Source organism: Pan troglodytes, chromosome 16 (genome assembly GCF_028858775.2).
Source record: "Pan troglodytes isolate AG18354 chromosome 16, NHGRI_mPanTro3-v2.0_pri, whole genome shotgun sequence".
Taxonomy (NCBI): domain Eukaryota; kingdom Metazoa; phylum Chordata; class Mammalia; order Primates; family Hominidae; genus Pan; species Pan troglodytes.
In genome coordinates, this window is record NC_072414.2 from 66,935,346 (window position 1) to 67,077,233 (window position 141,888).

General features: G+C 48.1%; 2 protein-coding genes, 1 long non-coding RNA gene and 2 pseudogenes across 10 annotated transcripts; 4 read left to right on the forward strand and 1 right to left on the reverse strand.

Moving 5' to 3' along the window:
• Positions 1-21,193: 21,193 nt before the first annotated feature.
• SCAMP5 (secretory carrier membrane protein 5) lies at positions 21,194-47,028 on the forward strand. Of its 2 annotated transcripts, none has more exons than XM_003314787.6 (7): positions 21,194-21,288; positions 37,297-37,351; positions 38,182-38,310; positions 42,098-42,254; positions 43,375-43,476; positions 43,923-44,040; positions 44,294-47,028. In XM_003314787.6, exons 2-7 carry the CDS (start codon positions 37,345-37,347, stop codon positions 44,486-44,488), a joined length of 708 nt encoding a protein of 235 aa, XP_003314835.4. In that variant the 5' UTR covers positions 21,194-21,288; positions 37,297-37,344; the 3' UTR covers positions 44,489-47,028. The 2 variants fall into 2 exon arrangements, with proteins under 2 accessions (XP_003314835.4, XP_063650275.1); XM_063794205.1 differs by lacking the exon at positions 21,194-21,288 and adding an exon at positions 33,188-33,254.
• A 1,023-nt stretch (positions 47,029-48,051) lies between these two features.
• Positions 48,052-48,808, forward strand: LOC129137102 (small ribosomal subunit protein eS17-like; annotated as a pseudogene).
• Positions 48,809-49,030: 222 nt separating this feature from the next.
• Positions 49,031-85,703, forward strand: PPCDC (phosphopantothenoylcysteine decarboxylase). Of its 7 annotated transcripts, none has more exons than XM_054667050.2 (6): positions 49,031-49,146; positions 53,782-53,988; positions 68,990-69,085; positions 69,935-70,063; positions 74,120-74,288; positions 81,639-81,924. In XM_054667050.2, exons 2-6 carry the CDS (start codon positions 53,803-53,805, stop codon positions 81,812-81,814), a joined length of 756 nt encoding a protein of 251 aa, XP_054523025.1. In that variant the 5' UTR covers positions 49,031-49,146; positions 53,782-53,802; the 3' UTR covers positions 81,815-81,924. The 7 variants fall into 7 exon arrangements, with proteins under 7 accessions (XP_054523025.1, XP_016782691.1, XP_003952753.2 ...); XM_016927202.4 differs by lacking the exon at positions 81,639-81,924 and adding an exon at positions 85,515-85,703 and having other exon boundaries at positions 49,032-49,146; XM_003952704.5 differs by lacking the exon at positions 81,639-81,924 and adding an exon at positions 74,717-75,307 and having other exon boundaries at positions 49,032-49,146.
• A 49,679-nt stretch (positions 85,704-135,382) lies between these two features.
• On the reverse strand, positions 135,383-137,105 carry LOC107968379 (uncharacterized). Its single transcript, XR_001709483.4, has 4 exons — positions 136,897-137,105; positions 136,525-136,674; positions 136,201-136,292; positions 135,383-135,810 (listed from the first exon to the last, which is right to left on the reverse strand). It is a non-coding gene; the product is annotated as an uncharacterized LOC107968379 (long non-coding RNA).
• Positions 137,106-140,666: 3,561 nt separating this feature from the next.
• LOC467827 (stromal cell-derived factor 2-like) lies at positions 140,667-141,397 on the forward strand (annotated as a pseudogene).
• Positions 141,398-141,888: the final 491 nt, after the last annotated feature.

The window sequence follows — 141,888 nt, forward strand, 5'->3', positions numbered from 1 at the left end:
ATCTTGGCTCACCACAACCTCCACCTCCTGGGTTCAAGCAATTCTCTTGTCTCAGCCTCCCGAGTAGCTGGGACTACAGGCATGTACCACCATGCCTGGCTAATTTTGTATTTTTAGTAGAGACGGGGTTTCTCCATGTTGGTCAGGCTGGTCTTGAACTCCCGACCTCAGGTGATCCACCTGCCTCAGCCCCCCAAAGTGGGTCAAGACTATTTTTATAAATATACGGAAATATCATTTGCCTTTTTCATTCTTATTTTTTCATGAGTGTACTGTGGAGTTTTTCAAAGGCTGTAGAGCATGTGATGTTTCAACAGATCGAATGCAGAAGCAGATATGGTCCAGGCACAGTGGTTCATGCCTATAATCCCAGCACTTTGGGAGGCTGAGATGGGAGGATTGCTTGAGTCCAGGAGTTCAATTCAGTCGGGCAACATAGCAGAACTTCATCTCTTTTATTTTTATTTTTATTTTTTGAGATGAAGTCTCACTCCATCACCCAGGCTGGAGTGCAGTGTCGTGATCTCGGCTCACTGCAAACTCCGCCTCCCGGGTTTAAGCAATTCTTCAGTTTCAGCCTCCTGAGTAGCTGGGACTACAGGTGCCTGCCACCACCCCCAGCTAATTTTTATACTTTTAGTAGAGACAGGGTTTCACCTTGTTGGTCAGGCTGGTCTTGAAGTCCTGACCTCAGGTGATCCACCCAGCTTGGCCTCCCAAAGTGCTGGGATTACAGGCATGAGCCACTGTGCCCCAGCTCATCTCTTTTATTAAACAAAGAAAGGAAAAGAAAAGGAAGGGAGGGAAGGGGGGGAGAAGAAGGGAGGGAGAAGAGGAGAGAGGCAGAAAGGAAAGGAGGGAAAGGAAAGGAGCAGATATGGGAATCCAGCTGTCTTCTATTAAGCCAGATATTAAAGAGATCTGCAAAGTTATAAAATGATGCCACTCTTCTCACTGTTTTTTTTTAATGTAACTAATTTAAATAAAATGTTTTTTATGTTAACGTGTAATGAGTTTATTAATTTTTTTGTTTGTTTGTTTGGTTTTTTTTGGAGACAGAGTCTTACTCTGTTGCCTAGGCTAGATTGCAGTGGCATGATCTCAGCTCACTGCAACCTCCACCTCCTTGGTTCAAGCGATTCTCCTGCCTTAGCCTCCCGAGTAACTGGGCTTAGAGGGGTGCACCACCACACCCAGCTGATTTTTGTATTTTTAGTAGAGATAGCGTTTCACCATGTTGCCCAGGCTGGTCTCAAGCTCCTGACCTCAAGTGATCCGCCTGCCTCGGCTTCCCAAAATGCTGAGATTATGGGCCACCTCACCTGGCTGAGTTTATTAATTTTAAAAAATGAATTAATAATAAATGTTTTCCCTGGGTGTGGTGGCTCATGCTTGTAATCCTAGCACTTTGGGAGGCTGAGGCAGGCAGATGCTTGAGGCCAGGAGTTAAAGAGCAGCCTGGGCGACAAAGTAAGACCTCGTCTCTACAAAAAAATACAAAAATTAACCGAGTGTGATGGTGCACGCCTGTGGTCCAAGCTATAGGAAGGCTGAAGTGGGAGGATTGCTTGAACCCAGAAGATCAAGGCTGCAGTGAGCCGTGATCATGTCACTGTACTCCAGCCAGCCTGGGCAACAGAGCAAGACCCTGTCTCAAAAAAAAAAAAAAAAAAAAAAAGGAAGAAAGAAAAGAAAAAGAAAAAAAAAACCTCCAAAAAAAAAAAAACAAAAATGTATGAATTAATAATAAATATTTCTGCGGGGTGGTGGCTCACACCTGTAGTCCTAGCACTTTGGGAGGCTGAGGCAGGAGGTCTGATTGAAGCCAGGAGTTCAAGATCAGCCAGGCAGCATAGTGAGACCCCCTCTCTATAAAAAATAAAAAAATTGGCCAGGCACAGTGGTTCATGCCTGTAATCCCAGAACTTTGGGAGACTGAGGTAGGTGGATTGCTTGAGCCCAGGGGTTCAAGACCAGCCTGGGCAACATGGTGAAACCCTGTCTCTATAAAAAATGCAAAAATTAGCTGGGTGTGGTGGCACATGCCTATAGTTCCCAGCTGCTTGGAAGGCTGAAGCCTGAGAATCACTTTAACTCTGGAGGCAGAGGTTGCAGTGAGCCGAGATCACGCCACTGCACTCCAACCTGGGTGACAGAGCAAGACCCTGTCTCAAAAAAAAAAAAAAAAAAAATTTGCCAGGCACGGTGATATGGGTCTGTAGTCCTATGTACTCGGGAGGCTGAGGTGGGAGGATCATTTGAGCCCAGGAGTTCAAGACCAGCCTGGGCAACATGATAAGATCCCATCTCTGCAAAAAATCAGAAATTAGCTGGATATGGTGGCATGCGCCTGTGGTCCCAGCTACTTGGAAGGCTGAAGTGGGAGAATCGCTTGAACCTGGGAGGCAGAGGTTGCAGTGAGCTCAGATCATGCTATTCCAGCCTGGGCAATAGAGTGAGACTCTGTCTAAAAATATATATATAAAAGAGGTGAGGATTGAAAGGAGGCTGAGAGACTCAGACCCAGGGAAGAGTTGATGTATGCAAAGGAGTCCAACAACATGATGCCTGTGCACTCATTGAGGAATAATATCAGTGCAGCAATCTCTGGGTTCAGAGATGATCAAAAATGCTCCAGGAACAGTCATGTTTAATATTGACTGTTTGTTGTTTTATTTTTATTTTTATTTTTTGACTGTCCTAGATTGTTTATTAGGTATGAATTTTATAAACTTTAGTTATACCAGTGGTAACGGTGGAGCTGGAGAGTATTGTGCCTTCTCCAAGCTTCAGGGGAAGAACCACCAATAGTGTGGTGGAACTTATGGCCCTTTCCAAGGCTATGGCTCTTTCAGCCTGCAGGTGTCAGCCCACGCATTTCCCTGGGCTTGTGGACTGGTTTGGTGATCCACTGGGTGTCAAGATTTCTTCTGATAGCTTTATGGAATGGATCAATGAGGATAACATCAAAAAATGTTTATGTGGAATCTTCATCAACCCAGTAAGAATTCAGGACTCTTAGAGCCCCACAGTGGCATCCAGCTTGCTGCTCTGCAAAGGACTGAAGGCTTTGAGCAAACTTTATAAATATATATATATAATATATAATATTATATATAACATATATAATATTATATATAACATAACACATTATATATGTTATATAATATATAACATATATAATATGTATATTTTATATATATCTTTCTCCCCCACAAGAACACATATTCAAAGAGTAAGTTGCATGTAATAATAATAGAATACAGCATCCAGATCCTTGAAATAAAAAAATGAAAAACATAACACTGGTGAATATTAGCTTCAGTTTCTAAAATTGAAAGCCAAGCAGGGAAAGTAATTTTTTTTTCTTATTAAAGTATGAAGGTCACAAAATTAACAACTCACAAAACAGAGGCTGATGTATAGCCAATTAGCGCACAAGAGACAGATGGATAAACCAGACACAAACTGTTAAAGGGCCTGGCAATCACATCCTCTGAGTGATTACAGACCTAGGCAAGGGCCATGGGAGGCCACGTAACGACCAGAGTTATGACTAATGGATCTTGAGTCAGAATGGGAGAGCTAGTTTTATATTTTCTAAATACCATTTCTGCTCACGTTAGCTAGAGGTGGCTTCTTCACATTTAATAACCAAGAACTCTGATTTATCAAACAATCTTTAGCACATGGTGGGTACTTACTGCCTTGGGAATGGCTGAAATATTCCAGACGTAGGAGTTAAAGAATGACTTGGGTGAATAGAGGGATAACAGTTCTTTGTGTTTCTATTGGGAGATGCTTGAAGGATGAATAAAAGAAACAAGGAGAAGTTGATAGCACCTTGGAAAAAGGGTAATTGATAGATCAAAACCCCTGAGGAGATAAGAAGTGATGAGAATCAGAGCACAGTTGTGGGGCTGGCCTGAGCCTGTGAGGAGGGAGGGGAGACATCTCTTCCTCTGAGACAGGTAGGAAGGAGGAAGGGATACAGGAGTACATTAGTAAATGCATCTCCCTGAAGAGGTTGAGGGTGCCTGCAGAGACTGAACAGAATGGGCAATACTGGGGAAGAATTATCCCTAGCGGGCTTTTTGCAGGTTCCACATTGAAGGACAATAGGTGATAGGAGTTTATTAAGAGGATGCATAGGGTACAATGTGGAATACAATAATGAATCATTATTCATTTATTTTGTTTGTTTTAAAGCCCTGAGCTTAATTTTCTATATTAATTCATTCAAAATATTAATTGTCTGTATCACATGACAGGCATTGTTGTGGGTGGTGGGGATATGGCAGTGAACAGCACAAAAGTTGTTTCTGCTTGTGGAGGTCACATTTCAGTGAGACGAAAACAACAAAGTGTGTGTGTGCATCCCTGCCCCCCCTCCCCCACCGTGACACTGAGTCACCGGGGGAGCTGAACTCTCCGTTGCCTCTACAGCCAGCACATGAAATGCAGCTCAAAGCCACTTGAAAGCACTCACTTGGTAACAGGTAACTAGGGAGCGCCCTAGTGTGGCAGACACCACTGGTGCCCTACTCAGCATCCATTCTCCTTTTCTTCCTTACTAATACAACCCTGATTTTATTGGCAGAGGCAATGTGCCCAGCTAAAAGGTATTTTCCAGCCTTCCATGCCAAATAGGAGTGACTGTATGACAGTTTAGGCCAATGGGAGATAAACAGAAATGGTTGGATAGGGCTTTTTGGAGCTAATTAAATGGGGATGCAGACTCGGCTGGCATGCCCATTGTCCCTTTGCCTTTCCTTCTTCCAGCTTCTTGCAATGCAGCCATGATGGCTGGAGTTGAGAAGCCCTCTCAAAACTCTTGAGGGCAGCTGGGCACAGTGGCTCACACCTGTAATCCCAGTGCTTTGGGAGGCCGTGGCAAGCTGATTGCTTGAGCTCAGGAGTCTGAGACCATCCTGGGCAAAATGGTGAAACCCGGTCTCTACAAAAAATACAAAAATTAGCCGAGCTTGGTGGCATGAGCATGTAGTCCCAGCTACTTGGGGTGTTGAGGTGGAAGAATCGCTTGATGCCTGGGAGGTGGAGGTTGCAGTGAGCCGAGATCACGCCACTGCACTCCAGCCTGGATGACAGAGTGACACTCTGTCTCCCTGCGCCCCCGCTGCCCCCCCAAAAAACACTTCTCAGGAAAAGGCCAAGAGAATTTCAGAGACCTCTACCCTGTATCTTAAAGTCACTGAGCCAAGTCACCTATTTGGATTTCTCATTGTGTGAGAATAAGCAGAGGTATCTTGTTTAAGGCATTGCTATTTAATATTTGCATTTTCTGTTATATGCAGCCAAGCTTAAGCCATACTTGATATGCAAAGAATCAGCCATGTTTGTTACCTGTGGCAGCCATGAGAATGGCTTCTCAAATCTCTGACTGCAGGAAGTATAATTAACCAAGGACTCCAGCTGCTGCCTCTGAAATGCATCACTGCATTTATGCCAAGGCCAGATTTTCCATGGACTGCTCCCGGCTAATGACTGAGCATGGATGGGATACTAAGGCAGTCTCATTCTTGGGAGAAGGGTGAAAGATGGGTGACTTTAAGTGAAGGATGCCGCAGTGGACTTGCTGAAAACTTTCCTTAGAGCTGCACTACAGTTTAAGAGGTGTCCATTAACTTCTTTCCTTCCCTCTCTTCTGCACTCAAGAGTCAGACTTCTGTCATGCTCTGATGTCTCTCCCAACCTTTCTTAGCTCCCTCCTCATTCTCTCTCTCTTTTTAAAATAGAGATGGGCACTTTGGGAAGCCGAGTTGGGTGGATCACTTGAAGCCCGGAGTTCAAGACCAGCCTGGCCAACATGGCAAAACCCCATCTCTACTAAAAATACAAAAATTAGCTGGGCATGGTGGGGCTCGCCTGTAATCCCAGCAACTCGGGAGGCTGGGGAACGAGAATCGCTTGAACCCAAAAGGCGGAGGTTGCAGTGAGCTGAGATCACGCCAGTGCACTCTAGCCTGGATGAGAGAGTGAGACTTTGTCTCAAAATAAATAAAATAAAATAAATTACAATAAAATAAAATAAATAAAATAGAGATTGGATCTTGCTATGGCTAAATAGAGATTGGATCTTGCCCAGGCTAATATGGAACTCCTGCCTCAAGCAATCCTGCCTCAGCCTGTCAGTGTTGGGAATACAAGTATGAGCCACCATGCCCAGCCCCTCCTCATTTTCTCTAACAGTTGGTTTCCTAATAAATATCTTGCATATTTAATTTTATCCTGGGATCCCACCTTCTCTGAGGACCTGGACTAACACATCCCCAAATCTGTTTATGCCTGTTGCAGGTGCTACTGTAATTACATAATTTAACTAAGCCATAACTAAACCATAGAAATATGGACACAGAAGGAAAGTGAGTTGTTATTTCTATGAAAACCAAGTAGACTGCTTTAGAAAGTTTTGAAAAGGGTATTTGCTTAAAAGAAAAAAAAAAGCTGTTCACAAAAAGACAAACGAGGTCTTTTTAGAAAAAGACAAATAAGGGTGTGGTGGCTCATGCCTGTAATCCTAAGACTTTGGGAGGCTGAGGCGGGCAGATCATTTAAGCTAAGGAGTTCAAGACCAGCCTGGGCAACATGGCGAAACCCCATCTCCACAAAAATACAAAAATTTGCTGGGTGTGGTGGAGCGAGAATGTAGTCCCAGCTACTCAGGAGGCTGGGGTGTGAGGATCGCTTGAGCCCAGGAGATTTCAGCTGCAGTGAGCCGTGATTGTGCTACTGCACTCCAGCCTGGGCCACAGTGCAAGGGACTGGAGGGAGGGAGAAATGGGAGTTGTTTAATGGATATGGAGTTTCAGTTTTGCAGGATGAAAAAGTTGTGGAGATCTGTTGTAAAACAATGTGAATATACTTAATACTGCTGAACCATACACTTAAAAATGGTTAAGATGGTACGTTTGGCACACCTGTAATCTCAGCACTTTGGAAGGATAAGGCAGGAGCTCAGGAGTTTGAGACCAGCCTGGGCAACCTGCAGTGAGCCATGATAATGCCTCTACACTCCAGCCTGGGCAACAAGAGCAAGACCCTGTCTTTAAAATAAAATAAAATAAAAATAGGCTGGGCGCGGTGGCTCATGCCTGTAATCCCAGCACTCCGGGAGGCCGAGGCAGGCAGATCACCTGAGGTCAGGAGTTTGAGACCAGCCTGCCCAACATGGTGAAACCCCATCTCTACTGAAAATACAAAAATTTGCCAGGTGTGGTGGTGGGTGCCTGTAATCCCAGCTACTTGGGAGGCTGAGGCTGGAGAATCGCTTGAACCCGGGAGGTGGAGGTTGCAGTGAGCCAAGATGGCGCCACTGCACTCCAGCCTGGGCGACAGACCAAGACTGCATCTCAAAAAACAAAAACAGGCCGGGTGCGGTGGCTCACGCCTGTAATCCCGGCACTTTGGGAGGCCTAGGCAGGCAGATCACGAGGTCAGGAAATCGAGACCATCTTGGCTAACATGGTGAAACCCCATCTCCACTAAAAATACAAAAATTTAGCCAGGCGTGGTGGTGTGCGCCTGCAGTCCCAACTACTGGGGAGGCTGTGGCAGGAGAATGGCGTGAACCCGGGAGGCGGAGCTTGCAGTTAGCCGAGATTGCGCCACTGTACTCCAGCCTGGGAGACAGAGTGAGACTCCATCTCAAACAAACAAACAAAAAACAAAAATTAGCTGGGTGTGGTGGCACGTGACTGTAATCCCATCTACTCAAGAGGCCGAGGTAGGAGCATCGCTTGAACTCAGGAGGTAGAGGTTGCACTGAGCCGAGATTACACCACTGCACTCCAGCAGCCTGGGCGACAGAGCGAGACTCCATCTCAAAAAAAAAAAAAAAAGTAAAACATAAAAACTTACAAAGTAGCTGTTTGATTTGGAAAGACTACCGGAAAAGGTTGGGGAAACGCTATAGAAACCCGAGTCTGCACTCACACTGGATCTCGAGCGTAGATCCAGTAGAAGGAAAAGGAAGGCAAGGTAGAGGGATGTTCCAGGGATCAGGAGGAAGCTGATAAAGAGACCATTTGAGGATTGAGAAATGGTGTTCTTCAAGGCCATTCTCAATCTTGCTTTGCAAGCATCCTAAAGCACTTAGGCACTTTATAGGATGTGGAAGTCTAGACAATTTGTCATGGGTATTGTTATGCAAGAAAAGAAATACGCCAGGAGGCCGAGGCAGGGGGATTACTTGAACCTAGGAGTTTGAGACTGCAGTGAGCTATGATTGCACCACTGCCCTCCAGCCTGGATGACAGAACAAGACCCCATCTCAAGAAAAATAAATAAATAAATAAAAGGGCCAGATGTGGTGGCTCATGCTTGTAATCCCAGCACTTTGGGAGGCCGAGGCGGGTGGATCACCTGAGGTCGGGAGTTTGAGAACAGCCTGACCAACATGGAGAAACCCTGTCTCTACTAAAAACACAAAATTAGCCGGGCATAGTGCCGCATGCCTGTAATCCCAGCCACGCAGGAGGCTGAGGCAGGAGAATCGCTTGAACCTGGGAGGCGGAGACTCCAGCCTGGGCGACAAGAGCGAAACTCCGTCTCAAAAAAAAAAAAAAAAAAAAAAAAGACAAGTGCAGTGGCTCATGTCTGTAATTTCAGCACTTTGGGAGGCCAAGGCCGTAGAATTGCTTGAGCCCAGTAGTTCAAGACACTGGGGTGAGACCCCCTCTCTACAAAAAATAAAAACTTGGTCAGGCATGGTGGCGGCACCCCTAGGCTCAGCTACTCAGGATGCTGAGGTGGGAGGATTGCTTGAGCCTGGGAGTTCGAGGCTCCAGTGAGCCATGGTCCTGCCACTCCAGCCTGGGCAACAGAGGGAGACCCTCTCAAAAAAAAAAAAAGAAAGAAAGAAAGAAAGAAATATGGAATTCCAATCAGCAAACCCGTACTCAAAGAAAAAGCCTTGGCGTTACATCAAAAGATTGGCGAGTTAGTATATATTTATATGTTTTACCTTAAAGCAAAATGTACAAATACGTATCACTTTTTTTTTAGGCCAGTCAAGTGAGGCAGTGGGAGTGGAGAAGGAAACAAAGAAATCTGTAACTAGTTATAATCAAATACTTGTAAACACCACTGCACTCGGAGCAGCCCACATATCTTTTTTGTTGTTGTTGAAACAGTGTCTCGCTCTGTCGCCCAGGCTGGAGTTCAGTGGCTTGTTCTCTGCTCACTGCAAGCTCCGCCTCCCGGGTTCTCCTGCCTCAGCCTCCCGAGTAGCTGGGACTACAGGCGCCTGCCACCACGCCCGGCTAATTTTTTGTATTTTTAGTAAGAGACGGGGGTTTCACTGTGTTAGCCAGGATGGTCTCAATCTCCTGACCTCGTGATCCGCCTGCCTCGGACTCACATATCATTTTTAATGATCCTTTTAAACTTACTGTTTTTTTTTTGTTTGTTTAATTGACCAACTTCTGGTCTCAATTGCATCAAATAAGAAAGCTTCTACTGAAATAATAGTAAGTGTGAATTGCTTTATTGTGTAATTACTATACACATGGCTGAAAGTCTCGAGTGTCAAGTGTCAATCCAGTAGAAGAAAGGCAGGGAGGAGGGACGTTCCAGGTATCAGGAGGAAGTCAATAATAAACAGAGACTAAGTGAGGGGTTGGAGACCGGTGTTCTTCAAGGTGGAAGGACATGCACGGGGGTATTGAGAGGGCTGGAACAAGAGGAGGCTGTAGTCAAGAAGCAAGAGAGGAAACTGTGATTCAGTGGGTGAAACAGTTTTTGGTGATGACAAAACCTCTGGTGAGGCCAGGGGAGCAGGTGGGTGACTGAAGGAGAGACAAAGGTCACTGGAGTTGAGGAGGAATCACAAACCCCAGGTATTGGGTGAGTCATCCTATGAACTCAGAAGTCTACTAGACTGGCAGCAAGATTGGGCTTGGAGAGGAAATTGGGGGCAGGTGTCCAAGCAGTAGTGTGCTAGAAGCAGCTCGTATAGGCTCAGGAAAACCAACTGTTAAATTTTCAATTTTGTGGGCTGGTTGTTACACATTGCCATTATTAAAATATAATTATAAAGGCCAGGTGCAATGGTTCATGCCTGTAATCCTGGCACTTTGAGAGGCCAAGGCAAGCAGATCGCTTGAGCCCACGAGTTTGAGACCAGCCTGGGCAACATAGTGAAACCCAACCTCTACAACAACAACAGCAACCACCAAAACAAAACAAAAAAACCCAAAATTAGCCGAATGCGGTGGTGGGCACTGTAATCCCAGCTTCTCAGGAGGTTGAGGTGGGAGGATCGCTTTAGCCTGGGAGGCGGAGGTTGCAGTGAACTGAGATCACATCACTGCCCTCCAACTTGGGTAACAAAGTGAGACCCTGTCTCAAAAAAAAAAAAAGTAATTATATAAACTTACAATTAAGTAAAGTATATTAAAACAAAGGTAATGAAAATTCAAAACTCATTACTTTCTAATAACTTTCCTACATCTTACTACTATTCATGCTCTTGGAGTTAATTTCTGCTTCTTGCATCTGTATGGTGGAAATACTGCATAATGGTGTGCTATGGTGCATCTCTGCCCAACTCTGCATTCAGTGGCATCGTGTTATTAACTCAAAATCAGCTCCGGTGGAAATATTTACGCCATGGAAATTAGCCAACACTACAGATACAGAGCTTGAGTTACTGAGTTTTTTTTTTTTTTTTTTTTTTGAGACAGAGTCTCGCTCTGTCGTCCAAGTTGGAGTGCAGTGGCGCAATCTCAGCTCACTGAAACCTCCACCTCCTGGGTTCAAGTGATTCTCCTGCTTCAGCTTCCTTAGTAGCTGGGACTATAGGCGTGCACCACCATGCCCGGCTAATTTTTTTGTATTTTTAGTAGAGACGAGGTTTCACCGTGTTAGCCAGGATGGTCTGGATCTCCTGACCTCATGATCCATCTGCCTCGGCTTCCCATAGTGCTGGGATTACAGGCATGAGCCACTGTGCCCAGCCCACTGAGTTATTGTTTTGTGAAATACCTATACTCATTCATCAACTGCAATCATAGATATGAGTTCAGCAAAAAACGACAGCATTCTGTGAGAATCAATTTGTTATATGGAATTTACAATAAAGGGAGTTGTATATTATGTGTAAGTTCTGTGTTAAGCATCCTTTCTATCAGTAAAATTTATAGTAAATATATTTGCACATTATATATATACACATATATATGTAAATACACACACACACACACACACACACACACACACACATTTTTCCCTAAAGAGCTGGTTGTTAAACATTTACGAACACATCGCTCAGCCAAGGACTCCTTTCCCGGAGACTGGCATTGGGGTGATGGTAAGCAATACCATCATGGTGGGGCTGACTCTCCCTCCTGCCCCTGAGCTCACAGTCTCATGGGGAGTCAGGAACCGAGGTAACAATACAGCACTGGGTGGCAGGGAGGGAAGGAACTGAGACCAAGTAGAGGTAGGGAGGTGTTCAAAGCAAGTGAGATTTATGTAGGCACTCAAAGGATGAGTAGGAATCAGCCAGCCAAAGGAAAAACATGAGCAAAGGCCCAGCTGTCGTCAGAAACAATGGGAGGCAGGCCGGGTGCGGTGGTTCACGCCTGTAATCGCAGCACTTTGGGAACTGAGGCAGGTGGATCACCAAAGGTCAGGAGTTCAAGACAAGCCTGGTCAACATGGCAAAATGCTGTCTCTACTATTAACACAAAAATTAGCCAGGCATGGTAGTGCACGCCTGTAATTCCATCTACTCGGGAGGCTGAGGCACGAGATTCACTTGAACCCAGGAGGCAGAGGCTGCAGTGAGCCAAGATCACATCACTGCACTCCAGTCTGGGCAACAGAGCGAGCCTCCATCTCAAAAACAAAAACAAAAACAAAAACAAAAACAAACCAAAAACAAAACAAAACAAAAAACCCACAACAGGTTATGATGTGCCTGAGGGCAGTGGCCATGGGGTGCTCCTCCTGGAGCACCTGGAGAGTGGAGAAAGAGCAGCCTGTACTGGAAAGGGTTTTCTGAACCCTCGATCTAAGAAGAGTAAACATTTCTGGACAAAGGGACAAAGATGGGAGTCAGGTGATGGGAAGAGAGGGTATTCTAGGCAGAAGGAACCACATGAGCAAAAGCAAGGAGGTGAAAGAGAATCTGAATACATAGATCTGCAGGCAGTTCTGGGTGGCTGGAGTGCCTGTCGGGGAGAGTGTGCAAAAGACAAGGCTGGAGAAGTGGCCGTGGCTGAGGCCAGGAGGACTGAGAGCCAAGCCCGGGAGAGGGTGTGAGTTCTTAGGAGCTGTGGGGAGCCTTAGGAGGGGCCTGAGTAGGGAGTGACATGATTAAGATCCCCACGGCTGCTTGAAGGAGAATGGCTTCAGTGGGTGTCAGGTAGGGAAAGACTGGAGGATGTGATACTTTTGGGAAGATACTGCAGTCACGTAGGTGAGAGATGATGAAATAAGGTAGTGGATGTGGAGAAGGAAAAAAGGAAAATTGATTCCAAAGATATGGGGGAGCGGAATTGAAAGGACTTAACTTCCAGGAGTCTGGCATGGGTGATTGAGGGCTGATGCAGTCGTTTTCGAAGAGCACTGATCCGTTATTTTGTAGAGTGTCCCTCCACTGGAGTTTGTCTGATGTTTTCTCATGATTGGACTGAGGTTGGCCAGGCATGGTGGCTCACGCCTTTAATCCCAACACTGTGGGAGGCCGAGGAGGGCAGATCACTTGAGGTCAGAAGTTCGAGACCAGCCTGGCCAACGTGGTGAAACCCCATCTCTACTAAAAATACAAAAATTAGCTGGGCATGGTGGTGGGTACCTATAATCCCAGGTACTTGGGAGGCTGAGGCAGGAGAATCACTTGAACCCAGGAGGTGGAGGTTGCAGTGAGCCAAGATTATGCCACTGCACTCCAGTCTGATGACAAAGTGAGACTCTGTCAAAAAAAAAAAAAAAAAGATTGAGGTTACACATTTTATGCACAAATATCACACAGATCAGTGAATCCTACCAGGAGGTACATGATATACCCATGTCTTATTACTGATGATAGAGTCATCTTTGGGGGCAGGGTCACAGAAGGAGGTACACTTATAGGGAAAAGACCTAGTGTTCTGGTTTGGGATGGGGCTGGAGTGCAGAAGAGAATCCAGATCAGAGACATGGCTTTGGGAACACTCAGCACCACAGAGGTAGCTGAGGACTTGGGAGGGGGCAAGGTTGCCAGGGCAGAGGGTGTCAGAAGGAAGAGAAACAGTGGAAGTGGAAGCAAGACTGGCTTTGCATTGTATCCAAGTGGTCAGGTGGGCGGGGATGGGAATGTGTCCTGTGGATTTGGCATCCAGAGGCTTGGCCAGTGCTGGGGTTAGTGCTCACCAGGGCCAGGCCCAGGCTGGGACTTGTGGAGGGCATTTTTTCTTTCTGGGCAGTTACTTGGAGCAGATTTGGATGGGCACTCCTGGCCGCACTGTTCCTTTGTGTGTGTGTGTGTGTTTTGTTTTTGTTTTTGTTGCTGTTGTTTGTTTTTTTAAGACAGGGTCTTACTCTGTTGCCCAGGCTTGAGTGCAGTGCACGATCATGGCTCACTGCACCCTTGACCTCCCTGGCTCAAGTGATCCTCCCCCTTCAGCCTCCCGAGTAGCTGGGACTACAGGTGTGTACCACCACACCCAGCTAATTTTTGTATTTTTAGTAGAGATGGGGTTTGCCATGTTGCCCAGGCTGGTCTCAAACTCCTGGGCTCAAGTGATCCACCAACCTAGGCCTCCCAAAGTCCTGGGATTACAGGTGTGAGCCACTGAGCCCAGCTCACTACTTCTGATTTAACTCAACCAGTGAGAAGTGGGCAGTGTTCTGGATTCTGTGTTAAGAACTCCTGGCTAAGCTGCAAGAGGTGACAATGAAATTGGCTTGTGTGCAGGCCAGCAGGCTGCCTAGGCCCCAGCACTTCCAGCTGTGGACAGAGCCACCTAGCTGGTGGAGAACTAACTCTGTGGGTGTGGGTGCCCCCAGGTGTTCAATTGGAGGCCCTGCTGTTGGAAGGGAAGCAGTGAAGGGTGGCCATTTGTAAATCTTTGGAGAAATTTCTATTCAGATCCTTTGTGCATTTTTAAGTGGATTATTTGTCTTTTTATTATTGAGTTGTAAGAATTCTTTGTATATTCTAAATGCAAGTCTTTTTTTAGATATATTGCAAGAGGTAGAAGGTGGGGTCCTTATTCCCTAGACTCAGGCTGCCCCAGGGATCCTTATATATATATTTTGAGACAGGGTCTCACTCTATCACCCAGGCTGGAGTGCGGTGGTGTCATCACAGCTCACTGAAGCCTTGACTGCTGGGGCTCAAGCGATCCTCCCACCTCAGCTTCCCAGTAGCTGGGAGTACCAGCATGTGGCACCATGCCAGAATGATTTTTTTTTTTTTTTTTTTTTGTAGAGGCAGGGTTCCACCATGTTGCCCAGGCTCATCTTGAATTCTTGGGCTCAAGTGATCTGCTTGCCTCAACCTCCCAAAGTGCTGGGGTTTCAGGCATGAGCCACATCACCTGGCCTCCCCCCAGTTTTTAAAAATGACATTACTTTACTGAGTTCTAGTTCACATACAATAAATTGCACCTATCTTAAGTTTTCAGTTTGATGAGTTCTGTTTTTTTTTTTTTTTGAGCCGAGTCTTGCTCTGTCACCTAGGCTAGAGTGCAGTGGTACGATCTTGGCTCACCACAACCTCTGCCTCCTGGGTTCAAACAATTCTCTTGCCTCAGCCTCCCAAATAGCTGGGATTACAGGTGCCTGCCACCACAGCCAGCTAATTTTTGTATTTGTAGTAGAGATAGGGTTTCACCATGTTGGTCAAGCTTCTCTCGAACTCCTGACCTCAGGTGATCCACCTGCCTCGGCCTCCCAAAGTGCTGGGATTACAGGCATGAGCCACCATGCCCAGCTGAGTTCTGATAATTTCATACACTTGTAACTATCACCCTAAACAAGATCTAGAATTTTTTTTTTTTTGAGACGGAGTCTCGCTCTGTCACCCAGGCTGGAGTGCAGTGGCACGATCTCAGCTCACTGCGACCTCTGCCTCCCAGGTTCAAGTGGTCCCTCTCAGTCTCCCAAGTAGCTGGGAGTACAGGTGCATGTCACCACACCTGGCTAATTTTTGTATTTTCAGTAGAGATGGGGTTTCACCATGTTAGCCAGGCTGGTCTCAAACTCCTAGCCTCAAGCAATCAGTCTGCCTCGGCCTCCCACAATGTTGGGATTACAGGCGTGAGCCACCGCACCCAGCCAAGATCAAGAATATTTCTATCACCCCCCACTCTCCCCACAACTTTTATTTTTGCCCCTTTCCATTCAATCCACACACCTCCCCAACCAGCAACCACTATTCTGACTTCCATCACATTAATTTTCCTGTTCTTGAACTTTATATAAGTGGAATCATATAGTTTGCATTTTTTTGGTCTGGCTTATTTTGCTCAACATAATGTTTTTGAGATTTATCCATGTGCTGTATCAGCAGTTTATTCATTTTAATTGTTAAGTCATATTCCATTGTATGAATATGCAATGATTTGTCTATTCATTCTCTTGTTGATGGTTGTTTCCAGTTTTTAGCTACTAGGAATAAAATCATAATAAATATTCTTGGCCATTTTGTGAATATGTTTTCATTTCTCTTGGGTATATACCTAGGAGTAGAATTGCAGGGTCAAATGATAACTTGTTTAAAAATGTTTAAATTTTGGCCGGGCGTGGTGGCTCACTCCTGTAATCCCAGCCCTTTGGGAGGCTGAGGCGGGCGGATCACGAGGTCAGGAGATCGAGACCATCCTGGCTAACACGGAGAAACCCCGTCTCTACTAAAAATACAAAAAATTAGCCAGGCATGGTGGTGGGCGCCTGTAGTCCCAGCTACTCAGGAGGCTGAGGCAGCAGAATGGCGTGAACCTGGGAGGCGGAGGTTGCAATGAGCCGAGATAGCGCCACTGTACTCCAGCCTGGGCGACAGAGCGAGACTCCATCTCAAAAAAAAAAAAGTTTAAATTTTTTAGCAACTGCCAAAATGTTTTCCCAAGTGGCTGCACTATCTTACTTTCTACCAGCAGTGTATGAAAGTTCTGATTTCCCTACATCCCTGCAAATATTTATTATTATCTATCTTTTAAATTATAGTAATCCTAGTACATATAGAGTGGTATCTCATTGTGGTTTTGATTTGCATTTCCCTGATGACTAATAATGTTGAACATGTTTTCACGTGATTATTGGCCATTTGTAAATCTTCTTTGGAGAAATTTCTTTTCAGATCTTTTGTACATTTTTAAGTGGGTTATTTGTCTTTTTATTATTGAGTTGTAAGAATTCTTCATATATTCTGGGCGCAAGTCTCTTTTCATATATATGATTTGCAAGTATCTTCTTGCAATCTGTGGATTGTCTTGGGGAGCTTCCAGTCTGTTTGGGCGAGAAGGGACAAACACAGGGACAGGGCAGTGTGGAGCAGTGTAAGGAGGAGAAGCACTGTTCAGGGAGGTCTAGGGTGAGCTCTCTGAGCCTCAGGGTTGCTCACTGCTGGATGAGCTGATCTGACATTTCTGTGGCTCTGTAGCAAGTATGTGTGTCCCTGTATGCTCGGTGCTGTGCAATCAAGCATACATGCTAAGTGTCAGGGAGGTGGCATCTCACAAGACCAGGAGCATGGGGGAGACTGGGGGAAGCAGGAAGTTCTTTCTCTTCTTTCTTTCTTTTTTTCTCTTTCTTTCTTTCTTTCTTTCTTTTTTTTTTTTTTTTTTTTTTTTTGAGGCAGGGTCTCACTTTGTTGCCCAGGCTGGAGTGCAGTGGTTGAAGAACATGGTTTACTGTAGCCTCAATATCTCAGGCTTAATGTGGTCCTTCCACCTCAGCCTCCCAAGTAACCAAGACTACAGGAGCATGCTACCATGTCAAGCTAATTTAAAAAACTTTTTTTTTTCTTTGAGATGAAGTCTCACTCTTGTACCCCAGGCTGGAGTGCAATGGCACAATCTCGGCTCACTGCAACCTCTGCTTTCCGGGTTCAAGCGATTTCCCTGCTTCAGCCTCCCAAGTAGCTGGGATTACAGGCGCCCGCCACCACACCCGGCTAATTTTTGTATCTTTAGTAGAGACGGGGTTTTACCATGTTGGCCAGGCTGGTCTCGAACTCCTGACCTCAGGTGATCCACCCACCTTGGCTTCCCAAAATGTTGGGATTACAGGCATGAGCCACCGCGCCAGTCAGGGGAGGCTCTTTGTTAAGAAAGAAGACTCCATATTGTAAACTTCCACAGGACTAACAGCATGGATAATAACGTGATTAACAGGATTATCATGGAGGTGACATAAGATGGCTCAGGAGCCAGGCTGATGGGTTTAGGTCCTGGCTGTGGTAGATGTCACGACACAGTGCCCTTCCCATACCCCCTTAGCCACTCCTGATGTTTTTTTACTATAAGCCCCTGGGATTTTCTGCCTGAGGGTGCTGTCTGCTCAGAAGGCACTCCGGCAGGCTGGAGGTGCCAGGAACAGCTCTCAACTAATGAAGAAACCATCAGTGTCATCACTCCTTCAGTGGGATGAGTACCTTGTCTTCTTCACTCTCCCAGAGATGCCCAATACAAGCAAGCCCCATTTGTCCACAGTGGTAATCTGCTAATTATTGCACCCTATATTGCTTTTCTTCATTTGTTTGTTTCACTCCCCCTCTCTCCTACTAGTGCTCCACGGAATCATCTCTCAAATGGACCATTTATATGAACATCCTTATCTCAGTGTCTGCCTCTGGGGATACCCAGCCTAAAGATAGTGGTTCTTTTATTTCTTAGATCTATCCATCCAATTTCCTTGGGCAGATCACTTTACCTCTCTGAATTTCACTTGGCTCATCTATAGAATATGGATAGTATCACTTATTTCTTTCTTTCTTTCTTTTTTTTTTTTTTTTGAGACCGAGTCTCGCTCTGTCGCCCAGGCTGGAGTGCAGTGGCGGGATCTCGGCTCACTGCAAGCTCCGCCTCCTGGGTTCATGCCATTCTCCTGCCTCAGCCTCCCAGCAGCTGGGACTACAGGCACACGCTGCCATGCTCGGCTAATTTTTTGTATTTTCAGTAGAGACCGGGTTTCACCGTATTAGCCAGGATGGTCTCGATCTCTTGACCTTGTGATCCACCCGCCTTGGCCTCCCAAAGTGCTGGGATTACAGGTGTGAGCCACTGCGCCCGGCCCAATAGCACTTATTTCTTAGGATGGTCATGCAGTTTAGCATTTCACTCAGACATTAAAAGTTCAGTAAATACTTCTATTTTTATTCGTTTACTGGCCTGTAACATAAATATTCTCCCAGAGACTCTTGGATGGACATGCCTCATTCAGGCATAGCTAGGCAGGGAAAGATAAGCAGCCTGGAGCTGGCCCTGTGGGACACTGATTGATTGGGTTCCTGTTCCCAGTTACTTGCTCCCTCTGCAATGGGATTAAATGTCCCCACCATTTGTCATCTGACTTATCTGGCATCCTGTATGGGTAGCATACCTCCCTGACCCCCATGAATTAATTTTGGGCTTACCCATGTGACTTGCTTTGAGTAATGGCATATGAGCAGATGTGACATTCTCCACATCTGCAAAGAAGCTTGAAATGTGTTACTGCATGGTTTGGCACAGGCTCTCTCACCCCTGCCCTCCACTACAACAAAGACATGTCTCCAGTGCCTGCCACGCAGTTTGAGCTAGCACCTTTAAATACTTTATTTATTTATTTTTTTGAGAGGAAGTCTTGGTCTGTTGCCTAGGCTGGAGTGCAGTGGCGTGATCTAGGCTCACTGCAACCTCCATCTCCTGGGTTCAAGGGATTCTTGTGCCTCAGCCTCCTGAGTAGCTGGGATTACAGGTGCACGCCACCATGGCTGGCTATTTCTGTATTTTTAGCAGAGATGAAGTTTCACCATGTTGGCCAGGCTGGTCTCGAACTCCTGACCTCAAGTGATTCGCCTGCCTTGGCCTCCCAAAGTGCTGGGATTATAGGCGTGAGCCACCGTGCCTGGCTTAAATACTTTATTTTTAATTTTTAAAAATTGTTTTATCCATCTATTTACAGATCATTAAATACTTACTGTGTACCAGGCAGTCCCATATGTTACATGTGTCTGCATGTATTAATTCATTTCATCCTTGCAGGAACCCTAAGACACGGGTCCCATTATCACCATCCTTATTTTACATATGTGGAAAACTAAGGTTCAGTGAGGATTAGTACCTTCTCAAATTCACACTGCAGGGAAGGGGCAAGGTCTGCCTTCTAGGTTTATATTCTTAACCACTGCTGTATGCTTCTTCTCATGGTAGGTAACCAGCAAATGCCTATTAAGTAAACGTTTGTTTAAATGATCATTGTTCCCTTCCATTTACCTAAATAGGGAAGGTACAATCTACTGGGACAAAGGTGGGCTTCTGACTTTGGACCTCCTCACTCATCCTACGTTAGTTGTTTATCAAATAGGAGACCCTTCTGATTCTTCTGAGTGGAGAAAAATTGTCCGTGGTCATCAGATGGGAACCCCGATATTTCCCTTGTAGGACCTACATGAACCACAAGATATCTCCTATAAATTCCATGTGGTTTCCAGACATCTTCCTTGTGGATCCCAGTGTGGACCTCAGATATCTCTCCTAAAGGCCTATGTGAACCCCTATATCTTTCCTGAGGCCCACATGGACTCCCAACATTTTCCCTGTAGCAGCCACACTTGATAACTTCGACAGGTTCCCAGTTGTCATCTCATTGGCTCCTCTCCACAGCTCTGTAAATCAGCCTTGGCTTGCATTATAGCAGGGAGAGAGAGCATGTGGGTCAACCAGGGACAGGACTGACACAGAACCCAGTTGTCCTGCCCCGAAGCCCAGGACCTTTCCTTCCTGGTTGGCCTGGTGGCAGGATGATGCTTCCTGCTCAGCCCTTCCCAGGCACCGAGGCTCTCTCCCTCCTTTTCCCCTCTGCCACACTAGTTCTTGTCTGCCTTTTTTCACTGCCACCCCCTTTTCATGCCAGCTGTGGGAGTGAGGCCCCACTCCTGGCAGGATGGAGCCAGACAATGGGCCCTTATTCTAGGCAAAGAACCCCTGTAGTGTCTCCCACCCACTGAGGCCCCCTTCAGGCCTAGGATGGTGTGGGTGGGGGGTGGAGGGTGGGTGTATGGTGTGGGGGAAGGAGCAATTGGCTGGCAGGACAGACAGTGGCCCTGGCCCTGGCTGTAGAGATCCCACGGAGGTTTACTATGTAAACACCAATCACAATAAAATCCTGTCTTCACTCCCAGCCCATCTCTCCAAGTGGGTCTCTCTCAACCCTCCAAAGCTCTGGGTTTTTAAACATTTACCCTTGCCTCTACTCTCTCTTGGTGTTCATCTCTGCATATCACTGTCTCTTTCATTCCTTTTTCTGAGTCTCTTTCTTTTTCTAAGCCTCTCCTCTCTCTGTCTCTCTCTGCTCCTTTGCGTAATTTGTCTCTATTTCTTGCCTCTTTCTTGCTTCATTATGCTCCCTTACCTATCTTATCTTTCCATGTCTTTTTTCTCTCCAGGCCTTGAGCTCTCATCTCAGTCTCTCTCTCCATGTGTCTCTGTCTCTGTTTGCAGCTCTTCTTTCTCGTCCTCCTATGTCTTCTTTCCGTGGATCTGTGTCCTTGCCTCTCTGAATATCATCTCCGATCTTCCGTCCTCTGTTCTCTCTTTCCCCCTGCGCCTGCAGATCTGAAGGACCTTCCGCAGTCACCACACTCTCCTGCTCTCAGCTCTTTCTCATTCCTTTCTGGCACGTCCCAGAGGCTCCTGGCATAGGTATAGGAGGTTATTCTCCCCAGTTTACAGATATGGAAGCTGAGGCTCTGGCTGCTGGTGCCAGGCTCCCATCTCTGGGTCTCTTCCTTCCACCTACACGCCAGGCTCTTGTCCCTGAGGTGCCCGTCAACCACCTGATCCGGCCGGGGCCCGGGAACTAGCACCTCGGACAGCTCCTGGAAGATGCCGGGGCGGCCGGGTCGTCCTTCTCGCGAGCTCAGGAGGAGCAGCCTTAGGAGCAGAGCGGAAATCTCGCGAGAGTGACTGCTGCAGGCAGTGGCGGCGCGGGCGCGCGCAGAGACGGCCTCGGGCGCGCGCGCGCGCTCCCCGCCCCCAGCCCCGGAGCGGCTCGCGGCCGGCTCCGCGCCGCATCGCTCGGGTGCAGCGCAGCTCAGCGCAGCGCTGCGGCCTTTCGGCAGCCGAACGGCCGCGGCAGGTGAGTCTGGGCATGAAGGCTGGGAGGAGAGCGTTGAAGGGAAGCTGGGCGCGGGGCGAGAGGGGTGGGGGTCGCTGGCTGCAGCTTTGTTCCTCCTACACTTCACCTTTGGATGCAGGAAGAAGGCCGAACTGCTGGAGAGGTGGGAGTGGAGGTGACCTTTACTGTTTGGGGCTGGGGGAGAGCGCTCAGGGCGCACCCAGGCCCCCCAAGCCCCCCAAGCCCCCCCCATTCCCATCTGTGGCTCCCGCAGAGGGAACTGGGCCTTTGGGTGACGTCAGACCCTGGATCTGGAGCCTGAGCTTTGGGCCCTCCATCCCCCCACCCAGCCCCACCTGGCGTTCCCTGGAAACCGGCCTTCTGGAGATGGCGCGCGCAGCCGGGGATGGGGGCGACTGGAAGGGGGTGCCCGTGGCTTCCTTTGGGCCTTTCCTTCCAACTAGCGCCTGCAGGTGGACCCGGGTTGACTTCCCTCACCTCCCTCGGGCGGCCGACCTTTGGATGGCGGACCTCAGCCGCCCCAGGGTTGCGAGGCGACGGGCGCGCTGGCCCAGGCCACCAGGCGGGCTCCATCAGGGCTTTGGGTGGTGAGTTGGGGGCGCCGGATTTGGCTCATTTCAACGCTGGCCGGAGGTCACGAGGATGGAGGTGAGGTGTTTGGGAACCGATCCTTGTCCTCCGCCTCGGGGAGCTCCTGGTCTGTGGGTTGGGGGAACCAAGTAGAGACTCGGACTGAGCATTCACTGTCACAGGCGGCTTAAACAGGTAATGTCCCAGCTTCCCGATGGGGAGATCAGTGAGGGCCTGGCAGACTTTCCCAGGGACACAGAGAGAAAGGGAGGCGACAGCTAGCGAATAGGAGACTTCCAGAGGTGATGGGATTTGGGTGGGAGGAGAGGCAAGAGAGGGCATTCCAGGAGAATGTATGGGCAAAGGCACAGGGATGAAAACGAGCACAGCTGTTGGGGGCTGAGCCTGGGAGCTCAGCCATGTGACTGCCCATGGGGTGGTGGAGTCTGGAGAAATTTGCAACCTGTCCCCTACACGTTCTGCCTCACGGAGCAGGGCTCTGAAAGAGGGAGATGGTTCTTGCAGGGGCATGATTGGCAGAGAGATTTTGTTTGGGGCTACACAGGTCTTGCTAACTTAGGTTTGTTCTGGGCTTGGTGAGCCTTAGGGCAAAGTCTCTAGAGCTGAGAGGGGGCTGTCTCTGGTGAATGGGCCCCTGAAAGAGGGTCTTAGGTTTAGCAAACCCCTTGGAGAGTTAGTGTGGTCCCAGGAGGGGAGTTCTAGAGAGAGACCTTGGGCTCTGTGGCTGTTTCTTTAACCGTTTCCTGAGTGGCCACCTCCAAGCAAGTTCCCCAAGTCACCTCCCCTCTCTGGGCGTCTCTTTCTAGCACCTTTCTCTAGGGATGAAATAATAGGACTAAGTAGTGACCTCCCTTGAGGATGCTCCTTGTTCTAGTTTAGAGCATCCCCCCTTTCTTCTCCCTCTTCCTTTTCCTTTCCTCCCCCATCCCTCTGCCTCCCTGTCCCTATCCCCACCCCTTGCCCCCCACAGCATTTCCTTTACAGGCTGCACTTCCTTCCCTGCTGCCAGCCAGGAGTTTCGGAAGGTTTCCCGGAGGAAGTGTGATATAGCAGGTTTGACAGCAGCTTTGGGCTTAATCTGATTGGGGGAGGGCGTTAATTGCCTCCCTCCCACCCATTGGGAGAGTGTCCAAGTCTTAAGCAAGTATATGGGTTGACTGTGCTCTGTGCTGGGTCCCTCCTGGAAACTCCATCCAGGAGGGAGTGAGGAAGAGATTATGGGAGAAGACGTGAACACTTAGTGCCCAATGACTGACTCAAAATGTATGCAGCGGGATGCAGCGCAGCGATTTTTGGAAAGGCTTCCCAGAAGGGGTGGGATGTGAGAAGGGAGCAGGACTTAGAGGAGCTGATAGTGCTGCCAGTTTAGGGGCACTGGAAGCAGAGGGGGCGGCTAGAGATGATCTCCTGCATGAGGCTGGGAGTGTAGGAGGCAGGTCAACCTGTGAGCAGCCAAAGGTGGTGGGAGGGAGGTTTGTAGCTGACTGGCACAAAGCCTTGAATGCCAGGCAAAGATCTGTAGGAGGCTACTGAATAGTCATCAGTAGGACAGGGACAGCATGGCCAGGAGACTGCTGTTTTCTGAGGATTATTCATAGTTCTGGGATTTCAGGGCAGAAGATGGGGCTAGGAGTGGGATGAGGGGATTGGAGGTAGAGCAGGAGGGGGAAACTTCCATCTTAGCAGGTTGGCTCTGGGCAGCAAAAAGGAATCACCATTTCTGTGCCAGGGATGAGGGGCCCATACTGGTGAGCAGGGAGCCCTGGAGTTAGCCCTAGGACTCTGGCCTGATCTGAAGCCAGGCTTGACCCTCGTCTGCTGCCAGAGGCCTCAGTCTCCCCACTGTGGGGGCTTCTGTCCTAGCTTCACAATAAGGAATGGAATACATTATAGTCAGGGTTTCATGAACAAAATTCAGGTAGTATCTGCTATCTTATTGATAATTAAGGTGTTTCCCTAGGCCTACATCTTTGGAGGGATATGTAGCCCTCATCCCCATTATAAAAGATTATCAGTTGAGCAGATTGCTAATTCTTCTGTTTTGTAGTCTAAGAACTTTGGTTTGGCCGGCGCGGTGGCTCATGCCTGTAATCCCAGCACTTGGGGAGGCCGAGGCGGGTGGATCACCTGAGGTCAGGAGTTCGAGACCAGCCTGGCCAACATGGTGAAACCGTGTCTCTAGTAAAAATACAAAAATTAGCCAGGCATGGTGGTGCACGCCTGTAATCCCAGCTACTAGGGAAGCTGAGGCAGGAGAATAGTTTGAACCTGGGTGGAGGAGGTTGTAGTTAGCTGAGATCGTGCCACTGCACTCCAGCCTGGGCAACAGAGTGAAACTCCATCTCAAAAAAAAAAAAAAAGAACTTTGGTTTGCAGAGGCCAGTGATTGCTGTCTTCCCCTCCAACCCCCCACCCCCCATTTCAAAGGCTTCCCAGAAACAAGGGCAGAGAAGCCCGGAGCCTTCCATTTCTGTGACCCTAGTCTTTTACCACCCTCTCAAGCCCCAGATTCTCTCTGCCCTAACCTTTATATACAAACAAGGCAGCTTTGCCCTGTGCTCTGGTTTCTGCTCTGAATTATTCATACTTTGCTGCACTGACTTCTCTGGAACTGTAAGCAGACTTTTGGGAGATTGTCTGGGACCAGGGACAGGGGTTAGGCTGGAGCCCGGTTAGGGAGAAGACTCCTCCTTTGAGGCCCCTATGTTCTAGTTGTTTTCTCCTCTCCCTCTGCTTCCTTGTTTTCCTGGAGGTCTTTAGTGCTGGACCACAGTCTCCCACTCCATGTCCCATTGTCTCAGGGGAGGTAGTGCCTCTTTCAGTCACCATTTTAACCAACTACATCTGAATGTGGTCCTCATTGGCATGTGGCCACCTCTGAAATCTTAAACTCTAGTATTTCTCTCTGACCACAGTCTAACTAATGCTTTATGTGCTCTGACCTCAAGGAGACCTCTAGTTCTCAGACACCTCCATTTTCTCCATCTCATGAATTGCCTCTTCCGTGTTCTTTCTGAACTCCATGCCCTCAACCACTTTGCCACTTTGCCTGTGTGTCACCCGAGCTGCCAGGAAGGGTCTCCAGTCTCAGCCATCCCTTCATCACTTATAGAAACCACTCTCCTCATTCCCATCAGTTCCCCTTTCTATTCCATGGGAGGAGTATTCCAAACTGGACTACTCTCCCCAGGCCCTTTGCTCATGTAGAGGGTGGTTGGGGTGTGTGTGGGGGAGGTGGAACCACCCCCATGTTTTCCCGAGGCGGAGCTTGCAGTGAGCCGAGATTGCACCACTGCCCTCCAGCCTGGGCGACAGAGCGAGACTCCATCTCAAAACAAAAACAAAAACAAAAACAAAACAAACAAAAACAAAAATAAAAAAACACAAAAGTTAGCCAGGCATGGTGGTGTGCACCTGTAGTGCCAGCTACTCGGGAGGCTGAGGCAGGGGAATTGCTTGAACCCAGGAGACGGAGGTTGCAGTGGGCCGAGATCGCGCCACTGCACTCCAGCCTGCTGACAGAGAGAAACGCTGTCTCAAAAATAAATAAATAAAATAAAACACTTCCTGATTGCCATATCAACTTGTCACCTGACTGCTTCATGGCCATGGATATTGTTGACCCAGTCGACCAGTCATTAAAAAGATTGAGATAGATCTGTATTCATTAACATGAAAAACTTTCACGAGATATTGTTGAGTGGAAAAAAACAGGTTATAAAACAGGATGTGTAGAATGATCTCATTTTTTGTCATATATGATTCTATATACGTTAAAAATGAAAGCCAACAAAATCCACCAAACCTAAAGATCAGACTGTTAAAGGGGTGGCATCTGAGAAGGTGGATTTTGGGAAGACTTTTCTACTTTATGCACTTAGATTTTTTTTTAATTGCATATATTTTTACACATAGCTAAAAAGCAACATATTAATTAACTAATTAGTTTAGAGATGAGGTCTCACTATGTTGCCCAGGCTGTAGTGCAGTGACTATTCACAGGTGCAATCATAGCTCATTGTAGCATCCAAATCCTGGGCTCACACAATCCTCCCACCTCAGCCTCCTGAGTAGCTGGCACTACAGGCACATGCCACCGGGCTAGGCATATTTTAAAAACCTTTAAGGCCATTTTTTTTTTTTGAGAGGGAGTCTTGTTCTGTCCCCCAGGCTGGAGTGCAGTGGCACAATCTCGGCTCACTGCAAGCTCTGCCTCCTGGGTTCATGCCATTCTCCTGCCTCAGCCTCCCAAGTAGCTGGGACTACGGGCCCGCCACCATGCCTGGCTAATTTTTTGTATTTTTTAAGTAGAGACAAGGTTTCACCGTGTTAGCCAGGATGGTCTCAATTTCCTGACCTCGTGATCCGCCCGCCTCGGCCTCCCAGAGTGCTAGGATTACAGGCGTGAGCCACCGCACCCAGCCTTTTTTTTTTTTTTTTTTTTTGAAGAGAAGAAGAATAAAATCCTTCAGTGGCTCCCGTGACGCTGAGGACAAAGTCCAAATACTGCCCATGGCCTTCAAGGCCAGGATGACCTAGCCCCATTTACCTCTCAACTCCATTTTGCCTTTCCTTTGCTCCCTTCACTTTGAGATTTATCCTTCCTCTGCCTCTTTCGTTCCTTAAGTATGCCATGCTATAGCTCTTCTGACCTTCACACCTGCTTTCCTGATTCTCTTTCCCTGGCCAACTCCCTATTCCTTGTTAAAAATTCAGCTCCAGGCCGGGCGCGGTGGCTCACGCCTGTAATCCCAGCACTTTGGGAGGCTGAGGCGGGCGGATCACGAGGTCAGGAGATCGATAATAGCCGAGACCATCCTGGCTAACACGGTGAAACCCCGTCTCTACTAAAAATACAAAAACAAAATTAGCCGGGGGTGGTGGCGGGTGTCTGTAGTCCCAGCTACTCGGGAGGCTGAGGCGGGAGAATGGCGTGAACCCGGGAGGCGGAGCTTGCAAGTGAGCCGAGATCGCGTCACTGCACTCCAGCCTGGGCGACACAGCGAGACTCCAAAAAAAAAAAAAAAAAAAAAAAAATTCAGCTCCAATATCTATGAAGCCATCCTTGACTCCTGTAAGACAGACCAGGGAGGTGTTCTGTGTTACCACAGCTTTCTGAGTCTGCTCTCCCAGAGTGCTTAGGCTGTGTCAGAATTGCTCCTTGATTTGGCTGGGTCCTGTATGCTTATCTCCTCCCTCTCACCTTCATCTTGTCTCCTCTATCACAGAGAAAATTGGGCTAGGTGCAGTGGCTCATATCTGTAATCCCAGCACTTTGGGAGGCTGAGGCGGGTGGATCTCTTGAGTCCAGAAGTTCAAGACTAACCTAGGCAGCCAGGCACCTTGGCTCATGGCTGTAATCCCAGCACTTTGGGAGGTTGAGGTGGGTGGATCACGAGGTCAGGAATTGGACACCAGCCTGGCCAATGTGGTGAAACCCCGTCTTTATTAAAGATACAAAAAATTTGCCAGGTGCAATGGCACGTGCCTGTAATTCCAGCTACTCGGGAGGCTGAGGCAGGAGAATCGCTTGAACCCAGGAGGCAGAGGTTGCAGTGAGCTGAGATCATGCCATTGCACTCCAGCCTGGGCAACAGGGCAAGAGTCGGTCTCAAAAAAAAAAAAAAAAAAAAAAAGAGACTAACCTGGGCAACATGGTGAAACCCCATCTCTACCAATAAACAAAACAAAAAAATTAGCTAGGCATGGTGGCACGCACCTGTAGTCCCAGCTACTTGGGTGGCTGAGGTGGAAGGATGGATTGAGTGTAGGAGGTTGAGGCTGCGGTGAGCTGTGATTGCACCACCGCACTCCAGGCTGGGCAATAGAGCGAGACCCTGTCTCAAATAAAAAATAAAACAAAATTGAACGCCTGTGAAAATAAAATAATAAAACAGAAAATTGAAGCAGACATCCAGGATGCTCTCGCTGCCCATCTAAGACCTCAAACCTGCCTGCATCTGCTTGGATCCTGTTCGGCTTCCCACCTGTTAGGATCAAGGCTTGTCCACCTCCTTGCACTGGTGCCCCTGTGTCTCCCTCTTCACGGGCTTTGTCTATCAGGTAACATCTGTCTCTACTGTAATTGCAACCTTTCTATGTATCCTACACATCTCTGGCTTATTTCCATCTAAAATGACCCCCAGCTGCAGCCCTCCCTGGGCCCTCTCCCTACCCCCATATCCTACCCAGGTAGTACCCTATCTCTATTCTCTCTGTATATTGTCAGCCAGGCTTCTCTATCACTGCTGTCACCACCAAAACGATTCTTGCTGGATTCACAGCTAACTCAATGCTGTTAGTGTCATGAACGCGTTAGTCCCGGTAGTGCCATCCTTTCACATGGGAGCCCTCAGTGGCATTATCACATTTGTCCAATCTCTGCCCCTGGCTATGGAGACTCCACGCTCTCTGGGCTTTCCTCCTGCCTCATCAGCTGCTCCTTCTCATTCTTCCCCAACTATCCTATTCTGCTTGCCTTTTTTTTTTCTGCTTAACTTTCTTGACTTTTTATTTTTTTGAATAGGTAATGCATTTATATATGATTTACAGTTCACAAAGATGTTCCAAATTTTGTCAGTTCTAAGATGAACATTTTGATATTTCTGAAAACATTTTCATGTCTGTGTTTTAAAATTTCTGGCATCTTACAGTTACAAATTGCATTTTTATTTTTATTTTTTGGAGATTGAGTCTGGCTCTGTCAGTCAGGCTGGAGTGCAGTGTGGCACGATCTCAGCTCACTGCAACCTCTGCCTCCTGGGCTCAAGCAATTCTCCTGCCTCAGCCTCCTGTGTAGCTGGGATTACAGGCGCACGCGGTCACACCCGGCTAATTTTTATATTTTTAGTAGAGACAGAGTTTCACTGTGTTGGCCAGGCTGGTCTCGAACTCCTGACCTCAAGTGATCCGCCCACCTCGGCCTCTCAAAGTGCTGGGATTACAGGCGTGAGCCATGGTGCCTGGCCTGCAAATTCGCAATGTTTTTTCTTACTTTTGGTCAATAAAATAATGGTCGTCTTAAAACTGATGATGTCATCAATTATATGGAAATGGTATAAAGTTATATAGTAAATATTCTGCTTCCCACCTACTCTATATCCATTCAGTTCCTTTGTTCCCCAGAGAGCCACAATTACCATATTTTTTTCTTGATATCCTTCCAGAGATTCTTTGTGCATATATTATCAAATACAGATATGTATATTTCCCCCCACTTTTTATTTTGAAAAGTTTCAAAGCTACAAAAAAGTTTAAAGAATAGGGCAATGGGCTGGGCACAGTGACCTCATGCCTGTAATCTCAGCACGTTGGGAAGCCAGGGCGGGTAGATCGCTTGAGCCCAGGGATTTGAGAACAGCTTGGGCAATGTAGCGAGACCTCGTCTCTACAAAAAATAAAAAAATTAGCTGGGCATGGTGGTGCACACCTGTATTCCCAACTACTTGGGAAGCTGAGGTGGGAGGATTGCTTGAGCCCAGGAGTTGGAGGCTGCAGTGAGCTATGATTGCACCGCTGCACTCCAGCCTGGGTGACAAAGTGAGACCCTATCTAAAATAAATAAATAAATAAATAAAATAATGCAGTGAACAACTGTATACCCTTCCCCCATCAATTATTAACATTTTGCAACATTTGCTTTATCTTTTATTTTTACTTTTGTTTTTTTTTTGAGATGGAGTTTCGCTCTTGTTGCCCAGGCTGCAGAGCAATGGCGTGATCTCCGCTCACCGCAACCTCCGCTTCCGGGGTTCAAGCGATTCTCCTGCGTCAGCCTCCTGAGTAGCTGGGATTACAGGCATGCACCACCATGCCCAGCTAATTTTGTATTTTTAGTAGAGACAGGGTTTCTCCATGTTGGTCAGGCTGGTCTTGAACTCCCGACCTCAGGTGATCCGCCCGCCTCAGTCTCCCAAAGTGCTGGTATTACAGGCGTAAGCCACCACGTCTGGCCTATTTTTACTTTTTAGAGACAGGATCTTGCGTTATTGTTCACTGAAGGCTCGAACACCCGGGCACAAGTGATCATCTTGCCTTAGCTCCTCATGTAGCTGAGACTACAGGCACACACCACCATGCCTGTTTCTGCTTTATGTATATGTATAAAATTTTTTCGCAGAACCGTTTGAAAGGAAGTTACAGACCAGAGACTGCTTCTAAAGACCAGCGTGTGTCTTCTAAGAACAAAGGTGTTCTACAGGCCAGCGTGGTGGCTCACGCCTGTAATCCCAGCACTTTGGGAGGCCAAGGCGGGTGGATCTCTTAAGCCCAGAACTTCAAGATCAGCCTAGGCAACATGGCGAAACCTTCTCTCTGCAAAAAATACAAAAATTAGCTGGCATGATGGCACACACCTGTAGTCCCAGCTACTCAGGAGACTGAGACTGGAGGATCTCTTGAGCCTGGGAGATTGAGAGTGCAGTGAGCTGTGATTGTTCTGCTGCACTCCTCCAGCCTGGGTGACAGAGTGAGACCCTGTCTCAAAAAAAAGAAAGAAAGAAAGAAACAAACAAACAAAAACATGCACACATACAATACCCAAGAAATTTAATAGTGAATAGTAGTATCTACTATGCAGCCTATATTCAAGTTTCTCTAGTTGTCCTAAAAATGTCCTTTATAGCTGTGATTTTAAAATCCAGGACCTGGCTGGGCGCGGTGGCTCACGCCTGTAATCCCAGTACTTTGGGAGGCCGAGTTGGGCGGATCACGAAGTCAAGAGATGGAGACCATCCTGCCCAACATGGTGAAACCCAGTCTCTACTAAAAATACAAAAATTAGCTGGGTGTGGTGGCGTGCGCCTGTAGTCCCAGCTACTTGGGAGGCTGAGGCAGGAGAATAGCTTAAACCTGGGAGGCAGAGCTTGCAGTGAGCTGAGATCGTGCCACTGCACTCCAGCCTGGGTGACAGAGTGAGACTCTTGTCTCAAAAAAAAAAAAAATCCAAGATCCGGGCTGGTGCGGTGGCTCACGCCTGTAATCCCAGCACTTTGGGAGGCCAATGTGGGCAGATCACCTGAGGTCGGGAGTTCGAGACCAGCCTGACCAACATGGAGAAACACCATCTCCACTAAAACTACAAAATTAGCTGGGCGTGGTGGCGCATGCCTGTAATCCCAGCTACTCCAGAGGCTGAGGCAGGAGAATCGCTTGAACTCGGGAGGCAGAGGTTGCGGTGAGCCACGATTGCACCATTGCACTCCATCCTAGGCAATAAGAGCGAAACTCCGTTTCAAAAAAAAAAAAAAAAAATTCTGACAGGCTTCCCCATTGCATTTGGTTGCATGCCTCTTTTGTCTCCATTAATTTAGATAAATTCCCCCTGCCAATTTCTGTCTTTCATGACATTAACATTTGTCTCGTAGAATTTCCCACAATCTGATTTTGTCGGATTGTTTTTTCATAATTATTTTCAGATTAAACCTTTTTTTTGGCAACAGTATTCATACATGACCTTGAGTCCTTCTGTGCACAGCATAGCAGGAGGCACATGATGTTCTTTCTTTCTTTCTTTTTTTGAGACGGAGTCTCACTCTGTCGCCCAGGCTGGAGTGCAGTGGCGCGATCTCGTCTTACTGCAACCTCCGCCTCCCGGGTTCAAGCAATTCTCCTGCCTCAGCCTTCCGAGTAGTTGGGACTACAAGCACGTGCTACCATGCCTGGTTATTTTTTGTATTTTTTGGTGGAGACAAGGTTTCACCATGTTGGCCAGGCTGGTCTGGAACTCCTGACCTCAAGTGATCCGCCTCGGCCTCCCTTTTTTTTTTTTTTGCTTTGTTTTTTTGAGATGGAGTCTAGCTCTGTCACCCGGGCTGGAGTGGAGTGGCGTGCTCTCGGCTCACTGAAACCTCCGCCTCCCGGGTTCAAGCTATTCTCCTGCCCCAGCCTCCGGAGTAGCTGGGATTACAGGTGCCCGCCACCACACCCAGTTAATTTTTTGTATTTTTAGTATAGACAGGGTTTCACTGTGTTGGCCAGGCTGGTCTCGAACTCCTGACCTTGTGATCCTCCTGCCTCGGCCTCCCAAAGTGCTAGGATTACAGATGTGAGCCACTAAGCCAGGCCCTCCCTCTCTTTTAAAACATAAAATAATAATGTCACTTTGGACTCATGGATTAATAAAAAAAAAAAAAAATCCATGTGGGCCGGGCACTGTGGCTCATGCCTGTAATCCCAGCACTTTGGGAGGCCAAGGCAGGCGGATCACGAGGTCAAGAGATCGAGACTATCCTGGCTAACACGGTGAAACCCCGTTTTTACTAAAAAAATACAAAAAAATTAGCCAGGTGTGGTGGCGGGCACCTGTAGTCCCAGCTACTGGGGAGGCTGAGGCAGGAGAGAGGCAGAGCTTGCAGTGAGCCGAGATCACGCCACTGCACTCTGGCCTGGGTGACAGAGCGAGACTCCATCTCAAAAAAAAAAAAAAAAAAAACAATTAGCTGGGTGTGGTGGCGGGTGCCTGTAATCCCAGCTACTCGGGAGGCTGAAGCAGAAGAATCACTTGAACCCAGGAGGCGGAGGATGCAGTGAGCTGAGATCATGCTGCTGCACTCCAGCCTGGGCAACAGAGCACGACTCTGTCTCAAGAAAAAAAAAGAGAGAAAAAAATCCACGTGGTTATTACTTTTGATAGTCTAATTGTCCCAAATTTGGTTGGTGGTAGCCCTTTCAGACTGGTTCTTGTGTCCTTTTGACTTGCCTCCATTAGTTATTGAGTGCTTTCTTTTTTATGATACCACAAGATGTTCCAGGCTAACCTTGTATTTCCTTTTCCTGGCTTGGGACCAGCCATATATATTTTTAAAATTCTGTGTTCATACTGATACCTCCGCTTTGAATCCAACACCACAAGGCTCTTTCTTACCTTTCCGCGGTCTGAATTGTATCTCCTCCTACAGTGAGAACCCACCTTCCCCAAATAATCAGCACACTGATTCATTTGCCCTCTCCTGTAGTATACGGGCAAAGCTTTAGAGTCGTCACAGCAGTACCAGCAGTAAGAGTAAACCTGCTAAAATTCATGACTTGTTTGCAGTTTCTTTTTCTTTTTTTGAGACAGGGTCTTGCTCTGCCGCCCGGGCTGGAGTGCAGTGGCGCAATCACACTTCACTGCAGCCTCGACTTCCTGAGCTCAAGTGATCCTCCCACCTCAGCCTCATGAGAAGCTGGGACTACAGACGCACATCACCATGTCCCGCTAATGTTTTGTTTTGTTTTGGTTTTGTTTTTTTGAGACGGAGTCTTGCTCTGTCGCCGGGCTGGAGGGCAGTGGCACGGTCTCGGCTCACTGCAACCTCTGCCTCCCAGGTTTAATCAATTCTCCTGCTTCAACCTCCCGAGTAGCTGGAACTACAGGCACATGCCACCACGCCCAGGTAATTTTTGTATTTTTAGTAGAGAACAGGGTTTCACCATATTGGCCAGGATGGTCTTGATCTCTTGACCTCGTGATCTACCCGCCTCGGCTTCCCAAAGTGCTGGGATTACAGGCGTGAGCTACCATGCCTGGCCATGTTTGTATTTTTTGTAGAGACGGGGTCTTGCTGTGTTACCCAGGCTGGTCTCGAACTCCTGGGCCCAAGCGATCCATCTGCCTTGGTGTCTCAAAGTGCTGGAATTCCAGTCATGAACCACTGCACCCGGCCTGTTTGCAGTTATTTTTGCCCTTGAGGTTTATCTTTCTAAGAGAACACAGAATTACTGTGATCAAAAGTTACTTGGGCTCTTTTTTTTTTTCTTGTCTGTGAGATTGTTATCAATTTAAAGTATAGTTAGCTTGATTTGTTTTTGTTTCAGTTTTAGAGTTTGCTTTTCTTTTTGGTTTAAGTTTTTGAAATATGGAAGTCATTTTATGTGTACAAGTATATTAAAAAAACTTATTAATAAGTATATAAAGAATGGAAGTCTCTCTACTCATCCTAGCCCTTCCGTTATGTAGGTGACTATTTCATTACTTTCTGGTTGATTCTTCCTGTGTTTCTTTTGCAAAAATAAGCAAATTCATATGTGCATTCTTACTTCCCCTTTCTTACATAAGGGGTAGCATATGATTTACACTTTTTGTGCTCTCCTTTTTTTTTTTTTATTTTACTTAATATATCCTGGAAAGCATTCCACAGCAGTTTACTGAGCTCATCTTTATTCTTTTTTTTTTTTTTTTTTGAGACATGGTTTCACTCTGTCACCCAGGCTGGAGTGCAGCAGCGAAATCTTGGCTCACTGCAACCTCCGCCTCCTGGGTTCAAGCGATTCTCCCACCTCAGCCTCCTGAGTAGTTGGGATTACAGGCTTATGCCATCATGCCTGGCTAATTTTTGTATTTTTTTGGTAGAGATGGGGTTTCACCATGTTGGCCAGGCTGGTCTCAAACTCCTGACCTCAAGTGATCCTCCTGCCTTCGCCTCTGAAAGTGCTGGGATTACAGGTGTGAGTCACCATGGCTGGCATCTTTTTTACATCTGTATAATACTCTATTGTATGATGCACCTCGTATATTCAAATAGTCACATTTAGGTTGCTTTAAGCATTTTGCTAATGCAAATAGTGTCATGTTGAATAACGTGTGTGTTTGTCATTTCTTATATCTGGGTAAATGACTAACAGGAGCAGGATTATTAGGTTAAAAGGAAAATATATTCTTATTATCTTCTCTTCCTTTTTTTTAATATGAAAGGTATAACATACAGACTGTTGTACATCTTGCTTTTTTTAACTACTCATCTTTTTGGAGACTTTTGCATATCAGTACCCAGAGAACTGCTTCCTCTTTTTAAAATTTTTAACAGCTGCAAAGCATTTTTAAAAATAGCTGCGGAACAGTCCATTGTATGACTACCATTGGTTTAATCAGTCCCCTATTGATGGTTTCTAATCCTTTGTTATTCAAAACAGTGCCGCAATTAATGCACCTGTGTATGGGTATCATTTCCTGATTGTCTCTATCATACCCTTCTCTTCTCTTTTTGTGGTAGATGTTACTGGGTTTTTGTATCTGTATTTGATCCCATATCACAAAAGAGTCCGAAGATTGTAATTGCCCGATCTTTTAATCAGGTCCAGAAGAATTTGATTGGAATGCTAGAAGTTTGTGTGTGTGTGTGTGTGTGTGTGCTTTTTTTCCTTTGAGACAGTCTTGTTCTGTTGCCCAGGCTGGAGTGCAGTGGTGCAATCATGGCTCACTGCAGCCTCTACCTCCTGGACTCAAGCAATCCTCCCACTTCAGCCTCCTGAGGAACTGGGACTACAGGCACGTACCACCGTGCCTGCCTAATTTTTTATTTTTTGTAGAGATGGAGTCTCACTGTGTTGGCCAGACTGGTCTTGAACTACTGGGCTCAAGTGATCCTCCTGCCTCGGACTCCCAAAATGCTGGGATTACAGGTGTGAGCCACTACACCCAGCCTGAAGTTTTTATTTTAAAGCAAACTTCTCATGGAAGTCTAACACACAGGAGATTGCACAAGTTGTAACTATGCTTGGAGAATGTTCACAAAATCCATACCTTTGTGTATCCAGAACCCCGACCAAGAACAGATGCCGGGCCCCCAGTCACTGCCCCATCAAGGGTAATACTATCTTGACTTCTAACGCCATAGATTTAGTTTTTCCTATTCCAAAACTTTAAGCAAATTTCTGCCCAGCTTTTAAATGTTGCATTGCCTTAGCACTTGGTTGTGGACCATTTTCTGCTGTTGACTATATAAATGTCCACCAAAGTCACTGTTCTAACAAGGTGATTGCTGCTTGGTTTCCTTGGCCTTAACTTGCCAGTGATTACTTAGCATGGGTCAGCCAGGCCTCCTGCTGAACTCCCAGGAGCAGAGCATGTTTGTACCCTCCAGATTCCTATAAGACGCCCTGTCCAGGTGTCCCCCAGCGTCTCTACCCTGTATGTCCCTAGCACAGCTGCTCGTCCTCCCCTGGAACCTCCGCCTCGTCTCACACAGGCTTGTCATGATGGGTCTTCACCATCCACTCGGGGTTAAGTGGGCAGGGAGTCTTCCAATTGCTCCCTTTCCCCTACTCCTTAAAACCAAGACCCCTTCAAACTTGTCTCCTAAGGGTCTCAGGAAGCACATCCTGCCCACCTTGCCTTTCCAGCCTCATCTGCTGCCCCCTCATTTGCACTCTGCTTTGGCCATAGTGGCTTTCTTTCCCTTATGATGGGTGGCTCATGCCTATAATCCCAGTGCTTTGGGAGTCCAAAGCGGGAGGATTGCTTGAGGCCAGGAATTTGAGACCAGCTGTGCAACACAGCAAGACCTCCTCTCTACAAAATATTAAAAAATTAGCATGGTAGTCTGTCCCTGTAGTCTAGCTACTCAAGAGGCTGAGGCAGGAGGATGGCTTGAGCCCAGGAGTGCCACTTTACTCCAGCCTGGGTGACAGAGTGAGACCCTGTCTAAGAAAAAAAAAAATGTGAAGCTCCTTCCTAGTAAGGAACTGTCCCTGTACGATGCTTTCCCATCTGCCTAGAAGGCTGTTTTGCCCGGGGAACTCCTCTTCATGCTTCAGGTTTTTACTACCACTTGTATTTAATTTCCCTGAGGCTGGGTGCAGTGGCTCATGCCTGTAATCCTACCACTTTGGGAGGCTGAAGCAGGTGGATTGCTTGAGCCTAGGAATTCAAATTAGCCTGGGCAATATGGCGAAACTTAATCTCTACAAAAAAATATAAAAATTAGCTGGGCATGGTGGTGCATGCCTGTAGTTCCAGCTACTCAGGAGGCTGCGCTTGGAGGATCACCTGAGCCTGGGGAGGCTGAGGCTGCCGTGAGCTGGGATTATACCACTGCACTCCAGCCTGGGCAACAGAGAGAGACCCTGTCTCAAAAAAAGTTTTTTTAATTAAAAAAATTTAATTTCCCTGCCTCTCCAGACCAGATTAGATCACCAGGACATGATGTGTATGTTTTCACGGTGGCTGTGCTTGCCTTTTGTATGATTTACTGCAGAGGTGATTGACTGTTTCATGGGGAGAGCAGGGACCACATCTGTCTCACTCATTCTTCCAGCGTCATATAAGTGTCCTAATAAATGAACAAAAGCAAAAGGAGCAAAGGGAGGCTAGCCTGTGACCAAGGCCGAGGCTCAGTCTGTAATTCAAGGTCAAGGAATAGAATGTCACTTGGCTTTCCCTGTATGGGATCCCCTCCCAGGTTCCTTTCCTACCCTTGGATGGGGTTTTCGGAGAGTAGATTTTGTGCCTTGAAGCAGAGGGCGGGAGCAGCTGGTAAGATGCAGCTGGTGGAAGGGTGGCTCTGGGAGGAGGGGAGCTGCCTCCATTGCATTCACGGCACTGTGGGAGTATGTGCTGGGTCCTGTCCTGGGGAGCTTGCAGCCCAGATGAGGAGTAGAGAGGGACTGGGTTAGGTGTGGCCCTGATCTCATCCTTCTCTGGCTTTTCTTTCCTTCCAGTTCAGGACAAAGAGGTGTGGGCAGGCCACTGGGCCGGCTGGTAACATCATGGCAGGTAAGGAGAGGGGCAGGCTGTGTGGGTAGGACATGACAGTGAGCATAGCGTGGATGGCCCTCTTCCTGGTTCCCTTATCTCCCCTAGTCTTTGGAGGCCAGGTTCTTTCCATCTTACTGTCCCCAAGCTTTCCCCACTCTCTCCACTGAGGCCTGTCTGAGAACTTCAACATGACATTGTCTAGCCCTCTGTCAGATCTTTGGTCCTATGGACCAGGAATTGAGCACCTTGATGTCCTTGTCTTACTGTCCATCTGCCTGATTAGCTGCATGAGTGGCTCAGCCCTCCTCCCCTCTGTCTCTATTGCTTTCTAATACTCTGAGGCCTTTTTTATCTGGTTCAGAAGGCTCAGAGGTGTAGAATGCCAGAGCTGGAGGGAACTTTAGGGACCGTGTAGCCCAGCCCCCACTCCAGCAAATAAACTGAGGTCTAGAGAGGGGCGATGATTTGCCCCAGAGCACAAATGCTGAGTGGAGGCTGGAACCCACGTCTGTAGATTCTCACGCATCCGCTTCTTCTGCCTGGAGCTGCCCCTACTGAGAGGGTGGTACCTTGAGGCCCTGAGACAGTGTCACTCAGAATTAAAAAACAATAAATGCTGTCTGTCAAGGTGACATTGTTTTTTATTCTGAGTGACACTGTCTCAGGGCCTTTGGCTGCTTTGGGATCATCACAGCTGACCCGGGGAGGTAGGGACGGCTGAGTGGGGAAAGCAGAGTGGCCGGTGGCCACAGGGGCCAATGGGGCAGCACAGCCAGGGGAAGGATGGGCGTCTTGGATTGTCGGGTGGAAGACTGGAGGTGATGTTGTGCAATGTGTCTCATCCACAGAGAAAGTGAACAACTTCCCACCATTGCCCAAATTCATCCCGCTGAAGCCATGTTTCTACCAAGACTTCGAGGCAGATATTCCTCCCCAGCATCTCAGCATGACCAAGCGCCTCTACTACCTCTGGATGTGTGAGTGCCATGGGATGGGGGTGGGCCAGGGTGGCTGGAGGAGGCAGGAAGACTGGGCGTGCTGGGCAGCGGGGTGGGGTGCCCACAGGCCTGACTGTCCTTCAGTCCCACTTGTGGCATATGCATGGACCATAAGTCTTCCCCTGCCAGGCTCCCAGAGGCTTCTTCCATGGGCCACCTCCCCGACTGGGCCTCAGTTTCCCTCAACCTCCCCCATCTAGGCCTCTCTTCCCTTCCTTCCCCTCCACCCTCCTTTCACAGAGCATCTGGACGGGGGTCCCTCTCTGCAGTGTAATCCCTGTCTTCTTGCTTCCCCTTTCCCTTCCACTGGAGTAACTTTCCAGGGAACCTCTGGGGACTGTCAGGACCTCAGGATTCTGGATTTGGAGAGGAATCCTTCCCTCAAAGCCTTATTTGTCTTGCTTTCTCTGGAAGATTGCTCAAAGAGAGGAGGATTCAGCTGGGAGTTGGGAGCTGTGGGATCAAGTTTGCCTGGTCACTGTGCTTGCCAAGCAGCAGGTTCCTCATTTGTAGGAAGAGAGTATTGGCTTGGCGATTGCTGTGGTTCCATGCAGCTCTGTGTTGGGTGGTCTATACCTGTAAGAGTCTAATGTCAGGCACAGTGGTTCACACCTGTGATCCCGGCACTTTGGGAGGCTGAGCCAGGAGGATCACTTGAGGTAAGGAGTTTAAGACCAGCCTAGGCAACACAGCAAGATCCCTGTCTCTACAGAAAATAAAAAAATTAGGCCTGTGTAGTGGCTTACACTTATAGTCCCAGCTACTCAGGAGGCCAAGGCAGGAGGATCCAATGAGCCTAGGAGTTTGAGACCAGTATGGGCAACATAGCAAGACCCCATCTCTTTAAAAAAAACTAGCTGGGAATAGTGGCATATGCCTGTAGTCCTAGCTACTCAGGGGACTAAGGTGGGAGGATCACTGGAGCCCAGGAGTTCAAGGCTGCAGTGAGCTATGATCATGCTACTGCACTCCAACCTGGGTGACAGAGTAAGAGCCTGCCTCTAAAAAAATAATTAAATAATCTAGAATTCTTTACTTAGAAAACCTTAGCATCAATGTTCTAAGGTTTTAAGGCTGAGAGTGTAAAGGCCTCATTTCTGGTGATCTGTAGCAGGGGGTGGGAAAGGTGTCTTCTTGAGGGGATGGGACTTGGCTGTGCTGAGGCTAGTTAGAAGGTACCTCTTAGGCATGTGAGGGGAAGGCAAGCTGGCTATCCTGTGCTGGGTGTGAGCCCCAGGAGCCCAAGATACCCGCAATGTGACTGCAGTTGGGTTCTGCTATATGTGACACTGCCCTGAGTGAGGCCTGCACTTAGCTGCCTACCTGGGCAGATGCTTGCATGTGCCGGCAAGGTGGTAAAATATGCTGTCTTTGCAGCAGGTCCCTCATGGCATGGTAGGAAGAGGATGGGGCAGACAAACTCAGTTTCAAGGCCTGGCTTGGCCTTTGAGTGAAGAAGGGATCTCCCACCATGTAACCTGAGAGAAGGGGGGATGGGACAGGTGTGGGTAAGTCTGTAGATGTTGGGAAGCAAATGAGGAAGTTACCTCTGATGGCTTCCATTTTTTCCATCAAATATGATGTAGTGTGGAGAGTGGGCTCACAACGAGGCCATGTTTGTCGACGGAGAGTGAGGACACTCTCCAAAGAAACCCGGCCCCTAAGATTTCTGGGCCACACACAAGGTTCATTTGACGTTGGCTGATGTGAATTTACAGTCTTCCTCATGGGGTCCCCTTTTTTCTTAGCAACATTCAGCTCAGGTACAGATGAGAATTATGTTCATCTAGGGTGAGTGTGGCCAGAAGGCAGGGCAGGGGAGGGAATAAGAAAATGAGTAATGAATTATGGAATCTAAGCTGGATAAGGAGAAGAGTGAAGACAGAAAGAAGCTGATGGCTAGAGAGAGAGAGGGGCTGAGCCCATGGGTATCCATTCCAGAGAGGAAGCAGAATAATTGCAGCAGAGGTGTTTGAGCAAGGGAGCTGGGGCAGGTTGGACTGGGGAGAGATGTGAACCAATATAATAGGTTAGTGTCTTTTCTATATAAAGAGCAAATAAAATCAGTTTTAACACCAAGCCTCCAGGAGATTTTGGGGCAATGAACAGGGATAGAGGAAATACAGCTGAAATGTACAGGAAGAAATGCCCACTCATGAGGGGCCCTGAGATGGGTGACGCGGTGGTCAGGCCAGGCTTGTAGGTCACTGTGTCTGACCTGGGCTCTGGGAACTCAACTTCTGGGAACATCTCATCCAGAAGCTGGATTTAAGGGCTATAAATATCTCCTTAAGTCCTCACTAGGCACCCGCAGGTGCTTTACTCCCAAGGAAATGTATATAACCCTTGAGGTGCTTAAGGGTTCTATTCAGAAGACAGGACCACAGATGCCTGGCTGTTTGAGGCCACGGTTGAGCCCTCCTTCCTTTGTTTATTCAGCAGGTCTTTGTGGACTTAGCTTTGTTTTCAAGGAAGGGAGTGCCCTGATGTTAGATAATGATGTGCTGCACAGACCCGCATGTGTTAGTACCAGCATCACTTTTATCTGTAAATCTTTGAGGTCCCTGCTGGCCGTGACTCAGTGACACTGTGCCTCCTAGTTCAGCTAGATGAGGTGGGGACGGAGGAGGGGGGGCCTGGGTCCTGTTCTTGGGGAACTTTTAGTCTGGTTGATGGGCTGGGATTTATATCTGGGGAACCTTGAGAGCAGCCCAGGTCTGTAGAAGGTCAGAGGGATGGGAGATGATGAGGTTGCAATAGCAAAGGAAGACTTCTTCAAGGAGCTGGCATGAGTGTTATCTAAGAAATAGATTAGATAGCGGGGCACTGTGACTCACACCTATAATCCGGCACTGTGGGAGGCCAAGGCGGGTGGATCACCTGAGGTCAGGAGTTCGAGACCAGCCTGGCCAACTTGGCGAAAAACCATCTCTGCTAAAAATACAAAAATTAGCTGGGCGTGATGGCAGGCACCTGTAATCCCAGCTACTCAGGAGGCTGAAGCAGGAGAATCGCTTGAACCTGAGAAGTGGAGGTTGCAGTGAGCTGAGATCGCGCCACTGCACTCCAGCCTGGGCGACAGAGCGAGATTCCATCTCAAAAAAAAAAAAAAAAAAGAAAAGAAATAGATTAGATAAAGACTGAGATTCCAGCCGCCAATGCCTGCCCCATTTAAGTGCAAGGTAGATGGCACAATGGCTAGAAGAGATGTTTCCACAAGGCCTTTTATTTTTCCCTTTCCATGCCCATATCTCAAAAGAGAAAGTGTAAGGTCGGTTTCCCATGTCTTGGGCTTGGTGATTGCTGTGAGTCTGGGAGGGTCAGGGGCTGAAGCCATTCTTACAAGGACAAGAGCATTTCTACCACCCTGAGGCTTTGGGGCCCTTCATAGGGGCTTGCTGGGCAGAAGCTCTGGGTTCTGGAGGCTGTGCTCTCCAGATTTCTCAGGAGTGGGTGCTGGGGTTGAGGGGTGGGGGTTGGTTCAAGCTCCCAGCTTGCATTCTTACAGTCTTTACTCCTTTGTGTGTGTATGTGTGTCTCATGTGTCTCTGTATGTATTTGTTGGTACGGGTTGCGGGTCTTTTGTGTGGGTGTGAATCTGTGAATGTGTCTGCATCTCTCTGTGCTTGTCTGCGCTGTTGGCCTGGCTTGATTGTGGGTCTCTGTTGCGTTACTGGTGTGTGTGTGCCCATGTCCGGGTGCTCATGTGTCTCTCTATGGGCCTGGGTGTCTGTCTCTATGTGTGCATGTGCTCCTGGGCCTGCAGTGAACAGCGTCACGCTGGCCGTGAACCTGGTGGGCTGTCTCGCGTGGCTGATCGGAGGCGGGGGAGCCACCAACTTTGGCCTCGCCTTTCTCTGGCTCATCCTCTTCACACCCTGCTCCTACGTCTGCTGGTTTCGGCCCATTTACAAGGCCTTCAAGTAAGTGGTTGGTGCTATCCGCAGTGCCTAGCCGTCTCTGCCCATCTCCCCTGTCTCTTCTCCATATCTTTTCTCACTTCTTTTTTTTTTTTTTTACCCTCCCCCAAACTCACTTTCCCTTGCTCACCTTTGGCTCAGATTGCTAGGTAGGGCTTGGGCTTTCTGGGGGTGCCAAGTTGAGGTGAGAGGGCTGAGAGTTAGTTCCTTTCCTCCTCACTCTACCCTTGGGTGGGGGAAATATAGAGAGACCAGGCCTATTTTTTCTTCTGTCATCCCCTTCCTCAGGCAGCTGCATGTTAAATTTTGCCTGTGGGGCTGCCTGTCTTGGTGGAGCTGCCCATCCTAGTACCTGTGGGGCTAGCGGACTTGGTGCCAAGGACACCATCTATCCATGTGCCAATGGGACCAGCCAGCCATGTACCATTGACACTGTTCATGTGCAATGAGGTCATCCAACTGTGTGCCAGAGGGAACACCCATCCACATATCAGTGGGGCTTGCTGTCTTGGTGCCAGTGGGTGTCTACCTAGTGCCAAATGGCATTTTCAATCTTTGTGCCAATGTGACTATTCATCAGTGTACTAAGGCTATCTGTCTTGGTGCCAGTAGAATATCCATCTCAATGCTAATGGGGCCTTAAATCTCTTTGTGCCAATCAGGCCATCCATCTAAGTGCCAATTAGCTACTGTTTTGGTGCCAATAGGGTGTCCATTCTAGTGCCAATGAGACTTTCTATCTCTGAGCCTATGAGACCATCCATCCATGTACCAGTGGAGCTAGCTGTCTTGGTGTCGTTGTCCATCCCCTTGACAATGAGACTGTTTATTCCTGCCTCAATGGAGCCATCTATTTCTATGCCAATGAGGCCGTCCATCCATGTACCAGTGGGTGGTCTGTTCATGGGAAATCCCTCCCTGTGTAATGTTGCAACACACAGGTCTACCACGTGGAAACTTGCAAAGATGTACGGGTAGAACTAACCCATTCTGACCTCTCAATTAAGGCCTTTAAATGTCTTCTGTCCATTATGCACTTAAACTTGGAAGGGCTTGGGGGCCTTGAAGGCAGGGAAGCCCTGGCCCTCTGCCCAGGTGACGGGAGCCACCTCCTCTGCCGCAGGACTGACAGCTCCTTCAGTTTCATGGCATTCTTCTTTACCTTCATGGCTCAGTTGGTCATCAGCATCATCCAGGCCGTGGGCATCCCAGGCTGGGGCGTCTGGTAAGAGGCAGGGGTGTGGCCTGGGGCTGGCAGGGGTGGCGTTGTGGGTGTATCTTTTGCTTACCTTTGTGTGCTAAGCTGCCTAGCCTATGGGGCCTGAGTGATGGGTTGTTGGGAGAGTGAGAGGATTCGGGATAGTGTAGTAGTACAACCATAGCATCAGAGGGAAGGAGAACCTGGCAGTGGTTTCTTGGGGGCTGAGGGGTGTCAGGGATTATAGGAAAACCTGGGGGAAGAAAGTGTTGTATCTGAAGAGCACCTCTGAGCCACAGGGATGGGGTCTTCTTGAGCCACTGGCACAGGTTCTTTGGGTATCAGTAAGATGGTCCCTCTGCATCCAGTGATATGTTTCCTCTCTGTGGCAATGAGACGGTCCCTTCCTCTAGCGGGGGGCTCCTGGGCACCTCTTATCCTGCCCGCAGCCCCACACTGGCCTCTTCCTGCAGCGGCTGGATTGCTACCATCTCCTTCTTCGGAACGAACATTGGCTCGGCGGTGGTGATGCTAATTCCCACTGTCATGTTCACAGTGATGGCCGTCTTTTCCTTCATCGCCCTCAGCATGGTACGTGGTCCCCTCAAGGGTGAGAAGGTGGCTTTGGGAAGGGGCCGTGTTCTGAAACAAGCCCTCCTCCAAGTTACAAGAGGATCCCGAGGTCTTCCAAGGGACTCACTCTGGAATGGCCTGCAGGACTCTCCTACAGAGGCATTCATGGGGAGGGAGCACTGTTTTTTTTTTACAGATGGGTCCCATCTATTTCCTGGATGGGCTGCCTTTTCTCTTTGATTAACCCTTCTTTACGCTCTTTTTCCTACAGGTTCATAAATTTTACCGGGGAAGTGGGGGGAGTTTCAGCAAAGCTCAGGAGGAGTGGACCACAGGGGCCTGGAAGAATCCACACGTGCAGCAGGCAGCCCAGAACGCAGCCATGGGGGCAGCCCAGGGTGCCATGAATCAGCCTCAGACTCAGTATTCCGCCACCCCCAATTACACGTACTCCAATGAGATGTGAACCAGCCACGCCTACCAGGTGGCAGAGCTGGGGCCATTGGGACAGGGGGCTCAAGCCACATCGTCATTTGTGGTTACCAAGCAGGGTTCCCCCTTCCCTTTTCTCCTTCCCTACTTTGTACAAAGGACCAGAGTTATATATATATATATATATATATATATATATATATATATATATATGTATATGTCTGTCCCCCAGCCCCCACCTTTCAGATTCTGCTCTTGGCACTCAGCTGTGGGCTGCACGTGGAGCTGTCCCGTGCGGTAGTAGCTGTGTCTGTGTCCCCTCGTGAAATAGTGTGCAGTGGAGGTCTCTTGTGGTGCTAGATGTGTGTTTAGAGCTAAACCAGCCCCCACCTCCACCCTCCACCTGCCCCTCTTGCCTCTGGCCCCTCTGACCCTGGCCCAGGGACCCCTCACGGGGCCAGGGGATGCATAGCAGAAAGACTGGCCCCTTCCTAGGGTTATGAGCTGGAACTGTTTCTACTTTCAGTCTTCCTGGGAAGTAACAGTACTTAGCACTCTTGGTGGTGGGTGGGAGGGTGGGTACAGGCCAGGGATATTCCCTTGCTCTTTTGATCCCTCCAGGCCTCCCCTCCTTCAGCCTCCTCCTCCCTCATCTGTTCCCTGATGTCACATTCCCTGTGCTATCTTCCCTTGCCCATGGTCTGTCTATCTCTTTCCTATGTGGCTTTTCTTTGTCTTCCCCAAGGCTGAGTGTCCCAGTTTTATCTGCTCCTGAGACTGAGCCCAGATCCCCAAATCTAATCTGATTTACAGTTCAAGGAAGCTGATGGGGAGCTGGGCCTTACCCCTGATGTAGGAGGGGCACACAGCTGGGGGTGCAGAGCCCACCTGGGTACCTGACCCCCAGGGGATGAAAATGCAAGGGTGAGTCTGCTTGGGCCTGAGAGTTTGATCTGCAGGGGCAGGCTCGTCTTTTCTCTCCCCTGCCTTCTCCTCCTTCTCTCCCCAGAGCCCCCTTGAGCCCCTCTGCCTATGTCCCTCTGCCTCCTCCCTATGGCCCCAGCTGCTGTGGCTTGATTCTGCTACCCTGACCCCACCATGTGCCAGGTGGCATCTGCCTTACTGCCTTCCCTGAGGAGCTGGGACATGCTGGGCAGTTGTCAGATGTAAAGGCACAGCTGGAGCAGAGGGCATGTCAGTACTGATTGGTCCCTGGGGAAGGTCTGGCTGGCTCCAGCACAGTGGGGCATTTAGGTATCTCTCGGTGACCGTTGGATTCCTGGAAGCAGTAGCTGTTCTGTTTGGATCTGGTAGGACAGGGCTCAGAGGGCTAGGCACGGAGGGAAGGTCAGAGGAGAAGGCAGGCAGGGCCCAGTGAGAGGGGAGCATGCCTTCCCCCACCCTGGCTTGCTTGGTCACAGGGCGGTTCTGGGCACTTGAACTCAGGGCCCAAGCAGAAGCACAGGCCCAGTCCTGGCTGCAAGCACAATAGCCTGAATGGGATTTCAGGTTAGGCAGAGTGGGAGGGGAGGCTCTCTGGCTTTAGTTTTTGTTTTGTTTTCCAAATCAAGGTAACTTGCTCCCTTCTGCCTACAGGCCTTGGTCTTGGTTTGTCCTCACCCAGTCGGAACTCCCTACCACTTTCAGGAGAGTGGTTTTAGGCCCATGGGGCTGTTCTGTTCCAAGCAATGTGAGAACATGGCTGGTAGAGGCTCTAGCTGTGTGCGGGGCCTGAAGGGGAGTGGGTTCTCGCCCAAAGAGCATCTGCCCATTTCCCACCTTCCCTTCTCCCACCAGAAGCTTGCCTGAGCTGTTTGGACAAAAATCCAAACCCCACTTGGCTACTCTGGCCTGGCTTCAGCTTGGAACCCAATACCTAGGCTTACAGGCCATCCTGAGCCAGGGGCCTCCGGAAATTCTCTTCCTGATGGTCCTTTAGGTTTGGGCACAAAATATAATTGCCTCTCCCCTCTCCCATTTTCTCTCTTGGGAGCAATGGTCACAGTCCCTGGTACCTGAAAAGGTACCTAGGTCTAGGCCCTTCTTCCCTTTGCCTTCCTCTCCCCTACCCCAGAACTTTGGCTCCCTTTCCCTTTTCTCTCTGGTAGCTCCAGGAGGCCTGTGATCCAGCTCCCTGCCTAGCACCCATGACCTGTTGGATGTTACCTCCAATCAGTTTCCTGTCCTACCTGCCTCTTTGGCTTGGATCTATATGACCACGCTCTGGCTCTACCCTTGGGAAAGCCTGATCCCGGTGTGTGGCCCAGCTTGTTCAGGCCCTGGGATGCTGCATCTCCAGGCAACTATGCACTTTCCCGGGGAGAGAACCAGTATGAGAAGTGGGGGCAGGGCACACATTCATCTTTGTAGGAAGGTCTGGCCTGGGGTCGGGTGAAGGAGGGCCCAGGTCAGTTCTGGGGTCCCAGTGACCTGCTTTGCCATTCTCCTGGTGCCGCTGCTGCTCCCTGTTTCTGGAGCTGGATGTTCCCCAGCTGGCAGTTGAGCTGCCTGAGCCAATGTGTCTGTCTTTGGTAACTGAGTGAACCATAATAAAGGGGAACATTTGGCCCTGTGTGTTCTGCTGTGTCATGTTTCTTCCTGTGGACTTGCGTGGAGCCTCACAGCGGGCTGTGGGGCAGGGGCATGAAAGTATGGGGGGTGGGTGGATCTGTGGTCTGTCATTCCCGAGACCTAGAGCTATACGACCCTGTGTGGCTCCTTCTCTGAGGCAGCCTTCAGTAGGTGATGAAATTGCCACCTAGGCCCCCTGCCTTGGGAGGAGGAAGTAGAAGAAGCAGGCTGGATCGGCCGGGCGTGGTGGCTCACACCTGTAATCCTAGCACTTTGGGAGGCTGAGGTGGGTGGATCACGAGGTCAGGAGATCGAGACCATCCTGGCTAACACGATGAAACCCCATCTCTACTAAAAATACAAAAAATTAGGCAGGCGAGGTGGCAGGCACCTGTAGTCCCAGCTACTCAGGAGGCTGAGGCGGGAGAATGGCGTGAACACAGGAGGCGGAGCTTGCAGTGAGCCGAGATCGCACCACTGCACTCCAGCCTGGGCGACACAGCAAGACTCCATCTCAAAAAAAAAAAAAGACACGGCTGGATCCCTGCGTAAGGGATGGTTTGGCCCAGATGGTCCACTGCGGCTAAGGGCAGGGGTAGAGCAGAGGCCCCACCTCAGCTCAGGGCAGGGGACCCGCAGCTGGTTCAGCCACCTCAATGAATACAGAGGTTCCTGGGGCCTGTGAAGGCTAGAAAATGAAGGGGGCAGGGAAGCATGCCAGTGTGTGTTCTCCTGCCGCCTTCCCTTTGCCCATTTGATGCCTTCCACCTGGATCGCTATTGGGATCCTCTATCTAACCTCCTGGCTGTCCTTCAAGATTCATTTCAAGTCACTCCTTCAAGAAGGCTTTCCTGCCTAGAGGTGTTGCTTCCTCATGGAGGATCTTACCCTGTCATTTTCTGTGTCCCTGTTTGTCTCAAGAACAGGGACGCATCTGATTTATCTCTGTATCCTGTGCACCTAAAATAGAAGAGGCTTGGTAAATATTAAGTGCCATGAGCCCTCTTTTACTAAGGACCTGCCAACATGGGCCCCATTCACACTAATACCTTGAAGATAGCCCTTTTCTATACTTTGTCATAAAAAAGTAATACACACACCCGGGCAGCAACTTCCACACAAACAAGCACATGTGCAAGGAGATCACCATTATTTCCAGCAAAATGCTCCCCAGGGCCGAGCGTGGTGGCTCACTCCTGTAATCCCAGCACTTTGGGAGGCCAAGGTGGGCGGATTGTTTGAGCCTAGGAGTTTGAGACCAGCCTGGGCAATAGAGTAAGAACCCGTCTCTACAAAAAATACAAACATTAGTCCGGCATGATGGCGCACTCCTGTAGTCCTGGCTACTCCATAGGCTGAGATAGGAGGATGGCTTGAGCCCAAAAGGTGGAGGTTGCAGTGAGTGGAGATAGCACCACTGCGCACTCCAGTCTGGGTGACAGAGCCAGACCCTGTCTCAAAAACAAAACAAAACAAAAAAACAGCTCCCCAACAAGATAGCAGGCTACAACATGCATGTGATGAAGCTAATTTGAAGCGCTCAGTGAGAGGTATCTGCATCAAATTGCAGGAGGAGAAGAGAGAAAGGAGAGATAATCATGTTCCTGAGGTCTCAGCCCTGGATCAGGAGATCATTGAAGTATTAACAGATCCTGACATTAAGGAAATGCTGATGTTTTTGGACTTTGGCAGTCTGTCCAACCTGCAGGTCACTCAGCCAACAGTGGGGATGAATTTCAAAACGCCACGTGGAAGCTGTTTGAATCTTTTTGAGATACTGTAATATTTTCAATAAACCTGGGACAACAGCAAAAAAAAAAAAAGGCCCCAAGCAACAAGCAGTGTGTGTGGGGCTGATAGGAGTGAGGAAAGGAGGTCGGACAGTTATGCCAGCCCCTACTGAGAGTCCCAGCAATACAAAGAACAGGGCCAGGGTTTGCTCCAGGATTTCCCCAGTGGACTACAACTCCCGGAAGGCAGAGAAGTGGACTACAGCTCCCAGAAGGCTGCGCGACACACAGCCAGCCCGGTGCTCTCGTGAGGCGTGCCAGTCAGATTCCGCGGGAGAGCGGCAGAGATACCGCGATATTTGATAGCGGCCCCGAGACGCGCCTGGCGCGGGTGAGCAGTGGAAGGGGGCTGCGAAGCTGGGTTCTCGCGGCGGCGCGGGAGGGGAGGTTCGGGGAGCTGTGTCCGCGAGCGTGGGTCCACGGCTGTCTGTGTGTGTCCTTACTTTCCCCTGTGTGCCCATGAAGCTCTGTTTGCGACTGTGCGTGGGTAGGCGGCCGTCCATCTGTGCGACCTCACTTTCCCGGCTGTACGGGTGGGGCCGCCTGGAGCAGGAGGGACCCCCGAGCCCTGAGTGGAGGGTTTGCATCTGTACCCGTCCAGCCCGCCTTTGTGCTGCTCTGCGATTATTTGTCCAGTGTCGTTTAATCTAGTTTAAATGATGGCCGTGTCAGCTCCTCACACTGAACGCTTACCCGGGCTGCCCAAAGTACAAAGTGTATTTTAAAAGTTGGTAAAATTAAAAAAGGAAAGCCATGGGATGTTGGAAGTAGCCCTAGGCCTGCCAAAAAGTGCTGAGTGCTATTTAAAAATTAGGCCAAATCTTGTCAGAAAAGAACTTCCTGCTGTCCTTGAAGTATTTGGAAGCAGGTGCTAGATGGTGAGCAGGAGAGGTTGCCAAGTTGGGGAAGTGGTGGTTGTCCTGGAGCAGGGGTTTCCACATCTCTCACAGTGGCTGGGAAGTAGCAATTCGCAGTCACTGCCTTTCTAGTAGCCCACGTGTGTGAGTGTGTGTGTTAGATACATTCATCCCTCAGTATCCGCAGGGGATTGCTGTATACTTTTTTTTTTTTTTGAGACAAGGTCTCATTCTGTGACCCAGGCTGGAGTGCAGTGGCAGGAACATGGCTCACTGCAGCCTCGACCTCCTGGGCTCAAGGGATCCTCCTGCCTCAGCCTCCTGTGTAGCTGGAACCACAGGCATAAACAACCACACCCGGCTAATTTTTATTTTATTTCATTTTTGTAGAGACAGGGTCTCACCATGTTGCCCAGGCTGGTCTCAAACTCCTGGCTCAAGCTATCCTCCTTCCTTGGCCTCTCAAAATGCTGGGATTACTGGTGTGAGCCACCACATCACCCTCCCGTATACTCTTTTTTCTTTTCTTTTCTTTTTTTTTTTTTTTGAGTCAGGGTCTCACTCTTGTCTCCCAGGCTGGAGTGTAGTGGTGCAATCATAGCTCATTGCATCTTCGAACTCCCTGGGCTCAGATAATCCTCCCACCTCAGCCTCCCAGGTAGCTGGGACTGCAGGCACGTGCCACCACGCCCTCCATATAATTTAAATAATCTCTAGATTACTTATAAAACCTGATACAGTGTAAATGCTATGTAAATAGTTGCACACTTTTTTTTTTTGTGGTACTATTATTATATTTTGAAATGGTCTCTCTCTGTCACCCAGGCTGGAGTGCAGTGGCACAAACATGGCTCACTGCAGCCTTCTAGGCTCAAGTGATCCTCCTGCCTCAGCCTCCCAAGTAGTTGAGACCACAGGCATGTGCCACCACACCTCACTAACTTTTAAATTTTTTGTAGAGCTGGAGTCTCGCTATGTTACCCAGGCTGGTCTCGAGTACCTGGGTTTGCTCAATCCTCCCACCTTGCCCTCTTAAATTGCTGGGATTACAGGTGTAAGCTGGAGCAGAAGCCTGGGCGGCCGGTAGTGAGGGGCTTTGATGTTAGGCTAAAGGATTCAGGCTCATAATGGATCTTGGATCCCTGCTTACCCACCACCCACTTCCCTTGTTTGGTTCTGCTTTGTCTTAGGCTCAGTTCTCATCCTTCCTGTATTGAGCTTGAACGTATACCCTGTCTGGCCTTGCTTTCCTTGCTCTCTCTTTAGTCTGGTTCTGTGCCAGCTCCACCTTTGCCCATATAGGGACTGGCAGGTATCCCTGAAACCTAAAACTCTGCCCTGAATTAAACTCATCAGAGGAGACTTAAACATCACAAGCTGAGGCTCTTTGCTCTGTCTGTCCCTGTCTTTCTGGAGGATAGAGAAGCTGCCATTTTTCTGGCTGTGGCTTACCTGCTTGGCTGGTGCCCTGGGATCTTGAGGCTCAGTAATCAAAGCGTGTAGCCCTATAACCTGCCCACTTGCCAACTCTTTTTGCTGCTCAGCAGTTCCTGTGAATTCAGCAGAGCCCAGGGAAGTCAGGTACTACAGCTACCTGTGCAAATAGGTGACTCCAACAGGTTCTGGTTACAGTAATAGACTTACTGGTTTGGAATTTGATCCTCTTTGCAAGCAAACGAAGGAATCCTGCCAGCCATCACCCTTCCTGGAATTCTCAGGTTGAACTGATTGGACCTTGCCTCCAAATGTTGGTTAAATGATCCACTTTCTATTCTTCAAGTATATTAAGCACACACATACACACACACACCCTCTTTTTTAGGAAGGTAGGTAGGTTTGATCCTTAGCACAGCTTTGCTAAGCAGGCTAAGTACTGTATTTCGGACTATAGTGCCTGCTGTGGGGAAGCAGTTGAAGTCACTAATACAGATTCCTGCCCCAAGTTTAACTGACTGCTTTCTGTAACCTATTTCCTAGGAATGAGATCAGCTTGATGTGGAGGAGGTTCAGGGGCCTCAGAGATAAAATTTGGCTTCTGGTTTTGCAGGAATCTACCTATCCTAGCACCAGTTGGCTAGGGTGGGACAGGGTCAGGGTTTGCGATCTGACAGGTAGGTTTCCCTGGAGAATAAAGAATGTGCCTCCATCACCTACCAATGGTGTGTTCTGGGAAGAAGCTGGCTGGTAGCCCTTCTGTACCTTGTCAGATTCTAACAGGGCTCCCCACTCCCTGGGGTAAACTCAGTTCTCCAACTCTGGCCAAGCATTGCCCTGGTTGGGGCCCTGCAGTGGAGCAGACATTGAGATTACTGGCAAATCAAACTTTGGGTGATCTTGCCCTAGGGAACCAGCCTGTGCTTAACCCCTGCTGAGAAGTGGGATAATGCAGCCAAACATGATCCTCAGCCCACGTGGGTTGTGCTCAAGTGCTGAAGGCAAATCCTGGGCAGAGAGGCTAGAGAGCCAAGGGGCCTGTGAGTGAAGACGAGACAGGCCCCTGTGGATGCTCAGCCATGGAGGTAGACATTGGACAACTCACCAGCACTGCTTCCTGGGCAGCTGCCTGGGTTTCCCTTGCCACGCTGATTCTTTTTTGAGTGCATCTTCTAGGACCTTCTGTCTTGGAAGGAGAGCCCCTTACTGCTCTCTTTCATGTATTGACTCAAAGTTTCTGCTGGAAGGAGCTTCAGAGATCATCTGGTCCTACCTCTGCATTTTTCAGATGAAGGGACAGGTCCAGGGAGGGAATGACCCTGGACCAGGGTCACTCCAGGTCAGGAGCACACCAGGGTCAGGGCCCAGGGCTTCTGATTCACAGGCTAGGTATCTGTCTTCTGCCTCACACTGCCTTGGAGGATATAGTTATTCATTCAGCACCTGTTCAGGACTGCCGGCTAGTGGACTGCTGGTTGGCAATTAGACCCGGTCACACATTCAGGGAGCTTGCTGGTGGAGGGAGAGGCAAGGAAACTGATGTGTTAATTGAGTCTGTGATCACCAAAAAGGTGCATCCCAGGGAAGGACTGATCTCAAATAATTTCAGACAGGTGTCATTCCTGTCTTCTCAAACTCAACCTACAGATTCCCCAGAGGCAGCTACTGTGTTTTCCACAATTTTTTTGCATGGTGTTCTTTGTAATCGGTCCTCAGTGATGGTTGCTGATGAAGCACGTTCTGCTGGCCCAACCCGCCACGTGTAGGTTTTGGTGTCCATCAGCCATATTATCATGAGCGCACACTTCTAGCAACGTCTGAGAGCCAGAGGAAGAAGCAAACCAGCTAATCTCCTGGGGTGGCCTGCATCCCCTTTATGCTGGTTTCTTCCTGGGCTTTGATTTGTACGGTGGTGCCCATCTTGATTAACAGGGACAGGGACAGAGAGGCAAATCTCTTGGCTCCCTGGAGCACCCAAACCTCCTTGTTGCCCAGGGTTCCACCTCACGAGCATCTTTGGAACCCATCCCTTCCTGCCGCTTCCTTTCACCAGTCAGCCCAGTCCACCGCAGCAGCTCCTCTCGCCCTCCAGTCTCTCCACTAGCAGGGTCCCTTTGACACTATCACCAGGTGCCAGCACCATCTTTCTAAAACCAAAACTCCTCACCCTGGCCCTCGCTGCCCACGGCATTCTGGCCTCACCCTGACTTTCAGTCTCACTTCCTGCCCCTCTACCACCCCCCATCACAGTCCGGCCTCACTGGTAAGCCACTCCCTGTTCCCCAACCTGCCATCCTCCTCAGGACCTTCACCTTTGCAAGATTGTTCCTTCCTTTGAAGTGATTTCTTCCTGTCTCTGAAAAACTAACTCATCCTTCAGGACTCAACCCCAACGTCATTTTTTCTGGGATGCAATCTCTGACTTCTAGAGATGGTCACCCTGAGCAGCCACGCACCTGGTACAGCCCTTCCCCCACAGCACTGCATCATTCCCTTGTGACTGGCCCATGTGTGGGGAAGGTGTCTCACTTTCTTATCAAACTGTGTGCTCCCTGAAGCCAGGACTGCTGATCCCTTCCGCTGCCTCAGCCTCTGGCCTGGGGCCTAATACGTGGTGCTCCATACATTCTGGTCGTCTGTATGAATGAAGGGGGTGGCCCTTGTTCTCCTTTTAGATCCTAAATCCCGACAGCTTTATGGAGCCCAGGCCTGGCAGGCTCCCAGAACTTGAAGCCACCAGACCCCACATGGAACCAAAGGCCTCCTGTCCAGCTGCTGCACCCTTGATGGAGAGAAAATTCCATGTTCTTGTGGGTGTCACGGGGAGTGTCGCAGCCCTGAAGTTGCCTCTTCTGGTGTCAAAGCTTTTGGACATTCCTGGGGTGAGTATCCTCACCAGATAAGCATGGCAGCCTCCGGCATGGGAGGCCGGTGCTCCCGGGGATGGCCCATTGCTCTGCAGTACATGCAATTTTCTTTTTCTTTATCATGTTAATCATGCTTGTGGAGGTCCTGTGTGTGTGGTGCTCTGTGGAGGATTCAGGAGACAGAGACCAGTGCCCAGTGTAACCAGGGTCTAGATTAGATAGTACAGACAGAGCATGAGGGGAGACTGGGAAAGGACCCAGTGAATGGAGGGTTTGGGCTCCCATACATTAACCCTGAGAATCCGTGAAGTCCTGTGTGGGAGGAGGGCTGGCTGGAGAAGTGCAGCAAGTTCTCAGTACCCCCTCCTGCCTTGGACTCCCCGACCCCTGCTTTCATTCCGCCTTGAACACTGCGGCTGTGTTCTCCCTCCTCGTGAGACCTCATGGTTGTCTTGTCAGTCAAATGCTCTGAAACCCCATTGCCTGAAGCTCTAGGTTCAAACTTTGCTCCTTCAGGTGTTCAGAGCTGCCCCAGGGGCCCCCGACTGTGTGCTGGCGTGAGGGACTCTAGCCCCCGTCCTTGGCCAGACCCTCAACTTGGATCTATTTTCTATATTGGGGTTCTGGTGCAGAAGTTCAAGGCTTTAAACAGCGTGAAATCTAACAGGGAGTGGCCCCACTTCCTAGTTCCACCTCCAGGGCCCTTAGTTGGTCTGTCTTATCCCCCTGGTCTTTGCGTGGCTGGGCCCTGCTGGGCTGGCTGCCCTCTCTGCTCCTCTCTCGCCTTTTCACATTCTGTGCAAAGCCTTCCCTGTCTGCCCCAGCCCAGCCCCTGTGGTTTTGGCCCCTTCTTTTAAACTTATTTGACATAGAACTATAGGTTGCCTTAGACACTGCTGGTGTTACTGGCCCCTAGTTTTTGGTGGAGTCTTGTGAAGTTGCTGGGCCCCAGGCCTGGCTTTTCCCTCTCGTTATCAGCTGAGCACCCAAGGTGCAGTGGCCGTATCTGGCATGTCCAGCAGGGGGCGGTGCTTACTCACAGATGACCACGTGGTCACATCAGCTGGGGCTGGGCTGGGAAGTGTTTCACTTTTTTACTTTCCACCAACTTCCACCCAGAAAGTCACCCCATCACCCCACCCCCAGGACTGGGATAAGCCATGAAGCTGCCAGCCAGGGATGACAGCCAGGCCAGAGTGGGGGAGGGAGGAGAGTCTCGTGGCACTCTGACACTGGGTGCTGCACTTTTAGGGCAGTGCTGCTTAGGCCCAGCCACCCCCTGTGTACCCAGAAGCATTGGTAGGAGCTGCCCAGCTAGAGCCGTGAGGGTGAGAGGCCTCTGCCACCACCCCCTGGGGAGGGAGGGAGCCATGCAGTTCCCTTTTCCCATAGCCCCAGAGCAAGTGAGTTTCCGGACTAGGGGTGGATAGGGGCGGGGAGTCCTATCCCAGGAAACAGATGGGCAGCCTCAGAGCGGAGGGAAATGGCAACCCTACCGCTTCCTCCCATCCCACGCAGCCAGCATTTGGCGGGAGGGGGGTTGTGAGGAAAGGGTTGCCTGGAGCAGGGAGGTGCTCCAGCCCACCCCAGGGCCTTTTAGCCTGGGCCCCATGGGATGGCAGGCCATGTCTGGAACAGGACTTGGCTTCCCCTCTCTGGTTGGAGTTGATGCCAAAAGTGAGGCAGCCAGAGGGCACTGAACTGGGAGGGAGGGCTCCCCGACTCAGCCTCTTGGAGCTTGCCTTTCCCATTTGAAAATAGGGCTGATTCCTGCTGCCCATCCCCCAGACTCTTGTCAGGCTCCCTGAGATGTTGGCTGGGGTGGGAGGGGTCACAGATGAAAATGGTCCTGTGCCAGTGACTCAGCACAGAGCCTGGCATGTTGAAGCGCTGGGTTGTGTGTGTTTCCTGGCCATCACCCTGTCCTTTCCCCTTGTTCATGTCCTTTGGGCCAGCCACATGGTGTGGGGCAACCCCACTGGGAAGAGCCATGGAAGCCACAGTTCACCTGCTCTTGTGGAGGGCCCATGCCTTTCATCTGCAGGGAGACAGCTCTCCAAGCCTGGCCTTGCTTATTAGGGCCCTCGTGAGGTGTTGGGATCCAAAGGTAATCCCTGGATTGCCTTGTGTTGGCCCCAGTGGTGGCGTCTATCCCTGCACACTCCCCTTCACTCCCTGATGGCCCTGATCTCCACATTGCCTCCTGCTGGATCTCCTGCAGGAGCATCATTGTCCCTTGGAGCAGTCACTTTCAGCTCTTCGCCTGCTGAGTCGTGGGTTCAGGTGCTCAAGGCTTTCCGGAACTTCCTTAGGTACATCCAGATTTTGTCTAGCACATGAACAGCTGGGGTGTGGGCTGCAGGGAGCTGGGGGATTCTACAGATCTGGCCCATCACTGTTCCTGATTGACCAGTATGTCCAGACATCCCGGGAAAGCCGCTAATGTCAAGGTAGCCAAATCAGGGAGACTGTGAGGGGTGGTGGAGAGACATGGATTAGCCACAAGCCACACACACCAGCAGTCAGGGAGAGTAGTCACTAGCAGAGATGACCTTGAGTATGTTGGGGCAGGTGGGCAACCGTGTCACAAGAGAGGCAGCTGAGCACATTTCTGACGCTGGGACCCTGGGCAAGTCCGTTCTTTTTGGCCATAATTTTCTTATCCACACAGTGAAGGAGGGGCAGGTTCTCAAATGATCCATCTCCAGGGCCTCTTCTGGCACTGGTGTTAGAAGATTCTAGATGTGAGGGCAAAAAGGACTAGGACCCAAAGGCAGCCTGAGAGAAGGTCCTGGGGCTCAGGAGCTTCAGGATGCCAGGGGTTTTGTAGTTCCGTAGTTGTCATGTAATTGAGTGGCAGTAAAATCCGGGTTGTCAGCTCAGGCAGTTTCTTCCCTGGGGTTGGCAGCCTGGCCCATGCAGGGGAGCAAAAATGGCTTTCCTCCATCTTGCTAGGCTGCTTGGCTGGGCTATGAGTTCAACTGACTTATAAACAAAATTAACAGGGCCGGGCGCGGTGGCTCACTTTGGGAGGCTGAGGCGGGCGGATCACTTGAGGCCAGTTCGAGACCACCCTAGCCAACATGGTAAAACCCCAGCTCTACTAAAAATACAAAAATTACCCGGTTGTGGTGGGCGCCTATAATCCCAGTTACTCAGGAGGCGGAGGCAGGAGAATCGCTTGAACCCAGAAGGCAGAGGTTGCAGTGAGCTGAGATCATGCCACTGCACTCCAGTCTGGGTAACAGAGCAAGACTCCATCTCAAAACAATAACAACAAAAAACAAGATCAACAGGAGAAAACCATATTTAGTTACATATCTGCACATGGGTGTACCACAAAATATGAGATTCCCAGAAGGGTGAGATGGCTGAAGCCTGTATAGCAGCCTGAGCTACAGAAGGAAATAGGGGCTTGGGGCTTCTGGGGGTGGTGGCGACACAAGTTATGGGAGGGTGAGGGGAGGAATTATACGGTCTTGTTAGGCAGATAAAAACCTCTCAGATAATAAAAGATGCCTCAGCAGATTGTCAATAAGTCAGTCTTCCTTTCTCAGGGAGGGGGACTCAGGACAAGGGGAATCCCTCTTTAGGCAGATAAGAGAAGTTCAGAGAAAGTTCCTCCCTGCATTTGTTTTTTCCCCAGTGCCTTCAGGTTTGAAATAATCAGCATACCAAAGCCGCATATTATGGGGTGGCATTTCCTGAACTCCTTCATCCACACCCTTCAAACTTGGGAGGAGAAGACAGACATCGCCCTAGCTTTTGCCAGGGCAGGTGTCAGCAGAATTCAGAGCCAAAAGGGGATTTCTAAAGATAGAGAAAACCCCCGACTCAAGGAGTCAGCAGGCCTCAGGCTCAGAGAAGGATACATTTCTAGGGTGTCTGTCAGGACATCCAGGTCTGTCGAGGGTGAGGAAAAGAAGGCTCTGCTTATATGTAGTGTGGAGTAAATTCTGACTTTCTGGAGGACCACTTGACAATATTGAGAGAAATTAAAACATGTTCATAGTCCTTGATTTACCCACAGGATTAAACTCTGTGGGGTGTATTTACAAAGTAAAAGGATGTCCATTATAGCATTATTTATAATTTCAAAGCAAAACTGGAAGCAAACAAAATATCCAGCAGTAGAGAGCTGTGGTGCCCTTATGATTTATGGGACAATCTCTCAGTGGATTACTTGGCAATGATTCAGAAAAATGGGGTGGCTCTCTCTGTGCTGAAGGGAGCAATCATCAAGATGGAAGCGGAATAAGCAGGGTGTAGGAGCTAGCAAACTGGACCCCCCCAGGCCAAATTCGGCTCAGTGCCTGTTTTTGTATAGCCTACAGCTAAGAATGATTTTTACATTTTAATTTTTATTATTTATTTTTGAGACAGGGTCTTGTTCTGTTGCTCAGGCTGGAGTGCAGTGGTGTGATCACTGCTCACTGTAGCCTCGACCTCCCAGGCTCAAGCAGTCCTCCCACCTCAGCCTCCCAAATAGTTGGGACTGCAGGCGTGCCATCACACTCTGCTAATTTTTTTGCATTTTTTTTGTAGATACAGGATTTCGCTATGTTGCCCAGGCTGGTCTCAAACTCCTGGGCTCAAGTGATCTGTCTGCCTCCACCTCCCAAAGTGCTGGGATTACAAGCATGTGCCACTGTGCCTGGCCTGATTTTTACATTTTTAAATGATTAAGTCAAAAGAAAAATAGTATTTTATGACTCAGAAAAAAAGTGATATGAAATTCAGATTTCATGTCCAAGACAATTTATTGGAACACAGCCATACCCATTCATTTACGTATTGCCTATGGCTGCATTCGTGCTACTACAGAGTTAAATCATTACGACAAAGCCTAAAATATCATCTGGCCCTTTATAGAGAAGGTTTGCCGACCCCTGGTATGCAGCCTGATTTCTTCTGTGTGTTCTTATACTGAGTTACTGCGCACAGTTTTTTCCTCTGGAGGTGGTTACCCTTGTGAAGGGGGACAAGTGGAGGAAGGGAAACTTGGCATTTTTCATTTTTGTATCATTCTGTTCAGTTTTAATTTGTAACCTATGTGTATACTTGTGTGTGTGTGTGCTTTTGTTTGTTTGTTTGTTTTAAGTCAGTGGGGCTTTTGGTGGGAATATTGGGGAACATTCTTGGTAAGTTTGTGCTTTTTTTTTTTTGAAGTGCTCACTGAGGAAAGAGCAGAAGACATAAGGCCTGGTTTGAGGATTTCTCTTTTTTTCTGGGTGGGGGCCACCTGCCCGCTCTGTGTCCTGATGTGGAAACTCTGAGACCTTTATTTGTGCCTCTGCCTGCTTGGCTGGCCCCTTCCTCCTCTGGCCTGCAGCCCTGTCGCCTGCTCCTCTAGGGACAGAGCTCTGTCGGCCTCTGGGCAGAGGGTCCCGCACCCCAGGGTCCTTCCCTGATTGCCCAGAACAATGTTCCTGTGCAGAGCCTCCCTAGACCACCTCCCTGGTTTCCTTCTTGAGAATTTTCTGAAGTTGGGGAAGCACACAGAAGGGTTGGCATGAGGAGCTGACACAACCAGAACACCAGCTCCCCCAGGGGCAGATGAGAGCACGACTGTTTCCTGCAGAGCCAGGTGGGAAAGGTCAGGGTCACAGAAGGGCTGGGGTGGTACGGTGAGCTGGATGGACCCCTACCATGTCGTCTAAATGGCCCATGCATGGGTCATAAGGGGAAACCAGGGACAGAGGAAGAGGGTCTCGCCCACGGCCTTCCAGGGAGTGAGTGAGTTGGCAGAACTGGGGGCTTGAGGCCAGGTTTCCTGGGTCCTATCAGTGAGTGAATTGAAGAGCTCAGACCTGGAGTTCATTCTCTGCTCAAGCTCACCAATGCTTGAGGATGGTGGAATTTGTGGATTCCTATCTTGGTCTGCCTTGCAGTTAGGGGTTACCTGTACCCCACCTATCTGTTAGACTGAGCCCTAGCAGAGGCCAGAGCTTGGATCTTATCAGCCCTGCCCCCACCATATAAGAGGCTTAGTAAATGTTTGCCGAGTAGAGGCATCATCATGAGCCATGGAACCCACTGAGCCAACCGGAACTCCCTTGGGGTTTTGTTAAGGAGGCCACCTCCTTCACAGCTCCCGCGCCTCATGTGCCAACCGCACTGGGCCCCAAGAATCCTTTGTCCTAGAATGTACTCACCACTCCCCTGCTCAGGTTAGTGTCAGCTTCTTAGCTGGCCGCTAGGACCTGGGCACAGATCTGGAGCATGCCATTGTCAACACTGGTAGACCCAACGTCAGAGTCCTCTGCTGTGCGTCCTGGCCCAGAGGACTGGGCCACCAAAGCCCTGGGTTCCTTGTCTTGTCACAGATTAAGTGCGGGGCTACCACTTCCTCTTTAGAATCCTCCTTGGTCTCCAGTGGAGGCATCATCACGCCCTACTAGAAACGCCTGCTCTCCAGCCACTCAGCTGCTAGTTCCAGTTGGGCTCTTCTCCTTTTCTTGTATATGCCAGAGCTGTGCTATCTGATATATTTAAATTTTCTTGTATATTCCAGAGCTGTACTATCCGATAAATGTAAATTTGAATGTGGCAGCCGCTTGCCACATTCAAATTTAAATTTAAATTAATTAGAATTTAATAAAAAATTCAGTTCTTCAGTCACAGCAGTCACACCTCAGATGCTCAGTGGCCACATGTGGCCAGTGCTGCCACACCCTACGGCACAGGTAGGGCCGTTCCCATCATTGCAGAGATGGAAATGCTCTTCACGGATAATGCTGTAGAGTTGTGGTTCTCAACGGGGGTGATTTTCCCTCCCAGGGGACATTGGATAATGTCCAGAGACATTTTTGGTTGTCCTAACTTAGGGATGGTGGTGCTACTGGCTCTTGGTTCTAGTGGGTAGAGGCCAGGAATGGGCTTGGCGGTGGAGACTCAGGCCATGGGATTTGTCTCATCCTGTGGCTGCAAAGTGCCTCTCCACGAGTTCCTTTGATAATCTGCCCCAGAAGTAGCCTGGCCACACTAGGGGCCTGAAGTAGAAACGGGAGGTATCACTCTAAATCCTGATTCCATTTCTCTTGACCAGACCCAAATCAGGATTCCTGATGTCTCTTCAGCAAAGAAAAGGAAACTAGACTTGCCAACTGGTTTCAGGAAGGAATCTCTAAACATGCTAGATAAAATGCAGGCAGCTTATGTAATAGGGTCTGTCCAAGCCTCAGTCACATACACAAAGAGATTTAGCTTAAAACTATTAGCTGTAAAAACTTTTCTCAGATAGGCTGATCGTGGTGGTTCACACCTGTAATCCCAGCACTTTGGGAGGCTGAGGTGGGCGGATCACTTGAGGCCAGGACTTTGAAACCAGCCTGGCCAACATGGTGAAACACTCTTTCTACTAGAAATACAAAAATCAGCTGGGCGTGGTGGCGCACAACTGTAATCCCAGCTACTCTGGAGGCTGAGGCAGGAGAATCTCTGGAACCCAGGAGGCAGAGGTTGCAGTGAGCCGAGATAGTGTCTTTGCACTCCAGCCTGGGCAACAGAGCAAGACTGTGTCTCAAAAAAAAAAAAAAAAGGAAAAAAACTTTTTTCTAAGTGGTGTCAGCAGGGGACCAAGCCGGGAGCTGCCTTTCAGGAATTCTGTAGCATATGGGGGATTCTTTTTTAATGCCCAGCGTTGCTTCTACCAGGACCCACAAAGGTGTAAGAGAAAGCCAAGGAAGCCTCCTGCCCTCAGGGAGTTTCTGCCCTGCCAGGGCTCCTTGGCATTTGCTGGGAAAAGGTCAAGGTAAATGAGTAAACGGTCAGAATTATTTAGTATCATAGAAGATAACACATGGTTTTATTTATTTATTTATTTATTTATTTATTTATTTTAATGTGTACAGGGCCCAGCCCTTGGCTCCCAGGACCTTTTGGTGGAGTGAATGAAAATAAAAGAACAAAGCCCATAGGGCTGATGAATCAGATCAAGTGACATCCCTCTAAAACCAGAAAAACTAGTCTGGGCCTGCTAGACAGCACTGGGGTCAGTCAGGGTCACCTCCAAGGAGAGTCAGCTGCTTCAGTGGGTCAGAGGTGGGGCATCAGGAAGGACCCGCCCATCACATACTCTTCGCATTACTCCTTAGTGAAGACCTTGACCCCAGGAGGCTCCCTAACAATGTGACTGTAACCTGGGAGGGTGGCTAGAGAGTGGAGCCTCTGAGAGGTTAGGCAAAGAGCTTAGAGGGAAGATCTCAAGCAGGGTGAGAGGCTTAACAGGACCCTGGGTGGAGCTCCCCAGGGGACAGTGGGGGCCTAAAGGCTCTGAGACCTTGAGTGACGGTGTAGGGAAGGAAGAAAGGGTAGAGCTGAGAGGGAGGCGAGAACCCCTGAATCAAGGGCATTACCAATTTGGGGATGATTCTTTTTATTTTTTTATTGATTGATGATTGATTGATTATTTTTTTTTGTAGAGAAGGAGTTTTGCCCTGTTGCCCAGGCTCATCCCAAACTTCTGAACTCAAGCAATCCGCCCGTCTCTGCCTCCCAAAGTGCTGGGATGACAGGCATGAGCCACCATGCCTGGCGCCCAATTTGGGGATGATTCTGAAGGCCAGCACTAGGCAAGGTCCTCCGCTTTGCAAACTGGAAGATGGTTTTGGGAGCTGGGGAGAGTGGAGGACCTAGACCTTCAGGAAGTAGCTTTCCAAATTTCAGAATAGAGGCGATGAACCTGGGACATTCTTAAGTAGCAAATGGTTCAGGATGGTTGGGAAGCTCTTAGAAATGAAAGATGGTGGTCCCATGAGCAGAAGCAGGCAGTGTATTAGCAGAGATGTGGTCTCTGGCTACCTGAAGCCTTCTGTTGAAGGAGCTGGAAAACAGTTAAGTGGAAGGGAGGACATGTAACCAGAGATGAAGGAAGAATGTGGTCCAGAGCCCCCCAGGGTGAGCTGAAGCTTATGGCAAAACTCAGGAGGCTTGAGAGGGCTGTTTTATGTATTTGGAAGAAGAACAATGAAGCAGTGTCTGGTGCTGGAGGCCAGTGGTAACATTAGCAGAGGATAAGAAGAAATGGGAGGGGCTGGGCGCGGTGGCTCATGCCTGTAATCCCAGCACTTTGGGAGGCAGAGGCATGTGGATTGCCCTAGCTCAGGAGTTCGAGACCAGCCTGGCCAACATGGTGAAATCCTGTCTCTAGTAAAAATTCAAAAATTAGCTGGGCATGGTGGCGCATGCCTGTAATCCCAGCTACTTGGGAGGCTGAGGCAGGAGAATTCCTTGAACCTGGGAGGTTGCAGTGAGCCGAGATTGCGCCGCTGCACTCCAGCCTAGATGACAAAGTGAGACTCTGTTTTTGTTGTTGTTGTTGTTTTTAACAAAGAAATGGGGGGATTCTTTGATCTCATTTTGTTCGTCTTCTCTTTTGAGCTTGTGGTGGTAGGAGGGACCTGAACCGAGGCTGGGTGATTCATCTCCTGTCCTGGGGAAGTTCTCTCCTGGGGTGCTAGGGTATTGTGGTTGGTGACCTACAGGAAGTGTGGGAAACGTCAAAGGGGCCAGGGGCAAGAGATGGCTAGTGTCCATTTATCAAAAAGGTGAAGGAGGTGAGCTCCACAAATTGCTACAGATGAGGCTTGTAAATGCTAAGAAAAGCTAGATTGGGATCACTAGGAACAAGACATATCGATTTTAGTTTATGTTTTGGATAGTAGACAAAGTATTTTTCGATTTAGATGAGGCCTTTGATGGAATCCTAGGACCTCTCCCTAGACCACCTGGGGATGTTGTCAGCATGTTATAGCCAGTGAAAGATCCAACTTGGAAAGAGTCTCTTCTTGGTTCTTTCTCACCCCTTGCTCTGCTGCCACACCCACGCCCGTGGACATTGTGGGTGGCCTCTGCCCTTGACTTTGTTCTGTTCATAGTTTGGATTAGTGTCTCTGGGGGCTACTGATGGTGGTGCTGGCTGAGAGGAGGAGCAACAGGATTGAGCTCTCAGGAGCTCTCTGTAGGCTGAGCAAACAGCAGACCAACTCTGGTGAGGGGAAGTTTACCAGGGACATGTGAGGGACTGCATTTGGGACCAGAAAAATAACTGCTCAGATACAGCCTGGCGCTTGTGGCTTAGTAGCAGCATGAATGAGAAGAATTTTTTTGAGTTTTTGCTGATTGCAAACTCCATACATCAGCAGAGGGACGTGGCCACCAGAAGAGCTGCTGTGGGCTCAGGCTGCACCAATAGACATGACGCTCTAGTTTCTTCATGAACCTAACAGTGGGGTTGCCTTCTCCGACCCCTGGAGGCAGAGTAAATGGCTCTCACCTGTGGGTTCGTCACTTCTGGGAAATTTAACTTTTTTTTTTTTGTAATTTTCTCCTATTTTTCTGTTCTCTCTGGAACTCTAATCGTCAGATTTTTTTAACCTACTGAATTGATTCGATTTTCTCATCTTTTTTCTACTATTATCCGTTTCTTTATCTTTTTTTTTCTCCTTTCTGGAGGATTTCTTTTAGACTTGTGTTGAATTTTTTATTTCACTGTTTATAATGTTAATTTCTAAGAGTTCTTTTTTGTTCCTTGAATACTCATTTTAAAAAGTGTTATGTTCTTGTTTCTTGGGTGTAGTCTCTCATCTTTAAGTTTTCTTCTCCCTCCATTGTCTCTGGGTTTCTATTTTCTGTTTGTTTATGTAATCTCTTTCTTGCTAGAGGACTCTCCTCAGATATCTGATACTCCTTGGCTGTTCTTATTTGGGTGCCAAAAGTTGATTGGAAACTCTGTCTTCACTGCCAGGGACTTGGTACTCATCTGGTATTGAAATGTTTTGTTGGTGGACCTCTGAATTCCATATATGAAGGTTTCCTTCCCTACCACATCTCCCTACTCCCAGGGTTATTTGTTTTTTCCAGAAGGACCCTATCAGTAGTCTCCTGCCTGGTTGACCTTGCGTTCTTAGGGTCAAGTAGGGGAAGCAGGCTTGGGTCTCTGTTTGGTCTGTAGATACTCACTTCTGCTCCAGGACTCCTTTGGCCTCTGTTGTGCTAACTCTGCAAGGGTAGTATGTTTGGCTGCCTGGGGTGGGAAGAAGACCTGGGGGGACTTTAGCTGTCCTGGGGGGACCTTCTACAGGTCAGGAAGTCCTCCTGTATTCAGCTATCTGCCTCATGCTCACCTTTGTGGTACTCACTGCCTCAAGTCCTAGGCTCCTGGGCTCTAATTGGCTTGTGTCTCAGTTACTGTGTAGGCTTTGGATATTTTCTTTTCTCATCTAATCTAATCTGATCTTGTAGGATCTGCTCTGCTAGTGCTTCCTTTCGCTTCCATCTTCTGAAAGCGCGTTGGCACGTCTTAACTGCTGTTGGTTCCTCTTCTTTTTGTTCTTGAGAATTTACTTCTTTTCTTTCTTTTTTTTTTTTTTTGAGATGGAGTTTCACTCTTGTTGCCCAGGCTGGAGTGCAATGGTGCGATCTCAGCTCACTGCAACCTCCACCTCCCAGGTTCAAGCGATTCTCCTGCCTCAGCCTCCCAAGTAGCTGGGATTACAGGCATGCGCCACCACACCCGGCTAATTTTGTATTTTTAGTAGAGATGGGGTTTCTCCTTGTTGGTCAGGCTGATCTCGACCTCCCCACCTCAGGTGATCTGCCCACCTTAGCCTCCCAAAGTGGGATTACAGGCGTGAGACACCGTGCCCGGCCATTCTCTTCTCTTCTCTTCTATTCCTTGACAAGGTCTCACTTTGTCACCCAGGCTGGAGTGCAGTGGCATGATCTTGGCTCACTGCAGCCTCGACTTCCTGGGCTCAACTGATCCTCCCACCTTGGCCTCCAGAGTAGCTGGGACTATAGGTGTGCGCCACGATGCTGGCTAATTTTTTTGTATTAGAGATGTGGTTTCACCACGTTGCCCAGACTGGTCTTGAACTCCTGGCCTCAAGCAATCTGCCTGCCTCAGTCTCCCAAAGTGCTGGGATTACAGGCGTGAGCCACTGAGTTTAGATCTTTTTAAAAAAATTACTTTACTTTTATTTTAATGGGCTTCTGGGAGGGAGCAGAGTTTACCTTATTTAACTAAAAGCTTTTTCTTCTATTTAACCTTTATATGTTCTTTTGCTTTAAATGTATCTTTTTATACAAGATATTGATGGATTAAACAACATCCAAGATAAGAATCTGAATTTTAATCCAGAAGATGAGCCTGTTATATATTTACTATAATTATTATTATATAAGGATTTACCTATGCTGTCTTATTTAATGCTTGCTTGCTTTTTATTTTTTTATTTTTTAATTTTTTTTGGAGATAGGGTCTCACCCTGTCACCCAGGCTGGAGTGCAGTAACTTGATCTCTGCTCACTGCAGCCTCTGCCTTCCCAGGCTCAAGGGCTCCGCCCACTTCAGCTTCCCGAATATAGCTGGGACTACAGGTGCACACCACCATGCCTGGCTAATTTTTGTATTTTTTGTAGAGATGGGGGTCTCACCATGTTGCCCAGGCTGGTGTTGAACTCCTGGGCTCAAGCAGTCTGCCTGTCTCGGCCTTCCAAAGTGCTGGGATTACAGGCATGAGCGTAATCCCATTACTGCTCCCGGCCAAATGCTTTATCATATATTCTCTCTGCTTCTTTTTCTCCTTTCGTATCCTTTATGTGTAGATTGAATTTCCTTCTGTGGATTTGAAAGGTAAAGGTTATTCTTCGTATGGTTACCATAACTTATTGTGCCCTCTTCTTTACCTCATCACTATCTTGTGTCTTCCCCACAAAAGAGACAGGGCCTTCAGCATGGCCCCGCCCTGCCCTGCTCTCCCAACCTGTGCTGGCCCAGTGGCATCTCCAGGACTGGGTTCCGGGGAGGGATAATGCAGCCCTGCTCATTTGCCATCTTACTCAGAACTGGGCAAGGCTTATTCAGGGCCATCCTAGGGAGACTCCAGCATTCAGTGGGGGTTTGGTTTAAATGACCTCTAGGCCGGGCATGGTGGTTCATGCTTGTAATCCTAGCACTTTGAGAGGCCAAGGTGGGTGGATTGCTTGAGCCTAGGAGTTTGAGATAATTCTGGGCAACATGGTGAAACACTGTCTCTACCGAAAATACAAAAAATTAGCTGGGCATGGTGACATGCACCTGTAGTCCCAGCTACTCAAGAGGCTGAGATGGGAGGATCACCTGAGCCCAGGGCAGTTGAGGCTGCAGTGAGCCATGATCACACAACTGCACTCTATCCTGGGCAATGGAGTAAGACTCTGTCTGTAAATAAATAAATAAGTGATGGACCTCTGAAAAGGTCCTTGAGGTTTTTTTGCAGGTTCTGGGCATGGTAGATCCTAAGGGGGAGTGAGATGGAGAATGGACAAGTCAATAGAACTCAGAACGCCAGACTTTCTGAAGTTCTTCCTCAGTCTTCTTCTCTGAGACTTCTACTCCTTGGTCCTAGCTTTGTTCCTAGGCGCTGTGCTGCTGTGTCACCCACCCTGCCCTGTACAATATGCAGGAAGCAAGCGAGGAGGGGGTGCCTCGGAGAGACAGTAAGGAGGAATGAGGACAAGGTGGAATTGGCATGGGCACGTCCTACAGAGTGAGAGGCAGGCCTTAGGGCACCACGTCGCTCTCACGTAGGAATGTGTGTCCAGCAGCGCCTAGCCTTCAGCTTTTCACAAGAACTCAGGAAATTGAATTTTCTATGCGAAATCTTCCAACTTGGACATGTTGGCTCAAAAATGTTAATAATCTTGTGTAGGCCAAACAGCATGTCTATAGGCTGGGTCTGGCCCAGACATGGCCCATGACTATAGCTCTGGCTGGTTGATGGTTCTGTCCTTGTCACCCTTGACTTTTCTTTCTTCTGGATAAATGTCCAGAGAAACAAATGTCCTCTCCTGATTCATTGGTTTCCCCCAAAGATGTGGTTCCCTACACCCCCCTCTCCCCAACAGCTACTTCCTCTGGGCCCCTGTACTTTGCCAGCTCGTTAGCCTAAATTCTTGTTTTACAGGCTGGGTGCGGTGGCTCACGCCTGTAATACTAGCACTTTGGGAGACTGGGGTGGGTGGATCACCTGAGGTCAGGAGTTTGAGACCAGCTTGGCCAACATGGTGAAAAACCTCGTCTCTACTAAAAACACAAAAATTAGCCAGGCATGGTGGTGTGCACCTGTAATCCCAGCTACTCGGGAGGCTGAGGCAGGAGTATGGCTTGAACCTGGGAGGCGGAGGTTGCGGTGAGCCGAGATCATACCACTGCACTCCAGCCTGGGCGACAAAGTGAGACCCCATCTCAAAAAAAAAAAAAAAAACCTTGTTTTACAAATGATAGCCAACCCATCTAGTGCCCTTCACACTCCTGGGTGCTGTTTCTCACAGCCATGTGTTCTGTTAAGCAGATTGCAGGCAGCCCTGGTTTGCGTTAGTAATTTCTTAGTGAATGGGTAGTGTACACCGGGTAAACCTCATTCTCACCCCATGAGTGTAGGGCACACACAGGCTGGGTTCTCCAGGAGCCTGTCTGCAGCCTGTGCCCACGAGGACTTGTTCCTAGAAGTACGTGAAGGGATACTGTCTGCTTTCTCTTTGGGTCATGCATGCACAGAGGACATGCCGCGCCCCAGCCCCCAGCGCCTTGGCCTGCAGAGGGCAGAGCTGCTGTGTGGCACAGAACTCAGGACCTATGAGCCTCCTTGGGTGGCCCCTCCTGCCTGCTGTGGCCTCTGCGGCCCTGGCCTTGACTTCCTTTCCTGTCACTTGCGTGCCTCTGCCACTGGGCCTACCTCTGCCCGAGTGGCAGGAGCTTGCAGCTTTGTATATACGGGCAGTTGGTGACTCATTCCTCAGCAGCCCCTCAGATAGGGAAGTGAAACAGCCACACCTGGTAGGGCCTGACCTTTGGGTGACAGCAGAAGTAGCTAAGCAGACATGGGGCTTGCAGCTAAGGAGGGAAGTCCTCTCTAAAGCCAGCCTGTGAAGACAGCACTTGCCTGCCCTGACGCTCCTGTGGCCTCCAGGCCTGTGGCTCTGGTAACAGTTTCTTCCTCCCTCCCCGCCACCCCCTTTTTCTTGGTGACAGCTGGAAGTAGCAGTGGTCACAACTGAGAGAGCCAAACATTTCTACAGCCCCCAGGACATTGCTGTCACCCTCTACAGCGACGCTGATGAATGGGAGGTCAGTGCTGGGGCCCCTGGGCTGAGTTCCATTGAGTTTCCACCAGAAGGACAGAACAGTCCTCCCTACAGCCTATGGTCTGGCAGCTGGAACAGACAGGCTGGGCTCAAGTCTGTGGTCAGGGCCCTCTGGGCAGAGGCAATGAAGAAAACATCTGTCTAGCTTCTGGCCTGCAGGAGGCCCTAGTCTCCTCCCGGCCCAGGCAGAGCTGGGCTTTGGCCTGGTGCCTGAGGTTGAGTGTCCTTGTACTTATCTGGGCTGATGAAACCACAGAGGAGCTCTGTTCCCACCACCCTTGTCCACGTGGCTCCTGGCGTCAGGGCTGAAGAGAACGCCTCACTTCCCACGGCCGCCGGGCTCTGCTGCATCTCCCCTGCGGATGGGTGGGCACTGGCTGATTCACCAGACGCTGAGTGTGGGCCTCACAGGGGTTCCCTGCCAGACATTTTCAAACATTCTTAGCCTAGAACATTTCCGGCTGGCCTGTCTTCCCCGCCCCCACCCCCTCCATTTCTCACTGCCCCGGAGCTTTCCACTGGCTTGGACAACCCAAGCATCCGCCTCAAGCAGACAGGCCGGGAGCTCCCTGCCAGATGTCAGTTCTCTTGAAAGCCAAACCATGAAGGGAATAGCTCAGAGAGACAAGGGGCACTTGTTTCCTCAGGCCTGGTTCTCTCGGCTGCTGGCTCCATGGCTAGCGCTCGCCAGCTTAGCTGCAGGAGGGAACGGAGGTTGGCCTGGGCAGGGCAGGTCAGTGGGTTCCTCAGTCTCCTGACTTACCGTACCTGGCCTGCCTTGGCGCTGCATCCTGCTTCCTCCACACTGACCCCTTTTTCTTCCCTCTGCCAGATGTGGAAGAGCCGCTCTGACCCAGTTCTGCACATTGACCTGCGGAGGTGGGCAGACCTCCTGCTGGTGGCTCCTCTTGATGCCAACACTCTGGGGAAGGTGGCCAGTGGCATCTGTGACAACTTGCTTGTGAGTGATGTCCTGGTGCCCTCGTCCGTCCCTGGGCCTCACACCCAGTTTGCTGAGCTGCAGACATCCTTGTACAAGGAGACCTGCTGCTGTGGGGCCCCGGTCTGCCCAGGGAGATCGTGCTCCGCCATTCCCCACATCGCCCCCAGTGCTCTCACCTTCTCTGTAGCACATGGGCACAGCCCTGGTCCTGATGGGTCAGTGTGACCTGCCACTGCTCCCCAGGAGTGTCCCCCTCTCCCCTGCCCTTGCACCCAGCCAGGTGCCCACAGGAAGACCCTTCTTCCTTGCTCTTTGTCCCTCCTCGTGGGCTGCCTGGGTGTGCTCTTCCACTGTCTCTGCCCAGCCCCATCGCCTCCCGCTTCAGCTCTGCCTTCTCCGCAGATCTGGGTATACACGTGGGCAATGTAATTGGGGGTTCACTTCTTCATAGATGGCTCATATACACTTTATCACCCTTGTAGCTTTCCTATATATTAGGGGAAGCTTAGAGGGGAAGAGGGGAGAAAGACGGGGCAGTGGCGAGAGCCGATGGGTGGTAGGGAGAAATGGAAGTCCAGCTGTCCAAAGCGGGCACTGTCCTAGGCCTAAGATGCCTCCAGGGAGCTGTTGCCCTTAAAGGGGAGCTGCCTTTGTTTATATGATCGTCCTGGGAAGATTTGGGTGTGATTTCTCTCCTCCTTCTCCCTAATTGCCACCCCCCACCTCATTTATTGAGCTTTCGCCTACCACGTACTGTACTGGGGTCTGTGCTGAGAGCCTCACAGGACACAGGGAGCTCCCAGGCTGGAAGGAGAATGCCAGGCTTGATCACCCATGCCATTGGGAAGGGAGTATCCTCTGGTGAGGGGTACAGTCCTGAATGACCCCAGTCAGTCCTTTCTATGGAGTCACCACCTTGCATAGTGCTGGGCCTGTGGTAGACATCCAATAAATACTTACTGCATGTATGCGGTAACTAGCAGTTTTACTTTTGCGAGTAGCTGGGAGTTTTTCAGAGTTTCATGTGGTGAAGAAGGTGGATGATGAAGCTGGGACAGGATGTTTTTTGGGGTCACAGATTAGTGTTCTTGTATACTTGTCAATGGGCTCCTAAGGCACTCCTCAAAGAATCTGCCAGTGATTTAAGCATCATTTGAATAAGAGCACAGGGTGAGCAGAAGAACAACTTGTGTGGCCAGGAGCAGGGGTAGGGAGTGCAGAGAAGAGAGAGCCTGGGTGCAATGTCATCAAGAAGGCTTTCCCTATAGTCCCAGCTACTTGGGAGGCTGAGGTGGGAGGGTCGCTTAAGCCCAGGAGTTCTAGGCTGCAGTGCCCCTTGATTGTGCCTGTGAATAGCCAGAATAGCCAGTGCGCTCCAGCCTGGGCAACATAGCAAGACCCTGTCTCTAGTTAAAAAAAAAAAAAAAGGGAAAAGGCTAGGCATGGTGCCTCATGCCTATAACCCCAGCACTTTGGGAGGCTGAGGCAGGAAAATTGCTTGAGCCCAGGAGTTTGAGACCAGCCTGAGCAACATGGTGAAACTCCATCTCTATAAAACATATTTTAAAAATTAGCCAGGTGTGGTGGTGCATGCCTGTGGTCCCCAGCTACTCGGGAGGCTGAGGTGGGAGGATCGCTTGAGTCCAGGAGGTCAAGGCTGCAGTGAGCTGTGATTGTGCCACTGTACTCCAGCCTGGGCTACAGAGGTGAGACTCTGTCTCAAAAAAACAAAAAGGCTTCCCAGCAGCACTGGTGCCACAACTGACATGGCAGCTGCAGCTAGAACAGTTGAGTTTCCTGGCTGCTCTCATCAAATTGGGTCAGAGTTGTGTGTGGCCAGCACCATCTCACCAAATCTCCAGGCTCCCTGCTGGCGGGTCAGCAGCAGCTGGTGTGACAAAGTACTGGCCTCTGGGAGCTAAGCCCCGGCCTGGGCCAGCTCTGCAAGGGCGCTTTCCTTCTTCCTGCAAGCTCTGCTTCCCCTTTTCCTTCTAAGCTGCCATCACTTCATGAAATCCCTGGGCTTCCCTCCTCCAGAGTTGGCTGGGAAGTGAAACATGTTCCCAAGACCAGCCCCCAGATCATTTGCCTCAAAGGTTTTCCCTCGAAGTCACAAATGTTTCAAGGAATCTCGAATTTTACAAAGTTTGAAGTGTGGGCATTGGTGGCCTGTGGCTGTGTCCTCTCTCTGTAGCTGTTTTCTCCCTACATCCCTGAAAGGAAGTTGAGCCTGCTCCTCCCTCCGCAGACCTCTCTTTCCAGCGCCCAGGGCATGGGGTGCTGTGAGGGCAGCATGCTAGGTGTGACCGTGCTCCTGGCCTCCAGGCCTGTGTCCCTCTGTCCTCTAGCCCACTAAGGCCCTGGCCCATTTGTGCTAAACAGGCAGTCGGACCTAGAAAGAGCAGACAATCTCTCTGGGTCACCAGTCTGGCTAGGAGCTGGTCTCCTGACTGGGATCCAGGCCTTCTCCCCTGCCCATGTGAATTCCCAGGGGCAGAGCCTGAAATGTTAAACACAGCACTGGCCAAAGAGATGTCACCGTGGGAACCGAGGCTCTCTTCTCCCCTGCCTGCTTTCGTGGGTTCAGAGTAGCTGAGGCTTGTCTGAGAGGAGTTGGAGTGCTGGTTTTCACCCTGGTTGGTGTGCTTTGCTTTGAGGGCACTTAGAAAGCCCAGCCCAGCCCTTGCTCCTGCCCTGCACACAGCGGAGCGACTTTTCTAGGTATGCTCTTGATTTCTGCAGAAGCAGCAGGTGGCATGGAGCCAAGAGGAAGTGTGACTGAAACTGTCCACTCATAGCCCGGCTGCCGTATTGAGAGGGCTTGGTGGGAAACTAATGCTGGTGGCTGATGCAAGCAGCCAGGTCCCAGGGCTGTTTGCTGTCCTGCTTCCTCCCTGTCCGTGGGACTTGGGGGAGGTGCTGGTCCTGTCCTATCGGGGCATTGTTCTCTGGACTCCTTCGCTCTTTTCCCAGATGAGCTTCCCTTCAGGGGAGGGGTTTCCAGCCTGTTACCCTGAGGGGCTCACAGCCCTGGAAGAGGTGTCTGGAGTAGTCAGAGCACTGGGAGCTTCTCTCTCCCCCAGGCGGCCCCCAGCCCAGGGAGCCTGTGCCTGTGGGAAGCCCGTGCCTGTGGGAAGCCCAGGAGTCACTGCCCTGGAGCCTGTGCTTTGTGCCTGGCCCTGCGCTCAGAGCTTTGTAGCCATTCTCACCTCAGTCCTCACAGCTGCCCAGGGAGGGACCTTTCTAGAGAGGAAGCCAGGCCCTGGCCTTCAGTCCCATGTCCAGGTTCTCACAGCTAGTAATACACACACAGCTAGTGCTCTCACAGCTAGAGCACAGTCAGGATTTGAACTCAGGGCTACGTAATTTCAAAGTCCGTGGCACAAAGGACTCTGTGAGCTGGATGGCTCCTTTCACAACTGCTCAGGTCTGTGGCTTGGTGGGACGGCCTGGATTTGGGAGATGGTGAGGCTGTGCAGTGGAACATTGCCTGGGTGGTGCCCATTGTCCGGGTGTGGGCTTGGATGACTGCTTACCTCTCAGGGAGCAGCTCCCTATCTGTGAAATGGGACAGCACCTTCTTTATAAGGTCTCAGTGAGGGTTAATGAGATCCTATACATGAGAAGGTTTTAGTAACGGCAGATGTTTTCATTGCCAGACTTTAGTTGGCCTCGGAGAGCTGATGTCAAGTAGATGAGCCCCACCTGAGGAGCAGCCTGGTCCTTTTCTTTCTGGTGCAACCAAAAAAGCCTGCCTTCTGCTCCCCAGGGTTGCTTTTCCCAGGAGGTGTGAGCCTACCTGGAGGAGGCTTAGGCACAGGGATACCTGCTGGAGGTCTGAGCGTTGGTTGAGCACCTCCTGTTTGTAGGATCCTGTGCCAGAGCCTGTGGGGAGGTGGAGAGAGGTGAGGAGACACAGCCCCCACCCCTGAGGGATGAGACAGCTCCCTGCAGGCAGGCTGTGCCCAGTCATCTCAAGCCTACAGCTGGGCTGCTGGCTGCAGGGTCTGGAGGGTGGTGGGGAGGGTGGCAGACAGAGTAGCAAGACCCCCACTTCCCTGGCCTTCTTCACAGACCTGCGTCATCCGGGCCTGGGACCGCAGCAAGCCCCTGCTCTTCTGCCCGGCCATGAACACCGCCATGTGGGAGCACCCGATCACAGCGCAGCAGGTAGACCAGCTCAAGGCCTTTGGCTATGTCGAGATCCCCTGTGTGGCCAAGAAGCTGGTGTGCGGAGATGAAGGTGGGTGTCTTGCCAGGCTTATAGCCCTGGGCTGTAGAAGGGGCTCAGCTTTGGGGTCATATCTCAGTTCAGTTCCTGGCCTGTTAATGACCTTAGCAAACCATTCTCTGAGCTTAGCTTTCTCAGCTGGAAAATGGGAATCTTAATTCCTGCCTCCAGATTGGTAGGGTAAAATGGGATGGAATGTGTAAAGTACCTGGTAGAGTCCCTGGCACGCAGCCCACACGCAGTTAAGGATGGCTACTGGAACGAGTCCCAGGGTCTCGCCAGGGGTCTCGGGAGAGATCTGATGTGTCTGGCTCAGGCAAAGACAGACCTTGCCCTCTCAGGCCTTGGGCTCTGGGTGGAGCACTTGGAGCAATGGGCAGGGGTCTGCAGGGCTACAGGCACTGTTGGCCTGTCTGGCCACAGCGGAATTTTGCTCCCAGGTCTCGGGGCCATGGCTGAAGTGGGGACCATCGTGGACAAAGTGAAAGAAGTCCTCTTCCAGCACAGTGGCTTCCAGCAGAGTTGACCTGGGATTTCTGTCATGGGTGTCCCTCTGTACTCAGAATGGGTTCAGGCCAAGTCGGTGAAGATGGATGTTGGCAAAATAGGAGGATACCCTCATTTGCTGAATGGGGGGCCTGCTCTGAGCCTGCCCAGGGGCCAGGCCTGCTCCAGGTTAAACTGGACGGAAGGCCCAGGTCTCAGTTTCTTTCAACCAGGAGAGGCCGCTGCCTAGAGCCCCTCCCCACCTTTTCCTGGATGGGTGAGGCAAGCCAGGAGAGCAAGCAGTGTTGTCCTCACGGGAGGAGGACTGAGCGACTGGGAAAACTCGGCTCTACATCTCACCCAGAACGGCTTTTAGAAACACCACAGCTGGAGAGTCCTGGCTGAGCCTTGGGAGTTTCAGCTCTTTGGCGGGGTGCCCAGGTGCCATGCGATCAGCAAAGCCTGCGAGTTGGCAGGACTCTGAGGTTTCCTGCAGACCATGCCATGAGATTGAAGGTGCGGGGAAATAAAGAAAAATCACCATTTAGGAGACTCCATTCTTTCCCTACAACCCAACTGTGGTCCCAGAGATCAGGGGGTGTTGCCAGGTGTGGCTGGGGAAGGGTCTGGGTTGACAACTCACCGGCACTCTTTAGTCCCCGTATAACATGGTGGTTAAGGATAAAGATCTGAAGCCAGACAGCCCCTAGTTCCAATCCCAGCTCTGCCGCTTACTAGCAGTGGCAGTTTGGTTCAGGACTTAGCCTTCCTGACCTTCACTTACCTCAGCTATCTTGTTATCCTACCCTCAGGGAGTTGTTGAGAGGATTCAGTGAAATTATGTGTGCAGAATACCCATGCCACTGAGTGCCTGGAACGTAGTAAATGTCAAATCAATGGAAGTTAAAACTAGGCATGCATATATGCCAGAGAGCTTTCCTAGCATTTACTGCAATGCCCTGTCTCATTTTGGGAAAAAGGAAATCCTGGATGCTAAGTTGACACATCCCTTTATGCAAGTGACAGGTAAGCAGCCAGGAGGGTTGACCCTGCCCTGGGTCCCAGGCCTCTTGCCTGCTTCTTGGTTTCCTCTGTTCTCATCCTTTCAGCTTTGCTGGACCTGAGGCAGGGGCCTGGGTGTCTGTGCCTCCCTACCCCCCAGTACACATGACCAAGGGAAGTAGATCCAGAGACACCATGCACTCTGGCCCAGAAACCCTCTGCTACCCAGCTTTTGACTTAATTGCCATTTGGTGTGGCTGCAGCGGGGAGGGCTTGTCTGCGTATTTGGAGCTGAGGCTGAGGCTGGCTTTCTGCCCTCTGGCTTCCAGGCCAGGTGTGAGGGACATCCCATGTAGGCTCCGAGAGCACTGAGAGTAGAGGTGCCTTGAGGGGACCAGGAAGCCTGCTGGCTGGAATCAATGCTCTAGCAGCCTCCACAGCCTTTATCTCAACAGCACTTGACTTCACCAGGTGACCCTTTGGGATAAAATTGCCTTAGGGCACGAAATAAACTATAACTAAAATGATAGCATCAAGAACCAACTTCTTTGGCTGGTTTGGGGATGGGGCATGGGGAGAACCTGGGTAACTGAAACCCGGAGACGGTCCCAAAAGTCCATTTACAGGGTTTCCAAATTCCTTCTTGTCCACATTGCCCTTCCTCTCCCTCAGCAACCCACTAGTAAATGGTGAGGCTTCCCAATTTTATTTTTATTTATTTTTTGAGACGGAGTCTTGCTCTGTCCCCAAGGCTGGAGTGCAGTGGCGTGATCACGGCTCAAGCCATTCTCCCTCGTCAGTCTCCTGAGTAGCTGGGATTACGGGTGCCCGCCACCACGCCCAGCTTATTTTTGTATTATTTGTAGAGATGGGTTTTGCCATGTTGGCCAGACTGATGTCGAACTCCTGACCTCAAGTGATCTGCTGGCCATGGCCTCCCAAAGTGCTGGGATTACAGGCGTGAGCCACCGCGCCCAGCCGCTTCCCAATTTTAATAGAAACTGATACCATTTTCTGAGTATTCATCGTGGGCGAGGATCTATGCCAGGGATTTTAGGGAAGGCAGTCACCCAGGGAGATCAACCACAAAGTGCCTGTGTGAAAAGGCCATGGGAGCAGGGAAGTTCACAGGCCACTGTCCCAGAGCTCTGAAAACAGCTGTGGCTGCTCAGCAGGACTGCGCCTTGTTGGCTAGAAGGGAACATATATCCCTGTGGACTCAGGCCAGCTGGAGGCCCCTGTCCCTGGGGGTTCGCCTCTCCATCTCCCACCCACAGCAGTCCTGCATCCCTGCTGCCCATTTTGAAGGGGGGGGTCTGGATGAATGGGTCTGGGCTGGGCCTAAAGAGCCCAGCTGTTCCCTGAGCCAGACTCGAGCTAAGAGGAGCAGGTGCTGCATTTAGCTGGCCCCATCTGCCAAGGAGGTGCTGAGTGGGGAGTGACAATCACTGCTTTCCCCACGAGGGGTCCAAGCACTTGAAGTTACCTTCATCTTGGGGAGAAATGTTTCTCAGAGAAGATTCTAGCCTCCCTGATGATTTTTTATAGAATTCTGGAAGTTTCAGAGAATAGAACATTTGGGTCTGAAATGTGCACTCTTTTGTGGCAGCCATGAGCCCTTCAAGGCTGCTGTGGATGCTGCTGGGTGGGAGGCAGAAGCCACCAAACCAAGGCCCAGCTTCCACCCTGGGCCGCCTCCAGCCCTTCCTGCACCCCGCTGGTCAGGTGCCGCTGCTGCCTCCCCACTGCCTCAGGTCAGGCCCAGACTCCTGGGCAGTACACACCTGGCCCTTTGTGATCTGGCTCCTGCCTACCCTTCTAGCACTGCCCTTTACCACATGCCAACCCTGAAGGGCTCCCTATTCTCTTGCCAGACTGGACAACCTTGAACTGGTGAGGCCTCTTGCCTGTGTACATGCTGCTGCTTTTACTGGGACAAGACTGACTCCCACACATGCCTGTGGATGTACCTGGGTGCTACCTCCTTTGGAAAGCCTTCCCTGGCCAACTGCAACCTCCTTGCCCAGGTTGCCATGGTGCTTCCCACTATTATTTTTTATTTATTTTTATTTTTTGAGATGGAATCTCATTCTTTCGCCCAGACTGGAGTGCAGTGGTGCGATCTCGGCTCACTGTAAACTCTGCCTCCCAGGTTCAAGCAATTCTCCTGCTTCATCCTGAGAAGCTGGGATTACAGGCATGCACCACCATGCCCAGCTTTTTTTTTCTTTTTCTTTTTTTAAATTTTTAGACGGTGTCTTGCTCTGTCGCCCAGGCTGGAGTGCAGTGGCGTGATCTTGGCTCACTGCAAGCTCCGCCTCCCTGGTTCACGCCATTCTCCTGCCTCAGCCTCCTGAGTAGCTGGGACTACAGGCGCCCGCCACCACGCCCGGCTAATTTTTTTTTTGTATTTTTAATAGAGATGGAGTTTCACCGTGTTAGCCAGGATGGTCTCAATCTCCTGACCTCGTGATTCACCCGCCTCGGCCTCCCAAAGTGCCGGGATTACAGGCGTGAGCCATCGCACCTGGCCTGATTTTTTTTTTTTTTTTTTGTATTTTTAATAGAGACGGGGTTTCATCATGTTGGCCAGGCTCGTCTCGAACCCCTGACCTCATGATCTTCCTGCCTCGGCCTCCCAAAGTGCTGGAATTACAGGAGTGAGCCACCGTGCCCGGCCACCACTATTTATTACAACAGAATTGTAATTGTCAGTTTACTTTGTGTCCTCCTAACATTGGGTTCTCTTGGAGAGCAGGAGTTGTCCTGTTCCTTACAGAACCCAGCAAGTCACTCCAAGCTTGTACTGATCAAAAAAGTGGTGTGTGTGTTGGGGCTATTGGTTCCTGCTCCTTTCTGTGCAAGAGACAAAATTTAGCAACCACGAAAGCAAAGATTGATAAATTTGACTATAGAAAAATAGGTTCACTGAGCAACAACCCAAAGTCAAGGTCAAAGGACAACATGCTGGGGAAATTATCTGCAGCTCATAAACAAAGGGCTGATTCTCCTAATATATGAAGAACTCCTATGCATTGATGATAAAAAGACCAAGGGCTGGGCACAATAGCTCACACCTGTAATCCTAGCCCTTTGGGAGGCTGAGGTGGGTAGATTGCCTGAGCTCAAGGAGTTGAGACCCACCTGGCCAACCTGGTGAAACCCTGTCTCTACTAAAATACAAAAAATTAGCCAGACATGGTGGTGCATGCCTGTAGTCCCAGCTACTTGGGTGGCTCAGGCAGGAGAATTGCTTGAACCCGCGAGGCGGAGGTTGCAGTAAGCTGAGATCATGCCACTGAACTCCAGCCTGGGTGACTGAGCAAGACTCCGTCTCAATAAAAAAAAGAAAAGAAAAGAAAAAAAAGACCAAGAACACGCATTAAAAAGTGAGCAGAAGATACGAAGAATTCACATTAAAAACAAAAAACAAAACCAAAAACCCAGTCACACAAAGGGCCCTTAAACAGCTACTCAGCCACATTCATGAGGAGAGTGGTGCAAATCAAGCTAGACCTAAAACTTTTGCCTGTTAGACTGGCGGGGGTGTGGGGAATTGGTGCCCTCATGCATTGCTGGTAGGAGCGTAAATTGATGGCAACTTCACTGGAGAACAATCTGGGAGTATCTATCAAAACTACATATGCACCTTACCCTTTGACCCAGCAATTCTACTTCTAGGGATTTGTCCCACAGATACACTCACTTCTATGACATTATGTCTAAACAGATTTATTGCAGGCTTGTATATGGTACTGAAAGACCAGGCCAGGCACGGTGGCTCACGCCTGTAATCCCAGCATTTTGGGAGGCCAAGGCGGGCAGATTGGCTGAGCTCAGGAGTTTGAGACCAGCCTGGCAACATGGCGAAACGCCGTCTCTACTAAAAATACAAAAAGTCAGGCGTGATGGTGCATGCCTGTAATCCCAGCTACTCAGGAGGCTGAGGCAGGAGAATCGCTTCAACCTGGGAGGTGGAGGTTGCAGTGAGCCAAGATTGCACCACTGCACTTCAACCTAGGTGACAGAGCAAGACTCTGTCTCAAAAAAAAAAAAGAAAAATTACATATGCACCTTACCCTTTGACCTAGCAATTCTGCTTCTAGGGATTTGTCCCACAGATACACTCAGTTGTATGACATTATGTCTGAACAGGAGATTTATTGCAGCCTCGCATATGGTGCTAAAAGACCGGAAACACCCTCACTATCTAACAGCCAGGAGATTGGATAAATAAATTAGTGTTCCTTCATACACTGGAACTCTACACAACCATAAAACAAAGTGTTGAGGAAGCTGATTTGGGAAGATTTCTGAGGTACATTGTTAAACAGAAAAAGCGAGGTGCAGAAGAATGTCACATGCATGCTGTGCAGAAAAAATGGGGGTGGGGAAAGAAAAGGAGGATATATTCTTATTGGCTTATGTGTGCATCAAATGCCTTTAAAAAGATAAACAGAGAAAAACATTGTCTATTGTTTTTCTCTTGGCAGGGGAACTAACTGAGTGGTTGAGAAACAAAGATAGGAGGCAGGCCAGGACTCCGTCTCAAAAAAAAAAAAAAAAAAAAAAGATAGGAGGTGACTTCATTTTTAATTGTTGGGCCAGATGAATATACTATCTACCACAAAATCAATAAATACATTTTAAAAAGAGTTCCTTGTGGTCAGGCACAGTGGCTCACACCTGTAATCCCAACACTTTGGGAGGCCAAGGCAGAGGGATTAGTTTAAGACCAGAAGTTTGAGACAGGCCTAGGCAACACAGTGAGACTCCATCTCTACCAAAAGAAACACAACTAACTGGACATGGTGGCACACGCCTGTATTCCCAGCTACTTAGGAGGCTGAGGTGGGAGGATTGCTTGAGCCCAGGAGTCCAAGGCTGCAGTGAGCTATGGTCATGCCAGTGCACTCCAGCCTGGGTGAGGAGTGAGACTCTGTCTCTAAAAAATTTAATAATAGGCCGGGCGCGGTGGCTCACGCCTGTAATCCCAGCACTTTGGGAGGCCGAGGCGGGCGGATCACAAGGTCAGGAGATCGAGACCATCCTGGCTAACACGGTGAAACCCCGTCTCTACTAAAAATACAAAAAAAATTAGCCGGGCGTGGTAGCGGGCGCCTGTAGTCCCAGCTACTCGGGAGGCTGAGGCAGGAGAATGGCGTGAACCCGGGAGGCGGAGCTTGCAGTGAGCCGAGATCGCGCCACTGCACTCCAGCCTGGGCGACTGAGCGAGACTCCGTCTCAAAAAAAAAAAAAAAAAAATTTAATAATAATAAATAAAAATATAAAAAGATTTTTCTGCTCTTTTTGTTTGTTTTTTAAGACAGGGCCTCACTCTGTCATCCAGGCTGCAGTGTAGTGGCACAATCACAGCTCACTGCAGCCTTGACTTTCTGGGGCTCAAGAGATCCTCCCATCTTAGACTCCCGAGTAACTGGGACTACAGGCACCCGCCACCATGGCCCAGCTAATTTTTGTATTTTTGGTAGATACGGGGTTTCACCATGTTGGCCAGGCTAGTCTTGAACTCCTGGCCTTAAGTGATCCACCTGCCTCAGCCTCCCAAAGTGCTGGGATTACAGGTGTGAGCCTGGCCTCTTTCTGTTCTTTATCTGGAAGTTCTTAAAAATGATGGCAGGGAGTTACTGCAAACAAACACACAGACTTGGCAGAGGCATCTGGAAATTTTCTTTTTGTTTTTGAGACTGGGTTTCACTCCGTTACCTGGGCTGACTGCAGTGCAGCAGCACAATCACAGCTCACTGTAGCCTTGAACTCCAGGGCTCAATCGATCCTCCCACCTTAGCCTCCCCAGTAGCTGAGACTACAGGCACATGACACCATGCCCGGCTAATTTTTTATTTTTTGCAGAGATGGGGTTTTACCATGTTGCCCAGGTTGGTCATGAACTCCTGGACTCAAGTGATGCTCCTGCCTTGGCCTCCCAAAGTGCTGTGATTACAGGCATGAGCCACGGTGCCTGGCCTGAAGATATTCATCAAGGCCTTTGGAGTAGAAATGGGTCTGCTTTTCTTGTCACAAGCTAACAGAGGAAAATGAATTTTGAGTATCCTTGTGTGCTTTTAATAAACCTTTGAGATCCCTGATCTCAAGGAGCTTATGTTCTTATGGGAGAAAGATTCACAGTGATCAAATAACAGCAAACAATGAAAGTGAGACTGTGTGGCATGGACTCTACTTCAGAATTGAGCAGTCAGGATGGGTCCCCCGGACGGAACAGAACTTGGGCTGGGGCCTACAGGAGGACCAAGGATACAAAGGGTGAAGACATGCTGCCATGTGCTTGATGTAGGACACCCAGGGAGGAACTCCGGCTCCACATGCTGGGGAGGTTGGGAGCTGTTCAGTAGGGGAGACACATGGTGAGTGTGGCGTGCGGTCAAGATCAGCGGGGCGGTATGTGCAGAACAGATTGGGTCTGGATTGAGAAGCTGGAGTCTAGGAGGAAGCCAGGATGCTGAGAAGGGGAATCTAGGTTGTGCTGAAGGCCTTGACCACACCCCTGATTCTGGAAAAGGGGTGACAAAAGTAACAATGTGAAGAAAAATCAACACCATTAAAAACTGCAAAAACCACGGTCTTTTCCAAAGGTGGTGTGTACTAAAAACAAAACAAAACACAATATCCAACAAACAAACAAACAAACAAACAAAAAACAACCCACTGTCCTTGTGGCCAGTGGAGGGAGGGAGACGAAATGACACTGTATGTGTGTGTTGGTGCAAGATTTATAGCAATCTTCAGCCCCACCCACGAAAAATAATTTTGCTTTGCTTATTATAGTATAGTTTTTTTCTCTCTCCTGACCTCACAGTATTGTTCAATCAGTCTTTGTGGCCAGGCGCAGTGGCTCATGCCTGTAATCCCAGCACTTTGGGAGGCCAAGGTGGGCAGATCACTTAAGGTCAGGAGTTCAAGACCAGCCTGGCCAACATGGTGAAACCCTGTCTCTACTAAAAATACAAAATTAGCCAGGTATGGTGGTGCATGCCTGTAATCCCAGCTACTCAGGAGGCTGAGGCAGGAGAATTGCTTGAACCCGGGAGGAAGAGGTTGCAGTGAGCTGAGATTGTACCACTGCACTCCGGCCTGGGCAGTAGAATGAGACTCCATCTCAAAAAAACAAAACAAAACAAAACAAAAACAAAAACAATCTGTCCTGTGGTTCCTGGGCACTTTGTGGTGTGGGATTAGAAAAACAGATTGGTGGTGGCTCATGCCTGTAATCCCAGCACTTTGGGAGACCAAGGCGGGTGGATCACGAGGTCAGGAGTTTGAGACCAGCCTAGCCAACATGGCAAAACCCTGGCTCTACTTAAAAAATACAAACATTAGCTGGGTGGTGGCAGGCGCCTGTAATCCCAGCTACTCGGGAGGCTGAGGCAGGAGAATCACTTGAACCTGGGAGGCAGAGGTTACAGTGAACCGAGATCGTGCCATTGCACTCCAGCCTGGATGACAAGAGCAAGACTCCATCTCAAACAAATAAAAAGAAAAACAGATTGAGATACAGAACTGGGAAGATGGGAACAAACGGAGGAGTGAAGGAATCTTTTTGTTTGTTTTTTTTTTGAGCCAGAGTCTCACTCTGTCGCCCAGGCTGGAGTGCAGGGGCGCGATCTCGGCTCACTGCAAGCTCTGCCTCCCGGGTTCACACCATTCTCCTGTCTCAGCCTCCTGAGTAGCTGGGACTACAGGCGCCCACCACCATGCCCAGCTAATTTTTTGTATTTTTAGTAGAGACGGGGTTTCACCGTGTTAACCAGGATGGTCTCGATTTCCTGACCTTGTGATCTGCCCACCTCAGCCTCTCAAAGTGCTGAGATTACAGGCGTGAGCCACCGCGCCCGGCCAAGATTCTTTTTTTTTTTTTTTTTTGAGATGGAATCTTGCTCTGTCGCCAGGCTGGAGTGCAGTGGCGCAATCTCAGCTAACTGCAACAATTGTGATTGAGGTTCTTTTTAAAGCCCTTTGCAATGTGTGATTCTCTTTGAGTGCAGCTGAGCAGGACTGAACTGTGTGGAGCCCTAGATAAGACTTGGGTTATGGGTACGTGTTACATGTTCTCCATATTGCAAAGTGTTTCTTTAATCTCATTTCACCCTCCTCACATAACAGCTTCACGATGGAGTCAATTAGCATATGTAGCTGTTTCATAGACAAGAAACTGAGGGCCACACAGCGAGTGCAGTGTGCTAGGGTTTTCTCTTTCTGCCCTACAGCTACCTGCAAACAGGCTCCTGCACAGGACTTCTACCCTTATTTGCATTTACCTCCTTGGGATCAGTTGAAACTCCCCTTCCACCACACATCAACATCCCCAGATGCCTGCCCTTTCAGTCCCAACTGGACAGCTCCTTCATTACCTTTTTCTGCTCATGGCTTCCTTCCTTCATGTATTGTGGTTTCTAGGGCAGGATGAAAATCCTAAGTGTCACGCAACTGCCTCTGAGCAAAGAAATCAACCCCAATAACTGACAAGTTGTTTACACTGAGAGCTTCCTGGTGGAACCAAATATTCTACAATATTTAAGCCAGGTTTGGTACCCCTCGCGGCAAGGCAACGGGAATGATCAGGCCAGAAGAACTACCAGTTGTCTCATAGCAAAGGAATGTGGGGAGTGGGTGGGTGTGAGGACAAGAGGCAGATATGTGAGCTACAGGGCTTTTGGAGGACATGCAGCTAATCCAGGTGGAATCTGGGAGCATGTCGTTACCTTGCTGCAATGGGCTCATTTCATGGTGGCTTTATCTGCTGAGATTACATGGTGATGCTTTGCCTGCTAGCCTAGACAGCAGGTCCTTAGGGACTGGAGGCCCAGCAGACTCCCTTTCAGGCCTCTGGATTCCTGGAAGAGGAAGGAGCGTTCAAAGGTGAATTCAAAGGTGCCTTCCATCTGTGTAGGCAAAACAATGTTACCAGCCATAGCGATGGACTTGGAAGCAGCCAACATGAGTTGAACATGAACACATGGATGCTGAAGATCCTTTCTTTCTCTCTTTAAATTTTCTTTTTTTTTGAGATGGAGTCTCGCTCTGTCGCCCAGGCTGGAGTGCAGTGGCGCTATCTCGGCTCACTGATAGCTCCGCCTTCTGGGTTCATGCCATTCTCCTGCCTCAGCCTCCCGAAGTAGCTGGGACTACAGACACCAGCCGCCACGCCTGGCTAATTTTTTTTGTATTTTTAGTAGAGACGGGGTTTCACCGTGTTAGCCAGGATGGTCTCGATCTCCTGACCTCGTGATCCACCCGCCTCGGCCTCCCAAAGTGCTGGGATTACAGGTGTGAGCCACTGCACCCGGCCCTCTCTTTAAAATTAAAAAAAAGAAAGTTTTTTAACTTTAACTAGGTCCTGACCAGACATAAAATTTTTTTAATTAAAAAAATTTTTTGGCCAGGTGCGGTGGCTCACACCTATAATCCCAGTACTTTGGGAGGCCAAGGCAGATGAATCACAAGGTCAGGCGTTCAAGACCCACCTGGCCAAGACGGCAAAACCCCGTCTCTACTAAAAATAAAAAATTAGCTGGGTGTGGTGGCGAGTGCCTGTAATCCCAGCTGCTCAGGAGGCTGAGGCAGAGAATTGCTTGAACCCGGGAGGCAGAGGTTGCAGTGAGCCGAGATCGTGCCACTGCACTCTAGCCTGGGCGACAGAGTGAGACTCCATCTCAAAAAAAAAAGTAAATAACATTTTTTTAAGAGACAGGGTCTTACTCTTTCATCCAGGTTGGACTGCAGTGGTGCGATCATGGCTCACATACAGCCTCGACTTCCCTGGACTCAGGTGTTCCTCGCACCTCAGCCACCAGAGGAGTAGCCAGGACCACAGGTGAGAGCCACCACACCCAAGCAATCTTCCTGCCTCAGCCTCTCAAATTGCTGGGATTAAAGGTGTAAGCCACCGCTCCTGGCCCTGAAGATTTCCTCCTCTCGGAAGAGACCATGGCCTGGCCCTGGCTTGGGAGCTGATATGTTACCTGGAACTTCTGGAAATTGCTCTCCTGGCAGGGGAGAAGTTGAATTCTGGTGTGCCATGCTTGGGGGAAACTGGCATGATGGAGGGAAGAGAGAGAAGGCTGTGGAAGGGAACTCAGGTTTATCTGGCTCCTGGCCTGTGCCAGACCCTGCATTTAAGCCTCCTAAACATCCTTCCAGATGGGCATTGTTATTCCCATTTAAGAAATAAGAGGCTGGGCGGCTGGGCGCAGTGGCTCATGCCTGTAATCCCAGCACTTTGGGAGGCCAAGGCGGGCAGATCACGAGGTCAGGAGATCGAGACCATCCTGGCGAACACAGTGAAACCCCATCTCTACTAAAAATACAAAAGATTAGCCAGGCGTGGTGGCGGCACCTGTAGTCCCAGCTAATCGGGAGGCTGAGGCAGAAGAATGGTGTGAACCCGGGAGGTGGAGCTTGAAGTGAGTGGAGATCCTGCCACCGCACTGCAGCCTGGGTGACAGAGCGAGACTCCATCTCAAAAAAAAAAAAAAAAAAAAAAAGCGGCTGGGCACAGTGACTCACGCCTGTAATCCCAGCACTTTGGGAGGCCCAGGTGGGTGGATCATGAGGTCAGGAGTTCGAGACCAGCCTGACCAACATGGCGAAACCCCGTCTCTACTAAAAATACAAAAATTAGCCAGGTGTGGTGGCATGCACCTGTAATCCCAGCTACTCAGGAGGCTGAGGCCGGAGAATCGCTTGAACCCAGGAGGCGGAGGTTGCAGTGAGCAGAGATTGCACCACTGCACTCCAGCCTGGATGACAGAGCAAGACTCTGTCTCAAAAAAAAAAAATAGAAAAAGACATAACCTGTGCTAGGTGTGGTGGTGTGCACGGGCAATCCTGGCTACTCAGAGGCTGAGGCAGGAAAATCGCTTTAGCCCAGGAGTTTGAGTCTATAGTGTGCCATGATTGCGCCTGTGAATAGCCACTGACTCCAGCCTAGGCAACGTAGGGAGACCCTATCTCTAAAAAATGATGATAATAAGAGGAACCTGAGGCCCAGAAAGAAGGATATAACTGAAATTGACCCAATAGTTCCATAGACAGCTTTTCCTGATAAACAGAAATGGACACATCTTGTCTTAAAGCTGGAAACTCACCAGATTCAGACAATGAGATACCAGGTGTCTCAAAAAGTATCAAAGAATCTCATACACAGTTTTTCCTGATAAACAGAAATGGACACATCTGGTCTTAAAGCTTGAAACTCACCAGATTCAGACAGCGAGATACCAGGCCTCTCAAAAAGTAGGAAAGAACTGAAACTCACAGAGCATAGCATCCAGACAATGAGACCCAGGCCCCTCATTATCATGATTACTTCCTTACCCCTCTGGAGTTCCTGTTTTCCCTTACATTGTTACGTTTCTTCCCTGCTGTACAAACCCCTAATTTTAGCCAGGGAGATGGATTTGAGACTGAGCTCCCATCTCCTTGGCCACAGCACTCAATTAAAGCCTTCTTCCTTGGCAATCCTGTGTCTCAGTCATTGGCTTTTTGTGTGACCAACAGCAGGACCTAGACCAAACCCCTGGTGTGTCAGCAACCTAACCACAAACCAAGCATGGCCTCTTAGAGGGGAAAGTAGAAATAGTGGTGCTGCTAACACAGGCTGGACCTGAGCTAGGAATAGAAAGAAACACAGGCTGACTGTATTTTGTCTAAACTGGGCACTTCTGAGAGTGAAAAGGGGCAATTAACATGCCAGGACAATAGGCATCAACTGGACTGTTCTGGGCAAACCAGCATGTATGGTCACTACTCACAGAGCACCAGAAGGAAGCCATGCTCTGTGAAGCAATGGCCACCATTTACAATTTAATTCTCACAGCAACCCTAAGGTGGATATTGTTGTCCCCTGGCCATTTCTCCTGAGAGCAAGAATTTGACAAATGAGGACCCTGAGGTTCAAATAAGTTACTTAACTTTCTTTTTTTTGGGACGGAGTCTTGCTCTGTTGCCCATGCTGGGGGTGCAGTCTCGGCTTACTGCAGCCTCCACCTCACGGGTTCAAGTGATTCTCCTGCCTCAGCCTCCTGAGTAGCTGGGACTACAGGTGCGCATCACCACGCCCAGCTAATTTTTTGTAGTTTTAGTAGAGACGGGGTTTCACTATGTTGGCCAGGCTGGTCTCGAACTCCTGACCTCCGGTGATCCACCTGCATTGGCCTCCCAAAGTGCTGGGACTATAGGCGTGAGCCACTGCGCCTGACCGGTTGCTTAACTTTCTCAAGGTCCCACAGCTAGTAAGTGAGGAAGCTCTGGCAGGCTCCAAGCCCTTGCTCTTTCTGTGAGTCATGTTGCCTCCAAGGCCCAGGGCCATTGGAGGAAGACCAGAGGAGGAGGCCAGCTGGAGGGAACGAAGCTTGGGTCTTGGAGGGTGACAGGCCAGTCACCAGACAATCCCTGAAGTCTCCGTATGGCCTCTCCCAGGGCTGGCTTGCAAGAGAAGGTGAGTGTGTAGTGGGGGTTTAGGGCGGGGTAGAGGCCCCCCAGGCTTCCACAAGGATCGTCCTGGGCTTCCAGGAAGGCGTGACCAAGGCAGAGGCTTGCCTGGGAATTTTCTAGGAAAGAAGTCATGCCCTGAGTTGCCCCATTTTTATGATTGGAGAACAGGAACACTGATACATCGAATGGCAGGTATCCTGGAGCCAGGACTGTCCCCTCTGGTCTATAGATTCTGCCATGGCCCTGGCTCAGTCTCTCTGGAACTCAGAGAATCGTGGTGGTCTGGGATGCAGGAATACTCCAGATTAGCAGCAGAAGGTGTGCAAGCATAGGCATGCATGCATGCAGAATTTGTAAGCCTCAGGGGTTAGTTCTTGCTCCATTCACAAGCCAGCCTGACCCTTCAGAGTGGACCAGTGGCCACAGCATAGAAAATGGAGGGCACAGGCCAAAGCTCAGATGGCCTTTGGAATCACCTTGACTTATGACATCACAGGCAGATGGGTAGGAAATAGGCCACCAGTCATCCAGTCAGGTGGATCACAGCACCTGCTCGCACCTGGGCCTGGGCCAGTGCTGGCTCTCAGGGGGACAAGTCTGCCTGCGGTACTTCACACAAGCACAATGGCCTGAGGCCTCTGCAAGCCAAAGTTGCATAAGCAAGGGCTGATCATATGTCTTCATTCATTTATTAATTTTTTTAATTAGTAAGGTTATTTGAAGTAGTTTTAAGTTCACAGCAAAACTGAGTGGAAAGTACAGGGAGTTTCCATATCCCATATCCCACTGTCCCCACACATCCACAACCTCCTTTCATTCATTCATTTTTTTTCTTTTTTTGAGATGGGGTATCCCTCTGTCACCCAGGCTGGAGTGCAGTGGTGTGATTTTGGCTCACTGCAACCTCCGCTTCCCAGTCTCAAGTGATCCTCCCACCCAAGCCTCCCCTGTAGCTGGGACCACAGGTGCGTCGCACCATGCCCAGCTAATTTTTTTGTATTTTTGGTAGAGACAGGGTTTTGCCATGTTGCCCTGTCTGGTCTCGAACTCCTGAGTTCAGACGATCCAACTTGGCCTTCCAAAGTGCTGGGATTACAGGCATGAGCCACCATGCTTGGCCTGTAAGAAAACATTTCAAGTGGTCAGTTTTCAAGACATGATAAATCTAAGTACTGGCAGCCAGCCTGAAAATGTAACAAACCACAGGGCTCATGCATCTAGAAGGTCACAATAAATGAACAGAATGTAGAGGAGGGGTCAGCTCATAAAAGGGAAAAAGTTTCATTATTGGGAAATCTAAACTTAAGTGGGGAAGGGGATGGGGTATAATCTTATAAGGGGGATAAGAAAATGTAGGCAATATCCGGGAAGATTGTAACCCCATAGTACTCAACCAATGAGGAACTGGGGGAGGGACTTCTGTGCTAAGGGATAAATTACCTGCTGTGACTGTCCCAGGCGTGCCTGCCTGCAAGACACCTGATCTTGCAAGACCACTATTAGAAGTCTCACTTTAACTGTTCTTCATGCCTCTAAGTCCATTCTTTGGGTTTGGACAGGTGAGCATGTTTCTCACAACCTGGGGGCCTGTCTGGGATCTCTGTGCCTGCATGGAGTGGGACTCTGGCCAAGAGGGGAGACATGTCCTACTCAATTTAGGTGGCCTGCTCTGTCGGGCATCCCGGCTCCCCACAGAAGCCATAGACAAACCCAAGACTTATTCAGGAGACAGTTGAGATGACGCAGGGAGAAAAGCGGGCATCGTGGCAACCAGGCAACCTTGTGTGTGAGCCAAGGTGGAAAATTGGACTGTAAGTACTGCCTTGGTGGTTGGGCATTTTCGGCGGTTGAGTGTGTGTGTGACTGAGACGTATCTTAGATACAAAGTGAGTGCGGAGTCCTAATCCGTGGTTCTGTTCTCCCGAGAGGGAAATGGCTGGACACAGATGAAGCGATTCTCGGGGTGTGCAAGAAACCTCCAGTAAAGGGGGGTTGAGTACGCAGGGAAACTCAGACACAGAGACTGACTGAAAATGGGAAACAGGAATTCTAGGCCTAGGGGACAAAGGAAAGAGGGAGCCAAAGAGACTCCTCTGACATTCCCCCAGATAGTCCTTTGGGGAGAATGTGGCAGGTTTGGAGGGACAACCCTTGAACCAGGGACAAGGAAAAGCAAAAGATAATAAAGCATTGCTGTTTTATCTGGCCCAAAGACCCCATTTGTACGCCTTCAGGGTTTTGGCCCGAGTTTGGCTCAGATGAGGATTGGGTGTGCCAAGTTTTAATTCTCTATGTGAATGATAAAACCCCATCCTCACAAGAAGAGATGTTATGCTCTCTGCTGGATCAAGGAATTAGCCCCCATGTTTCCCTTCAAAGAAGAAGAAAAAGAGCCTAGTAAAAAGCCCTCACCCAGGGAAAAGCCCTGGGACCCCCTGTCATGCATGCCCCCTCCATATGTCTCACAAAATAGGGGACAGGAAGATCAAGGGGCAGCAGGAGGGTTAGACGAAGAAAGACCTGGAGACCATGGGGAAGCTGAACCAACTGCTCCTTTAAATCCTTATCCAAATTTTAAAAAAGAATTAGAACAGTGTAAGAGGGATATTGAAAACTTCCCTATCCCTTTCACACAGCAGGCATCTAGCATGTTCCCTTTTAGGGAAGTTCTCGTGGGACAGGGAGAGATTGGCTTTGTAAATGCTCCTCTTACAAGTACTAATGTTAGGAATTTCAAGAAGGAAATGAAACCACTCCTAGAAGATCCCCTCGGTTTAGCAGACCAACTGGACAAATTCATAGGACCTAGCTTTTACACCTGGGCTGAAATGATGTCTATCTTAAATATCCTGTTCATAGGAGAAGAAAAGGGAATGATTAGGAGAGTGGCCATGACTATCTGGAAGAGGCAACACCCTCCCAGGCGAGAAGTCTTGACAGTCGAACAAAAAACTTCCAAATGTCAATCCCAAATGGGATAATAATGATCCCAGGGACCAGGCCCAAATGCAGGACCTCAGAGAACTGATAGTTAAAGGGGTCAAGGAGCCCACTCCTAGGACACAAAATGTCTCAAAGGCATTTGAGATTCAACAAGAAAAAGAGAAAACTCCCTCTGCATTCCTGCAGAGGCCAGAGATCAGATGGAAAAAAAAAAAAACTCCAGATTAAGTTCAGAGAACCCAGTAAGGCAAAGCCTTTTAAAAGTTAACTTTGTAACTAAGAGCTGGCCTTGTGGGCCAGGAAGTGCAGCTGCAGGTGGCGGGGTGGCAGGTGTTGCAGAGCAGGAGCAGACAGCTGAAATAAAGGTAGACAGTGTGAGAGAGCTAGTGTGAGTAAACCCCTGATAAAAGAACTAATGTCTATAGTATACAAAGGGAGTCTCTGGGGACCCCAGGCCCTGTGTAATGCAATACTTAGTGAGGCAGCCTTGTTGGCTGGGGTGGATGCCAGGATTCTTGGTCTTGCAGCTGGGGAGATTGGGGTTGCACAGGTGGAGTGGGTTTGGAGTAGGAATTTCGTGGCCGTGGGAGGGAGCAGCTCTGCGTTGAAGGGGGGGTCCTGAGCGGGTTGCCAAGTTGCAATAAAAATGTCAGAGTTTTCATAAATGGGCTAGTGAGGAGGGGGCTAGTGAGGAGGGGATGTCTTATCCTCCTAGGGCCCAATGATTTGGTTGTGACCAGATGTGCTATCTGTTTAGAGCAGAGTTTCTATCAGCCTTTACCTAATTGTGTCACTTATCTGGGAGGGAGAGTATCTGTGTCTGTTCCAGGTATCTTGCAGCTTCAGGCACCCACCCCCACACCCCAGTCCACTTTTAGCTTCCCTATCTTAGTGTGCCTAAAGGGAAAGGAATGTGCTTATTAAGGCCCACTGTTTTTACTGGGGCCCATTGTATGAGAGTGAAGTTTGGTGATTACCCAGGAGACTTCCCCCAAATCTCGATCCCCCCCAACTCCCCTCCTTCTGTGCTTGAGCTCTTTATCTGTGATTTACAGGCTGAGCTTTCAGGCTGCCGTTTGTTAGAAGAGAAGTAATTTCTTTGAACTGCATGAGGTTAGAAAGGGAGCTATTTCTGAGCTGCTTTTTAATAGAAGGAAAGTTTTCTGCCGGGGACTCACTTTACCTTGTCTACCTAAATTTCTTTCTGCCTCCTATAACATTAGGAATTATGGGTGTATAGGGACTTATACCCTCACTAAACAAGTATGTGGAAATTGTGTAACTTGTCAAAGGATAAACCAAAAGGTAATTAGAAAACAGGCCACAGGAGGAAGACCTCCCGGACTAAGACCATTTCAAAGCATTCAAGTATATTTTACAAAAATGCTCAAAGTAGAAAGACGAAAGTATTTACTGGTGATCGTAGATCACCTTTCCAGCTGGGTGGAAGCCTTTTCCCTCCCAACAGCCACCACCAGGTATATGGTCAAAATTATATTAGAACAGATTGCACCTAGATTTGGCCTGGTGAAAAATATTGATTCAGACAATGACAGCCACTTTACCTCAAAGGTGTTAAGGGGAATTATGGAAGGTTTACAAATTAGATGGGATTATCACACCCCTTGGCATCCCCCTTCCTCTAGAAAGGTAGAAAGAATGAATCAAACTCTCAAAAAGCATCTCACCAAACTAATCTTAGAAACTAAAATGCTTGGACCAAATATCTCCCAATAGCACTCTGCAGGATTAGCACAGCTCCAATAAAAGACTTGGGATTGTTCCCTTACAAGTTATTATATGGGCTCCTGTATTTAGGCAGAGCTACAGATCTCCCTACTATGGAAATCAAGGATCAATTCTTAAGAAATTATATACTGGCCATATCCTCCACCCTGTCATCCCTTAGGTTAAAAAGACTTCTAACTCAAACTCCACCTCTTAAGTTTGTGGTTCACCACTTCCAGCCTGGTGACTTCATGCTGATTAACACTTGGAAATAAGACAAGCTCCACCCAAGCTGGGAAGGTCCCTATCAAGTGCTCCTGACCACTGAGATGGCCCTGCAAACAGCTGAATGGAGGTGGACTCACTATATTCGAGTCAAGGGACTGGTAAAAGAGACCCCAGAAGGGAGGGAAAAAGATCAGTGGAAAGTGCCCGAGTCTAACTTTAACTCTTAACTTTAAGGAACCCTTAAAGTGAACTCTAAGAAAAATCTAAAAAGAAAACATGAGCTGGCCCCATTTCTGGAAATTAACATGGCTGGGATGGGCTAATATACAAAGAGCAGAAGGTCAAAATGGAAACTGGCAGCGGACTCCTCTCTACCCAGTCAGGTTGGTGATTAATGTGACCAAGACAATAGCACCCCAGACTATAAGATTTAATGCCTGCCAGGTTTTACCTTGTGGAAATTTAAAAAATCAGAGACAGATCTCACAGGCAGATAAATATCTTTGCCCTAAACCAAATACAGGTTACAGTAGGGCATCACCCTACCCCAGCTGGGATAATATATGGTGGACTACCCAATTTCAGGGCTGGACAGTAAACATGGGGTGGGTAACTCCAAGCTGGAGACCCCTAAAGAATAAACTACATCTGTCCAAGGGCTCCCTGCCAAATAACTGCCAGAATTTTTTTCTTTTTTTTGAGACAGAGTCTCCCTTTGTCGCCCAGGCTGGAGTGCAGTGGCTGATCTCGGCTCACTGCAAGCTCTGCCCCTCAGGTTCATGCCATTCTCTTGCCTCAGCCTCCTGAGTAGCTGGGACTACAGGCGTCTGCCACCATGCCCGGCTAATTTTTTGTATTTTTTAGTAGAGATGGGGTTTCACCGTGTTAGCCAGGATGGTCTAGATCTCCTGAACTCATGATCCGCCCGCCTCAGCCTCCCAAAGTGCTGGGATTACAGGTGTGAGCCGCCGTGCCCGGCCCCAAAGCACACTCTCTTGACACTGCATCCTCTCGCTCAGCCTGGGGAGGATGGAGTGGTGTAGCAGTCGAGGGCTTTGCATAACCAGATCAACAAGGATGCCTCATTTACAGGTCCACTCAGTCCATCTTTACTGTATGTACATGTGCTCTGTGCTAGGCACTGTGCCCAGTGCTGCGGACACAGTGGGGAAAAGAATCCACATGCTCCCTGCCCTCAGGGGCCTTTCTGAGATAGCTGCCCACAGGTAAGGAAGAGTAGACACCCCGATAAGCACCATGGAGGAAAAGTACGGGGTACTGAGAGGGGATAACCTTGGAGCCTAATTTAGGCAAGGGCAGGGGTTTTCAGGAAAGACTTCCTGGAGGAGGTGAGTGGAAGCAAGATGAGTGACCAGGAGTTCGCCAGGGGAAGATGAACCAGAGCATTTCAGACCCAGGCTATTACATGTGCAAACGTGGGAAGGGGAAGAGCTGGCTGGGGCACATAAAAGTTTTGTGAGTGGGGCAGAGTGCAGTGGGTGAAGGAGGGCAGATTGGGTAGGGGCCCAATGAGGCAGGGACTGGGTGGGGATCATGGAGAGGCTCTGGGAAGCCAAGGTGGTACTTGGGAAACAAGAACTCCCTCTTTTGCCCATCAGCTAAATGATAACCACACACTGCATGTAGCCGCCTTAGCTAATAGCTTGGGCTGCATTAATAGTGGTATAGCATGCACGTCAAAGGAGGTGATTTTTCCTCCTTCTGGCTCAGACCGCATCTGAAGGATTGTGGTCCTTTTGGGGCCCCTGCTACCCAACATCTGCAGAAGAGCCAGCATGCTGAAGGCTTTACAAAAGCCAGGCTGGATGAGCAGGGAAGAGCAGCCTCAGGGTACAAGAGTCTATACTAGAACTCTGAGAAATGACCTGGAGGCAAAGTTCAGCCCCAGAGAAGGAAAATGTCCTGGCACCTAGAGCTTATGGAAATGGAGGGAGTGACTGAGGGAGTGAGCCTCCTGCTCTGGGGATGTTTGAGGAGACACTGGAGGACCAGAGGTGTGAAGAGGGCCCCTGCTTAGCTTCATGGTTGGCCTAGAATCAGTCCTTGCCATTGCTCGAGCATCTACTGTGTGCTCCCTCCCTTCCACCTTCGTGCTGGAGACTCACCACACATGTCCCCCAAACACAGGATTTTGGACCTCACAAATTGTGGGGCTGACCCAGGCTAGTCTGGGGCGGACTCAGGTCTTTTTTCTGCTCAGACTGCTTTGGGGGAAACCAGGGATTGGGAATAGTGGTGGTCTCAGGCCCATGGGCTGGCTGCTGCTAGTCACCCTCTGAAGTTATCTCCCGGGGCCTGCCTTTCAGAGTCCTGAGTGTGTTCTGGTGCTCTGGACCCTCCAACTGTCAGCCATACAGTCCTCACCTATTCGAAACTTGAGAAGTCAACACTTCCCTCCTCCACTTCCCCTTCAACTGTGTGCATACTGGGACTTCCCAGTCGTCTCTGGGTGTTCCCCAAACAGAAGGCTGCCCTGGCTCTCATACCCCAGACCTCTCACTCTTGGCTGCCTCTGTCTCTGACGTTATGTTAGTCCCCAGGCCCTCACCTTCTTTCTTGGTAATGGCTCCAACCCATGCCCATGGCTCTTTCCCACTGCCATCACCGGGCCTCCAGAGCTGGCTTCCCTGGAGGTCCTGCCACCTACCTTTCACTCCCCGCTTGGCCTGTCTACTCTCTGCTGAGTTCTGAGACCAGGGCCAGTTACAGTCTTTTAAAAAAATTGAAGTATAACACATATGGTAAAGTGCACACATCTTAAGTGTACAACGTGATGGTTTTTTTTTTTTTTTTTGAGACAGGGTCTGTCTCTGTCACCCAGGCTGGAGTGTAGTGGTGCAATCACTGCTCGCTGCAACCCAGCCTTGACCTCCTGGGCTCAGGTGATCTTCCCATCTCAGCCTCCTGAGTAGCTAGGATACAAGATTGTGCCGCCATGCCCAGTTAATTTTTGTAGAGATGGGGTTTTGTCATGTTACCCAGGCTGGTCTCGAACTTCTGGGCTCAAGAGATCTGCCCACCTCAGCCTCCCAAAGTGCTGGAATTACAGGTGAGAGCCACCACACCTGGCTGGCGTGCGTGATGTTTTTAGAGGTGCACACACCTGTGAACCACCACCCAGCTCAAGCTCGAGAATTTTTTCAGGCCCATTCTCCCAAAAAGCTCCGTCCTCTAGGCTCCCACAGCTTTACTGTGGGATACCTGGCAGATAATTGCCTTACATTCCAACTAGCTAGAGGGCCGGGACCCCTCCTGTTTGCTGTTTTTGTTTCACCCTGCCAACCTAGCATGGTGCAGTGCTCGTAGGAAGTGCCCCTGAGGCCCATTAGATGGAGGGGTTTAGAGTTCACTCACAGTGTTCCAGAATCTGTGCCCAGTTGTCCCTCAGAAATGTGGGAGAGGTGACAGAGATGGAGGATGAGGTCACCAGAGCGCACAGGATCCCTGAGCACCCAGTGTGCTGGTTCTGCTCAGGTGACCTGCCACCCCAGGGATGATATGCACAGGGCTGGAGGCAGACATTCTCAGCAGAGGGCTCAGGAGTGTGGAACTCCTTGTATGGACTCCCTGCCCAGTGGACACAGGCTGCAGCATAGCTCTGCCCAAACTCCCATCCCAGACCCAGAGACACCTGTCTTGAGTGTCCACCATGGCAGGCTCAGAGATCTGAAGGAATAGGGCCAGGCTGTGCTTAGGGGAGCCTTTGAAGTCAGGCACCTGGTGCAGAATGCTCTGGGAGAGGTCAGAATGCATAGCTTCTCACCTGGAGGGTAAGACCTCCTTGGCTGGCTTCCCCCTTTCCCTGGAATCTGTCCCTTCCCTCTCCTTGGTGCAGGGCCCAGCTAGGGAGATGATACCACCAAAGGAACAGTCTCAGCCTAGACTTTAGCAGCAAGATGGGGATGGCAGGTGGCTGGAGGTGGGTGGGAAAGCAGGGCAGCATGGGTGTATGGCGCATAAAGTCCAACAGCTGTCTTGGAGAGCTAGGTCTCCAGGCTGCCAGAAGACTAGAAGATGCTTCCTCTGCTCTAAGGCACCACCCTCCAAATCTTTGAGGGGGAGAGAAAGAGCCCTTTTCTGGGGTCCAGATCCCAGTTGTCACTGGGAGGGTTTCCCTTGGGTGGACTCTTGAGTCCTGGAGACCATATTGTTCCTGTCTCCTCTTTGACTGTAGTAAATAGGGGTCTCACACCAGGCTTGGGGCTGCTAGGTAAATCTTTGTTTTTACATCACATCTGCTATTTCGGTGATTGATGCAGGCCTTGGATCCCAGACACCAACATATGTCTTCTTAACCACTTGCTTAAGGCAGCATGGTGGCAAAATCTTATTATCAGAGATGGTCTGTCCCTCCATGATTGGTAGAGGCATGGCCTTGAGCATATGAGGCCAAAGAGGGAGGGAAAGAGAAGGAAGAGAAATGAACATCAATGGTCGATGCAGGTGGTAAGTACCTTAGATGAACTGAAGTACCTTAGTTCAACTTCTGAAAGGGGAAGGCTGAAAAGTTAACATTTGTGGAGTGTCTATTCTTTGATAAGCGCTTGCTTGCTCTTGTGTGATCCACAGGATGTCTTACTATCTTCATTTTACTGAGAAGGAAATTGATGCTCAGGGGAGTTATCCAATCAGAATAAAAAAGCAGGCAGATATGGAGCTGGATTTTGAGCCAGGTGTATCCAACTCCAAGGCTGGCTCCTTCTCCTCCATGGAATGTACTCTCTAGGGGCCATAAGCATGCTTTCTTGGCGAGATGTCCTGTCCCACACCAAGGAGCCCCTCTCCAGAGACTTTTTTTGAGATGGGGTCTGGCTATGTTGCCCAGGCTGGTCTTGAACTCCTGGCCTCAAGTGATCCTCCCACCTTAGCCTCCTGAGTAGCTGTGATTATAAGCACAAACCATCATGCTCAGCTTCTCTAAAGATTTGAGGGAAGCTTCCAACATGTAAGAGAGAGGCCAAAACAGCAGAACAAATGGAACTCAGAGGAAACAAAGATGATGCAAAGAGCAGAAGAAAATGTTGAAGAAACTGCAATTGATCATCTCAGAGAGATTGGAAGATATATTGCATCCACAAAACAGGAACTGGATGCCATAGAAGGGGGAGCAATCAGAGAACAAGAATTTAAAATGTGAGAGAGTGGTAGAAAGATAAAATCAAGGAAACCTTTCAGAAAGTTACACAGAAAGACTCAGAGATGAACAACAGGATACAAAAAATAAGAAAATTAGATCAATCTGAGATTCAACATCTGACTGATTCAACTTCCTGAAAAAGAGGACAGAGATAATAGGGGATAAAGAGTTAAAAACACAATAAACGTTTTTGGAAATGACAGAAGTGCTTAATTGAGAGTCTACTGAGTGCCTAGCAAAATGAATGTATATAAAACAAAGCAAAATCTCTCACCAAGGCTCATCATTGTGAAATCTTAGAACACTAGGATTAAAGAGAAGATTTTAGGGAGAGGACATCTGGAATGCTGGCAGGAGGAGCTCTGCAGACAAAACAACCATAACTGATGAAAAATAATTTTAAAAACAACCATTCACATTCTCTGGAATTTTTCTTAAGGCCATATGGCAATAAACATTTATTGGCCAGATGCAGTGGCTCATACCTGTAATCCCAGCAATTTGGGAGGCCAAGGTGGGAGGATCACTTGAGGCCAGGAGTTTAAGACCAACCTGGACAACAAAGTGAGACCCCATCTCAAAAAAAAAAAAATTAGCCAGAGACAGTGGCACATACCTGTGGTCCCAGCAACACGGGAGGCTGAGGCAGGAGGATTGCTTGAGCCCAGGAGGTCGAGGCTGGAGTAAGCCATATTCGTGCCACTACACTCCAGCCTGGGCAACAGAGCAAAGGGGCTTGAATTTAATTTGATCAGACTGTGGAGAAATTTATTATAAAACAATAGAGGAACCAGTCAGCAGTTAGTAGAGGCTAACAGTTGTGTGATACTAATATACAGGTTAACAGAAAGCTCAAGAACAGACACAAAGAAAGCCATCTTAAAGCCATTGTCATTCCAGGGTGACAGTACACACGCACAAGGCTGTGGCTTCTTAGGCATGACGTCAGAAACTGCACACAGCCGGGAAATAAACTTCCCTAAAATAGTCCTGCCAGGCCACTAAATAAATAAGCAAACAACAAAAACAAGAAGCTGTGTGCATGTGGCAGAGGGGTAGTGGTTAGTATCCAGAGTTGCTACAATTTATTATCTGAAACATTAATATATTTTATTTTATTATTTTTTTGAGACAAAGTCTCTGTTGCCCAGGCTGGGGTGCAGTAGTATGATCTCAGCTCACTGCAGCTCCCACCTCCTGGATTCAAGCAATTCTCCTGCCTCAGCCTCCCAAGTAGCTGGAATTACAGGTGGTGCCACCAGGCCCAGCTAATTTTTGTATTTTTAGCAGAGATGAGGTTTCACCATGTTGGCCAGTCTGGTCTTGAATTCCTGACCTCAGGTGATCCGCCCACCTTGACCTTCCAAAGTGCCGGGATTACAGGCGCAAGCCACCATGCCTGGCGAATGTTAATATATTTTATACTATAAATATATATTATTTTAGCATAATATATAACTATGTATATACTATATATAAGTATATTATAAATTATAATTTTTAACAAAAAATTATGGGACATGCATAGAAACAGTAACATGTGACCCATACACAAGAAAAAAGTAGGCAACAGAGCTGCCTTTGAGAGGGTCCAAATGTCAGACTTAGCAGGCAAAGACTTCCAAGCAGCTATTAAACAACTAAAGGAAACCACACTTAAAGAAGTAAAGGAGGCCAGGTGTGGTGGCTCACACCTGTAATCCCTGCACTTTGGGAGGCTGAGGCGGGCAGATCTCAAGGTCAAGAGATCAAGACCATCCTGGCCAACATGGTGAAACCCTGCCTCTACTAAAAATACAAAGGTTAGCTGGGCATGGTGGTGTGTGCCTGTAGTCCCAGCTATTTGGGAGGCTGAGACAGGAGAATTGCATGAACCCAGGAGGCAGAGGTTGCAGTGAGTCAAGATCACACCAATGCACTCCAGCCTGGCGACAGAGCAAGACTGTCTCAAAAAAAAAAAACAAAAAGAAGTAAAGGAAGGAGGGGCATGGTGGCTCATGTCTGTAATCCCAACACTTTGGGAGGCTGAGCTGAGAGGATTGCCTGAGGCCAGGAGTCAAGACCAGCCTGGGCAACATAGAGAGGCCTCATCTCTACAGAAAATTTTAAAATTGGCTGGGCACGGTGGCTCATGCCTGTAATCCCAGCACTTTGGGAGGCCGAGGTGGGCGGATCACGAGGTCAGGAGATCGGGACCATCCTGGCTAACACGGTGAAACCCCATCTATACTAAAAAATACAAAAAATTAGCTGGGCGTGATGGTGGGCGCCTGTAGTCCCAGCTACTCAGGAGGCTGAGGCAGGAGAATGGCATGAACCTGGGAGGCGGGGCTTGCAGTGAGCCGAGATTGCGCCACTGCACTCTAGCCTGGGCAACAGAGCAAGACTCCGTCTCAAAAAAAAAAAAAAAAAAATTTAAAATTACCCAGATGTGGTGGCACATGCCTGTAGTCTCAGCTACTTGGGAGGCTGAGGCAAGAGGAGTGCTTGAGCCCAGGATTTTGAAGCTGCTATGAGCCATGATCTCACCTTTGCACTCCACCCTGGGTGACAGAGTAAGACACTGTCCGGAAAAAAAAAAAAAAAAAGCTAGGCTTGGTGGCTCACTCCTGTAATCCTGGCACTTTGGTAGGCTGAGGTGGGCAGAGTGCTTGAGGCCAGGAGTTTAAGACCAGCTTGCCTAACATGGCAAAAACCTATCTCTACTAAAAATATAAAAATTATGCATGCACACAGTGGCTCATGCCTGTAATCCAGCACTTTGGGATACCAAGGCAGGCAGATCATTTAAGGTCAGAAGTTCGAGACCAGCCTGGCAAACATGGTGAAACCCCATTTCTACTAAAATAAAAAAAAAAAAATTAGCCAGGCATGGTGGTGCATGCCTGTAATCTTAGCTACTTGAGAGGCCGAGACACAACAATCACTTGAACCTGGGAGATGGAGGCTGCAGTGAGCTGAGATCATGCCACTGCACTCCAACCTGAGTGACAGAGTGAGACTCTGTCTAAAAAAAAAGACAAAGAAGTAAAGTATAATGACAGTGTCTCATCAAATAGAGCATATCAACAAAGAAATAGAAATTGTATAAGAAAAAGTAAAATGGAAATTCCAAAGTTGGAAATTACAATAACTGAAATGAAAAATCCAGTAGAGGAGTTCAGTAATCAATTTGAACTGGCAAAAGCAAGAATCAGTGAACTTAAAGATAGATTGATAGAGAATATGCAACCTGAAGAACGAGGAGAAAAAGAAATGAAGAAAAATGAGCAAAGCCTTAGAGAAATGTGGGCTATCATGAAGTACACCAAAATATATATAATAGGAGTATCAGAAGGAGGAGAAAAAGAAAAGAAGACAACATATATTTGAAGATGCAATGGCTGAAAATTTCTCAAAAATGATGAAAACCACTCAGTTACACATCTAAGAATCTTAAGGAACTCCAAGTAGTAGAGAGCCACACTCAGATACACTCTATTAAAACTCTGGAAAGCTAAGGACAAAGAGAATACACTGAAAACAAGAGAAAAATGATTTGTCATGTCCAAGGGAATCCCAATAACAATAACAGCCGCCTTCTCATCAGAAAAAATGGAGGGAAGAAGGCAGTGGGATTACACATTCAAACTGCTGAAAATAACCTGTCGACCAACAGTCTTTTCCAGCAAAACTAGTGTTACGGGATATTTGGGGTTTCGATTTTATGGCCAGAAACCTGTGGCTGGTGGCACCTTTGCTCAAGTTCTCGTCCTGTGTCCAGGAAGAATGAGGAATGCAGACAAGTGAAGGGTGAACAAGTCAAAGAGGAGCTTTATTAAGTGTCAGAACAGCTCAAAGGAGACCCACAGTGGGTAGCTCCTCTCTGTAGGCAGGTCGTCCTGTTGAGTGTTCAACTCTCAGCAGAGAGGAGGCCCTGGAGAGGGTGGTTCCCCTCTGCAGGCAGGTCACTCTGATGTCTGCTTCTCTCAGCAGAGAGGAGGCCCTGGAGAGGGTAGCTTGTCTCTGCAGCTGGTCATCCCATTGTCTATTCAGCTCTGGCTGAGCCTGGGGCTTTTATGGGCCTCAGAGGGGAGGAAGTGTGCAATGATTGGTCCATGGGCAGCCATGGTGGCCTGGAAAAGGCACCAGTTCTTACTCCAGCTGTGGGATTGGCAGCCTGGTCCCCAGCCTTCAGGCCTTCCCTGACCTGAAGGTGGGGCCTCACCGGGGACCTGTTTTCTTCTGCCCAGGAATTGGTCCACTTCCTGCTGCTGTTCATGGTGTCGGGCCTTGGTCCCAACATTGCTCCAAGATTGGAGTGGGTGCCAATAGCAGGGAGAAGCCAGGCAGCGGGAGCAGGCACTTCTGAGCCTGCAAAGCAAGGGGTGCCTTTCTAGTCCCTCAAGAATGCAGGGATGCCTGAGTCTTCAGTCTGGTTTGGATGGCTGCAGCCACACCCAGGAAGGCAGGGCTCCTGCCTGCTCTGTGGAGCAAGAGGTGAGGACCATGCCTCCCTGCTGCAGCTGGTGTCTTGGCAATGGCCACTCTAGATGGGTCACTGTTGCCATTACTAGATTCCAAAAAGAAAAATGAAATATAGACATTTCCAGATAAGCAAAAATAAACATAATTGGTTGCTACCAGACCTACCTTACAAGATATAATAAAGGAAGTTCTTCAGAATTTAAGTAAGTGACCCCCAACAGTACTCAAAAACCATATGAAAAAACAGAGTGCTGGTAATTAAGTATAAAAGACAGTATAAATACATATTTCTTCTTCTTTCTGTTAACTAATTGTAAAAAGCAATTGTATAAAACAACGTCAATTATTATTGGGTTTATAGCATATAGAAATGTAATATAGTCAATAATAGCAGCACATAGTAGGTGTTCAAAAGCTGGGACCTGCCGTGTTGTTGTTGTTATTATTGACTGGCCTGTTTAGGGGCACAAAAGTGGATTATAGGAACTCCAGAAAGGGATGCTTGATTTCAATACTCAGAAAAATTTTAAAGGGATATTAAAATGCATATAGAAGCATTTTGAAAATATTGACTATTTACTTCTGTATCCAGAAACATGCAGACTAATTGAGTAGAGAAATCCCTTCCTAAAAATGCTGAATAAAACATCAAATATGTCTGTGTGAAAGCACAGATGAACGGATGTTAAATAGGGAACCAGTCAGAAGCCAGAATAACAAGAGCATGACCCCATCAGGGTGAGCCTGCACTGGGGCCTGTGCTTCCTGAGGCCCTGGATTGTAAATGGCCAGCGTGCCAAGCACCTCCTGGGCACCACTTCAGTCCGCTTGGCCCCAGTTCTGATTCTGGCCACTGCTGAGGTGATGAGTGTTCTGTGGGCCTCATGCAGGTGCTGCCTCACCTTGGGCACATGGGGCCCACCCCTCCCTTCCTGTCTGAGTCACACAGGGAGGATGCTCTCGGGAATCCCCTGGACCATTATGCATGCGCAGACCCCAAGTTCAGGGGAGTTCATGTCTGTGAGGCCACTCTTGACCAATGAGTGACACAAGCAAATACTCAATGTGTCTTTTTTGTATCTCCCATTTCATAAGACTCTTTGGAAGATCCTATGGAATCAAGCACCTATCAGAGGTCCCCTTGAAAATGCGACCTTGTCCTGGGCTTCCCTCTTTATTTGTTTCTCCCTCCAGCCCTCACTCCTACTCCCTGGGATTACATCCCAAATTAATTACACAAAAACCTTTGTCTGAGGCTCTGCTTTTAGGGGACCCGAAACTAATCAGGAAAGAGGAGAAAAGGCCTGAAGTCTGGTCCTGGGAGGTCGGACCCTTCCTCTCCTCCAAATTGGGGACTTCTCAGAAGTCAATACCCTAGGGGAGAGACAGGGAAAAAAACTCACCTACAGAAGACTTTGCTGTATCCACTTAGTTGTGGCTGGAGAAGCAATACAGGATAAAAAGGAAGTCCGAAAGCCAACATTCATGCAGAGAAGAGCCCAAAATTATATTCCCTGTATGACCAGAAAAACCCTAAGCCAAAAAAATGTTTAAAGTGGTTCTGAGTTGGAAGTACTTTTAGGTGCCTGGCAAAAGCAAACAAAAAGCCTTTCTGGAATAATATATTTTAAACACAGATTCAAAGAATTCCCACAAAGAATTACAAGAAACATGACCTCATAGTTAACAATTAATAAGTTCATATGGAAACAAACCACAAGGAGTATGAGTCAGCAGAAACAATAAATAAATAGCGGGGTGAGACCCACAAATACTGCATAAGATAGAATGATGAGACACAGAATAGAAAATAAGTATTTTAATGTATTTAATGAAGTGAAAAAAGATACTGAAAATATGAGAAAGAAACGAATAATATTAGGCATATTTATTTATTTTTATTTATTTATTTTTTTGAGATACAGTCTTGCTCTGTCACCCAGGCTGGAGTGCAGTGGCGCAATCTCAGCTCACTGCAAGCTCTGCCTCCTGAGTTCAGGCCATTCTGCCTCAGCCTCCCGAGTAGCTGGGACTACAGGCGCGTGCCACCATGCCTGGCTAATTTTTTGTATTTTTAGTAGAGACGGGGTTTCACTGTGTTCGCCAGGATGGTCTCGATCACCTGACCTAGTGATCCGCCTGCCTCGGCCTCCCAAAGTGCTGGGATTACAGGTGTGAGCCACCACGCCCAGCCTAATTAGGCATATTTAAAGATGAACCAGATAAAACTTCTACAAATGAAACTGCAATAATTAAAATAAAAAGACTCAAAAGACAAGTGAAAAAGCTGAATAGACAAAGGTGAAGACAGAATAGTAAATTGAAAAGTAGAGCTTAAGAAATTACCAAGAATTCAACAAAGAAAGGTAATAAGGTGAAATATGAAAAAGAAGTTAAGAGACATGGGAGAAATTCAACATTTATTCATGATAAAACCTCTCAGCAAACTAAGAATTAAAAGTCACTTCCTCAACTCAGTGAAAGACATCCACAAAAACATACCTACTGTCATATTTTATAGTGAAAGACTGAAGTCGGCTGGGCGCGGTGGCTCACGCCTGTAATCCCAGCACTTTGGGAGGCTGAGGCGGGTGGATCACCTGAGGTCAGGAGTTTGAGACCAGCCTGGCCAACGTGGTGAAACCCTGTCTCTATTAAAAATACAAAATTAGCCGGGTGTGGTGGCGCATGCCTATAATCCCAGCTACTCGGGAGGCTGAAGCGGAGGTTGCAGTGAGCAGAGGCCGCACCATTGCACTCCAGCCTGGGTGACAAGAGTGAAACTCTGTCTCAAGAAACAACAACAATAACAACAAAAAATAACACCGAAGTCTTTTACTCTAAGTTCAGGAACAAGCAAGGATGTTCACCCTTACCACTCCCATTCCGCTTTCAACTGGAGGTCCTAACCAGGGCTAGAAGTCAAGAAAAATATAATAAAATAAATAAAAGGCTTACAGATTGGAAAGGAAGAAATAAACCTGTCTCTGTTAGTAGAATACAGAATTGTTTATTTAGAAAATCACAAAGAATCTACAAAAAAGCAACTACAACTAATAAGTAAATTTATCAAGGTTACAAGATACAAGATCAACAGAGAAGAATCAGTATGTTTCTATATATTAGGAATGCCCAATTAAAATCAGAATTTTAAAAACGGTGCCATTTTAAATAGCATAAAAAACAAGGAATACTTGGCATAAATCTAACAAAACATGCAAGACTGACATGCTGAAAACAACAAAACATTGATAAGAGACACTAAAGAAGACCTAAATAGAGGCAATGGGTTGGAAAAAATATATATATTTTTTCTTGTTTGCTTTTTTACACTATCCACCTGGAGACAGAAAAATCCATATTTTAAAGTCCCAATTCTCCCCAACTTGATCAGTAGATTTAATGTAATCCCAATCAACAGCCCAGCAGGATTTTCATAAAAATCAATATGTTGATTCTAAAATATTTATGGTAATACAAAGAAACTTGAATATCCACAAAAAAATTTGAGAAAAAGAACAAATTAGGAAGACTCACACTGCTAGATTGTAAGAATATACTTTAAAACCAGGAATACTAACAAGCAAGTTTAGCAGGATCACAGTATGCAAGATCAATATACATAATCAAAAAACTCTCCACAAAGAAAAGCCCAAGCACAGATGACTTCACTGGTGAATTTTATGACCCAGTTGAAGAATAATTAATAACAATTCCTTATAAACTGTTTCAAAACTTAGAAAACGAGAGAACACTTTCCAAATCATTCTACGAAGCCAATAATTCCCCGATACCCAAAACAAAGACATCACAAGAAAAAACAGACAGACAAAAATGAAGAAAACTACAGACCAATATCTTTTGTCAGTATAGATGTAAAAATCTTCAAAACAAATAGAATCAAACTGAATACAGCAACATATGAAAAAGAATGTACAACATGGCCAATTGGGACTTTTCCCAAGAAGGTAAGGTTGGCTGAAGATATGAAAATCAATCAATGTTACATACCATATTAATAGAATAAAAGATTGAAGCTTTAAATCAGGTCAGTGATGCAGAAAAAGCATTTGAAAAAAATCCAATACCTTATATGATAAAAATTCTCAGAAAGCTAGAAATAGAAAGGAAGTTCTTTGAACTGATAAAGATCATCTACGAAAAGTCCTGCACTAATATAGTACCTAATGGTGAAAGACTGAAACTGTCTGACCCCTAAGATCAGCAGGAAAGGATTTTTCCTCTTACTACACCTGTTCAACATTGTACTGGAAATAATAGCCACGCAAATTAGATCCTCCCTTCCTGCCCCAAAATGAAAGAAAGAAATGGCATCACTGTTGAAAAAGACGTAAAATTACTTCTATTCTCAGATAATACGATTGTTCTATGGAAATAATTATTAAATCTTATGGAAGCCACAAAAACCTATTAGAGATAATAAATTTAGCAAGCTTGCAGAAATTAAGAAACTAATTCCATTTACAATAGCATAAAAAAGGATAAATTGGCCGGGCGCAGTGGCTCATGCCTGTAATCCCAGCTACTTGGGAGGCTGACACAGGAGAATCGCTTGAACCAGGGAGTCGGAGGTTGCAGTGGGCCGAGATCGTGCCACGGCACTCCAGCCTGACAAAAGAGCGAGACTCCATCTCAAAAAAAAAAAAAAAAAAGAGATGGAGGCCATCCTGGCCAACGTGGTGAAACCCCACCTCTGCTAAAAATACAAAAATTAGCTGGGCATGGTGGTGCATGCCTGTAGTCCCAGCTACTCGGGAGGCTGAGGCAGGAGAATCACTTGAATCCGGGAGGTGGAGGTTGCAGTGAGCCGAGATTGTGCCACTGCACTCCAGCCTGGAGACAGAGTTAGAGTCCGTCTCAAAAAAAAAAAAAAAAAAAAAAAAACCACACAAGATTCATATGCTGCAAACTACAAAACACTGAAATAAATTAAAGAAGGCTTAAGTAAATAGAATGATATTCCATATTCATGGATTGGAAGACAATATTGTTAAGATGGCAATACCCCCTAAATTTGTCTACACTTACAATGTAGTAGTACACTTGCAAATTCCCAGCTTCTTTTTGCAGAAATTGAAAAACTGATTCTGAAATTTGTATAAAAATGCAGCAGACCCAGAATTGCTAAAACAATCTTGAAAAAGAAGAACAATATTGAAGGACTTACACTTCTTGATTTCAGAACTTCCTGCAATGCTGCAGCAATCAGCATTGTGTAGTACTGACATAAGGACAGACATATAAATTAATGAAATAGAATTGAGAGTCCAGAAGTAAACACATACGTTTATATTCCATTGATTTTTTAACAAGGGTGCCAAGATAATTTAACGGAGAAAAATATCTTGTCATCAAATCACTGATGTTGGGACAACTGGATATCTACATGCAAAAGAATGAAGTTGATCCCTTCCTTAGACCATATACAAAAATTAAGTCCAATCTGCAAATGGCTCAGATACCTAAATATGATAGCTGTAACTCTAAAACTCTTAGAGGAAAACGTAATCATAAACTTTCATGATCTTAGGTTAGGCAAAGCCTTCTTACATTCAACAGAAAAAGCACAAGCAACAAAAGATGAAATAGATAAATTGTACTTCATCAAAATGGAAATCTTTTGGCTTCAAAGGACACTATCAAGAAAGTAAAAAGACAACACAGAGAATGAGGTAAATTATTTGCAAATTATGTATATGATCAGGGACTAGTATCCAGAATATAAAATAGCAACTACAGCTTAAAAAGACAAATACCTCAAAAATTGGGCAAAGGATTTAAACAGATATTTTTCCAAAGAAGATATACCAATGGACAACACCACATGAAAAGATTGTAAATATTATTATCCATCAGGGAAATGCAAGTCAAACCCACAAGGAGATGCCACATCACACATACTAGGATGGCTATAATAAAACAGATGGACAATAACAAGTGTTGACAAGGATGTGGAGAAATTGGAACTCTCATACATTGCTATGGGAATGTGAAATGGTGCAGCTGCTTGGACAAGCCTGGCAACTCCTCAAAAAGCTAAATATAGTGTTACCGTATGACCTAGCAATTTCATTCTTAGGTATATACCCCCCAAAATGGAAACATATTTACACAACAATTTGTACACAAATATTCATAGTGGTGTTATTCATAATAGCAAAAAAGCAGAAACAAGCCAATGTTCATCAGTTGATGAATGGCTAAATAAAATGTGATATATCCATACAATGGAATATTATTTGCCCATTAAAATGAATGAAATACTGATAATGCTACAACTTGTATAAACCTTGAAAACATCATGCTAAGTGAAAGATGCCAGCTACAAAACGCCACATATTTTATAATTCCACTTATATGCAATGCCAAGAATAGGCAAATCTCTAGAGACTGAAAGTAGATTAGTGGCTGCTAGGGTATGAAGATAGGAGACAGTGAAGACTGACTACTAATAGATACAGGTTTCTTTTGGTGTAATAAAAATATTCTGGAATCAGATAGTGGGGATGGTTACACGTCTTTGTGACTATAGTAAAAAATACATAATTGTACATTTTTTTTTTGAGACGGAGTTTCACTCTGTCACCCGGGCTGGGGTGCAGTGGCACCATCTTGGCTCACTGCAACCTCCACCTCCTGGGTTCCAGCAATTCTCCTGCCTCAGCCTCCCGAGTAGCTGGGACTACAGGCGCGAGCAGCCACGCCTGGCTGATTTTTGTATTTTTAGTAGAGACGGTGTGTCACCATATTGGCCAGGCTGGTCTCGAACTCCTAGACCTTGTGATCCGCCCACCTCGGCCTCCCAAAGTGCTGGGATTACAGGCGTGAGCCACCGCACCCGGCCGACGATGGGGTTTTCTAAATATACAATCATGTCATCTGCAAACAGGGACAATTTGACTTCCTCTTTTCCTAATTGAATACCCTTTATTTCTTTCTCCTGCCTGATTGCCCTGGCCAGAACTTCCAACACTATGTTGAATAGGAGTGGTGAGAGAGGGCATCCCTGTCTTGTGCCAGTTTTCAAAAGGAATGCTTCCAGTTTTTGCCTATTCAGTACGATATTGGCTGTGGGTTTGTCATAAATAGCTCTTATTATTTTGAGATACATCCCATCAATACCTAGTTTATTGAGAGTTTTTAGCATGAAGGGCTGTTTGATTTTGTCGAAGGCCTTTTCTGCATCTATTGAGATAATCGTGTGGTTTTTGTCTTTGGTTCTGTTTATATGATGGATTACGTTTATTGATTTGCGTATGTTGAACCAGCCTTGCATCCCAGGGATGAAGCCAACTTGATCGTGGTGGATAAGCTTTTTGATGTGCTGCTGGATTCGGTTTGCCAGTATTTTATTGAGGATTTTTGCATCGATGTTCATCAGAGATATTGGTCTAAAATTCTCTTTTTTTTGTTGTGTCTCTGCCAGGCTTTGGTATCAGGATGATGCTGGCCTCATAAAATGAGTTAGGGAGGATTCCCTCTTTTTCTATTGATTGGAATAGTTTCAGAAGGAATGGTACCAGCTCCTCTTTGTACCTCTGGTAGAATTCGGCTGTGAATCCATCTGGTCCTGGACTTTTTTTGGTTGGTAGGCTATTAATTATTGCCTCAATTTCAGAGCCTGTTATTGGTCTATTCAGGTATTCAACTTCTTCCTCGTTTAGTCTTGGGAGGGTGTATGTGTCCAGGAATTTATCCATTTCTTCTAGATTTTCTAGTTTATTTGCATAGAAGTGTTTACAGTATTCTCTGATGGTAGTTTGTATTTCTGTGGGATCGGTGGTGATATCCCCTTTATTATTTTTTATTGCGTCTATTTGATTCTTCTCTCTTTTCTTCTTTGTTAGTCTTGCTAGTGGTCTATCAATTTTGTTGATCTTTTAAAAAAACCAGCTCCTGGATTCATTGATTTTTTTGAAGGGTTTTTTGTGTCTCTATCTCCTTCAGTTCTGCTCTGATCTTAGTTATTTCTTGCCTTCTGCTAGCTTTTGAATGTGTTTGCTTCTGTGTCTCTAGTTCTTTTAATTGTGATGTTAGAGTGTCAATTTTAGATCTTTCCTGCTTTCTCTTGTGGACATTTAGTGCTATAAATTCCCTCTACACACTGCTTTAAATGTGTCCCAGAGATTCTGGTATGTTGTGTCTTTGTTCTCATTGGTTTCAAAGAACATCTTTATTTCTGCCTTCATTTTGTTGTGTACCCAGTAGTCACTCAGGAGCAGGTTGTTCAGTTTCCATGTAGTTGAGCAGTTTTGAATGAGTTTCTTAATCCTGAGTTCTAGTTTGATTGCACTGTGGTCTGAGAGAGAGTTTGTTATAATTTCTATTCTTTTACATTTGCTGAGGAGAGCTTTACTTCCAACTATGTGGTCAATTTTCAAATAAGTGCGATGTGGTGCTGAGAAGAATGTATATTCTGTTGATTTGGGGTGGAATGTTCTGTAAATGTCTATTAGGTTGGCTTGATGCAGAGCTGAGTTCAAATCTTGGATATCCTTGTTAACTTTATGTCTCATTGATCTGTCTAATGTTGACAGTGGGGTGTTAAAGTCTCCCATTATTGTTGTGTGGGAGTCTAAGTCTCTTTGTAGGTCTCTAAGGACTTGCTTTATGAATCTGGGTGCTCCTGTATTGGGTGCACATATATTTAGGATAGTTAGCTCTTGTTGAATTGATCCCTTTACCATTATGTAATGGCCTTCTTTGTCTCTTTTGATCTTTGTTGGTTTAAAGTCTGTTTTATCAGAGACTAGGATTGCAACCCCTGCTTTTTTTTTTTGTTTTCTATTTGCTTGGCAGATCTTCCTCCATCCCTTTATTTTGAGCCTACGTGTGTCTCTGCACGTGAGATGGGTCTCCTGAATACAGCACACTGATGGGTCTTGACTCTATCCAGTTTGCCAGTCTGTGTCTTTTAATTGGAGAATTTAGCCCATTTACATTTAAGGTTAATATTGTTATGTGTGAATTTGATCCTGTCATTGTGATGTTAGCCGGTTATTTTGCTCGTTAGTTGATGCAGTTTCTTCCTAGCATCAGTGGTCTTTATAATTTGGCATGGTTTTGCAGTGGCTGGTACTGGTTGTTCCTTTCCACATTTAGTACTTCCTTCAGGAACTCTTGTAAGGCAGGCCTGGTGGTGACAAAATCTCTCAGCATTTGCTTCTCTGTAAAGGATTTTATTTCTCCTTCACTTATGAAGCTTAGTTTGGCTGGATATGAAATTCTGGGTTGAAAATTCTTTTCTTTAAGAATGTTGAATATTGGCCCCCACTCTCTTCTGGCTTGTAGAGTTTCTGCTGAGATATCAGCTGTTAGTCTGATGGGCTTCCCTTTGTGGGTAACCCAACCTTTCTCTCTGGCTGCCCTTAACATTTTTTCCTTCATTTCAACTTTGGTGAATCTGACAATTATGTGTCTTGGAGTTGCTCTTCTCGAGGAGTATCTTTGTGGCATTCTCTGTATTTCCTGAATTTGAAAGTTGGCCTGCCTTGCTAGATTGGGGAAATTCTCCTGGATAATATCCTGAAGAGTGTTTTCCAACTTGGTTGCATTCTTCCCGTCACTTTCAGGTACACCAATCAGGTGTAGATTTGGTCTTTTCACACAGTCATATATTTCTTGGAGGCTTTGTTTATTTCTTTTTACTCTTTTTTCTCTAAACTTCTCTTCTTGCTTCATTTCATTCATTTGATCTTCAATCACTGATACTCTTTCTTCCACTTGATCAAATCAGCTACTGATGCTTGTGCATGCACCATGGTGTTCTCGTGCCATGGTTTTCAGCTCCATCAGGTCATTTAAGGTCTTCTCTACGCTGTTTATTCTAGTTAGCCATTCGTCTAATCTTTTTTCAAGGTTTTTAGCTTCTTTGCAATGGGTTCGAACATCCTTCTTTAGCTCGGAGAAGTTTGTTATTACTGATCGTCTGAAGTCTTCTTCTCTCAACTCATCAAAGTAATTCTCCATCCAGCTTTGTTCCGTTGCTTGCGAGGAGCTGTGTTCCTCAGTTAGGAATGCAGAAATCACCCGTCTTCTGTGTTGCTTATGCTGGGAGCTGTAGAGTGGAGCTGTTCCTATTCGGCCATCTTGGAACCACTGACTCTCATCTTTTAAAGATGAGATTTGGACACAGAGCCAAACAATATCAGACCTTGTCTCAAAAAAAAAAAAAAAAAAAAGATTAATTATTCACCTATCATGTGACCCAACCATTCCACTCCTAGGTATTTACTCAAAAGAAATGAAAGCATATGTCCATACAAAGACTATACATCAATGTTCATAGCAGCTTTATTTGCAATGGCCCCAAACTGAAAATAATCCAAATGTCCATCAACAAGTGGGTGGTAAACAAATGGTGGAACATCCACACAATGGAATACTACTCAGCAATAAAAAAGAACGAACTAGTGTGTATGGTGTGGATCCCTAAGTGAATGAATCTCAACAATTATGTTAAGTAAATGAAGCCAGACAAAAAAAGAGCTTATCCTGTATAATTCCATTTATATAAAATCCTAGAAGTGGGAGGATTGCTTAAGGCCAGGAGTTTGAGACCAGCCTGAGCAACATAGCAAGACCCTGTCTCTAAAAAAAATAGGAAAAAGTTAGCCAGGTGTGGTTTGTGTGCCTACACTCCCAGCTACTTAGGAGGCTGAGGCAGGAGGATCACTTGAGCCTAGGAGTTTGAGGCTGCAGTGAGCTGTGATTATACCACTGCACTCCAGCCTGGACAACAGAGCAAGGCCTCATGTCTAAACATAAATAAATAGGTTGGGAACAGTGGCTCACGCCTGTAGTCCCAGCACTTTGGGAAGCCGAGGCAGGTGGATCACGAGGTCAGGAGTTCAAGACCAGCTTGGCCAAGATGGTGAAACCCCATCTCTACTAAAAATATAAAAAATTAGCCGGGCGTGGTGACACGTGCCTGTAATCCCAGCTACTCAGGAGGCTGAGGCAGGAGAATCTCTTGAACCTGGAAGGCGGACATTGCAGTGAGCTGAGATCGTGCCACTGCACTCCAGCCTGGGCGACAGAGCAAGATTCCATCTCAAAAAAATAAATAAATAAATAAATAAAATAAAAATAATAAATAAAAATATAAGATGACATTCTAGAAAATGCAGATTAACCTGTGGTGATAGAAAGTTGACCAGTGGTTGCCTGGGAGCAGGGTGGGTGAAGAATCAAATTAACAAAGAAGTACAAGGGCACCTTTGGGGCTGATAGATATGGTCATCTTTTTTTTTTTTTTTTTTTTTGAGATGGAGTTTCACTCTTGTTGCCCAGGCTGGAATGCAATGGTGCAATCTCGGCTCACTGCAACCTCCACCTCCTGGACTCAAGAGATTCTCCTGCCCCAGCCTTCCAAGTAGCTAGGATTACCGGCGCCTGCCACCATGCCTGGCTAATTTTTGTATTTTTAGTAGAGACAGGGTTTCACCATGTTGGCGAGGCTGGTCTCAAACTCCTGACCTTAGGTGATCCACCTGCCTTGGCCTCCCAAAGTGCTGGGTTTACAGGCGTGACCTATCACGCTTGGCCTGCACGTGGTCATCATCTTGATTGTAATGATTTGCACACCTATGTCAACACTTATGAACACTTGCGTACACTTCAAATAATTCAGTTTCTTGTACTTCAATTATACCTCAGTAGAGCTATTTTTAAAATACGTATCTTTGATTAGATCATGGTCTTAACAAAGCTGCTCTAACTCAAATTTTGGAGAAATGTGACATGAGACAAGGTATCACATGATGTTAAGAAATTATTGCAGCCAGGTGTAGCGGTTCATGCCTGTAATCCCGCACTTTGGGAGGCCAAGATGAGAGGATTACTTGAGCCCAGGAGTTTGAGACAAGCCTGAGCAATGTAATGAGACCCCATCTCTACAAAAATATCAAAAAATTAGCTGGGCATGGTGGCACATGCCTGTAGTCGCAGCTACTCAGGAGGCTGAGGTGGGAAGATTGCTTGAGCCTGGGAGGTTAAGGCTACAGTGACTGATCACGCCACTGCATTCCAGCCTGGGCCACAGAGCAAAACCTCATGTTAAAAAAAAAAAAAAAAAGATAAATTATTGCTAATTTTTTTTTTTTTTTGAGACGGAGTCTCACCCTGTCACCCAGGCTGGAGTGCAGTGACACGATCTCAGCTCACTACAACCTCCACCTCTTGGGTTCAAGCAATTCTCCTGCCTCAGCCTCCTGAGTAGCTGGGATTACAGGTGCGCACCACCACACCCTGCTAATTTTTTTGTATCTTTAGTAGAGACAGGGTTTCACCACGTTGGCCAGGCTGGTCTCGAATTCCTGACCTCAGGTGATCTGCCCACCTTGGCCTCCCAAAGTGCTGGGATTACAGGCGTGAGCCACCGTACCCGGCCTGCTAATTTTATTAGTTATGAAAATGTAATAAAATGTCCTAATTTATTTTTAAAATGTGAGGAGGGATGAGAGGCCCTCAAATGGGCTCCATAAACAGCTCTGGAGCTAGCTTCCACCTCATGGCCAACCAGGGGTGGCTATGCGCTAGCCTGCAGGTCTCCAACCTGTCCAGCCCAGTTGTCTTGGAGATGGGGATGGGAAGTGGGCAGAGAGAAGCTCTCAATCCTTCTGACTTCCTTGGAAATGTCCTTGGAGCCATTGTACTTAACAGTAAATCTTTGCCTTCTGCACAGGGACTCTTTGTCTTAACCCTCTGGGGCTGCTGGCTCTGAGGCAGTCGCTGTTGTCTAGATCAAGTTTCTGCCTGTACACCTCTTTCTTTCTTGCTGGCAGAGACACCATTTGTGTGTGTGTCCCACTCCTCCCAGGGGCTCAGGAAAATCATTCTATTCTACCCAGCTTAAGGGGTAAATCCTGATTGGTGTAGGCTAGTCTTCTTTGCAGAGATTGGTTTAGGAGTTGGCATGTGAATCAATGAGATTTGAGAAAAGGATGGGGAGGGAGACTGTATTAGTCCTTTCCTGCCACTGTAACAAAATACCTTAGACTGGAGAATTGAGAGATAGCATAACTGTATTGCTCACAGCTACAGAAGCTGGAAGTCCAAAATCAGGGCACCAGCAGATTCAGTGTCTGATGAGAGCTTAGTCTCTGCTTCCAAGATGGGACCTTGTTGCTGTGTCCTCTGGAGGGGACAAATGTTGTGCCCTCCCATAACACAAAAGATGAAAAGGCAAAAAAGAGATGAATGCTGTTTCTTCACGGCACAAAAGGTGGAAAGGCAAAAGGAAGACAGGCCAGCTAGTTCCCTCCTGCCCTTTTGTAAGACACTAATCCCATCCGTGAGGACAGAGCCCTGGTGGCCTAATCATCTCCTAAAGGCTCCACCTCTTAATACTGCTGCGCTGGGGATTCCATTTCAACATGAATTTTGGAGGAGGCACAAACACTGGCACCATAGCAGAGTCTTCTGGGAAATGTTTCCTTGCTCTTAAAAAGGGCTCCAAGGGCTAGGCATCCTTCCTCTCATAGCGGATATTGTTGTTTCTGGATATGACGCCTAGAGCTGTGGCAGCTCTCCTGAGACAATACGCAGAGCCCTTCCTAGGACAGACCAAGCCAGTACGCATGGGAGAGGAAAGACAGGAAGAGCCTGAGCCTGACGCTGCTGCTGAGTCACAGATTAGCCCATTCTGGAGCTGCCCTCACCTCCCCGCTTCCTGCTGTATGAATTAATAAACTTTCCGTATTGTTTTTTTTGTTTTGTTTTGTTTTTGAGATGGAGTTTCACTCTTGTTGCCCAGGCTCACCTCCTTGATGATTCTTGCTGTATGAATTTGTAAACTTTCTTTCTTTTTTTTTTTTTTTTTGAGACGGAGTTTCACTCTTGTTGCCCACGCTGGAGTGCAGTGGTGTGATCTCGACTGACTGCTGCCTCCGCCTCCCAGGTTCAAGTGATTCTCCTGCCACAGCCTCCTGAGTAGCTGGGACTACAGGCGCCTGCCACCACACCTGGCTAATTTTTGTGTTTTTAGGAGAGATGGGGTTTTGCCATGTTGGTCAGGCTGGTCTCAAACTCCTGACCTCAGGTGATCCGCCCGCCTCAGCCTCCCAAAGTGCTGGGATTACAGGGATGAGCCATCGTGCCTGGCCTTATTGTTGAATCCATTAAAGATAAACTAAAATAGTCTGGGCACAGTGGCTCACACTTGTAACCCCAGCACTTTGGGAGGCCGGGGAGGGCGGATCACGAGGTCAGGAGATCAAGACCATCCTGGCTAACACGGCAAAACCCCGTCTCTACTAAAAATACAAAAAATTAGCCCGGCGTGGTAGCTGGCGCCTGTAGTCCCAGCTACTCAGGAGGCTGAGGCAGGAGAATGGCATGAACCTGGGAGGCGGAGCTTGCAGTGAGCCGAGATCGTGCCACTGCACTCCAGCCTGGGCGACAGAGCAAGACTCCGTCTCAAAAAAAAAAAAAAAGAAAAAGAAAAAGAAAAAAGAAAAAAAAGGTGCAAGATACAAGGTGCTAGACTTCAACAAAATTGCTCATTAAAAGGGACCATGAAAAAAACTGAAAAAGCAAGCTGCAGGCTGGGAGAAAACATGTGCAAAACATATATTTGACCCCCTCCCTCCAAAAGAAATCCATCTGGAAAATATAAAGAATGCCTACAAATCAATAATAAGACCAATTACTTGATTTTTAGAAATTGGCAAAAGTCTTCAACAGGACTATTACACAAGGAGCCACTTAAATGGCCAATAAGCACATGAGGGGATGCTCAACATCATTAGTCATGAGGAAAATGCAAATTAAAGCCACAAAGCTACCACCATGCACCTACCAGAATGACTAAAGTGAAAAAAAGTAATAACAATTCCACATTTGACAAGGCTGTGGAGCAACTGGAACTCTCATACACTGCTGATGTGAGTGTAAAACTGCACAACCACTCAGGAGACCTGTTTAGCAGCTTTGAATAACATTAAGCACTCACTTACCTTATGACCCAGCAATTCTGCCCTGAGGTATATATTTAAGAGCAATGAGGGCATAATGTCTGCAAGACTTATACAAGAATATTCATAGCAACTTTATTCATATGGCCAAAACCAAGAAACAATCAAAATGCCTATCATCTAGGAGAATAAACAAAATATGATATATTCATATAATGATATAGGACTTAGCAAGTAACAAAACAAACTTCTATGGATACATGCGATAACATGGATGCATCTCAAACACATTATGTCAAGTAGAAGAAGCCAGATGGAGAATTTGTGCTAGGATAATATCATTTTTATGAAGTTCAAAACTAATTGATGGTGATAAAAGTTAGAACAGTGGGCCGGGCACGGTGGCTCTCGCCTGTAATCCCAGCACTTTGGGAGGCTGAGGTGGGCGGATCACTTGAGGTCAGGAAATCGAAACCAGCCTGGCCAATATGGTGAAACCCCGTCTCTACTAAAAATACAAAAATTAGTCAGGTGTGGTGGTGCGCGCCTGTAACCCCAGCTACTTGGGAGGCTGAGGCAGGAGAATTGCTTGAACCTGGGAGGTGGAGGTTGCAGTGAGCCAAGATCACAACACTGCACTCCAGTGTGGGTGACAGGGCAAGACTCTTTCTCAAAAAAAAAAAAAAAAAAAAAAAAAAAAACAGTGGTTAGCTCTGGGTTATGTGAATATCAGCTGGACAAGGGCAGAAGGGAACTTTCTGATGTGATGCAAATGTTCTATATCTTGAGCTGAGTGTCAGTTACATGGGCATGCAAACGATAAAATGTATCAAGCTATACATTCAAAATTTGTGTATTTTTCTGTGTGTAAAGTATACCTCCATAGAGTACTACATTCATGCATTGCTTAATGATAAGGATACATTCTGAGAAATGTATCCTTAGGTGATTTTGCCATTGTGCAAACATTCTGGAGTGTACTTACACAAAACTAGATGGGATAGCCTACTACACACCTAGGCTATGTGTACAGCTTATTGCTCCTAGGCTAAAAACCTGTACTGCATGTTACTGTACTGAATAGTGTAAGGAAATAGTAACACAATGGTTATTTGTGCCATGGTAATTTTTAAGCTCCATTATAATCTTATAGGACCACTGTTGTATATGTGATCCACCATTGACCATGACGTTGTTGTGCAGTGCATGACTGTATTTGCATTTTTTAAGAAATACCATTCACCAGAGAAGCTGGTCTATTCAATTTTTAAAAAGAGTTTAGCAGAGGGCTGGGTGCGGTGGTTCATGCCTGTAATCCCAGCACTTTGGGAGGCCGAGGCGGGCAGATCACGAGGTCAGATGATCGAGACCATCCTGGCTAACACGGTGAAACCCCATCGCTACTAAAAATACAGAATATTAGTCGGGCAGGGTGGCAGGCGCCCGTAGTCCCAGCTACTCGGGAGGCTGAGGCAGGAGAATGGCCCGGGAGGCAGAGCATGCAGTGAGCTGAGATCACGCCACTCACTGCACTCCAGCCTGGGCGACAGAGCAAGACTCCGTCTCAAAAAAAAATAGTTTAGCAGAGTTGCCAGATATAAATTCAATATCTAATAAATTAAAGTTTAATGAATGTATATACATCATCAAGTTAGAAAATGCAAATTAAAAATTTACAATAGCAATGAAAAATATAAGATATTGAAAATAAATCTAACAGGCCGGGCGAAGTGGCTCACGCCTATAATCCCAGCACTTTGGAAGGCTGAGGCGGGCGGATCACGAGGTCAGGAGATCGAGACCATCCTGGCTAACACAGTGAAACCCCGTCTCTACTAAAAATACAAAAAATTAGCCGGGCGAGGTGGCAGGCGCCTGTAGTCCCAGCTACTCGGGAGGCTGAGGCAGGAGAATGGCGTGAACCCTGCGGGGCGGAGCCTGCAGTGAGCTGAGATGGCGGCACTGCACTCCAGCCTGGGCGACAGTGAGACTCCGTTTCAAAAAAAAAAGAAAATAAATCTAACAAAAGATGTGTAAAAACCTTTTTTTAAAAGAAGTGGGGTCTTGCTATATTGCCTGGGCTGGTCTTGAACTCCTGGGCTCAAGCAATCCACCCACCTTTGCCTCCTAAAGTGTTGGGATTACAGGCATAAGCCATTGTACCCAGTCCTGTAAAATCTTATAAGCCACTGTACCCAGCCCTGTAAAATCTTTTTTTTTTTTTTTTTTTTTTTTTGGGGACAGAGTCTCGCTCTGTTGCCGAGGCTGGAGGGCAGTGTTGTGATCTCGGCTCACTGCAAGCTCTGCCTCCCAGGTTCAGCCATTCTCCTGCCTCAGCCTCCCAAGTAGCTGGTACTACAGGCACCTGCCACCACGCCCGGCTAATTTTTTGTATTTTTAGTAGAGATGGGGTTTCACCGTGTTAACCAGCATGGTATCGATCTCCTGACCTCATGATCTGCCCGCCTTGGACTCCCAAAGTGCTGGGATTACAGGTGTGAGCCACCACACCCAGCCTGTAAAATCTTTATGTAGAAAATTATAGCACCTTACTGAAAGGCAATAAGAAAACCAATTGGTGAGCAACACCATGTTTGTGGAAAGACTCAATGCTGTAAAACTGTTATTTCTCCCCAAATTGATTTAATACTGTTTCCATCAAATCATAACAAAACTTTGCACACATTTCACCAAAAAAAAAAAAAAAAAAAAAAAATTCGTGCCTAGATCCTATAAATCAATTAGGAGGACAAAAAATTCAATAGAAAAATGTTTAAAAATATGAACAGGTGCTGGGTGTGGTGGCTCATGCCTGTTAATTCCAGCACTTTGGGAGGCTGAGGTGGGCAGATCACTTGAGGTCAAGAGTTCAAGATCAGCCTGGCCAACATGGTGAAACCCCATCTCTACTAAAAATACAAAAGTTAGCCAGGCGTGGTGGCAGTCCTCTGTAATCATAGCTACTCAGGAGGCTGAGGTAGGAGAATCACTTGAACCCAGGAGGTGGAGGTTCCAATGAGCTGAGATCACACCACTGCACTCCAGCCTGGGCGATGGAGTGAGACACTGTCTCAAAAAACCAAACCAAACCAAACCAAAACAAACCATAAACAGGTATTTCACAGAAAATACAAATGGCCCATTAAATATATGAAAATATACTCACCTTCATTAGTAAAAAGGGGAAATGTAAATAAAACCACAAATTTTCATTTCATGCCCACTAGTTTGGAAAAAAATTAGAAGACTGACAAAATGCTGGTGAAATGTAACTATTAAACTGCAGTGGGACTAGAGGTGAGTACACTCACTTTGAAGAAAAGTTTTACATTATTTGGTAAAAGTGAACATTCACACACCCTGAGACCCAGCAGTTCTACTCCTGGAGATATGGATGGAATAGTCACAGAGCACTGTTTATTAGATCAAAAACAAAATAGCCCAAGTACCCATTACAGTAGAGTGAATAAATGAATTGTGGTTCAGTCACACAATAGAATACTATATTATAGTGGAACAGAAAACTACAGCTCCATGCATTAACATGGATGTAGCTGATGATATTTTCCAGACGGCCACCACCATACAGCCCGTCTCACATGCTCTTCTCACCTTTTGAGATGCCAGTGACATATTATATCTTTCTTGTAGTCCCACAGGTCCCTGAAACTGTTTTTTTTCCCCTCCTGCAGTCTATTTTCTCTCTGGTTCAGTTTCAGTCTATTTTCCCTGTGGTTCCAATCAGGTCATTTCTATTCTGTGTTTCAGTTCACGGATTCTTTCTTCTGTCCTCCCGTTCTTCTGTTGAGCACATCCACTAAGCTTTAAAATTTTAGTCATTGTCTTTTTCAGTTTGAGCATTTCCATTTGGTGCTGCATATGTTAACTAGCTTGATTTAGCCATTTCACAATGTCTACATATATCAAAACATCATTTGTATACCATAAGTATATAATTTTTTTTTGGTCAACAAAAATAATAAAATTTCTATTTGGTTCTTCTCTCTCTCTCTCTCTTCCTCCCTCTGTCCCTCTGTGCCAATGCCTGTAAGAATACTTTTTTGTTGTTGTTGTTGAGACGGAGTCTCACTCTATCGCCCAGGCTGGAGTGCAGTGGCACGATCTAGGCTCACTGCAAGCTCTGCCTCCCGGCTTCATGCCATTCTCCTGCCTCAGCCTCCCAAGTAGCTGGGACTACAGGCGTCCGCCACCACGCCCGGCTAATTTTTTGTATTTTTAGTAGAGACTGGGTTTCACCGTGTTAGCAAGGATGGTCTCGATCTCCTGACCTCGTGATCGGCCTGCCTCAGCCTCCCAAAGTGCTGGGATTACAGGCGTGAGCCCGGCCAATAATACCTTTTTTAAACAAACAAACAAACAAACAAAAAACAGTCTTCCTCTGTGGCACAGGCTGGAATGCAGTGGTGTGATCACAGCTCACTGCAGCCTTGACCTCTTAGGCTCAAGTGATCCTCCCACCTCAGCCTCCCGAGTAGCTGGGACCACAGGTGGGCACCACCACACCTGGCTAATTTGTTGTAGAGACAGGGTTTTGCCATGTTGCCCAGGCTGGTCTCAAACTTCTGGGTTCAAGTAATCTGCCCACCTCAGCCTCCCAAAGTGCTGGGATTACAGGCAGGATCCACTGCACCTGGTCTATATCTTCTATTTCTTAGCTGAGACTTGCTATGTTTTTGTTTCAAGTGTGTTAGCAATTGCTCACGGAAGCATTTTATAATGGCTGCTTTAACATCTTCATCAGATAATTCTAACATCTCCATCATCATGGTGTTGGCATCTATTCATTGTCTTTTGACATTCAGTGTGAGAGATCTTCCTGGTTCTCAGCATGACTGGTGATTTTCTTTTTCTTTTCTTTTTCTTTTTTTTTTTTTTTTTTTTTTGGAGATGGAGTCTTGCTCTGTCGTCCAGGCTGGAGTGCAGTGGCGCCATCTCGGCTCATTGCCAACTCCGCCTCCCGGGTTCACGCCATTCTCCTGCCTCAGCCTCCCGAGTAGCTGGGACTACAGGCGCCCGCCACCACGCCCGGCTAATTTTTTGTATTTTTAGTAGAGACGGGGTTTCACTGTGTTAGCCAGGCTGTTCTCGATCTGCCGGCCTCGTGATTCGCCCGCCTCGGCCTCCCAAAGTGCTGGGATTACAGGCGTGAGCCACCGCGCCCGGCCAATTCCAGCACTTTGGGAGGCCGAGGCAGGTGGCTCACGAGGTCAGGAGATGGGGACCATCCTGGCTAACACAGTGAAACCCCGTCTCTACTAAAAATACAAAAAATTAGCTGGGCGTGGTGGCGGGCGCCTGTGGTCCCAGCTACTCGGGAGGCTGAGGCAGGAGAATAGCCTGAACCCGGGAGGCGGAGCTGGCAGTGAGCCGAGATGGCGCCACTGCACTCCAGCCTGGGGGACAGAGCGAGACTCCGTCTCAAAAAAAAAAAAAAAAAAAAAAAAATTGCTGTGATTACAGGCATGAGCCACCGCTCTCGTCCTTGACTGGTGATTTTCTACTGAAACCCAGACATGTTAGGTATTACGAGACTCTGGGTCTTACTGAAACCTTGCTTCCCACGCTGCTACTCCAGCACAGGAGGGGAGGTGCTGCCGCGTTGCTGTGAGGTGGAGGCGGAAGTCCAGGTTCCCCACTCAGCACCCATGGACCCTAGAGAAGGGGGCACTGTGCCTTACTTTGGAGGGTGTGGGAGCCCTAGATTCCACTAGACTAGCACTGGCTGTGCGGGGTGGGGGTGTCACCTTACTGCTCTTTCATGGCCTCCACTTTCACCATATTCTCAGGATGGCAGTGACCTTGGAGTGGAGAGAGGGGATGTGATTGGGCAGGAGACGCAGGAGGCTTCAAAAGAACTGTGAATGTTTTATTTTGTAGTTGAGCAGTAGGTATGCAGGTGTTTTTTTCTTTCTTTCTTTTTTTGAGACAGAGCCTCGCTTTGTTGCCCAAGCTGGAGTGCAGTGGCACAATCTCGGCTCACTGCAACCTCTGCCTCCCAGGTTGAAGCGATCCTCCTCCCTGAGCTTCCTAAGTAGCTGGGATTACAGGCGTGCACCACCACGCCCAGCTAATTTTTTTGTATATTTAGTAGAGACGGGATTGCACCATGTTGGCCAGGCTTGTCTCAAATTTCTGACCTCAGGTGATTCACCTGCCTCTGCCTCCCAAAGTGCTGGGATTATAGGCATGAGCCACTGTGCCCAGCCGGTATACAGGTATTAATTTTATTATTATTATATATTACGGAATGTTTTAAAAACAGAAAAACCTAACCACAACAGAGTAGAAATATGCTGTGTTTAGAATATTTGTAACACAGTTAGCTGAGCTCCTCAGACATAGCAATATCCATCGTCTGTAGTATTAAGCACTATCCATGTGCCAGGTGCTGTGCCAAGCACTTCACACACATCATCTTATTTATCCCTCACCACCCTCCTAGGGGACAGATACTAACCCATTTTACAGACAAGGAAGCTCAGGCTCAAAGAGGTTAAGTCGCTTGCCCAGAATCACAGAGTAATATGTGGCTGAGGTGGGACGGGAGCCCAGGCCTGTCTGCAGAGACTGTATTCTTCAACCCACAGCATCGGAACAAGGATGAAACCAATTAATATCATTCATTGTAATCATGGCATGCCATGTCCTACCCACAGCTGATAAAATCCGACAGAAAGCATTAGACTCCCACAGGATGGGTAATATGTCTTGGGAGGACTTTGTGGGCAAAGTGAATACAAGTGGCAGCTGCACCCAAACAAGCCCAGGGTCAGGACCCACCCAGGTGAGCAGAGCTTGGAATTAGCCAGTGAGGCAGGAGCTGTGGCTGAGGCCTGTCCAGCCATGTGGCAGGGCTGTGAAGGCAGGCAGAATAGCAAGGGAGGGACGCCAGAGACGGGGAACCATGAAAGATGTCTCGCCTCCTGTTTCAGAGGGAGGGATCCAACTCGCGGGGCAAGAGCGGCTGGAACTGGAGGGAGAGAATAGTGTCTGCAAGAGCAGAATACCAGACATCAGAGTTAGCAATCCAGGCAGGAGCCAGAACCCAGGGCCACAGAGAGCATGGTCTGCCCTGTCCCACCGCTTTCTCTGTGGCACAGGGGAAAGAGGTTACAGAAATTGAGTGATAATGGCTAAGGTGAATCAGCCACGAACTATAGCCCTCTCAGGAGCTGCAGGCCCTGCCCTACCCAGCCTGCCCAACTGGTGGGTGGCAAAGACCTGTCCGCCCACTAGGACAGGGCAAGAGGCAGAGATACCAGTTAGGAGCTCACGTGGTCACAGTCCATGGGAATGGTGGTTCAGGCCAACAAAATCAGATTGTCCAGCGACAATTGTCAATTCCCACTGTAAGGCCACAGCCCTGGGATGGGAATCCTGGTTGGACTACAGCTCACAGTCAAGGTTGGAGTATTTGTGTAGCCCAGATTCAGGCTGAGTCCCTAGCAGCTGAGAGCCTGCCTAGGATACAGGAAGTGTAGTTGGGCATCTCTGGGTTTAGACATCAAACAAGGAAGGGCGGGGTCAAATGAGGAAAAGTGACCAGGATGGCAAGGGACCCACACCTTACCCTCAGAGCTGCTGCAAGGGCAGTTCTCCTAGCCCTAGTACATCCTAGGCGCCGGTTCACAGCTGGTAGCCTCCTGTAACCTGGACTAGCTGGACAAGTTGGGCCAAATAGATTGTTCCTTTGGAGTCTGATTATTATGAAATATTCTACTTTTTCTCTCATAATACTTCTTGACTTAAAGTTTGTATAATATTTCCATATTAGCTTTCTTGGGATTAGTGTTGACATGAAATATTGCTTTCTAACCTTTTACTTTCACCTTTTTATGTCCTTATATTTATATTTATTATATTTATTTATTTATTTATTTATTTATTTTTGAGACAGTGTCTCACTAGGTCTCCCAGGCTGGAGTGCAGTGGCTTAATCTTGGCTCACTGCAACTTCCGCCTCCCCATGTCCAAGCAATTCTCATGCCTCAGCCTCCTGAGTAGCTGAGACTACAGGTGTATGCCACCACGCCCGATTAATTTTTTTTTTTTTGAGACCGAGTCTCACTCTGTCACCCAGGCTGGAGTGCAGTGGCGCCATCTCGGCTCACTGCAAGCTCCACCTCCTGGGTTCACACCATTCTCCTGCCTCAGCCTCCTGAGTAGCTGGGACTACAGGTGCCCACCACCACGCCTGGCTAATTGTTTGTATTTTTAGTAGAGACGGGGTTTCACCATGTTGGCAGGCTGTTCTCAAATGTCTGACCTCAAGTGATCCATCAGCCTTGGCCTCCCAAAGTGCTGAGATTACAGGCGTGAGCCATCGTGCCCAGCTTACGTCTATATGTGTGTGTATATATATATATATTTTTTGTTTGTTTGTTTGTTTGTTTGGTTTGTGTTTGTTTGTTTGTATAATATTTCCATATTAGCTTTCTTGGGATTAGTGTTGACATGAAATGTTTCTTTCTAACCTTTTGCTTTCACCTTTTTATGTCCTTATATTTATTATATTTATTTATTTATTTATTTATTTTTGAGACAGTGTTCACGCCATTCTCCTGCCTCAGCCTCCCGAGTAGCTGGCACTACAGGCGCCCGCCACCATGCCCAGCTAATTTTTTTTGTTTTTGTTTTTAGTAGAGATGGGGTTTCACCGTGTTAGCCAGGATGATTTCAATCTCCTGACCTCGTGATCTGCCCGCCTCAGCCTCCCAAAATGCTGGGATTACAGACGTGAGCCACTGCGCCCAGACTTAATCAATATTTTTTTAAATAATTTCATTTTGTTCTACTGTTAGTTTTTTTTTTTTTTTTTTTTTTGATGGAGTCTTGCTCTGTTGCCAGGCTGGAGTGCAGTGGTGCGATCTTGGCTCACTGCAAGCTCCGCCTCCCGGGTTCAACAGGTTCAAGCCATTCTCCTGCCTCAGCCTCTGGAGTAGCTGGGATTACAGGAGTGCACCACCACACCCAGGTAATTTTTTTTTTTTTTTTTTGACAGAGTCTCGCTCTGTAGCCCAGGCTGGAATGCAGTGGCACAATCTTGCTCACTGCTACCTCTGCCTCCTGGGTCCCAGTTCAAGCAATTTTTCTGCCTCAGCCTCCTGAGTAGCTGAGATTACAGGCATGTGCCACCATGCCCAGCTAATTTTTGTATATTTAGTAGAGACGGGGTTTCACCATTTTGGCCAGGCTGGTCTTGAACTCCTGACCTCGTGATCCACCCGCCTCGGTCTCCCAAAGTGCTGGGATTACAGGCGCGAGCCACCGCACCTGGCCTAATTTTTGTATTTTTAGTAGAGACAGGGTTTCACCATGTTGGGCAGGATGGTCTCAATCTCCTCACCTCTTGATCTGCCTGCCTCAGCCTCTCAAAGTGCTGGGATTACAAGCACGAGCCACCGTGCCTGGCCTACTGTTAGCTTTTTAATTGCATTTTCTTTTACTACTATTTTAGTGGTCATCTTAGAGATTATAAAATGCATCCTTGATTTATTTCAATCTACATTAAGTTAGAACATTTACAATTTATACTTAAATGATGCAATAACCTTATAACAGTTAACTCCCATTTAGTACCCACCCTCTTTGGTTTTATTGTTGTCATATATTTACTTTTTTGATTTTTTTTGAGACAGGGTCTTCCTGTGTTGCCTAAGCTGGAGGGCAGTGGCATGATCTTGGCTCACTGGAACCTCAACTTCCTGGGCTCAAACGATCCTCCTGCCTTAGCCTCTCCAGTAGCTGAGAACAGTAGCTGAGACCACAGGCATGCATTGCTGTGCCTGGCTAATTTTTTTTAAAATTTTTTATAGAGATAGGGTCTTGTTATGTTGTCCAGGCTGGTCTGAAAATCCTGGCATCGAGTAATCCTTCCACATGGGCATCCCAAAGTGCTGAGATTACAGGTGTGAGCCACCACACTGGGTCTCATATACTTGCTTTTATGTGAAAAATCTTATGAGATGTTGTTTTAAATAGCCAATATTTGATTCTCATTGGACACATTTTTACTCTTTCCTTGTGCTCTTCATTCCTTCTTGCAGTACCATCAGGGATCATTTTCCATCAGCCTGAAAAATTCCCTCAGCCTGGGCAACATAGGGAGACCTCATCTCTACAAATACTTTAAAAAAATTAGTTGGATATGGTGGTGCACGGCTGTGGTCTCAGCTACTCAGGAGGTTGAGGCAGGGGGATAGCCTGAGCCCGAGAGGCCAGGGATGCAGTGAGCTGTGACAGCGCTACTGCACTCTAGCCTGGGTGACAGAGCGAGAGCGAGACCTGGTCTCAAAAAATAAAAAACAAAAACAAAAATAAACCTTCTCTAGTTTTTCTTTTCTTTCTTTTCTTTTCTTTTCTTTTTTTTTTTGAGACTGGGTCTTGCTCTGTCACCCAGGTTGGAGTGCAGTGGCACAATCACAGCTCACTGTAGCCTCGAACTGCAGGGTAGCTGGGACTATAAGTGTGCACCACCACTCCTGGCCAATTTTTTATTTTTTGTAGAGATGTGGTCTTACCATGTTGCTCATATGGTCTTGAATTTCTGGCGTCAAACAATCCTCCCAAAGTGCTGAGACAGGACCCATGAGCCACCGTGCAAACCTCCTCAAGTATTTCTTATAGTGCAGATGTGCACTAGTAACAAAGCACATTCTTTCCGCTTTTGTCTGTCTGACAACATGTTTCTTTTACTTTATTTTTTGAAGTGGGCATATAATTGTAGCTTGGCAGTTTTTTTTTTTTTTAGCATTTTATTTTATTTTATTTTATTTTTGGAAGAGAGTCTGGCTCTGTTGCCCAGGTTTGAGTGCAGTGGCACAATCTCGGCTCACTGCAGCCTCGCCTCCTGGATTCAAGCGATTCTTATGCCTCAGCCTCCTGAGTAGCTGAGATTACAGGCATGCACCAGTATGCCCAGCTAATTTTTGTAGTTTTAGTAGAGATGGGGTTTTGCCATGTTGGCCAGGCTGGTCTTGAACTCCTAACCTCAAGTGATCTGCCTGCCTCGGCCTCCCAAAGTGTTGGGATCACAGGCGTGAACCACTGTCCCCAACCCTTTTTAGCATTTTAAAGATGTCATTTCATTATTGTCTGGCTTCCATAGTCTGCCATCAGTTGTATTGCTGGTATCTCTGTCTCTCTCTCTCTTTTAAAATATGGTTTCTTTTAAGACTTTCTACTTTGTCTTTGATTTTCAGTAATTTGACTGTGATGAGGCTAAGTGTAGTTTACTTTATGCTTACTCTGCTTGGAGCTCATTGATATTCTTGAATCTATGGCTTGATGCCTTTCATCATATTTGTGGAATTCTCAGCCATTATTTCTTTTTCTTTTTTTCTTTCTTTTTTTTTTTTTGTTGAGACAGAGTCTCACTCTGTCACCCAGGCTGAAGTGCAGTGGCACAATCTTGGCTCACTGCAACCTCTGCCTCCTGGGTTCAAGTGATTCTCCTGCCTCAGCCTCCCAAGTAGCTGGGATTACAGGCACGAGCCACCATGCCTGGCTAATTTTTGTATTTTTAGTACAGACAGAGTTTCACCATTTTGGTCAGGGTGGTCTCGAACTCCTGACCTCAGGTGATCCGCCCTCCTTGGCCTCCCAAAATGTTGGAATTACAGGGATGAACCACCACGCCCAGCCTTCTTTTTCTTTTCTTTTCTTTCTTTTTCTTTTTTTTTTTTTTTTTGAGACAAGGTCTCATTCTGTTGCCCAGGCTGCTGGAGTGCAGTGGTGCAGTCATGGCTCACTGCAGCCTCACCCTCCCTGGCTGATGTGATCCTGATCCTCCCACTAAAGTAGCTGGAACTACAGTTGTACACCACCACACCTGGCTAATTTTTGTATTTTTTGTAGAGACAGGGTTTTGCCATGTTGGCTAGGCTGGTCTTGAACTCCTGGGCTCAAGTGATCCTCCCACTTCAGTCTCCCAAAGTGCTTGGAATACAGTCGTGAGCTACCATGCCCAGCCCATTATTTCTTCAAATACTGCTTCTCTCCTATTCCCTCTCTTCTCTCCTTAAGGAATTCCAAACACGTATGTTAGACCTTTTGAGCACATCCCGTGCATCTCTTATACTCAGTTCTGTTTTTCCTTCTATTATTCTTTTTGCTTTGTGCTTCAATTTGAATAATTTCTATTGACTGGTCTTTAAGTTCACGAGTCTTGCCTTCTGCTGTACATAGTCTCTTGCTAAACCTATCCAGTGAGTTCTTAATTTCAAATATATTTTGCAGTCCAAAATGTCAGTTTTTTGGCTGGGTGCAGTGACTCATGCCTGTAATCCCAGCATTTTGGGAGGCTGAGGCAGGTGGATCACTTAAGCTCGGGAGTTTGAGACCAGCCTGGGCAACATGGCAAAACCCTATCTCTACAAAAAATACAAAAAATATCTGGGTGTTCCCTTTTCCCTTCCCCTTCCCTTTCTTTTCCTTTCCTTTTCTTTGACGGAGTCTCGCTGTGTCACCCAGGCTGGAGTGCAGTGGCACAATCTCAGCTCACTGCAACCTCCTCCTTCTGGTTTCAAGTGATTCTCCTGCCTCAGCCTCCTGAGTAGCTGGGATTACAGGCACCCGCCACCACGCCTGGCTAATTTTTGCTTTTTTTTTTTTTTTTTTTTTTTGAGACAGAGTCTCACTGTGTTGCCCAGGCTGGAGTGCAGTGGCACGATCTTGGCTCACTGCAAGCTCGCCTCCTGGGTTCAAGCGATTCTTCTGCCTCAGCCTCCTGAGTAGCTGGGAGTACAGGCGCACGCCACCACGCCCAGCTAATTTTTGTATTTTTAGTAGAGACGAGGTTTCACCATATTGGCCAGGCTGGTCTCGAACTCCTGACCTCATGATCCGCCCGCCTCGGCCCCCCAAAGTGCTGGGATTATAGGCGTGAGCCACATTGCCCGGCCAATTTTTGCATTTTTAGTAGAGATGGGGTTTCACCATGTTGGGCAGGCTGGTCTCAAACTCCTGACCTTGTGTTCCACCCACCTCGGCCTCCCAAAGTGCTGGGATTACAGGCATGAGCCACCACACCCGGCCAGATACTTATTTTCTTGGCCCATTGAGACTGTGACTTCCTGCTTGGTCCACTTCCTTGCACCTGAGTTTGGGAAATGGCTTCATGGAGAAAGCAATTTAAATGTGAGGCTTGTCCAGGCGAGGTGGCTCATGCCTGTAATCCCAGCACTTTGGGGGGCCGAGGCAGGTGGATCACCTGAGGTCAGGAGTTTGAGACCAGCCTGGCCAACATGGCAAAACCTCATCTCTACTAAAAATACAAAAATTAGCTGGGCGTGGTGGCACACGCCTGTAGTCCCAGCTACTTGGGAGGCTGAGTCAGGAGAATCACTTATATCCAGGAGGCAGAGGTTGCAGTGAGCCAAGATCATGCTACTGCACTCCAGCCTGGGGGACAGAGTGAGACCCTGTCTCAAAAAAAAAAAAAGTGAGGCTCACCTCATGTGCATTCCTTCTCCAACGACCATAACCCTGCATTGGCTGCTGTCCAGTGCCTACAAACTGTTGTTGGATATTCTATTTTGCCCAGTATTTATGGTTGTTTACCATGGTAGGGTGAATCTGAGATCAATGAGTCTGCCTTGGCTGGAATCAGGTTTCTCCCTCAGGGGTTTGAGTGGTTGAGGCTAAATTGAAAGGGTGTGTTTCAGAGCAGCCACAAAGCTGTCTGGACTCTGAGGTCATGCCCAGGAAGCTGAGAGATGAGGAAATGGAAAAAATGAGTTTGCGGAAGCTGGGAGGACAAGAAAAAGCTGAACAAATGCTGGGTGGTTGTGGGGTGTTTGTGAGGGAAGGGAGCGGATGCTGAGAGAGCTCAGGAAGTGCCATAGGACCACTCACCACGCCCTGTTGTCCTGAATCCCTAGTGCCCACACGCAGTACCACTCTCCAGCCCCAGGGTCCATGCCTGGACAAGGTCCAGGTCCTACTCTTGGAGTCCTGTGAGGGCCTGTCTCCCTTACTGATAATAATCCCCCAGACTCAAGGGAATCCAAGGGACCTGCTGATCTGGCAACCAAAAGGACTCAACCTCCCACCACCCCAACAGGTAAAGAAACCAAGGCACAGAGAGGTTAGGTTCCCTTCTGAGGGCCACACAGGAATAAGTTGTACAGCCAGGATAAATACCCACATACTGTAAACTCCTGAGCCTGAGCTCTTAACAAATGGGTTCTCCTACCTCCCATGAACAAGCACAATCCAGTCTCTTCTCATGAAAGAAAACCTTCTGGACTCAAGCCCCCAAGGCAGCCCATGAGCTCAAGTAGCCTGTGCCCCCTGCACCCTTGGAAGGCATGAGCTTCCTTGGGCCTATACATGGAAGACAAGGCTCTGAACAGGTAGCAGAAGGTCTGGTTATGAACCTTGCTCTGTTAATGATTTGCTCGGGAACCCCAGGCAAGTCACCGTCCTTCTCTGAGCCTCAGTTTTCCCCAATACTTGTGAGGCTATTGTAAATTGATGATAAACCCATGTGGGAGGCTGGGCATGGTGGCTCATGCCTGTAATCCCAATACTTTGGGAGGCCGAGGCTGGTGGATCACTTGAGGTCAGGAGTTGGAGACCAGCCTGGCCAACATGGTGAAACCCCGTCTCTACTAAAAATACAAAAATTAGCCAAGCATGATGGCGCACATGTGTGGTCCCAGCTACTCGGGAGGCTGAGGCTTGAGAATTGCTTGAACCCGGGAGACAGAGGTTGCAGTGAGCTGAGATTACGCCACAGCATTCCAGCCTGGGCAACAGAGTGAGACTCTGTCTCAAAAAAAACAAAACACAAAAACCCACGTGGGAAACAGCCCTTGGGGCTCCCAGTGCCCAGCAGTGCCGGGCCTGTCACTGACCTTGCTCTAGGATGATTCACAGGGACGTCGTGGGTGGCCAGAGGGCTCGTGGGTGGCCAGAGGGCCCCTTGCCTGCAGCAGCGAGAGCAGAATGGCTGGTGTGCCAAGCTTCGGGGCACCAGTGGGCAATAGGAGAATTCTGTCAGTGCTGGGGAAGGGAGTAAGGAAGCAAGAACAGCCTTCAGGCATGGGTCTCCCAGCCACAGGGGCTGTAGGGGAGACCCCAGAAGAAGGATGGGGCAGCTGTCTTAGAATACCAATCACCCAAAGGAGCCCATATTCCATGTTTACCAGGAGTACCAGGGTCCTCAATATCATCTTCACTTGCATTTATTTGCATTTTTTGCTCATAATTTGTCATTTGGTGGGGTCTCATTTAATATCACAGTCTCTACTTTTTCCTCCCTATTTGGGCACAGGGAGAGGTGGACCTTCAGCTAAGTCCTCCTTGGGGAATTTCATTTTAACTCTCAATATACCTTCAGACTCCATTAGACCCAATTTTAATTTTAATTTTTAACCAATCTTTCTTCCTTCTTTCCTTTCCTTCTTTCTTTCTTTCTTTCTTTCTTTCTTTCTTTCTTTCTTTCTTTCTTTCTTTCTTTCTTTCTTTTTTTTTTGACAGGATCTCACTCTGTCTCCCAGGCTAGAGTGCAGTGGCACAATCTCAGCTCACTGCAACCTCTGCCTCACAGGTTCAAGCCATCCTCCTGCCTCAGCCTCCCAAGTAGCTGGGACAACAGGTGCGTGCCACAACGCCTGGCTAATTTTTGTATTTTTTGGTATTCTTATTTTTAGTAGAGAGGGGGTTTTGCCATGTTGCTCAGGCTGGTCTTGAACTCTTGAGCTCAGTGATCTGCCTCCCTCAACCTCCCAAAGTGCTGGGATTACAAGCATGAGCCATCACGCCTGGTTGAAGTTTCTTTTTTGAGCAGTTCAAACGATTTATGAGGATTATTTTATTACTTTTATTTTTTCACGGAGGTCTCCCAAAACCAAAGAGAACTTTTATTTATTTATTTATTCATTTATTTTTTTTGAGATGGGGTTTTGCTCTTGTTGCCCAGGCTGGAGTGCAATGGCACAATCTCAGCTCACTGCAACCTTCACCTCCCGGATTCAAGTGATGCTCCTATCTCAGCCTCCCAAGTAACTGGGATTACAGGTGCCTGACACCATGCCCAGCTAATTTTTTTGTTGTTGTTGTTAGTAGAGACAGTGTTTCACCATGTTGGCAGACTGGTCTCAAACTCCTGACCTCAGGTAATCCTCCTGCCTTGGCCTCTCAAAGTGCTGGGATTACAGGCATGAGTGACTGCACCTGTCCACTTTCTTTTTTTAAAAAAAATAAAAAAGAATGAAGGGCTGGGTGTAGTGGCTCATGCCTGTAATTTCTGCATTTCCAGAGGCCAAGGAGGGCAGATGCTTAAACTCAGGAGTTCGAGACCAGCCTGGGCAACAGGGTGAAACCCTGCCTCTATGAAAAAATACAAAAATTATTTGGGCTCAGTGGCACACCCCTGTACTCCCAGCTACTCGGGAGGCTGAGGTGGGAGGATTACTAAGCCCAGGATGCAGAAGTTGCAGTGAGCCACTGCACTCCAGCCTGGATGACAGAGGAGACCCTGCCTCAAAAAAAAAAAAAAAAAAAAGAAGCTTATTTTATCTTGTAATTATCATATGGATCTACTGGATCATTTGTAAATCTAAAATATATTATGAGATCTTCATGATCTTATTTTTCCTATATCATAAAACATTTTGCTATTGTATTCTCTCAGGAACTATTTCATCATTACTCATCAATTATTCCCAACCCATGCTTTGAAAAAAAGACTAAAATAGTAAGAAAACAGAAGAATGATGGAATTGCCTGAATGACTCAATAGTGACATGAGTCATTGCTATTTCACCAATTTTCAGTTTTCTTATTGCCTTGTCCAAAGCATTAGACCGTCTTTCAAGAAAGTGTAAAAAGTCCAGAGATATCATCTTTGCATTTTTTTAGCTTTCATTGCACACAGTTAATAATTCAGAATTGTTCATTTTCCTACAAAGAGGAAAGAGAAGGAAACTGACAGAGGAAGACATTTCACAGCTATTAGAGCAATCAGTAGGTGAATGCAACGTGACAAACAGCAGCACTCTAGACTGTAATGATGAGGTAAAAGCATCGTATGAGCAAAATCTTCAGATGATGACATCATGGATGAATTTTCTCAAACCCAAGAATTGTCCCTATTTTCCCAGGGGTAGGGGAGAACTAGAGAGGGATGGCTCTTTGCCCAGGGTCACTCAGCTCTTGCTCTGTCCTGTTGCTCAGAGATCTGTGACTGAGCTAGCCCCTCCTGTAGCATACAGTAGATGCTGCCCCTGCAGGATGGGACAGGGCTGGACCTTGAGGTGAAGAGGCTGTCCGGATACCTGCTCCTGACTGCTAGCTCTTTGCCCACCTCACCTGCCACCTGTCCTTTGGCGTTGGGTTCTTGAGGCCGTGGCTTCCCTCTGGGTGGTGACTCAGTGCCCACAGCCCGCCTTGCATGTGATCTTCCCCTCCCCTGGGCCTCACTGACTGCCCCAGCAAGAGGCAGCTGTGGTTTCCCCTGAAGCAGCAACCACGAACTGCCAAGCCCACCCCACCCCTCCGTGTCCTAGCCCCAACCTCGGGGCCTCAGCTGAAGGAGAGATGGGGAGGCCTCATAGGCCCATGGCACTTGGTGTTTACAACGAGCTTGGCCCTCACAGCATGAGTGTGGAAAGTATTATCCCTATTCAATAGATGAGGAGAGTGAGGCCAACATGTGTGAGGGGCTTATTTCATTTATGCATTCATTTATTCGACAAGCGTCTCTCAAAAGCCCACTAAAACCCAGGACAGTAGACCCAGAGACACGATGTCCAGATGTACCTCAGGAAGGACTGGCCCTGGCGGCGGGAGGGTCGTGAGTGCTCAGCTCTCCAGGGATTGCCCCCAGCTGCAGAGATTTGCCTCCTCTGCCTCGGCCTCCCATGCCTTTCTCTGGGCAGCCTCATATCCAAGGACTAATCCAGCTGGGTACTAATTCAGGCCCGGCTATTTAAGCCCCGTGTGGGGCGGTGACAGGTCATTTGGAGCTCCCAGTGAGGCAGCTGAGGCCGGGGTTGGGCCTGTCTTGCAGCTCGACTTCTTCTCCCTCTGCCCAGTTTGGCCTCTTTGCCTTCCCTTCTCCAGGTGCTGTCTGCAAGAGCTCTCCCTAACAGACATCCCTCACAGTAACTCCGAGCCCAAATCCACTTCCTGAGGAACCCACCCTGCAACCCTCGGCTTTCAAAGAGTGGCCAGCCTCATGGCACAGAGGCACGTAAACCACCCGGGTGGGGAGAGAATAGGCCCAGGGAGACACAGCCACTGGGGCCCAGAAAGCTGGCTTTGGTTTTGTGGGGGGTGTGGGCCGCAGAGTTCAGGATTGGGGCGTGGCAGCAAGGCAGGGGCCCAAGCGCCTGAAAACCACAGCCCACCCCCTTGGCTTGGAGAAGGGCGAGGTCCCCACCTGTCTACCATGATTTTCTCAGACCCAGTCTGCTCCAATAAGCAGCCCCCGCTCGGCTGGACCGTCTCCCAATTTCCCTTCCCAAATACATACTCTGACTGTGGGTCTAGATGCCTCCTACATCCTGAGTGCCTTGTGGCCAGCCAGCGGCAGCAGCAGAGCTGCCCAGAGGAACTGTGCTGGATCTAGTGGGGGGAGAAGGGAGAGCAGGCCCTTCTGGGACCCCAAGATCCCGTGCAGGGAGCACATCTGGGTTCCAAACCCACAAAAGGAAACGTGGCCAAGAAAGCAACCAATCTCCACCCCCGGCAGGGTTGGGCTGCACCGCCATACTGTGACTGTGCTGGCTACAGTCCCATGGCGATGGGGAACTCACAGCCCTGTGCCCCTCCAACCAGAGGTCCCTGGGCTGGGCACCTTAGATAATTAGGAAGGTCTTCCTTCCCTTAAGGTCCTCCTCTGGCCTCTGGAGCTATGGGATCTGCTGTTCTTTGGTACCAGTAATCCACATGTGAGGCCCCATTTTTCTCCTAAGTCACTGTAGGATCTTGGGCCTCAGTTCTCCATCTGTTTAGCAAGGGAGAGCAGAGGAGAGCCAGTCCTTCCACTTCCCACCTGCCCTGACATTTTATGACTCAGTGATACACTGACGCCTGTCCCGTTCTGCCTCCTTGCTTTCTCTCCTCCAAGTTGCCCAGCTCCATCACCTTCCCTGCCCCTCCCTTGACCTTCCACCTCCCCTGGGCTGACAAGAGCTGAGGGTGGTCAGAAGTCGGCCCGGCTTCCCACCTGACACAGAGGACTGCTCGAAGGAGATGCTGGTCACTAAGAGCAGGGCAGCAGCTGTAACAAGCCAGCATTCTGGAAGCTCCTGGAAATCATATTGGAGAATGTTGGCCTGGCAAGGGGTGAGGGTAAGGGTCTAGGGTGGGGAACAGTGAGTTCTATATAGCAGGGGAGCCAGGACAAGTGCTGTCCATGCTGGAATGCTTTGTTCTGAGCAAGAATGACATCACAGACAACCCCTGCTCCATGCTTATTACCATGGGCTGCCCAAACCCCCACCCACACAGGGAGGGCAGCGGGAGGGGACAGAAATGAATGGGCACAAGCTGTGGCGTAAATTCTGGTGGAGGATGGAGGGAAACGACGCCAGAGCATCTAGCCAGGCCATAGCCTCACAAGCTCTGTCCCTGAGACAGGATTTCTGCAACACTGGAGAGGGATGGTACCCAGCCATCCATGACTTCTGTGCCAGGCCCGACTTGTGTTTAATTGTATACATGATTAATGGAACTGGTGGCAAGGGGCTAGGGCTCAGTCTGTGACCAGCATCAGGGCTCAGTCTATGACCAGGTTCAGTGCTTTATCTAGGACCAGGACCAAGACTCATTCTGTGGCAGGATCAGGGCTTAGTGAGTGATCAGGATGAGAGCTCAGTCTGTGACGAGATCATGGGCTCAAGCCTATAGCTCACATTAAGGATCCCCTCCGGGTGGGGCTCAGAGCCAGGGACATTGTGGAAAGTGTCTGAAGGCAAGGTGGGGTCAGCTGGGAGAGAGGGGAGAAGTGGAAGCATGAAGGCCAAGAGGTCCCTGGGCCTGAGGCCAGCTGTGTGAAAACAGAAAAGAGAGTCAGGACTCCAGCTCTGCCACTCACTGGCTGTGTGATTTTGGAGAGTTACTTCCCTTTTTGAGGTCTATGTTGTCTTGTGCGTAAAATGGGAATATTAGGCCGGGCACAGTGACTCACACCTGTAATCCCAGCACTTTGGGAGGCCGAGGCAGGCAGATCACGAAATCAAGAGATTGAGACCATCCTGGCCAACATGGTGAAACCCCGTCTCTACTAAAAATATAAAAATTAAAGCCCTGGCGAGGTGGCTCACGCCTGTAATCCCAGCACTTTGGGAGGCCGAGGTGGGAGGATCACGAGGTCAGGAGATCAAGACCATCCTGGTTAACACGGTGAAACCCCATCTCTATTAAAAATACAAAAAATTAGCCTGGCATGGTGGTGGGCGCCTGTAGTCCCAGCTGCTGGGGAGGCTGAGACAGGAGAATGGTGTGAACCCAGGAGGCAGAGCTTGCAGTGAGCCAAGACTGCACCACTGTACTCCAACCTGGGCAACAGAGTGAGACTCTGTCTCAAAAAAGACAAAAAATGAGCTAGGCGTGGTGGCACGCACCTGTAGTCCCAGCTACTTGGGAGGCTGAGGCAGGAGAATCACTTGAACCCGGGAAGCAGAGGTTGCAGTGAGCCAAGATCACGCCACTGCACTCCAGCCTGGCAACAGATCAAGACTCCGTCTCAAAAACAAAAGGGGGGAATATTAGTTAGGTGCAGTGGCTTACAATGTTAATCCAGCACTTTGGGAGGCCAAGGCGGGAGGACAGATTGAGCCTAGGAGATTTGAGACCAGCCTGGGCAACACAGTAAGACCCTGTCTCTATAAAAAATTTAAAAAGGTAGCTGGGCATGGTGGGGCCCGCCTGTAGTCCCAGCTACTTGGGCGGCTGAAGCAAGAGGATCGCTTGCGCCCAGTAATTCAAGGTTGCAATGAGCTACAATTGGGCTACTGAGCTCCATCCTGGGTGACAGAGTGCGACCTTGTCTCTGAAAAATAATAATAATAAAATTTTTAAAAGTGGGAATTTTGACTTCTGTTCTGCCTTTGAGATAGAGTCTTGCTCTGAGTCACCAACATGCCAGTTAATATTTCACAAAGCACCAAGAACCCTTATCAATACCTGCCTCCCAAGATTATTTATAGGAGTGAGAATGCACTTCATGAGACAGCGGAAAAAATGGGGAGGGGTTGTTTGCTCAATTTCCAAAGGAGAATTGCTTCAGACAGGAAAATCTCAAAAGGAAACAGCCTTACTGTTGTCATGGCTTCTCCTCACAGTTCTTCTGGTCAGTTTTTATTCCCCAAAATAATGTGTACAGAGTATTTACAGTCAGAGAATGCTAAAGGATTACAACAAAAATAACACGCTCTTTACCCCACGTCAGCCTGCTCGCCAAAAGCCGCCATTTCAACTTATTCAGTTGTTTCTTCTGGTTTTTACTCCCTAAATAAAGCATTGATTTCAATTCTGGTTATCTCCCAAGAGGTCCAATTTAGATGCTGTCTCTAGGGCTCCCTATTGTGACAGAGGAGGTTCACTTACACTCTTTCTCCTCTCCTTTCAATATCATACCACCACAACTCTTGGTTACATTCACAATCACTAAAAAGTGTTTATGGCGGAAACAACTAACATACTATCTTTTTCAATCTCCTTTCCCCCACAGAGTTAATCATTGTCTCATTTTTTTCACTTGCTTATTTTCTTTGACCCATGATTAGATCTTCTGCAAAAGCCCAGTAAGATAATTCTCAATACTGATTTTCACTATCAGTTCCAGTTCCTTAATTTTTTTTTTTTCCCTTGAGACACCCTTTCCGGAGCCCTCAGTTCTCCTGCCTCCATCTGAGCCAGAAGCTTTCCAGATCAGCAGCACAGTCGTCATCCAGAGGCTTCCCTTTGCCAACATTCTGCAACGTCATTTCTTCTCTTTCCTCTATGGATCTCTGATTTTTCTGGGTTCCATTTCTTCTTTCTTGGTTTATGCCCTTTTAGGGTGGAGCACATCCTCCAGTTCCTTCCTGAGGAAGTTTTCACGGAAGACAATTTTTTTTTTGTCTGAAAATGTCTTATTTTCTACCCTCACACTGGGTTGATACTTTGGCTGGGTATATAATGATTTTCCCTCAGCAACTTTAAGGCATTGTTTCATAAACTTCTAGTTTCTAATATTGCTGTCGAGAGGTCTAATGCTGATCTGGCTCAGATTCTCTCTCTCTCTCTTTTTTCCTTTTTTTTTTTTTTTTTTTTTTTTGAGATAAGAGTCTTGCTCTCTTGCCCAGGCTGGAGTGCAGTGGCACGATCTCGGCTTGCCTCCACCTCCCAGGTTCAAGGGACTTTTGTGCCTCAGCCTCCCAGGGAGCTGGGACTAGCACCACCACACCCAGATAATTTTTGTAATATTCTTCCCCTGAGATGGAGTCTTGCTCTGTCACCCAGGCTGGAGTGCAGTGGTGTGATCTCGGCTCACTGCAACCTCCACCTCCTGGGTTCAAGCAATTCTCCTGCCTCAGCCTCTCGAGTAGCTGGGATTACAGGTGTGAGCCACTGTGCTACCCATTTTTTTTTTTTTTTTTTTTGAGACAGGGTCTCACTCTGTCGCCCAGGCTGGACTGCAGTGGCACAATCACAGCCCACTGCAGCCTTGACTTCCCAGGCTCAAGCAATCCTCCCACTTCAGCCTCCCGAGTAGGTGGGACTACAGGTGTATGCCACCACCCTCGTCTAATTTTTTTAGTTTTTTGTAGAGCTGGGCCTCACCATGTTGCCCAGGCTGTTCTTGAACTCCTGGGCTCAACAATCCTCCCACCTTTTCCTCCCCAAATGCTGGGATAACAGGCATGAGCCACGGGGCCCAGCCAATCTTTAAGTTCTTTAAACAAATGTTTCAGTTTTCAGAGTATATGTTTTGCTTTTCTTTAAAAAAAATTTATTTCTGGAAGATCTGGGGCTCCGAATCCAGCTAGGATGGCTGTGGTTCTGCTACTGCTGTCTGGGGGTTTGTGGAGCACCATGGGAGCGTCCAATCTGGCTGTTACTCGCGGCTCTATGGTGAAGCTGCCCGAAATGCACTACAGCGTCCATCTGCAGTCACACGATGTGCTCTATGGGTCAGGTATTGGGCAGCAGTCAGTGACAAGTGTAACCTCCATGGATGACAGCAACAGTTACTGGAGAATATGGGTAAGATCACCACAGCTGGTGAGAGGGGAACCCCCATCAAGTGCTGCCAGCCCATCCGGCTGACACATGTCAACACTGGCTGAAACCTCCACAACTTTCTGAAAACCAGGAAGTGGGTGCTTTTGGTGAGGAAGGTGAAGGTAGTCACCTGGATGACCGGACCATGCTCTGTAACGGGCCCTACTGGGTGAGAGATGGTGAGGGGTGGTTCAAACATTCTTCCATTGAGGAACCACTGTCTGTCACAGGAGAACGATATGGTGGACCCATCAGTGGGCAAAAAGAGACGCATGGTCTGGCCTAGCCAAGCCGAGCAACGACTGGAAAGCCATGGAAGGCATCTTCATGAGGCCCAGTGAGTTGTTGAAGGCAGGAGGCCACCATGCAGAGGTAGGAGTCTGGAGGCTCTGAGCCACTGTCACTACACAGTTTGTAGACATCTGTGCTGCTTCACCTTGGGATCCCTGCCACAAGTTCCCCGGGAGTGGCCATGTTACTACTGAGATGAAGATGTGCAATGGAAAACAGTGGCTGTGTTCACAAGCTCCAGCCCTGCACATTTGAATTGGTTGCTCTCCCAGACTTGGGTCAGTACTTTCTGAGTAGAGGACTTGCTGGTGACAGGGTGGATGCTTTTTATTCATACTGGTGTGTCCGGAATTGGTGGGTTCTTGGTCTCACTGACTTCAAGAATGAAGCCACGGACCCTTGCGGTGAGTGTTACAGTTCTTAAAGGCGGTGTGTCCGGAGTTTGTTCCTTCTGATGTTCGGATGTGTTCGGAGTTTCTTCCTTCTGGTGGGTTCGTGGTCTCACTGGCTCAGGAGTGAAGCTGCGGACCTTTGCCGTGAGTGTTACAGCTCTTAAGGCGGTGCGTCTGGAGTTGTTCGTTCCTCCCGGTGGGTTCGTGGTCTCGTTGGCTTCAGAGTGAAGCTGCAGACCTTTGCTGTGAGTGTTACAGCTCATAAA

Coding starts and splice junctions, on each gene's coding strand:
- SCAMP5 (XM_003314787.6), top strand. Junction 38,311..42,097: donor CCTCTACTACCTCTGGATGT/GTGAGTGCCATG, acceptor CTGGGCCTGCAG/TGAACAGCGTCACGCTGGCC. Junction 44,041..44,293: donor CCTTCATCGCCCTCAGCATG/GTACGTGGTCCC, acceptor TTTTTCCTACAG/GTTCATAAATTTTACCGGGG.
- PPCDC (XM_054667050.2), top strand. CDS start 53,803: ATGGAGCCCAGGCCTGGCAGGCTCCCAGAACTTGAAGCCACCAGACCC. Junction 53,989..68,989: donor AGCTTTTGGACATTCCTGGG/GTGAGTATCCTC, acceptor TCTTGGTGACAG/CTGGAAGTAGCAGTGGTCAC. Junction 74,289..81,638: donor GCTGGTGTGCGGAGATGAAG/GTGGGTGTCTTG, acceptor TATTTTTTGCAG/AGATGGGGTTTTACCATGTT.